This window comes from Loxodonta africana, chromosome 3 (assembly GCF_030014295.1).
Source record: "Loxodonta africana isolate mLoxAfr1 chromosome 3, mLoxAfr1.hap2, whole genome shotgun sequence".
Lineage (NCBI taxonomy): Eukaryota > Metazoa > Chordata > Mammalia > Proboscidea > Elephantidae > Loxodonta > Loxodonta africana.
In genome coordinates, this window is record NC_087344.1 from 25,565,813 (window position 1) to 25,709,579 (window position 143,767).

Genomic DNA, 143,767 nt, shown 5'->3' on the forward strand with positions numbered 1-143,767 from the left:
CCTCACCACAGACCTACGGAATCAGAATCTGCTTTTGAACAAGATCCTCAAGTGATTCATATGCAGATAAAAGTTTCAGAAGCACTAAAGTAGAATGTTTTTGTTAGGTGCCCTCGAGTCAGTTCCTATTCACAGCGACCCTGTGTACAACAGAACAAAACACTGCCCGGACCTGCACAGCCTCACAATTATTGTTATGTTTGAGCCTGTAGTTGCAGCCAGTGTGTCAATCCATCTCATTGAGGATTTTCCTCTTTTTCTACAATCCTCTGCTTTACTAACCATGATGTCCTCCTCCAGGGTCTAGTCCCTCCTGATAACATGTTCAAAGTTTGTGAGATGAAGTCTCACCATCCTTTATTATAAAGAGCATTCTGGCTGTCCTTCCAAGACAGATGTGTTCATTCTTTTGTCAGTCCATGGTATATTCAATATTCTTCACCAACATCACAGTTCAAAGGTAGCAGTCCTTCTTTGGCCTGCCTTATTCATTGGCCAGCTTCCACATGTATGAGGTGACTGAAAATACCATAGCTTGGGTCAGGAGCACCTGTGTTCTCAAAGTGACATCTTTGTTTTTAACACTTTAAAGAGGTCTCTTGCAGCTGTTTTGCCCACTGCAGTACATCCTTTGATTTGACTGCTGCTTCCACAGACATTGATTGTGGATCCAAGTAAAATGAAATCCTTAACAACTTCAATATTTTTTCCATTTATCATGATGTTACTTATTGGTCCAGTTGTGAGGATTTTTGCTTTCTTTATGTTGAAATGGAATCCATATCAAAGGCCATGGTCTTTGGTCTTCATCAGTAAGTGTTTGAAGTCCTGTTCACTTTCAGCAAGCAAGGTTGTGTCGTCTGCTTATCGCAGGTTGTTAATGAGTCTTCCTCCAATCCTGATGCTGAGTTCTTGAGTCTCTCGGGTTATTTACTCAGCATACAGATTGAATAAGTATGGTGAAAGGATACAACACTGACACACAGCTCTCCTGATTTTAAACATGCAGTATCCTCTTGTTCTGTTCAAATGACTGCCTTTGGTCTACGTACAGGTCCCTCATAAGCACAGTTAAGTGGTCTGGAATTCCCATTCTTCACAATGTTATCCATAATTTGTTATGACCCACACATTCGAATACCTTTGCGTAGTCAATAAAACAGAGGTAAAAATTATTCTGGTATTCTCTGCTTTCAGCCAACATCCATCTGACATCAGCAGTGATATCCCTCATTCACGTCCTCTTTTGAGTCCAGCTTGAATTTCTGGCAGTTCTTTGTCAATATACTGTTGCAACCATTTTTTAATTATCTTCAGCATAATTTTACTTCAGTGTGATTTTAATGATATTGTTCAATAATGCTGTATTCACAAGGATTTCACTGGCCAATTTTTTTTTGGAAGTAAATTGTCAGGTTTTTCTTCCTAGTCTGTCTTAGTCTGGGAGCTCTGCTGAAACCTGTCCACCATGGGTGACCCTGCTAGTATTTGAAATACTGGCGATGTAGCTTCCAGCATCACAGCAACATGCAAGCCATCACAGTACAACAAACTGACAGATGAGTGGTGGAACTAAAATACATAGGGAAAAAAGTGAAACCATAATGGGGAAAAAAGAGGAGTTGAGAAATTGAAAGTTCTTATGAGATTATAGAACATGTGTAAGGGAAGTAAGAGTATGGAAGGATTGGCTGTTGTGGTCATAACATGGATATTTGAGATGGTAGAGCAGACAGAGTCAGGAAAACGTCCAGATTGTAGCCCAACCTGGTCCCCCTATATGATACATAGCTTAAGTGGATCCTCTACAAGGTAGTAGCTTACCTGGCCCCCTACATAACATATAGCTTACCTGGAGACCACTCTGAACCTTCCTTTCAGGTTATGATGGACTTCCCTGGCCAACTCAGGCCTGTTCCCAAACCATAACCACAAAAATGGCTAACACCCCCTCTCGACAACTAACATCTTCTGTTCTAAATGATTATCAGTGATTAACCTGTTGTTAGATGTCTTTTGTTGTCCTATCTGATAATCCATTATTAAAAACCGGTCCCACAGCCTTGCCCTGCAAAATACAATGAGGGACAGTTTTTATTCCGAGTTTTTTTTTTTTAAATAATTTTTATTGTACTTTAAGTGAAAGTTTACAGATCGTCAGTCTCTCACACAAAAACCCATATACACCTTGCTACACACTCCCAATTACTCTCCCGCTAATGATACAGCCAGCTCTCTCCCTCCACCCTCTCTTTTTGTGTCCTTTTCACCAGCTTCTAACCCCCTCCACTCTCTCATCTCCCCTCCAGGCAGGAGATGCCAACATAGTCCCAAGTGTCCACCTGATCCAAGAAGCTCACTCCTCACCAGCATCCCTCTCCAACCCATTGTCCAGTCCAATCCACCTCTGAAGAGTTGGCTTCAGGAGTGGTTCCTGTCCTGGGCCAACAGAAGGTCTGGGGGCCATGACGACCAGGGTCCTTCTAGTCTCAGTCAGACCATTAAGTCTGGTCTTATGAGAATTTGGGGTCTGCATCCCACTGCTCTCCTGCTCCCTCAGGGGTTCTCTATTCTGTTCCGTCAGGGCGGTCATTGGTTGTCGCCGGGCACCATCGAGTTCTTCTGGTCTCAGGCTGATTCATGTGGTCCCTTCTCTCTCTTGGGTTCGTTATCGCCTTGTGTCCTTGGTGTTATTATTCCCAGTTTTTTTAATTACAAAATTCCTTACTGTAAAGAATTATTGATGCTCTTTAAGGCCCAGGGTATTATTCAAGATATAAAATTAGTAGCTCATGAATTAATGTTGAATAGAGAAAAGATATTTTAATATTTTAAAAATAACTTCAAATATAGGAATCAGCACAAAGCCAATTCCTATGAGGTAGAAGTCAAATACATCCCAGATTTTCACGTTCTCCAAGCTGCTGAGCCACTCCATCTCTGACACTGGTCACTCTGCCTCCCCTTAGCACTGTTCCCTTCACCATTTGGGTTTGGCAAATCCTGCAAAGTCTCACAGCACTCAGAAACTACTTACAATCAAGTGGTTTATTAAGGAAGTAACAGGGCACAACTGGGGATCAGGATCAACAGGCTACTACAACTCAGGATCAGGATCAGGATTAGGCAGCATGTAGGCAGTCTCCCTTCTTCAATGCAGGACAGCTGTCTCTGATTCTCTCAGCCAAGTGGGACAACTCAGTTGCCTGAGGACAGGCTTCTCTTGGCCCCCTGAAGACAGGACTCCTCTCAGCTGCCGGAGGACAAGCTTCCTCCCACCCCCTCAGAACAGGCTCCTCTTGGCACTGCTGTCTATCACTCCTGACTCAGTCACAGGGCACAGAAGGTTTGTTACTTTTTTCCAGGTAGATTCACATTTCCTGGATAAGCCATAAAAAAAATTCTGGTTAGAAAGTGGGATTTATACCAGGTATGCAAGGTTGGTTTAATATTAGAAAAACCATTAACGTAATCCACCATATAAATAAAACAAAAGACAAAAACCACATGATCTTATCAATTGATGCAGAAAAGGCATTTGACAAAGTCCAACACCCACTCATGATAAAAACTCTCAGCAAAACAGGAACTGAAGCAAAATTCCTCAGCATAATAAAGGGCATCTATACAAAGCCAACAGCCAACATCATTCTAAATGGAGAGAGCCTGAAAGCATTCCCCTTGAGAACGGGAACCAGACAAGGATGGCCTTTATCACCGCTCTTATTCAACATTGTGCTAGAGGTCCTAGCCAGAGCAATTAGGCTAGACAAAGAAATAAAGGGCATCCGGATTGGCAAGGAAGAAGTAAAATTATCTCTATTTGTAGACGACATGATCTTATACACAGAAAACCCTAAGGAATCCTCCAGAAAACTACTGAAACTAATAGAAGAGTTTGGCAGAGTCTCAGGTTATAAGATAAACATACAAAAATCACTTGGATTCCTCTACATCAACAAAAAAAACATTGAAGAGGAAATCACCAAATGAATACCATTCACAGTAGCCCCCAAGAAGATAAAATACTTAGGAATAAATCTTACTAAAGATGTAAAAGACCTACACAAAGAAAACTACAAAGCACTAGTACAAGAAACTAATGGAGACCTACATAAGTGGAAAAACATACCTTGCTCATGGATAGGAAGCCTTAACATAGTAAAAATGTCTATTCTACCCAAAGCCATCTATACATACAATACACTTCTGATCCAAATTCCAATGACATTTTTTAATGTGATGGAGAAACAAATCACCAACTTCATATGGAAGGGAAAGAAGCCTCGGATAAGTAAAGCATTACTGAAAAAGAAGAAGAAAGTGGGAGGCCTCACTCTACCTGATTTCAGAACCTATTATACAGCCAAAGTAGTCAAAACAGCCTGGTACTGGCACAACAATAGGCACATAGACCAATGGAACAGAATTGAGAACCCAGATATAAATCCATCCACATATGAGCAGCTGATATTTGACAAAGGCCTAGTGTCAGTTAATTGGGGAAAAGATAGTCTTTTTAACAAATGGTCCTGGCATAACTGGATATCCATTTGCAAAAAAATGAAACAGGACCCATACCTCACACCATGCACAAAAACTAACTCCAAATGGATCAAAGACCTAAACATAAAGACTAAACGATAAAGATCATGGAAGAAAAAATAGGGACAACATTAGGAGCCCTAATACAAGGCATAAACAGAATACAAAACATTACTAAAAATGACGAAGAGAAACCAGATAACTGGGAGCTCCTAAAAATCAAACACCTATGCTCATCTAAAGACTTCACCAAAAGAGTAAAAAGACCACCTACAGATTGGGAAAAAATTTTCAGCTATGACATCTCCGACCAGCGCCTGATCTCTAAAATCTATATGATTCTGTTAAAACTCAACCACAAAAAGACACACAACCCAATCAAAAAGTGGGCAAAGGATATGAACACGCACTTCACTAAAGAAGATATTCAGGCAGCTAACAGATACATGAGAAAATGCTCTCGATCATTAGCCATTAGAGAAATGCAAATTAAAACTACGATGAGATTCCATCTCACTCCAACAAGGCTGGCATTAATCCAAAAAACACAAAATAATAAATGTTGGAGAGGCTGCAGAGAGATTGGAACTCTTATACACTGCTGGTGGGAATGTAAAATGGTACAACCACTTTGGAAATCTATCTAGCGTTATCTTAAAAAGTTAGAATAGAACTACCATACAACCCAGAAATCCCACTCCTCAGAATATACCCTAGAGAAACAAGAGCCTTCACACAAACAGACATATGCACACCCATGTTTATTGCAGCTCTGTTTACAGTAGCAAAAAGCTGGAAGCAACCAAGGTGTCCATCAACGGATGAATGGGTAAATAAATTGTGGTATATTCACACAATGGAATACTACGCATCGATAAAGAACAGTGACGAATCTGTGAAACATTTCATAACATGGAGGAACCTGGAAGGCATTATGCTGAGCGAAATTAGTCAGAGGCAAAAGGACAAATATTGTATAAGACCACTATTATAAGATCTTGAGAAATAGTATAAACTGAGAAGAACACATACTTTTGTGGTTACGAGGGGGGGAGGGAGGGAAGGAGGGAGAGGGTTTTTTACTTATTAATTAGTAGATAAGAACTGGTTTAGGTGAAGGGAAGGACAACACTCAATACATGAAAGGTCAGCTCAATTGGACTGGACCAAAAGAAGTTTCCGGGATAAAATGAATGCTTCAAAGGTCAGCGGAGCAAGGGCGGGGTTTGGGGACCATGGTTTAAGGGGACTTCTAAGTCAATTGGCAAAATAATTCTATTATGAAAACATTCTGCATCCCACTTTGAAATGTGGCGTCTGGGGTCTTAAATGCTAACAAGCGGCCATCTATGAAGCATCAATTGGTCTCAACCCACCTGGAGCAAAGGAGAATGAAGAACACCAAGGTCACACGACAACTAAGAGCCCAAGAGACAGAAAGGGCCACATGAACCAGAGACCTACATCATCCTGAGACCAGAAGAACTAGTTGGTGCCCAGCCACAATCGATGACTGCCCTGACAGGGAGCACAACACAGAACCCCTGAGGGAGCAGGAGAACAGTGGGATGCAGACCCCAAATTCTCATAAAAGGACCATACTTAATGGTCTGACTGAGACTAGAGGAATCCCGGCGGTCATGGTCCCCAAACCTTCTGTTGGCACAGGACAGGAACCATCCCCGAAGACAACTCATCAGACATGAAAGGGACTGGACAGTGGGTAGGAAAGAGATGCTGATGAAGAGTGAGCTAATTATATCAGGTGGACACTTGAGACTGTGTTGGCATCTCCTGTCTGGAGCGGGGATGGGAGGATAGAGAGAGTTGGAAGCTGGCGAAATTGTCACGAAAGGAGAGACTGGAAGGGCTGACTCATTAGGGGGAGAGCAAGTGGGAGTATGGAGTAAGATGTATATAAACTTATATCTGACAGACTGACTTGATTCGTAAACGTTCACTTGAAGCTCAATAAAAGTTAATAAAAAAAAAAAAGTTAGAAACAGAACTACCATACAACCCAGAAATCCCACTCCTTGGAATATACCCTAGAGAAATAAGAGCCTTTACACAAACAGATACATGCACACCCATGTTTATTGCAGCACTGTTTACAGTAGCAAAAAGCTGGAAGCAACCAAGGTGTCCATCAACAGATGAAGGGTTAAATAAATTATGGTATATTCACACAATGGAATACTACGCATCAATAAAGAACACTGACGAATCTGTGAAACATTTTGTAACATGGAGGAACCTGGAAGGCATTATGCTGAGTGAAATTAGTCAGATGCAAAAGGACAAATATTGTATAAGACCACTATTATAAGATCTTGAGAAACAGTATAAGCTGAGAAGAACACATTCTTTTGTGGTTAGGAGAGGGGGGAGGGAGGGAGGGTGGGAGAGGTTTATTTATTGATTAGTTAGTAGATAAGAACTACTTTAGGTGAAGGGAAGGAAAATACTCAATACAGGGAAGATACCGGACTGGACCAAAAGCAAAGAAGTTTCTGGGATAAACTGAATGCTTCGAAGGTCAGCGGAGCAAGGGTGGGGGTTTGGGGACTATGGTTTAAGGGGACTTCTAAGTCAATTGGCAAAATAAATTCTATTATGAAAACATTCTGCATCCCACTTTGAAGTGCGGCATCTGGGGTCTTAAACGCTAACAAGTGGCCATCTAAGATGCATCAATTGGTCTCAACCCACCTGGATCAAAGGAGAATGAAGAACACCAAGGTCACACGATAACTATGAGCCCAAGAGACAGAAAGGGCCTCAGGAACTAGAGACTTACATCATCCTGAAACCAGAAGAACTAGATGGCGCCCGGCTACAACCAATGACTGCCCTGACAGGGAGCACAACACAAAACCCCTGAGGGAGCAGGAGAACAGCGGGATGCAGATAACAAATTCTCATAAAAAGACCAGACTTAATGCTCTGAGACTAGAAGAATCCCGGCAGTCATGATCCCGAAACCTTCTGTTGGCCCAGGACAGGAACCATTCCCGAAGACAACTCATCAGACATGGAAGGGACTGGACAATGTGTTGGAGAGAGATGCTGATGAAGTGTGAGCTACTTGTATCAGGTGGACACTTGAGACTGTGTTGGCATTTCCTGTCTAGAGGGGAGATGGGAGGGTAGAGAGGGTTAGAAACTGGCAAAACGGTCACGAAAGGAGAGACTGGAAGGAAGGAGTGGGCTGGCTCATTACGGGGAGAGTAAATGGGAGTATGTAGTAAGGTGCATATAAGCTTATATGTGACAGACTGACTTGACTTGTAAACTTTCACTTAGAGCACAATAAAAATTATTAAAAAAAAATTCTGGTTAGATAATTTTGTCTGGTCTTAGGCTTTTCCCATGCCAAAGCACTAGGAACTTTTAAACCTATCAATAAGTCCTCATTGAATGGTAACTCCAAGATCCACACCCTGCCTGCCATACATAAGCCCTCTCCTAACCTTCCAATTTTTTGTTGCCTGGTCCCCAGGTGCAATCCCCTGTGGCCCTGTGTCCAAGTGTGCTGTAGTTTCCTATCTGGCACCTGTGAGTACTGAATTCTGTTTGTTTTCTGGCCTTCCTGGGTGAGTCTCACTTTTACCTGCCACATATGACAAATCATTCCATGACACATAAGGACCTCCTTCCTTTGGGTCAAAATTAAGACCTGCATTGCATGGCCCACACAGGATTTTTAAAAAATGTATCTCGAAGAACTTTAATTAGATCATCTTCTAGGTTTGGCACAGGTACCACCAGTTCACACCATTTTACCAACATAGGTCCCTGCCCAAGCATGGACCAGTGTTTTGTGAATATTTAGAAACAAATTTTAAACAAACAGCAAAAGATTCTGAAGTTTAAAGCAAATTTCCACCATCTTTTCTACTAACGACTCATTAAAATATAAAATCGTATGTTAAATATGTAAATCGTATGTAAAATGTAAAATCTAGACCATTTCCAGAGTGTTACAAAAATATTTATCAGGCCATTCTATTTCTTCCCTCAAGGGAGGCATCTCACTGCCAGTGCTCCCAGTTTCCTACCATTTTTTTAATCCCATGATGCTCCAGAATGGATGTTTTTAAGAGTTTGTCCTCATTGATGGCAACACCAAGTAATAACCCCAATCACAGGGCTAAAAATTCTTATGACATCAAACATGTTCTTAGTGCAAAACAGGAATTATAAATTTATGCCTACATTAAAAAATAAAGATATAGCACAGTACCAAAAAGCAAACCAAACTTGTTGCTGTCAAGTTGATTCCAACTCATAGAGACCTTATAGCTATAGGACAGAGTAGAACTGCCCCATATGGTTTCCAAGAAGCACCTGGTGGATTCAAACGGCTGACCTTTTGCTTAGCAGCTGTAGCTCTTAACCACTATGCCACCAGGGTTCATAAAAGTCGATCATAAATTTGACAGAATTGATGTGCAGAGATTTTTCTTTTGTCTATATACTTAATGTCTCATCAAGTATAAAAACCAAAATGTTAGACCACAAGTTTTTTTCTATGTTTGTGTAAGAAGCTGAATGGTTGGATACAACATGATATATATTTCTATTTTACTTTCTCTCCCTTCTACTCATCATACTTCGTTAATTTGATTTAAACACCAAAAGCAATGACATTCTGTAATGTCAGCTCTCAACTTAAAATATCTGCATTGGACTTTCTATCAACTGATTGGACAGGACAGACAAGTCATGTTGTCTATAAATGACACAAATTATGTGCTACTGTGACTTTTTTTAATCCTGAGAGTAGCTTTTCCAACAACCTCATGTCCTCCAAAAACAAACAAAAAAAACTTTTAACAAAACTGAAAAGTACAATGAATTACCCTCACAATGGTCTCCGGATGATAAATTATTCCATCTGTCCATTAGATGTAGCAGAAAATCCAAATTCATTTGCCTTGGCTATAAACCCTGGTGGCGTACTGGTCAAATGCAATGGCTGCTAATCAAAAAGTTGGCAGTTCAAATCCACCAGGCGCTCCTTGCAAACTATAAGGCAGTTCTACACTGTTCAATAGGGTAGCTATGAGTTGAAATTGACTCCAAGGCAATAGGATTTTTTTAATAATACTACTACTAATTTTTTTTTAATAGGAGTAGTAAGCACTTTAAATGTATAATCTCATTTTATCATCCCAGTAACCCAAAATTAGTGAAGAAGTTTTAGATTGCAATTAGTGAAAATACAGATCAGATATTTTATGAAAAAAAAAAAAAATTTGGCTCATATGCTTGCACATCTCTGGGCGAGCTGATTAAAAACATGGTTGTATCCAAGGGCTCAAGAGTGTCATCAGAACACTTTCTTTCTCTCTGCTCTACTTCCCTGTAAGTTGCTTCATCCTTAGACCATCCTCATGTTATTATGAGGTGAATGCCATCAACTCCATGCTTACGTCCTATCAAGGTAACAACCCTAGAGGGGTTTCCCCAACAACCTCAGTAAAAGTCTCAGAATGGATTCTGATTGGCCTTGTACAGGTTACATACTCACTGCTGAACCAATCACTGTGGCCAGGGTTCTCTTAGCACTAGGCCTACCCTTAGAGCTGTGAAGTGTGGTCAGCCTTACTTGAACTCTGTGGACCAAACTGAAGGAGCACCAACACCCCAAAGGATAATATCAATATTACCAAAAGGAGGAAGGAATGAATGAAAAGAACACCAGGAGATAATCTCATATACCCTATGGAGAAGATATTGTTATATCTCCAATTTCATATAAGAGGAAACTGAGGCTAAGGGAGGTGAAGTGACTTGATAAAAAACCTCATGGCTGGTACATGGCAGAGCTGGAATTTAGACTCTCAAGTTTGAACTTTGAGACACTGCACTATTCAGCCTTCTTGACAATAACAATCTTAGGTAATGGTGTATTATGACATCTGAGGCCCTCTTCACAGCCAACCTGCCCCAGTGCCCTTCATTGTAGTGAAAATTAGCAGGATGGCAAATATGTAATATGTCCTCCTTTCTGTAATCTTGATGAAAATTTAAAAACAAAGCCCTCCAGCAAACAAAACCCAAGAACTGATAAATTCTGTATTGGATTAATGGTTCATTTTTCCCAAGAGCATCTTCAACAACATATCCCATCGCGGTTGAGTCAATTCTGACTCATAGCAACCCTATAGCACACAGTAGAACTATCCCATAGGGTTTCTGAGGAGTGGCTGGTGAATTTGAACTGTGGACCCTCTGGATAGCAGCTGTAGCTCTTAACCACTGCACCACCGGCACCTAATTATGATATTAACCTGAAATAACACTTCCCAAGCATTTGAGAGTTCCTTAATTATGACTCTCTTATCCATGAATACATCCAAACATTTTGACCTCATTATATTTTTTCTTAGTTTTCTAGACTATTTTCTCACCAATCTCCTCCCACCTTCACAAGGATATGGAAGTCAGCAAGCATACAGAAGCCATGAACAATACTGTGAACCATCTTGACCTAGCTGGCATTTATTGAACACTCCACCTAAAAACAGAAGACACATTGTTTCTAGCCCCATTGTTTCTAAGTGCTCGTTAAATATTCAGGAAGATAAACTACATGCTGGGTTATAATACAAACTTTAACAGCAGAATAAAATGGAAGAGTAAATGAATAAGAAAATTTGTGAATACTCAGCCATTGGAATAAAACATAGTGTCAAAAAAAAAAATACTGCTAGGTGCAACAACCCATAAAATCTGACAGACATTATGTTGACTAGAGGAAGTCTGATACAATATACTTCATACAGTATTACTCTGATTAAATAAGTCCAAGAATGGGCAAATCTCATCTCTGGCCGAAACAGTCTGAACACTGGTTACTCCTGTCAATGGGAAAAGTATAGGAGGGAATCTTTTTGTGTGCTAGAAAATTTCCCTAGGTTGATCTCAGAGGAGGTTACATGAGTGTATATCCAGATGCAAAAATTCACCCCGTTGTACATTTAAGATTAGTACACCTTACACACGTTATGCACCACTTTATTACCTGTGTCAATGCGGAGAAAGTAAAAACTATAATTGTCGTTTTCAAAGTACTTCACCTTTTACCTACTGGCCCTCAGAACTACTGGTATCTTCCTGTCTCTCACCCTGGAAAAGTCCTCTCTGCAGGGTCCTCAGCACTTGGAAAGATCAAACTGGGTTTGCATAGTCTGTAACCTGCCCCTAGGGAAAGATACTTGATATGCAAGAGACAAGAAACCATGAGACAGAAGCCAAAGTAGAGACTTGAACAATTCTAAAGGTGGGGAAATATTTATGAAGAACAAAGAAATTATTTCTCTAAAGACCATGGTAAAATTTTTTCAAATGGCCAAATACGAAAATACCAACTTTCTCCGCTCCCCAAGGGTATCTTTGATTATTGAAATCCTGTTTCAGTTCATATACTCATTTAAGAAAACCTGGGCTTTTCTCTACAGAGGAAATAACAACAGCTGTGGTCAGATCCCAAATACAAGGGGGAGACACTGAGCCACAGAGTCACTACGTAGAAGCCTCTTTGTTCCTGCATGGAACCCCTCCCTGATGCACCGACGCCGGCCCAGAAACCGGAAGCGGAACTGTGCGTCCTCAGGTGGCCAGCGTCGTTTTGTCGCTCTCCTGCTTCGGTGTGAGGTAGTTTTTGACTCAGTCGCCAGTCGGCCTGAGGCAATACCAGACTACCCCGCAGGCTCCTGTCCCGGGGTCTAAGGGCGTTCCGCCCGCTCTCCGGGCACTCCTGGTCTCTCCGGCCTCCCAGAGCCTCGGAACTTCCTCTAGCCTGGGGAGCTGCTTCCGCTTTGCCGTCGCCGCCGCCGGCTGTTTCGCTTTGCTGCTTCCTCTCAAATCCCTGCCCATCGGGCAGCAGCTGCTTTGTAAACGGACGTGTACGTGAGGCGGACCTGTTTCTCTTGGTGCATTAACAGGTAAAATCGTGTGAATCCTCGTTAAGTAAATGTGTGGTTCTCAGACCAGCGGTGTCAACTTCACCCGGGTGTTTGAAAAATCCAGTCACGGGCCGCACGTTTGCCGAAGGCAGTCTAAGTGCCCTGCTCCCGCCCCGTCCCGTGTGCTGCTCACCGTGCTCCCCTTCGTTTTCTTTCTTCCTCTTTTTTTTCACAATCGAGATGCAGAGTCTTCTGTCTCATTTGCCATCTCTCACTAACGCGCGCCTTTGCGCGCGCCACATTGAGCTCCTTATCAGGCCTCAATCACACCATGCCCTGTATGTATATTTCCCATTTATTGAGCTGTTTCAGAAGGACTGGGCAATTTGCTAAGTACTTTATGTACTAAAGAGGCCTCGTGGCACAGTGGTTAACAGCTATGGCTGCTAACGAAAAAGTCGGCAGTTCCAATCCACCAGACACACTTTGGAAACCCTATGGGACTGGTCGACCCAAGTAAGACCTTGAATATATCCCACTTGAATTTAGGGACCATATCAAGAATAGGTTTGACACGTTGAACACTAAGGACAGAAGACCAGCGTGTTGTGGAATGACAGCAAGGACATCATACATGAAGAAAGCAAGAGGTCATTAAAAAGACAGGAAAGAAAGAAGCCATTAGCCTAGTTCTTTTTTTAGAATTGTATGTGAATTTTTTTTTTGCTTGTTCTTATGGAAGCAGTCCTTTTTTTTCTGTTAATATTAATAAAAAAGTGATCCAGATCCCATTACCTTAAAGTGTCTTTGTACACTGCAGTTTTTCAAATGTGATTTTATTTCTCTAGGTTAGTATAGCCTAAGATTGGCATTAAATCTATGAAGTACACATCTTCCTCTCTGTATCCCCATAATATCTAAATGTCCCTCTTTCACTCATATTCTCAGACCAAGAAACTAAGTTTCTTTCTTTCTTGTTTTAATAATGCCATTTCATGCTATCTATTCTTGTGTGTGGTAAAATATATATGACAAAACTTTTGTCTATTTCAACCATTTTTACATGTACAGTTCAGTAACATTTACTACTTTCCCCATGTCGTGCAGCCATCACCACTGTCAGTTCCCAAGTTTTTCATCACCCTTAGCAGAAACTCAGTGCCTCTTAACCATTAACTCTGCTCCTGCCTCACATTGCCTCTGGGAGCTGCTTGGTCTGTGTACATTTGCCTGTTCTAGGTCTTTCAGTTAAGCGCAATAGTGCAATATTTGTCCTTTTGTGTGTGACGTATTGTAGCATTTGTGAGAACTTTTCTTTTTTTGACTGAATAAAATTCCCTTTTGTTTATCCATGCATCTGTTGAGGGACATTTGAGTTTTTTCCACTTTTTGGCTATTACGAATAGTGCTGCAGTGAACATTGATGTAAAAATACCTGTTTGTGTCCCTGCTTTCAAGCCTTTTGGGTATATGCCGGTTGTTGTAAGGTGCTGTCGAGTCCATAATAGACTCATAACTCATAACTGTGCCATAAGTTTTTTGTGGGTGTGATCTTTACAGAAGCAAATTGCTGGGTCTTTCTCCCACAGAGCTTCCAGATGAGTTCAAATGGCCAGTCTTTCAGTGAGCTGCCGAGTGCTTAACCATTTGTGCCATCAGCACTCCTGTTGTTGTTAGGTGCCTTCGAGTTGGTTCCGACTCATAGCGACCCTATGCACAACAGAACGAAACGCTCCCCAGTCCTGAGCCATCCTTACAATCCTTGTTATGCTTGAGCTCGTTGTTGCAGCCACTGTGTCAATCCACCTTGTTGAGGGTCTTCCTCTTTTCCACTGACCCTGTACTCTGCCAAGCATAATGTCCTCCTCCAGGGACTGATCCTTCCTGACAACATGTCCAAAGTATGTAAGACGCAGTCTCACCATCCTTGCTTCTAAGGAGCATTCTGATTGTACTTCTTCTAAGACAGATTTGTTCGTTCTTTTGGCAAGCCATGGTATATTCAATATTCTTTGCCAGCACCACAATTCAAACGTGTTAGTTCTTCTTCGGTCTTCCTCATTCATTGTCCAGTTTTTACATGCATATGATGCGATTGAAAATGCCATGTCTTGGGTCAGGCGCACCTTAGTCTTCAGGGTGACATCTTTGCTCTTCAACACTTTAAAGAGGTCCTTTGCAGCAGATTTGCCCAATGCAATGTGTCTTTTGATTTCTTGACTGCTGCTTCCATGGCTGTTGATTGTGGATCCAAGTAAAATGAAATCCTTGACAACTTCAGTCTTTTCTCCATTTATCATGATGTTGCTCTTTGGTCCAGTTGTGAGGATTTTTGTTTTCTTTATGTTGAGGTGCAATCCATACTGAAGGCTGTCTTTGATCTTCATTAGTAAGTGCCTCAAGTCCTCTTCACTTTCTTCACTTTCAGCGAGCGAGGTTGTGTCATCTGCATAGTGCAGGTTGTTAATGAATCTTCCTCCAATCCTGATGCCCCATTCTTCTTCATATAGTCCAGCTTCTGGTAGTATTTGCTAAGCATACAGATTGAATAGGTGTGGTGAAGTAATACAACCCTGTCACACACCTTTCTTGAGTTTAAACCAATCAGCATGCCCTTGTTCTGTCCAAACAACTGCCCCTTAATCTATGTAAAGGTTCCTCATAAGCAGAATTAAGTGTTCTGGAATTCCCATTCTATCAGCACTCCTAGAAATGGAAATTTCTGGGTCGTAGGCTAATTGCACATTTAACTTTTTGAAGAACCGCCAAACTTATCCATCGAGGATGCACCATTTTCTTACAATCACACCAGCAATTTTTCCACATTCCCCTCAACTCTTGTTTTTTATTTTTTTGATAGTAGTCATCCTAGTAGGGATGAGGCAGTATCTCACGTGGTTTTTGTTTTTGTTTTTTAACTTTTATTGAGCTTCAAGTAAACGTTTACAAATCAAGTCAGACTGTCACATATAAGTTTATATACACCTTACTCCATACTCCCACTTGCTCTCCCCCTAATGAGTCAGCCCTTCCAGTCTCTCCTTTCGTGACAATTTTGCCAGCTTCCAACTCTCTCTGTCCTTCCATCCCCCCTCCAGACAGGAGATGCCAACACAGTCTCAAGTGTCCACCTGATACAAATAGCTCACTCTTCATCAGCATCTCTCTCCTACCCACTGTCCAGTCCCTTCCGTGTCTGTTGAGTTGTCTTTGGGAATGGTTCCTGTCCTGTGCCAACAGAAGGTTTGGGGACCATGACCGCCGGGATTCCTCTAGTCTCAGTCAGACCATTAAGTATGATCTTTTTATGAGAATTTGGGGTCTGCATCCCGCTGTTCTCCTGCTCCCTCAGGGGTTTTGTGTTGTGCTCCCTGTCAGGGCAGTCATCGGTTGTGGCCGGGCACCATCTAGCTCTTCTGGTCTCAGGATGATGTAAGTCTCTGGTTCATGTGGCCCTTTCTGTCTCTTGGGCTCTTAGTTATCGTGTGACCTTGGTGTTCTTCATTCTCCTTTGCTCCAGGTGGGTTGAGACCAATTGATGCTTCATAGATGGCCGCTTGTTAGCATTTAAGACCCCGGATGCCACATTTCAAAGTGGGATGCAGAATGTTTTCATAATAGTATTATTTTGCCAATTGACTTAGAAGTCCCCTTAAACCATGGTCCCCAAACCCCGCCCTTGCTCCGCTGACCTTTGAAGCATTCAGTTTATCCCGGAAACTTCTTTGCTTTTGCTCCATTCCAGTTGAGCTGACCTTCCATGTATTGAGTATTGTCCTTCCCTTCACCTAAAGTAGTTCTTATCTACTAACTAATCAGTAAAAAAACCCTCTCCCGCCCTCCCTCCCTCCCTCCCTCCCTCCCTCCCCCCCCTCCTCATAACCACAAAAGTATGTGTTCTTCTCAGTTTATACTATTTCTCAAGATCTTATAATAGTGGTGTTATACAATATTTGTCCTTTTGCCTCTGACTAATTTCACTCAGCATAATGCCTTCCAGGTTCCTCCATGTTATGAAATGTGTTCACAGATTCTTCACTGTTCTTTATCGATGCGTATTATTCCATTGTGTGAATATACCACAATTTATTTACCCATTCATCCGTTGATGGACACCTTGGTTGCTTCCAGCTTTTTGCTATTGTAAACAGAGCTGCAATAAACATGGGTGTGCATATATCTGTTTGTGTGAAGGCTCTTATTTCTCTAGGATATATTCCGAGGAGTGGGATTTCTGGGTTGTATGGTAGTTCTATTTCTAACTGTTTAAGATAACGCCAGATAGATTTCCAAAGTGGTTGTACCATTTTACATTCCCACCAGCAGTGTATAAGAGTTCCAATCTCTCTGTAGCCTCTCCAACATTTATTATTTTGTGTTTTTTGGATTAATGCCAGCCTTGTTGGAGTGAGATGGAATCTCATTGTAGTTTTAATTCGCATTTCTCCATCATAGTTTTAATTTGCATTTCTCTAATGGCTGATGATCGAGAGCATTTTCTCATGTATCTGTTAGCTGCCTGAATATCTTCTTTAGTGAAGTGCGTGTTCGTATCCTTTGCCCACTTCTTGATTGGGTTGTTTGTTTTTTTGTGGTTGAGTTTTGACAGAATCGTATAGATTTTAGAGATCAGGCGCTGGTCGGAGATGTCATAGCTGAAAATTCTTTCCCAATCTGTAGGTGGTCTTTTTACTCTTTTGGTGAAGTCTTTAGATGAGCGTAGGTGTTTGATTTTTAGGAGCTCCCAGTTATCTGGTTTCTCTTCGTCATTTTTGGTAATGTTTTGTATTCTGTTTATGCCTTGTATTAGGGCTCCTAATGTTGTCCCTGTCTTTTCTTCCATGATCTTTATCGTTTTAGCCTTTATGTTTAGGTCTTTGATCCATTTGGAGTTAGTTTTTGTGCATGGTGTGAGGTATGGGTCTTGTTTCATTTTTTTGCAAATGGATATCCAGTTATGCCAGGACCATTTGTTAAAAAGACTATCTTTTCCCCAATTAACTGACACTGGGCCTTTGTCAAATATCAGCTGCTCATATGTGGATGGATTTATATCTGGATTCTCAATTCTGTTCCATTGGTCTATGTGCCTGTTGTTGTACCAGTACCAGGCTGTTTTGACTACTTTGGCTGTATAATAGGTTCTGAAATCAGGTAGAGTGAGGCTTCCCACTTTCTTCTTCTTTTTCAGTAATGCTTTACTTATCCAAGGCTTCTTTCCCTTCCATATGAAGTTGGTGATTTGTTTCTCCATCACATTAAAAAATGACATTGGAATTTGGATCGGAAGTGCATTGTATGTATAGATGGCTTTTGGTAGAATAGACATTTTTACTATGTTAAGTCTTCCTATCCATGAGCAAGGTATGTTTTTCCACTTAAGTAGGTCCTTTTTAGTTTCTTGTAGTAGTACTTTGTAGTTTTCTTTGTATAGGTCTTTTACATCCTTGGTAAGATTTATTCCTAAGTATTTTATCTTCTTGGGGGCTACTGTGATTGGTATTGATTTGGTTATTTCCTCTTCGATGTTCTTTTTGTTGATGTAGAGGAATCCAAGTGATTTTTGTATGTTTATCTTATAACCTGAGACTCTGCCAAACTCTTCTATTAGTTTCAGTAGTTTTCTGGAGGATTGCTTAGGGTTTTCTGTGTATAAGATCATGTCATCTGCAAATAGAGATAATTTTACTTCCTCCTTGCCAATCCGGATGCCCTTCATTTCTTTGTCTAGCCTAATTGCTCTGGCTAGGACCTCTAGCACAATGTTGAATCTCACGTGGTTTTGATTTGCATTTCCCTAATGACTAATGGCATCAAGCATCTTTTCATGGGTTTATTGACCATTTGTATATCATTTTTTTGGAATAATGTTTAAGTTTTTTGTCCATTTTTGCAAAATGGTTTGATGGTCTGTATGTTGTTGAGTGGTAGCAGTTCTTTGTATATCCTATATACTAAACCCTTATGAGGTATATTGTTGTTGTTAGGTGCCGTCAGGTGTGTTCCAACTCATAGCGACCCTGTGTATCACAGAACGAAACACTGCCCGGTCCCGCGCCATGCTCACAATCGTTCTTATGCTTGAGCGCATTATCGCAGTCACTGTGTCAATCCGTCTCATTGAGGGTCTTCCTCTTTTTTGCTGACCCTACTTTACCAAGCATGATGTCTTTCACCAGGGGTTGATACCCCCTTACACCATGTCCAAAGTATGTAAGATGACATCTCACCATCCCTGCTTTCAAGGAGCATTGTGCTTGTACTTCCTCCAAGAAAGATTTGTTGATCCTTTAGGCAGTCCGTGGTATATTCAGTATTCTACACCAATTCCACAATTCAAAGGCATCAGTTCTTTTTATGTCTTCCTTATTCATTGTCCTGCTTTTGCATGCATATGATGCAATTGAAAGTACCATGGCTTGGGCCAGGTGCACCTTAGTAATCAAGGTGATGTCTTTGCTTTTAAACACTTTAAAGAGTTCTTATGCAACAGATTCGCCCATTGCAATGCATCTTTTGATTTCTTCACTGCTGCTTCCATGGGTGTTGATTGTGGAGCCAAGTAAAATGAAATCCTTGACAAGTTCAGTCTTATCCCATTTGTCATGATGTTACTTATTGGTCCAGGTTTTAGGGTATTTGTTTTTTTTCATGTTGAGTTGTAATCCATACTGAAGGCTATGGTATTTGGTCTTCATCAGTAAGTGCTTCAAGTTCTCTTCACTGTCAACAAGCAAGGTCACGTCATCTGCATAACTCAGGTTGCTAATGAGCCTTCCTCCAATCCTGCTGCCCTGATCTTCTTCATATAGTCCAGCTTCTCAGATTAATTGCTCAGCATACAGATTGATTAGGTGTGGTGAAGGACAAAACCCTGAAGCACACCTTTCCTGACTTTAAACTACTCAGTATCTCCTTGTTCTGTCCGAACAACTGCTTCTTGATCTGTGTACAGGATCCTCGTGAGCACAATTAAGTGTTCTGGAATTCCAATTCTTCACAATGTTGTCCATAATTTGTTATGATCCACATGATCGAATGCCTTTGCCTAGTCAGCAAAACACAGGTAAACATCTTTCTGGTATTCTCTGCTTTCATCCAGGATCCATCTGACATCAGCAATGACATCCCTGGTTCCACATCCTCTTCTTAATCTGGCCTGAATTTTTTACAGTTGCCTGTATATATACTGCTGCAATTTCTTTTGAATTATCTTCAGCAAAATGTTAGTTGCATGTGACATTAATGATATTTTCCGATAATTTCCACATTTGGTTGGATCACCTTTCTTGGGAATAGGCATAAATATGGATCTCTTCCAGTCCTTTGGCCAGGTAGCTGTTTTCCAAATTTTTTGACATAGAGAAGTAAGCACTTCCAGCGCTGCAACCATTTGTTGGACTATCTCAATTGATATTCTGTCAGTTCCTGGAGTCTTCGCTTTTGAAAATGCCTTCAGTGCAGCTAGGATTTTCTCCTTCAGTAGCATCGGTTCCTGATCATACGATACCTCTTGAAATGGTTCAGTGTCGACCAGTTCTTTGTGGTATAATGACTCTGTGTATTCCTTCCATCTTCTTTTCTTGTTTCGTGTGTCATTTAATATTTTCCCCATAGAATCATTCTCTATTACATGAAAAAAAAAAAATTACATGAGACTTGAATTTTTTCTTCAGTTCTTTCAGCTGGAGAAATGCTGAGCATGTTCTTCCAATTTGGTTTTCTAGCTCCTGCTCTTTGCACCTGTCATGTCCTCTCGAGCAGCCCTTTGAAATCTTCTGTAAAGTTCTTTTAAATCATCATGTCTCCCTTTTGGTTTAGTTGTTCAACGTTCAAGAGAAAGTTTCAGAGTCTATTTTGACATCGATTTTGGTCTTTTTTTTCTTTCCTGTCTTTTTTGCTTTCTTCATGTATGATGTCCTGGATGTCATTCTACAACTCGTCTGGCCATTAGTGTTCAACGCATCAAATCTATTCTTGAGATGGTCTCTAAATTCAGGTGGGATATTCTCAAGGTCGCACTTTGGCTCTCGTCGACTTGTAACTTTCGTCAGTTTCATCTTGAACTTGCATATGAGCAATTGATGGTCTCTTCCGTAGTTGGCCTCTGGCTGATGATATTGAGCTTTTCCGTCTTCTCTTTCCACAGATAGAGTTGATTTGATTCCTGTGTATTCCAGCTGGCAAGGCCCAAGTGTATAGTCGGTGTTTATGTTGGTTAAACATGGTGTTTACAATGAAGAAGTTGTTGGTCTTGCAAAATTCTATCGTGCGATCTCTAGCTTCATTTTTATCACCAAGGCCATATTATCCAACTACCAATTCTTTTTTCCAAAATTTGCATTCCAATCACCAGTAATTATCAATGCATTCTGATTGCATATTTGATTAATTACAGACTGCAGAAGCTGGTAAAAGTCTTCAATTTCCTCATCTTTGGCCTTAGTGGTTCCTGCATAAATTTGAATAATAGTCACATTAACTGGTCTTTCTTCTAGGCATATGGATATTATCCTATCACTGACAGCGTTGTACCTCAGGATAGATCTTAAAATGTTTTTTTGTTTTAATAATTTTTAGTGTGCTTTAAGTGAAAGTTTACAAATCAAGTCAGTCTCTCACACAAAAACCCATGTACACCTTTCTTGTTGTTGTTAGGTGCCATTGAGTTGGTTCCGAACTCATAGCGACCCTATGCACAACAGAACGAAACACTGCCCGGTCCTGAGCCATCCTTACAATCGTTGCTGTGCTTGAGCTCATTGTTGCAGCCACTGTGTCAGTCCACCTCGTTGAGGGTCTTCCTCTTTTCCACTGACCCTGTACTCTGCCAAGCATGATGTCCTTCTCCAGGGACTGATCCCTCCTGACAACATGTCCAAAGTATGTAAGACACAGTCTCGCCATCCTTATTCTAAGGGGCATTCTGGTTGTACTTCTTCTAAGAAAGATTTGTTCCTTCTTTGGCAGTCCATGGTATAATCAATATTCTTCACCAACACCACAATTCAAAGGCGTCAACTCTTCTTTGGTCTTCCTCATTCATTGTCCAGCTTTCACATGCATATAATGTGATTGAAAATACCATGGCTTGGGTCAGGTGCACCTTAGTCTTCAGGGTGACATCTTTGCTCTTCAACACTTTGAAGAGGTCCTTTGCAGCAGATTTGCCCAATTCAGTGCGTCTTTTGATTTCTTGACTGCTGCTTCCATGGCTGTTGATTGTGGATCCAAGTAAAATGAAATCCTTGACAACTTCAGTCTCTTCTCCATTTATCATGATGTTGCTCATAGGTCCAGTTGTGAGGATTTTTGTTTTCTTTATGCTGAGGTGTAATCTATACTGAAGGCTGTGGTCTTTGATCTTCATTAGTAAGTGGTTCAAGTCCTCTTCACTTTCAGCAAGCAAGGTTGTGTCATCTGCATAATGCAGGTTGTTAATGAGTCTTCCTCCAATCCTGATGCCCCGTTGCTCGTATAGTCCAGCTTCTCGTATTATTTCTTCAGCATACTGATTAAATAGGTATGGTGAAATACAATCCTGCCGCACACCCTTCCCAACTCTATCAGCATCCCCTTGTTCTGTCCAAACAACCGCCTCTTGATCTATGTAAAGGCTCCTCATGAGCACAATTAATTGTTCTGGAATTCCCATTCTTCGGAGTGTTATCCATAGTTTGTTATGATCCACACAGTCAAATGCCTTTGCATAATCGATAAAACACAGGTAAACATCCTCCTAGTATTCCGTGCTTTCAGCCAGGATCCATCTGACATCAGCAATGATATCTCTGGTTCCATGTCCTCTTCTGAAACCAGCCTGAATTTATGGCAGTTTCCTGTCCATGTACTGCTGCAGCCGTTTTTGTATGATCTTCAGCAGAATTTTTCTTGGGTGTGATATTAATGATATTGTTCTATAATTTCCACATTCGGTTGAATCACCTTCCTTGGGAATAGGCATAAATGTGGATCTTCCAATCAGTTGGCCAGGAAACTGTCTTCCATATTTCTCGTCATAGACAAGTGAGCACCTCCTGTGCTGCATCTGTTTGTTGAAACATCTCAATTGATAATTCCATCAATTCCTGGAGCCTTGATTTCCGCCAGTGCCTTCAGAGCAGCTTGGACTTCTTCCTTCGGTACCATCGGTTCCTGATCATATGCCACCTCTTGAAATGGTTGAATATCGACTAATTCTTTTTGATATAATGACTCTGTGTTCCTTCCATCTTCTTTTGATGCTTTCTGCATCATTTAATATTTTCCCCCATGGAATCCTTCACTATTGCAACTTGAGGCTTGAATTTTTTCTTCAGTTCTTTCAGCTTGAGAAACGCCGAGCATGTTCTTCCCTTTTGATTTTCCATCTCCAGCTCTTTACACGTCAGTATAATACTCTATTTTGTCTTCTCGAGAGGCACTGTGTAATCTTCCGTTCAGTTTTTTTTAACTTCACGAATTCTTCCTTTTGCTTTAGCTGCTCGACATTCAAGAGCAAGTTTCAGAGTCTCCTCTGACATCCGCCTTGGTCTTTTCTTTCTTTCCTGTCTTTTCAGTGACCTCTTGCTTTCTTCATGGATGATGTCCTTGATGTCATTCCACAACTCGTCTGGTCTTCGGTCACTAGTGTTCAGTGCGTGAAATCTATTCTTGAGATGGTCTCTAAATTCAGGTGAGATATATTAAAGGTCATATTTTGGCGCTCGTGGACTTGCTCTGATTTTCTTCAGTTTCAGCTTGAATTTGCACTAGAGCAATTGAAGGTCTGTTGCACAGTCGGCCCCTGGCCTTGTTTTGACTGATGATATTGAGCTTTTCCATCGTCTCTTTCCACATATGTGGTCAATTTGATTTCTGTGTGTTCCATCTGGCGAGGTCCCTGTGTATAGTCGCCGATTATGTTGGTGAAGGAAGGTATTTGCAATGACGAAGTTGTTGGTCTTGCAAAATTCCATCATTCGATATCTGGCATTGTTTCTGTCACCAAGGCCATATTTTCCAACTACTGATCCTTCTTCGATTCCAACTTTCGCATTCAAATCGCCAGTGATTATCAATGCATCTTAATTGCATGTTCAATCAATTTCAGACTGCAGCATCTGATAAAAACCTTCTGTTTCTTCATCTTTGGCCCTACTGGTTGGTGCGTAAATTTGAGTAATAGTCATATTAACTGGACTTCCTTGTACGCGTATGGATATTATCCTATCACTGACAGCATTGTACTTCAGGATAGATCCTGAAACGTTCTTTTTGACGATGAATGCAACACCATTCCTCTTTGAGTTGTCATTCCCAGCATAGCAGACTATATGATTGTCCCATTCAAAATGGCCAGTACCAGTCCATTTCACCGCACTAATGTCTAGGATATCGATGTTTGTGTGTTCCATTTCATTTTTGATGATTTCCAATTTTCCTAGATTCATACTTCGTGCATTCCAGCTTCCGATTATTAATGGATGTTAGCAGCTGTTTCTTCTCATTTTCAGTTGTGCCACATCAGCAAATGAAGGTCACAAAAGCTTTAGTTCATCCAAGTCATTAAGGTCAACTCTACTTTGAGGAGGCAGCTCTTCCCCAGTCATCTTTGAGTGCCTTCCAACCTGGGGGGCTCATCTTCCAGCATTATATCAGACAATGTTCTGCGGCTATTCATAAGGTTTCCACTGGCTAATCCTTTTCAGAAGTAGACTGCCGGGTCCTTCTTCCCAGTCTGTCTTAGTCTGGAAGCTCAGCTGAAGCCTGTCCTCCATAGGTTACCCTGCTGGTGTCTGAATAGCAGTGGTATAGCTTCCAGCATCACGGCAACACACAAGCGCCCACAGTATGACAAACTGACAGACACGTGGGGGTACACCTTGCTACACACTCCCAATTACTCTACCCCTAATGAGACAGCCCGCTGTCTGCCTCCACTCTCTCTTTGTGTGTCCATTTTGTCAGCTTCTGACCCCCTCCACCCTCTCATCTTCCCTCCAGGCAGGAGATGTCAACATCGTCTCAAGTGTACACCTGATCCAAGAAGAGTTGGCTTTGGGAATGGTTCCCGTCCTGGTGCAACAGAAGGTCTGGGGGCCATGACGATCAGGGTCCTTCTAGTCTCAGTCAGAGCATTAAGTGTGGTCTTATGATAATTTGGGGTCTGCGTCCCACTGCTGTCCTGCTCCCTCAGGGGTTCTCTGTTGTGTTCCCTGTTAGGGCAGTCATCGGTTGTAGCCGGGCACCATCTAGTTCTTCTGGTCTCAGGATTATGTAGTCTCTGGTTTATGTGGCCCTTTCTGTCTCTTGGGCTCGAAATCACCTTGTGTCCTTGGTGTTCTTCATTCTCCTTTGATCCAGGTGGGTTGAGATCAATTGATGTGTCTTATATGGCTGCTTGCTAGCGTTTAAGACCCTAGACACCACTCTTCAAACTGGGATGCAGAATATTTTCTTAATAGATTTTATTATGCCAGTTGACTTATATGTCCCCGGAAACCATGGTCCCCAGACCCCTGCCCCTGCTACGCTGGCCTTCGAAGCATTCATTCAGGAGACTTCTTTGCTTTTGTATTAGTCCAATTGTGCTGACCTCCCCTGTATTGTGTGCTGTCTTTCCCTTCACCTAAAATAGTTCTTATCTACTATCTAATTAGTGAACGCCCCTCTCCCACCGTTCCTCCCTCTCCCGTCTCATAACCACAAAAGAATGTTTTCTTCTCAGTGTAAATTATTTCTCAAGTTCTTATTATAGTGGTCTTGTAGAATATTTGTCCTTTCTTAAAAGACTAATTTCACTCAGCATAATGCCTTCCAGGTTCCTCCACGTTATGAAATGTTTCACAGATTCCTCATTGTTCTTTATCGATTCATAGTATTCCACTATGTGAATATACCATAATTTATTTATCCATTCATCCGTTGATCAGGACCTTGGTCGCTTCCACTTTTTGATATTGTAAACAGTACTGTAATAAACATGGGTGTGCATATATTTGTTCATGTAAAGGCTCTTATTTCTCTAGGGTATATTCCTAGGAGTGGGATTGCTGGATCGTATGGTAGTTCTATTTCTAACTTTTTAAGGAAGCACCAAATCGATTTCCAAAGTGGTTGTACCATTCTACATTCCCACCAGCAGTGTGTAAGTGTTCCAGTCTCTCCATAGCCTCTCCAGCATTTATTATTTTGTGTTATTTGGATTAATGCCAGCCTTGTTGGAGTGAGATGAAATCTCATTGTAGTTTTGATCTGCATTTCCCTAATGGCTAATGATCGTGAACATTTCCTCATGTATCTGTTAGCTACATGAATGTCTTCTTTAGTGAAGTGTCTATGTATATCTTTTGCCCATTTTTGAATTGGGTTATTTGTCTTTTTGTAGTTGAGTTTTTGCAGTATCGTATAGATTTTAGAGATCAGGTGCTGATCAGAAATGTCATAGCTAAAAACTTTTTCCCAGTCTGTAGGTAGTCTTTTTACTCTTTTGATGAAGTCTTTGGATGAGCATAGGTGTTTGAGTTTTAGGAGCTCCCAGTCATCTGGTTTTTCTTCTCCATTCTTTATAATGTTTTTTATACTGCTTATGCCATGTATTAGGGTTCCTAATGTTGTCCCTATTTTTTCTTCCATGATCTTTATCGTTTTAGATTTTATATTTAGGTCTTTGATCCATTTTGAGTTAATTTTTGTACATGGAGTGAGGTATGGGTCTTGTTTCATTGTTTTGCAAATGGATTTCCAGTTATGCCAGCACCATTTGTTAAAAAGACTCTCTTTTCCCCGTGTAACTGTTTTGGGGCCTTTCTCAAATATCAACTGCTCATATGTGGATGGATTTATTTTTGGATTCTCAATTCTGTTCCTTTGGTCCATGTATCTGTTGTGTACCAGTACCAGGCTGTTTTGACTACTGTGGCGGTATAATACATCCTAAAATCAGGTAAAGTAAGGCCTCCCACTTTGTTCTTCTTTTTCAGTAATGCCTTATTTATCCGGGGCCTCTTTCCCTTCCATATGAAATTGGTGATTTTTTTCTTCATCTCATTAAAGAATGTCCTTGGATTTGGATTGGAATTGCATTAAATGTATAGATCGCTTTTGGTAGAAGAGACATTTTTATAATGTTAAGTCTTCCTATCCCCGAGCAAGATATGTTCTTCCACTTATGTAAGTCTTTTTTGGTTTCTTGCAGAAGCGTACTGTAGTTTTCTCTGTATAAGTCTTTTACATCTCTGGTAAGATTTATTCCTAAGTATTTTATCTTTTTGGGGTCTACTGTAAATGGCATTGATTTGGTGATTTCCTCTTTGATGTTCTTTTTGTTGGTGTAGAGGAATCAAACTGATTTTTGCATGTTTGTCTTGTATCCTGATACTCTGCTGAACTCTTCTATTAGTTTCAGTAGTTTTCCGGAGGATTCCTTAGGGTTTTTGGGTTAGTTCTACCTTGTCAATCTGATGCCCTTTCTTTCTTTATCTAGCCTAATTGCTCTGGCTAGGACTTCTAGCACAATGTTGAATATGACTGATGATAAAGGGAATCCTTGTCTGGTTCCCGATCTCAATGGGAATGTTTTCAGGCTCTCTCCATTTAGGGTGATGTTGGCTGTTGGCTTTGTGTAAATGCCCTTTATGACGTGGAGGAATTTTCCTTCTATTTCTATTTTGCTGAGAGTTTTTATCATGAATAAGTGTTGAACTTTGTCAAATGCCTTTTCTGCATCAATTGATAAAATCATGATTCTCGTCTTTTGTTTTATTTATGTGGTGGATTACATTAATTGTTTTTCTAATGCTGAACCATCGATGCATCGATGCATACCTGGTATGAATCCCACTTGGTCATGGTGAATTATTTTTTGGGTATGTTGTTGAATTATATTGGCTACAATTTTGTTGAGGATTTTTGCATCTACATTCATGAGGGATATAGGTCCAAAATTTTCTTTTCTTGTGGTAACTTTACCTGGTTTTGGTATCAGGGATATGGTGGCTTCATAGAATGAGTTTGGTAATATTCCATCCTTTTCTATGCTCTGAAATAAATACCTTTAGTAGTAGTGGTGTTAACTCTTTCGTGAAAGTTTGGTAGAACTCTGCAGTGAAGCGGTCCGGACCAGGGTTTTTTTTTTAATCATTTTTATTGAGCTTTAAGTGACCATTTACAAATTAAGTCAGTCTGTCACATATAAGCTTATATACACCTTACTCCGTACTCTCATTTACTCTCCCCCTAATAAGTCAGCCCTTCCAGTCTCTCCTTTCCTGACAATTTTGCCAGTTTCTAACCCTCTCTATCCTCCGATCTCCCCTGCAGACCGGAGATGCTAACAAAGTCTCAAGTGTCCACCTGATACAAGTAGCTCACTCTTCATCAGCATCTCTCTCCTACCCGTTGTGCAGTCCCTTCCATGTCTGATGAGTTGTCTTCAGGAACGATTCCTGTCCTGGGCCAACAGAAGGTTTGGGGACCGTTACCGTCGGGATTCCTCTAGTCTCAGTCAAATATCAGCTGCTCATATGTGGATGGATTTATATCTGGGTTCTCAGTTCTGTTCCATTGGTCTATGTGCCTGTTGTTGTGCCAGTACCAGGCTGTTTTCACTACTGTGGCTGTATAATATGTTTAAAAAAAAAAAAAAAATCTGTTATGTAATATGTTCTAAAATCAGGTAGAGTGAGGCCTCCCACTTTCTTCTTCTTTTTCAGTAATGCTGTACTTATCTGGTGCTTCTTTCCCTTCCATATGAAGTTGGTGATTTGTTTCTCCATCACATTAAAAGAATCATATCAGATTATTACGAAAAATTGTACTCTAACAAATTTGTTTTGTTTTTGTATACCTCAATGGGTTCCTTGAGTGAGCTTGTTTGGTTATTTTCGCCTTTGGAGCTCCGGGGTCCTGTCCCCATCTGGCTAGATCTGTTATCATGTATATCAGTCTAGGAGTCCATTCAGTTTTCTTGTATGAATTCAGCTCAGTTTTCTAGGTAGCTGATATCAAGTGTGTGGTACAGGCTCTGTCCTACAGTCTTCGAGGGGCAGGGGTGATTGGCGTATATACCATTATCTGATTGCAGCAGGGGGTCACACTTTGAGCAAGGCAGAGGGCTGAGAACTGGCCCCCAAGTGTCTCTGAGGAAAATGCGTCTCTGTTCCCTAGGGCGTGCAGGTGGGTGGGTTCTGCAGAGGGACTGTGGGCACCCAAAGTTTTTGGTTTTAAGGACGGGGAGGTACCAGCTATCTTTGTACCACTGTCGTGGGTGGCTGGGTTACCTGAGTGTAGCTACTAGTCTTTAGGTCCCTGTTGTGGGTAGGTGAGGACCTTGTTCAAAGCAATGTCAAACATCAAACAGCAAAGCAATGTCAAACATCAAACACCCACCTCTCCACCGCACAGCTGAATTGGTTGGAGTTTGCCAACAAGTGCCTATTCTTCCGAAATAGGCCCACAGAGGTCCATGCAGAAGGGAAAGACGCTCAAGGTCCATGGACGGTTTATGCCTGGACAGGAGCCGCTTGTGTCCTGAGCTCCCCCAATTAAGGGAGCTAGCAAATTATCTTTTCCTCCATTTGCAAATTTTTTCCTTCCCAGTGTCCGGGAGAATGGCTCCAGGTGCTCACTAGGGTGTATCTCACGCCCAGGGATTCAGCCGCTGAAGCCGGCTTGCGGGTGTGGGAGTCGCTGTGAAATATACGCAAGTACTTAGCTTTTGCTGAAGGCACCGTTCTCCTCAGGTTCTGGAGGTGCGAGTGGGCTGTGTGGCTGGCTGCTTCTGCCCGAGGAATCTGCGGCCCAACGCTAGTTCCAGCCTGCCGCCACCGTCGCCACTCCGGGAATGGTGCCTGAGGGCTCCCCATGATTCTTGTCCGGTAACTTCTCTCCACTGCTGAACAGCCTCTTCCTCCCCCTTTCCCTCAGTGCGTTGTCTAAGCTTCCCTTTGATGCTCAAGGCTCCCAGCTTGTCACAAATATACTCGTTTGATTTGTTTTTTCAGGTCTTTGTTTTAAAGAGGGCTCGAGGGAAGCGTCTGTCTATTCCGCCATCTTGGCTCTGCCTCCTTAAAATGTTCTTTTTGATGATGAATGCAATGCCGTTCCTCTTCAAGATGTCATTCCAAGCATAGTAGACCATATGATTGTCTGATTCAAAATGGCCAATACCATTCCATTTCAGTTCAGTAATGCCTAGGATGTTGATGTTTATGCGTTCCATTTGCATTTGATGATGTCCAGTTTTCCTGGATACATGTATCTTACATTCCCGGTTCTGATTATCAAAGGATATTTGTAGCTGTTTCTTGTAATATTGGGTCATGCCTCATCAGCAAATGACATTCCCAAAAGCTTGACTCCATCCTGGTCATTAAGGTCAGCTCTACCTTGAGGAGGCATCACTTCCCCAGTTGTCTTTTGAATGCCTTCCAGGTTTCCAGTAGAATATCAGACAGTATTCTGTAATTGTTAATAAGGTTTTCACTGGCTAATTCTTTTCAGAAGTAGACTGCTGTATCTTTGTTCCTAGTCTGGAAGTTCATCTGAATCTTGTCTTCCATGGTTGACCCTGCTGGTACCCAAAAACAGGTAGCATAGTTTTCAGCATCTCAGCAACACACAAGCCCCCACAGTATGACAAACTGACAGACATGTGGGGCTTATAAGGTGCATAGTTCCCCAATACACTCAAACCTGCGAAAGCCACAACTCGTGTAAGGCAGAAACCTGTTAGAGATGGAAAACTCAAATATTTTCCTCTAAAACAAGCAATAGAAAAGTTGTGAGACTGCACGTTTTGAAAGGCAGAAATCTTCGAGACTGGTAAAAACAAGGCAGTCCTGCTGAGTTCCAGTTCTCACAGGTTTCATCGTATTTTCTCTTGTTCTTATCTTTAAAAGTTGTAGTAATATTGCATGTGTCCAAAAGTTTAAAAATGCGTAGAGTAGAAATGATCATTAAACAGCACTTGTAATCTCAAAATCTATAGAAAGATGTGATGCTTTTTTTTTTTGTCCTTTCTTTCCCTAGAGATAGATATTCGAAAAGTACTCCCTTTTTTGGACTAGAGTTCTTGCAGACATGACTGGTAATGTAGTCACTTCATGCCAAATTCAGACCTTCATTCAAAACTACTGAATTTTCCTACTTCAGAGTCTAGGAATTGCCCCTCAGATTACACCATGATATCAACTTACATTTCCTAAAGGCCTTATACATGCCAAAACTGTGCTCTTCTTTGCTTCAGATTGAAGCTTTGGAGGTAGAAATGGAGCCTATTTCAGAGGTTCCTGTTTCAGTCTTTGTGTCCAGGAAGACAGCCAACAGGTTGAGATATGGGCTCTTGGGTACCAATGGACTTAGAGACCAAACCCTTCCCATAGTCCACCTGGGGCACTAAGGAGTGTGGCTCTGAAATCTAAAATGCCGAAGACAGAGCTTTTAAAATCTCACCTGAACAAATCAGCTTTTCACCTAGCTTTCGCAACCAGTAAGTGGTATCAGCATGCATTGACTAGTGGAAATGGTCCACACTAGTCTGTGAGATACCTACCTTATGAAAGCAGCCTCTGAACTTTCCAGTTTTTCTCTTGTCACAAGAAGGTATAATGTCCATCCAGCAGCAAGAGGCATATTTCACAAATGTAAACCAAGTAAGCTGTCAATCCCTTTATTTTAGAATAATTAAAAAAAAAATAAATCAATGTATTTATTTTAGAATAAAATTCATATATTTTATGATGGCCAAGAAGATCCTATATGTTCAGGCTTAAGTATTGCTTCTGGCGTAAATTTGTAACAACCTCACGTTACATAAGTTCTTGACATGTTTTTAAGAAACTTTTTCAATGATGTCAGGATTTTCTCTGCTTTTCAGACGTTGCGTCAAGTATTTCTTATTAGAGGGAAAACATTTTAACCATAGGAATTTGATAATTTTTATATTTCAGGTCTCATTTCAAATGTCACCTCCTCCGAGAGTACCCCTCCTGTCCGTTCAGCTACTCCCACTCATTTCTACTTAAATATCATCGTAGATTTCAGAATGAGGTAAATCCAATTTCGGTTGACATTAACCTAAATCATAGAAACACAAGCAAATTGAATTTAATGTTACCTTTGCTTTTTTTTTTTTTAAATAATTTTTATTGTGCTTTAAGTGAAAGTTTACAAATCAAGTCAGTCTGTCACATATAAACTTATATACACCTTACTACATACTCCCATTTACTCTCCCCCTAATGAGTCAGCCCGCTCCCTCCCTCCAGTCTCTCCATTCGTGACAATTTTGCCAGTTTCTAACTCTCTCTGCCCTCCTGTCTCCCCTCCAGACAGGAGATGCCAACACAGTCTCAAGTGTCCACCTGACACAAGTAGCTCACTCTTCATCAGCATCTCTCCCCAACACATTGTCCAGTCCCTTCCATATCTGATGAGTTGTTTTCGGGAGTGGTTCCTGTCCTGGGCCAACAGAAGGTTTGGGGATCATGACCGCCAGGATTCTTCTAGTCTCAGTCAGAGCATTAAGTCTGGTCTTTTTATGAAAATTTGTTATCTGCATCCCACAGTTCTCCTGCTCCCTCAGGGGTTCTGTGTTGTGCTCCCTGTCAGGGCAGTCATCGGTTGTGGCCAGGCATCATCTAGTTCTTCTGGTCTCAGGATGATGTAAGTCTCTAGTTCATGAGGCCCTTTCTGTCTCTTGGGCTCATAGTTATTGTGTGACCTCGGTGATCTTCATTCTCCTTTGATCCAGGTGGGTTGAGACCAATTGATGCATCTTAGATGGCCCCTTGTTAGCATTTAAGACCCCAGACGCCACACTTGAAAGTGGGATGCAGGATGTTTTCATAATAGAATTTATTTTGCCACTTGACTTAGAAGTCCCGCCCTTGCTCCGCTGACCTTCAAAGCATTCAGTTTATCCCAGAAACTTCTTTGCTTTTGGTCCAGTCCAGCTGAGCTGACCTTCCCTGTATTGAATATTGTCCTTCTCTTCACCTAAAGTAGTTCTTATCTACTAACTAATCAGTAAATAACCCTCTCCCACCCTCCCTCCCTCCCCCCTCTCGAAACCACAAAAGAATGTGTTCTTCTCAGTTTATACTATTTCTCAAGATCTTATAATAGTGGTCTTATACAATATTTGTCCTTTTGCATCTGACTAATTTCACTCAGCATAATGCCTTCCAGGTTCCTCCATGTTATGAAACGTTTCACAGATTCATCAGTGTTCTTCATCGATGCGTAGTATTCCATTGTGTGAATATACCATAATTTATTTAACCATGCATCCGTTGATGGACACCTTGGTTGCTTCCAGCTTTTTGCTGTTTTAAATAGGGCTGCAATAAACGTGGGTTTGCATATATCTGTTGGTGTAAAGGCTCTTATTCTCTAGGCTATATTCCAAGGAGTGGGATTTCTGGGTTGTATGGTTAAAAAAAAAAAAAAAATTTTTTTTTTTTTATGGTTCTAACTTTTTAAGATAACGCCAGATAGATTTCCAAAGTGGTTATACCATTTTACATTCCCACCAGCAGTGTATAAGAGTTCCAATCTCTCCGCAGCCTCTCCAACATTTATTATTTTGTGTTTTTTGGATTAATGCCAGCCTTGTTGGAGTGAGATGGAATCTCATTGTAGTTTTAATTTGCATTTCTCTAATGGCTGATGATCGAGAGCATTTTCTCATGTATCTATCTGTTAGCTGCCTGAATATTTTCTTTAGTGAAGTGCGTGTTCATATCCTTTGCCCACTTTTTGATTGGGTTGTTTGTCTTTTTGTGGTTGAGTTTTAACAGAATCATATAGATTTTAGAGATCAGGCGCTGCTTGGAGATGTCATAGCTGAAAATTTTTTCCCAATCTGTAGGTGGTCTTTTTACTCTTTTGGTGAAGTCTTTAGATGAGCATAGGTGTTTGATTTTTAGGAGCTCCCAGTTATCTGGTTTCTCTTCGTCATTTTTGGTAATGTTTTGTATTCTGCTTATGCCTTGTATTAGGGCTCCTAATGTTGTCCCTATTTTTTCTTCCATGATCTTTATCGTTTTAGTCTTTATGTTTAGGTCTTTGATCCACTTGGAGTTAGTTTTTGTGCATGGTGTGAGGTATGGGTCCTTTTTCATTTTTTTGCAAATGGATATCCAGTTATGCCAGGACCATTTGTTAAAAAGACTGCCTTTTCCCCAATTAACTGACACTGGGCCCTTGTCAAATATCAGCTGCCCATATGCGGATGGATTTATATCTGGGTTCTCAATTCTGTTCCATTGGTCTTTGTGCCTGTGATTGTACCAGTACCGGGCTGTTTTGACTACTGTGGCTGTATAATATGTTCTAAAATCAGGTAGAGTGAGGCCTCCCACTTTATTCTTCTTTTTCAGTAATGCGTTACTTATCCAGGGCTTCTTTCCCTTCCATATGAAGTTGGTGATTTGTTTCTCCATCACATTAAAAAATGTCATTGGAATTTGGATCAGAAGTGCATTGTATGTATAGATGGCTTTGGGTAGAATAGACATTTTTACTATGTTAAGGCTTCCTATCCATGAGCAAGGTATGTTTTTCCACTTATGTAGGTCCCTTTTAGTTTCTTGCACTAGTACTTTGTAGTTTTCTTTGTATAGGTCTTTTACATCTTTAGTAAGATTTATTCCTAAGTATTTTATCTTCTTGGGGGCTACTGTGAATGGCATTGATTTGGTGATTTCCTCTTTGATGTTCTTTTTTGTTGATGTAGAGGAATCCAAGTGATTTTTGTATGTTTATCTTGTAACCTGAGACTGTTCTGAACTCTTCTATTAGTTTCAGTAGTTTTCTGGAGGATTGCTTAGGGTTTTCTGTGTATAAGATCATGTCATCTGCAGATAGAGATAATTTTGCTTGTTCCTTGCCGATCCAGATGCCCTTTATTTCCTTGTCTAGCCTAATTGCTCTGGCTAGGACCTCTAGCACAATGTTGAATAAGAGTGGTGATAAAGGGCATCTTTGTCTGGTTCCCGTTCTCAAGGGAAGTGCTTTCAGGCTCTCTCCATTTAGAGTGTTGTTGGCTGTTGGCTTTGTATAGATGCCCTTTATTATGTTGAGGAATTTTCCTTCAATTCCTATTTTGCTGGGAGTTTTTATCATGAATGGGTGTCGGAGTTTGTCAAATGCCTTTTTGCATCAATAGATAAGATCATGTGGTTTTTGTCTTTTGTTTTATTTATATGGTGGGTTACACTAGTGGTTTTTCTAATATTAAAGCAGCGTTGTATACCTGGTATAAATCCCACTTCGTCATGGTGGATTATTTTTTTTGATATGTTCCTGAATTCTATTGGCTAGAATTTTGTTGAGGATTTTTGCATCTATGTTCATGAGGGATATAGCTCTGTAATTTTCTTTTTTTATGGTGTCATTACCTGGTTTTGGTATCAGGGATATGGTGGCTTCATAGAATGAGTTAGGTAGTATTCCATCATTTTCTATGCTTTGAAATACCTTTAGTAGTAGTGGTGTTAACTCTTCTCTGAAAGTTTGGTAGAACCCTGCAGTGAAGCCGTCCAGGCCAGAGTTTTTTTTGTTGGGAGTTTTTTGATCACCTTTTCAGTCTCTTTTTTTGTTATGGGTCTATTTAGTTGTTCTACTTCTGATTGTGTTAATTTAGGTAGGTAGTGTTTGTCCAGGAATTCATCCATTTCTTCGCGGTTTGCAAATTTGTTAGAGTACAATTTTTCATAATAATCTGATATGATTCTTTTAATTTCAGTTGGTCTGTTGTGATATGGCCCATCTCGTTTCTTATTTGGGTTATTTGTTTCCTTTCCTGTATTTCTTTAGTCAGTCTGGCCAATGGTTTATCTCTTTTGTTAATTTTTTCAAAGAAGCAGCTTTTGGCTTTGTTAATTCTTTCAATTGTTTTTCTGTTCTCTCACTCATTTAGTTCAGCTCTAATTTTTATTATCTGTTTTCTTCCGGTGCGTGATGGATTCTTTTGTTGCTTGCTTTCTATTTGTTCAAGTTGTAGGGACAGTTCTCTGATTTTGGCTTTTTCTTCTTTATGTATGTATGCATTTATCAATACAAATTGACCTCTGAGCACTGCTTTTGCTGTGTCCCAGAGGTTTTGATAGGAAGTGTTTTCATTCTCGTTGCATCCTATGAATTTCTTTATTCCCTCCTTAATGTCTTCTATAACCCAGTCTTTTTTGAGCAGGGTATTGTTCAGTTTCCAAGTATTTGATTTCTTTTCCCTGATTTTTCTGTTACTGATTTCCAGTTTTATGGTCTTGTGGTCTGAGAAGATGCTTTGTAATATTTCGATGTTTTGGATTCTGCAAAGGTTTGTTTTATGACCTAATATGTGGTCTACTCTAGAGAATGTTCCGTGTGCGCTAGAAAAAAAAGTATACTTTGCAGCTGTTGGGTGGAGTGTTCTGTATAAGTGAATGAGGTCAAGTTGGTTGATTGTAGCAATTAGGTCTTCCGTGTCTCTGTTGAGCTTCTTACTGGAAGTCCTGTCCTTCTCCGAAAGTGGTGTGTTGAATTCTCCTACTGTAATTGTGGAGGTGTCTATCTCACTTTTCAGTTCTGTTAACGTTTGTTTTATGTACCTTGCAGCCCTGTCATTGGGTGCATAAATATTTAATATGGTTATATCTTCCTGGTCAATTGTCCCTTTAAAACTTATGTAGTGTCCTTCTTTATCCTTTGTGGTAGATTTAACGTTAAAGTCTATTTTGTCAGAAATTAATATTGCTACTCCTGCTCTTTTTCGCTTGTTGTTTGCTTGATGTATTTTTTTCCATCCTTTGAGTTTTAGTTTGTTTGTGTCTCTAAGTCTAAGGTGTGTCTTTTGTAGGCAGCATGTAGACGGATCATGTTTCTTTATCTAGTCAGTCTCTGTCTCTTTATTGGTGCATTTAGTCCATTTACGTCCAGCGTTAAGTATAGATAAGTATGTGTTTAGTCCTGTCATTTTGATGCCTTTTTGTGTGTGTTGTTGACAATTTCTTTTTTCCACTTACTTTTTTGTGCTGAGACGTTTTTCTTTGTAAATTGTGTGTTCCTCATTTTCATAGTAGTTGAATTTATGTTTGCTGGGTCATTATGTTTTTCTTGGTTTTTATTTTGAGTTATTGAATTGTTATACCTCTTTGTGGTTACCTTAATATTTTTTTATTCTAATATTTACCCCTATTTTTCTAAGTAAAAACCTAACTTGTATTGCGCTATATCGCCTTGTTTTCCTCTCCATATGGCAGTTCTGTGCCTCTTGTGTTTAGTCCCTCTTTTTGATTATTGTGATCTTTTACGTATTGACTTCAGTGATTCCCTGTTTTGAGCATTTTTTTCTTTTTTTTCAATTAATCTTAATTTGTTTTTGTGATTTCCCTATTTGAGTTGATATCAGGATGTTCTGTGACCTCGTGTTGTGCTGGTATCTGATATTGATTTTCTGACCAAACAATTTCCTTTAGTATTTCTTGTAGCTTTGGTTTGGTTTTTGCAAATTCTCTAAGCTTGTGTTTATGTGTAAATGTTTTAATTTCACCTTCATATTTGAGAGAGAGTTTTGCTGGATATATGATCGTTGGCTGGCAGTTTTTCTCCTTCAGTGCTCTGTCTATGTCTTCCCATTGCCTTATTGACTGTATGGTTTCTGCTGAGTAGTCTGAACTTATTCTTATTGATTCTCCTTTGTAGGAGACCTTTCTTTTCTCCCTGGCTGCTTTTCAAATTTTCTCTTTATCTTTGGTTTTGGCAAGTTTGATGATAATATGTCTTGGTGATTTTCTTTTGGAATCAGTCTTATATGGGGTTTGATGAGCACCTTGGATAGATAATCCTTTCGTCTTTCATGATGTCAGAGAAGTTTTTTGCCAACAGATCTTCAACTATTCTCTCTGTATTTTCTGTTATCCCTCCCTGTTCTGAAACGCCTGTCACACGCAAGTTATTCTTCTTGGTAGAATCCCACAGGATTCTTAGGGTTTCTTCATTTTTTCAAATTCTTTTATCTGATTTTTCTTCAACTATATTGGTGTCAATTCCCGTATCCTCCAAGTCCCCCACTCTGCATTCCAGTTGCTCGATTCTGCTCTTCTGACTTCCTGTTGAGTTGTCTAATTCTGTAATTTTACTGTTAATCTTTTAGATTTCTGAATGCTGTCTCTCTGTGGATTTTTGCAGTTTATTAATTTTTCCACTATGTTCTTGAATAATCTTTTTGATTTCTTTAACTGTTTTATCAGTTTGTTCCTTGGCTTTTTCTGCAGTTTGCCTTATTTCATTTATGACGTCATTCCTGATATCTTGAAGCATTCTGTAGGTTAGTTTTTTATATTCTGTATCTGGCAATTCCAGGATTGTATCTTCATTTGGGAAAGAGTTTGATTCTTTAATTTTGGGAGTTGTAGAAGCAATCATGGTATGCTTCTTTACGTGGTTTGATATCGACTGCTGTCTCCGAGCTATCTATACGATATTGTAATGATTTACTTTATATTTGCTCACTTAGTCTTATCTTGTTTTGTTTCTTTTCATTGTACGTAGATGGGCTACTAGATTGGGCTGTTTTGATTGTTGTAGCCCTTGAATCACTTATGTCCTATTACCAGCTGGTTTGGGCTGTTACCAGATATATAAGCCTAAGAGTCCATTCACTATTTTTTAGTAGAATCTGATTTTGGGTCACCAAGTGTGTGGTGCAGACTGTCATCTATCCACCTAGAGGAGTAGTGGTGATAGTTGTGTGCACCAGATTCTAGTAACAGCAGGGGATCACACTCCATGGGGGTGGGCAGGATGCTGACAGGGTTCCCCCCAGTGCCAGTAAGGTAGATGTGTCTCTATTCCTAAAGCACTTTGGTGGGTGGGCTCTGCAGCTGTACTTCAGGTACCCAATGCATGTACCTCTACAGATTGTAGGTGTCACCATCCTCAGACCCCTAAGGCAGAAGGCTAGGTGGTCTGGGGGGAGCTTCAGCCCTCAGTTCCCCGTTGTGGGTCAGTGAGGGCTCTGTTTAATACTCAGAGATATCAGACCTGGGAAACTTGTCTTTCCAGTAATCCGCTAAAACAATTACAATCAGATCCCTATCAGAATTGCCTTTGCATTATAATAGCCACCTTGTTCCCTGTAGGGATGAAAGCCCAAGACCGTGGATCTCATATACTTGGCTGGAGCTGGTTCTGTATTTTTAGTCCAGTTTTGGGAAGTCAGGGAAGGAGTTTTGGTCCCTGGGTTTTTTGTAGCTGCTTCTCTCAGGGCAGGAGAATGGGTTAGGAAAAGACAAAAAACAAACAAACAAACCGCATAGCACTTCACTCTCTGGCCTAGGAAATTCCAACGTTAATGAAGCCGCCTGGGAAGGGGAGGGTAGGGATCAGATAGATAGGAGAGAGTAGCACCCAGGAATATAGACAAAGTTACTTATCTTGCTTGGTGATGACTGTTTTATCTGAGATTCCCGAGGGGTGTGTAGCCTGTGTGCGTTGGCTGGATCGAGATTGCCCCCAAGGGTCAGGCCCATGTCCTGTGCTTGTGCTGTGTCAGAAGCTGTGGTCAGTTCCTCCGCTCCCAGTCCAAAGCCCAGTGCCAAGGGTCCCTGGTTGGGATGCCGCACTCCAGGCTTCAAAACCAGTTGCTGCCTCCCAGTGACTTCTCCTCCTGTCAGCTGCGTCGCTGCGCTGTCTGCATGCACTGGCTGGGCGTCCCCCGAGGTCACTTCAGGAGACTAGGGCTGCGTCCAGTGTTTGCGCCGTCTCAGGATGCCGTGCTCAGCTCCCCTACGCCCAGTCCTAAGCCCAGCGCCAAGGTTTTCTGACTGGGACGCTGGCTCCCGGCTCCGAAAACAGTCTCTGCTTCCCCGTGGTTGCTTGTTCTCTCTTTAGCCGCGTCAGTGTGCAGCGTGGTTGCACTGGCTGAGTCTCTGTCACTGAGGTCAACTCTTTAGATCTGTGTTCGATGGTCAGGGTTCATAGATTGTCATGTATGCAATCGATTCACTTCTTTTTCCGAGTCTTTGTTGCAAGAGGGATCCGAGGTAGCTTCTATCTAGTCAGCCATCTTGGCCCCGCCTCCATTACCTTTGCTTTTACTGGCTTGTGTTTCCCTATTTTGGAGCCCTGGTAGCACAGTGGTTAAAGCGCTTGGCTATTAAACAAAAGTTTAGTGGTTTGAACCAGCACAGCTCTGTGGGAGCCCGGGAGGAAGCCAGAAACCTGTTACTTCCTGCTTACTCAACACTGTTTCCTCTCCATCCTTGTTCTATTTCAGGTGTCAAGTGTGGTACAGGGAGAACCAGTACAGTCCAGGCAGTTGGGCGCTTACGGTGACCGTCCTGCACATCTGTTAATCACAAGTACAATTTTAACTTCTCTGATTAGTGTGTGGACCAAACATTATTCATCTGCTTCCAGATTGCCCGGTGCCCTGCTTGCACTTACATTGCTCTTACTGACATGGGTTCTTGGGCTAAGAGTCAACGTTCTCTCAAAAATTCTAGAAGCCGGAGCAAGGAAATGGTGAGTTCTACAGGGAAATGAATTATTCTTACCATGAGTTATCTGAGGCTTGATATGAATTGTTGGGGGACCAGCTGCGTGCTGTAGGACTGTGGTTCCTCAATAAAGAAAAAAGGTGACAGAGGAAGCCAAGGACTGAGTCCTAGGAGGACTGAGTCATAGCACCCTGCTCCACTGTCACTGGGCTGTTCCTCTGTACATATGTGGCTTTTTAAGATGGGATGCCTGGGATGACCTTCCCTATATGACTCTCAGAACTGGCACCATGGGGCATTAACATCCTCACCTTGGGCCTTGGAGCTGTGTATTGAATGACAGAGTATTCTGACCAGAGCCTGAATATGGAGTAGCTCTAGCTGTGGAGGCTGAAACCTGGCCTTCCAGAGCCATCCTTATCCCATCTCTCTTAGCAGTTTTCTTGAATTCCCCCAGCACTGGAGCATGTTCTGTGCAGTTCTAAAACTATAACTCTACCTCTTAAACTGTGTTATGGTTAGGAAAGGGGGAAGAGAGTTCATGGGTGAAGGCCCTGACTGCTTATGGTGTTCTCCGTGGTGGTCGTGCTCTCCTGATAATACTGAAGGTATGAACCTGGGGATAGTGAGCTCACCTGGAACCTGTGTGGGATCTGCAGACCATTCTTCCTCATGCTCCCCACCCAAATGGGGAAGGCTTTTGCCTTGAGGCTTGCGGGTGTATGGAAAGCATGAACTCCCAATCTAGGTCCTTGTCCCCCGACCTGTTCCTAGAGCTGGTATTTAATCCCTATACTATTTAACTGTTCTTCATAGCCTGGAATTACAATCTAAAATTAAAGTGTTCTCTTTTGCTAGAGAAGCTCAAATATGAGATGTATGTATTTAAGTTCTTGAGTTTATAGTTTCCACTGGAAGAAAATTTCTAGATCATTTGGTGTGTTTCTACTGAGAACTTTTCAATCTAATGGATATAAACTTCTCAAACACAGAGGAGGCTATTTTAACTGATGTAAAAGTTACTCTAAAACGTACTTAAATCTTGAGATGGATCTTAAAGACTTCAGTTACCTTTAACTAGTCATGGCAGAACCTCTAACGTGTTACATATTTTAGCAGCCTTCTCCGGGCTAAGATAAAATGCATTTACAGACTCTGATATCCCTGGTTACTGTGTTTATAAAAGAGAGCTCTTAATTTATACTTTTGTGATATGTATTAGTGTATTAGAGAATTTAACAGCAGTTGGGTCCTATACGATTAAATGGTTTTATTATGAACATGAATTCCAAGTAAAAACTTATGTTTAAAAGTACAATATTTTTTTTTAAATATAGTTTACTGAAATTACATTTTTCCCATTGATAGTACATTTGAAGTTTGAAACTCAATATGATTTTAAAAATATAGCTTATTAAGACTTGTTCGTACTCTTGTCCTCACCCATGCCATCCCTCTTCCCCCAGCTTCCTTTAAATAACCATATTTGTTAGTGTCTGAAGCATCTTGCCAGTGTTTATGTATAAGGAAGCAGATAGAATTTTATTTCTCTTAGTTTGTTACACAAAAGATAGCATGGGATTTACACTTGTTTTTTAATGACCAAATTATCCTGGTGATCTTTTCACAACACTGTATACCAAAAGTCAAAACCAAACCCACTGCTGTCAAGTCTATTCCAACTCATAGAGACCCTATAGGACAGAGTAGAATGGCCCCATAGAGTTTCCAAGGAGCACCTGGCAGATTCGAACTGCCAACCTCTTGGCTAGCAGCCATAGTACTTAACCACTACGCCACCAGGGTTTCCTTAACAGAATATAGAGACCTTAAATCTAAACTCTTACAAAACTTCAGAATACTGTATACGATTGACCTTAGTTTTTTTCTTGTTTTTAACTGTATGGCCATGAATGGACACTTGAATTGTACCCATTATTTTGCTTTTACAACACTTGTTCCAGTGAATATAAATGTAAATTTCTAAGATCCAGGTTATCAATAGTTTAGGTATAAAAGCCCTTCTGAACTGCTATTGTTAGGTGCCCGTAGCAACCCTGTGTAACACAGAACTAAATACTGTTGGGTCCTTTGCCATCCTAACAGTGATTGCGGCGTTTGAGCCTGTTGTTGCAGCCACTGTGTCAGTCCATCTTATCAAGGGTCTTCCTCTTTTTTGCTGAACCTCTGCATTACTACCTTACTGCCTCTTATCTCTTAACTTTTCCAAGGACTGGTCCCTCCTGATTACATGTCCAAAAGTACGCAAGGTGAAGTCTCGCTATTCTCTCTTCCAAAGAGCACTCTGGCTATATTTCTTCCAAGACAGACTTGTTTTTTCTTAGAAAAGGGGGAAACCACAAAATTACCTTAAGCCAACAGGGCTGTAATTCCCTCCAGTCCTATGAAGACTGAGAGAAGGGAGGAAGCTGGAGAAGAAACATTTGAAGGTAGCAGAGGGTGGCTTATGAGGCTTAAGGAAAGAAGCCATCTCCGTAACATCAAAGTGCAAGGTGAAGTAGCAAGTTGTGATGTAGAAGCTGCAGCACGTTATCCATAAAATCTAACTAGGATAATTGATGAAGGTGACTGCAGTAGAGAGCAGATTTTCAGTGTAGACAAAACAGCCTTATTTTGAAAGAAGATGCCATCTAGGACTTCCATTGCTAAAGAGAAGCCAATGCCTGGCTTCTGTGTGTCAAAGGATAAGCTGACTCTCTTGTTAGGGTCAAGCTGGTGGCTGTAAGTGGAAGCTAATGCTCTTTTACCAGTTTGAAAATCCTAGAGCCCTTCCGAGTTAAGCTAAAGCTACTTGCGCGTATACTCTTTTAGGTAACAGAAGTGCCTAGATGACAGCACATGTGTTTTCAGAATGGCTGAATATTTTAAGCCCACTGTTGAGACATACTGCTCAGAAGAAAAGATCCCTTTCAAAACATTATTGCTCATTGAGAGCGGTGACTCAAGACCTCTGAGGCAGATGGACAAAGAGATTAATGTTGTTTTCATGCCTGCCAACACAGCATCCATTCTGCAGCCCATGGATGAAGGAGTAATTTTGACTTTCAGGTCTTATTATTCAAAAAATATATTTTGTGAAGCTGTAGCTGTCCTAGATAGTAGTGATTCCTCTGAAAGATCTGGGCAAAGTAAATTAAAAATCTTCTGGAAAGGATTCAGTATTCTAGATGTCATTAAGAACATTCGTGATTTGTGGGAGGATGTCAAAATATCCACATGAACAGGAATTTGGAAGAAGTTGATTTCAGCCGTCATGAATGATTTTGAGGGGTTCAAGATTTCACTGAAGGAAGTTACTGCAGATGTGGTGGAAAGAGCAAGAGAACTAGAATTAGAAGTGGAGCCTGTCGATGTGACTGAATTGCTCCAATCTCATGGTAAAATTTTAACAGATGCAGAGCTGCTTTTTATGGGTGAGCAAATAAAGTAGTTTCTTGAGATGGAATCTACTCCTGGTGAAGACTCGATGAACATTTTTGAAATGACAGCGAAGGGTTTAGAATGTTAAATAAACATTTGCCAATTAACAATGCTTCCATGTATAACTTGATGACACTAATTATGTTCATCATGTTGTGCAGTCATTACAAAATGGGAATTATAACCTCTTCTCAGTCAGCAAGCACAAGGACATGCTATTGTTTCTATAGAGGTAGTTATCTTTGTTGTCTTATTACATTAGACTGTTTATGTGTTGAATTTATGTTTGTTGAAGGGAACAGGCACTAAATAATTGGTGTAAAATTGAATGAGGTCTCAAAATTTGAGACTTTTGGGGAGATCTGGGTTCTTGTGTTTCCTGTCTCTTCCCTGAGGTTTTTTTTTTTTGCCTGTCCCTATGCAAGAGACAGAGGATGACGAGTAATTTTTTTTTTTTTTAAATAGGTGACTGACATGTACAAATCACTAATTCTCCAAGAGATTATTCTTTTTTCAGCATACGGACCTGCCAGCTCTTGATCTCCTAGATTTGTTCAAGAAAATATGGCCAGCTCAGGGCCGTGGATTATCAGCTTGTTTATGTGGGCCCCTGGTCCTCCCAGGGCTGTGATGGACACAAGGAAACACTGCCATTCTACAGCGTTTCCCAAGTGTTAATACCTCATCTTTCCTTTACCCTGTGGTTTATGTTTTGTTAAGTGTTCTTGTGGGTCTTAATGGACGGAGGTGAAATTGTGGAGAAAGGAGTGATGATCTGAATTAGCTCATTTCTCTGATTTCCCCTATGTTTTCTAACTGTTCTAGACCATAAACAGAGGGGAGTAAGACTGCAGTTTGTCACAAACTGTAAAGAGATTACTTCAATGTGTTGGAAGTCTATGTGACAGGGTGTAATCAGTAAGGAGGTGAATGTAGTTAGTGTAAGGACAAGGCTGATGGTTATAGCCTAGGGTAGACCTTGTAGAATACGAACCTTGTGTCAAATCCCTATGAATGCTCAGTTCCCCGGAACAGTGAGCCTCAACTTTCATTCTTGTACACACTAGAATATATGGTACTTTGCTGATCCAGAATGTGTGGGATGTTTTAGGACTCGGTGGTCATTGAGGATGTGGCTGTGGTCTTTAGCCAGGAAGAGTGGGCTTTGCTGGATCTTGCTCAGAGGAAGCTCTACAGGGATGTAATGATGGAAACCTTCAGAAACCTGGCCTCTGTGGGTAAGATTGGTATCATTTTTTAAAAAAAATTTAATCATTCAGTGAACAAAAATATTTTACTCATTGAGTTTGCTCCAGTATTTGGGCTAAGGAATGGGATTAAATTGTTAAAGTAAAACAGGGTCCTTGTTGTATAGAGCTCACAAATCCTGGCTTCCCCATGAACATATAGCTCTATGTATTAAAGTAAGTTTTCATTTCTCTTGTGTTTAAAGGCTTTGAAGCTGTTTAAGTGTTTTAAGTGTAATATTGGCTCCAGGGGTCACTTTGGGCCTCTGAGAGATCTGTTTTTTGGGGCCTTGTAGAGAGGTTTACTGTGTTTAATACAAGTTTGACATGATTGTTTTGCTGCAGAGCTGCTTACACCTACCCCGTCTTCAGAGACCCTGAAGAGCAAAGTATTGGCTCAGTGTCATTGAAATGTTCACTGCTCTGCATTGTCTTCCCTCATGATATTCATTTCTCTGTGAGCGCCATGTCAACTATACCCATATGGTTTGCTGGAGAAGCAAGGACAGTGGAGATAGGACTCATCCAGGGCTACTTTATTGGGAAGCATGAGGATAGCAAGTAGTTTTTGAAGGATCAGCCCTGGAAGGAGGGAATTACATTTGCATTAATCAGCTAGAAAAAGTCTTTTGGGTTGAGGACACAATGTTACAGATATATGAGCTTACCTTCCTGACTTTATCAGTCCTTTTACACCTGGGTTATGGAGTCTCTTTTCCATTTTTTAACATAACGTGTATTGTGTCCAATATCTTTCTAGTTAGCTCTACTAAGTACACCCATTTTTGTCACCATCACTGTCAATCCTCATGGATGCATTTCCTAGCAAATTGTTTAACCGTTGTCAAAGTGGTGAAATAACAAAATGTTTGTTCGTAGCAGCCGTTCTATTTTTCTAATAATTCCCTTCCTTTTTGTTTTACATTGTGAACCTCAACTTGAATTATTGGGTCAGTCTCTCAAAACCTTAATGATGGAGAGATATTATTCAGTGAACATGTAATGGTGCAATTCATGAAGAAAAACACCTGGTCCTCCATATTAGGAGAAGTGTCTAAATTGTATGGCAATAAAGATCAGCATAAAATCTGGAAGAGACATTTGAGGTGAGTGTTGTCCTATAGGGTCCCTATGAGTCAGAATTGACTTGACAGTAACAGGTTTGGTTTTGGTTTTGGTCGATCAGGCAATAGAAAACAGTATCTCAGGAGAAAGTCCTAAGGCGTCCTGACTTTTTATATATATACATATATATATATAAAAATATATGTATGTATGTATACATATATACATAGATATGTTTATACATATAATATATATACATAATGCTTGGTAAAGCAGGGGGTCACCAAAAATCAGGAAGACACTCAAGGGGATGGATTGATACAGTGACTGCAACAACTGGCTCAAACATTGCAATGAGTGGGAGCATGGCACAGGACCAGGCAACATTTTATTCTGTTGTACATGGGGTCTCTGTGAGGCAGAACCGACTCAACAGCACCCATCAACAATATATATAAACTCATCTGTAGAATTACGTGTCCTGAGAATTTTCGCAATATAGCATTTTCATAAATTTGAGTTCGATATTAAGTTCTTGAATCAGTTTTTACTTGGACACAATTATCAGAATGCCACATATTTTAGAAAAACAGTGACAGTAATGGTAGTATTTCTGCTAGATGATTTAATGTATGAAACATGAGATAAGTCAGGGCAAAAACTGTATACTTTCACTGTGTTCCTTAATGGAGCAATGAGAAAAATTGATTTCCAACAGCAAGTTGCCTATTTTTAACAGGAGTCATACAGTAGAGAACCTATGTGAAAGCAGTAAAGGCAACCTGTATGGGAAAACCTTCAGCTGGATTCCAAATCAAACTGTGCTAAAGAGAAATCCTCGAGAAGTAAATCCTTTTGAATGCTGTGAGTGTGGAAAAACTTTCATGGATCACTTGTCACATAATTATCGTGCCAGATCTCACACTGAATGCAATACCTGTCAGTCTAAGGAATGTGAAGAAGTATGCAATTGTCCCTCTCACGTAACCACTCCTATGAGAACTCGTGCTGGAAAGAAATCCCGTAAATGTAAGGTATGTGGGAAAGTCTTAATTTGTATCTCAACCCTTCAGAATTCTGTGACAGCACTCACTGGTGAGAAACAATATGAATGTAGCAAATGTGGGAAAGATTTGTGTAGTTTTTCATCCCTTTGGACACATGTGAGAGGTCATAGGCATAAATGTAAAGAATGTTGTCAGACCGTTAATCATCCTTCATCCCTCATTTTACATAAAAAATTTCATAATAGAGATAAGCCTTGTGAACGTAATGAATGTGGAAAAGCATTTAGTGAGGCCTCATCCTTTTCTCAACATACAAGAGCTAACAGTGGAGAGAGGCCTTATGAATGTAAGGAGTGTGGGAAAGCCTTTAGTCAAGCCTCATCCCTTAGTCAACATACAAGGGTTCACACTGGAGTGAGGCCGTATAAATGCAAGGAATGTGGGAGAGCATTTACGTGTTCCTCGTACCTCACTAAACATGTAAGAATTCACAGTGGAGAGAGGCCATTTGAGTGTAAGCAATGTGGAAAAACATTTTGTTATTCCTATCACCTATCTGAACACATAAGAATTCACAGTGGAGAGAAACCTTATAAATGTAATCAGTGTGGGAAAGCCTTCAATCAGTCATCACACCTCACTGTACATACAAGAATTCACAGTGGAGAGAGGCCTTATGAATGTAAGGAATGTGGGAAAGGCTTTAGTTGTTCTTCAGTCCTCACTACCCATATAAGAACTCACACTGGAGAGAGGCCCTATAAATGTAAGGAATGTGGGAAAGCATATAGGCAAGTCTCACACTTCATGAAACATAGAAGAACAGCTCATACTGAAGAGAGGCCTTTTGAATGTAAGGAATGTGGGAAAGCATTTAGTGATTCCTCAAACCTCCCAACACATATAAAAACTCACAGTGTAGAGAGACCTTATGATTGTAAGGAATGTGGGAAAACTTTTACTCTTTCCTCCTATCTCTTTCAACACATAAGAATTCACAGTGGAGAGAGGCCTTTTGAATGTAAGGAATGTGGAAAAACATTTAGTTATTCCTCACACCTCGCTAGACATATAACAAGTCACAGTGGAGAAAGACCTTATGAATGTAAGGAATGTGGGAAAACCTTTACTCGTTCCTCCTATCTCTCTGAACACATAAAAATGCACCGTGGAGAGAGGCCTTTTAAATGTAAGCAGTGTGGGAAAACTTTTAGTTATTCCTCACAATTCACTAGACATATAACAACTCACAGTGGAGAAAGACCTTATGTATGTAAGGAATGTGGGAAATTCTTTATTCATTCCTCACGTCTCACTAGACATATAACAATTCACAGTGGAGAAAGACCTTTGAATATAAGGAATGTGGGAAAACCTTTAGTCATTCCTCCTAGCTCTCTGAACACATAAGAACTCACAACAGAAAGACTATTCTGTGTCAAAAGTGGGGTGTTTCATTCTTACTGCTATAATTTCAAACAGCAAATTGTCAAAAGTCTGTGATTAAGAACAAAGTTTCTCAGTGCATAAGAAAGCAATACAAACTCAAAGAAGGGGTCATTAGAGCTACTCTGTGCCTTTGGGAGAAGTAACAGTTGTAACTCCTGTGCTGTCCTCATCAGTGTTTATTAATTTCTTAGTCTAAGCTAAATTTTACCTTAAAGTCTTTAGTTATTACAAATAAGGCTGCGGGGAATAGCTTTGAACAAATCTGATTTTATACTCCTTAATGTTTTATTGATGTTATTTTGCGTACAATAAAATATATCGATCTTGTATTTGATGTAAGGGTGGTTTGTTTCCCTATTTATCCCATTTCCTTCCATTCTTTCCTATAAGAAGTTTAACTATTTTACCCTTTATAATCAGTAAGTTTCTTACAGGAGAATACTTTGAGAAAGCAAATATTCTGTTTCTCATGGTACTTTGGTCTGCTAATTTAGTACTCAGTGATAATTATTACCTTTGAGTATTCTCACTGTGGCGATTACTGAATTGTATTTTCTGTTCCAATCATTTCTTCTGTTTTTCTTTCCTCTTGGAAAGTTGAAAACCGTAGTGGTGTGGTTAAGATGTATGGCTGCTAACCCCAAGTTTGGCAGTTTGAATCCACCAAGCACTCCTTGGAAACTTTAGGGAGGCAGTTCTGCTCTTTCCTGTTGGGTCGCTCTGTGTTGGAATCAACTTGATGGCAATTAATTTGGTTTGTTTTTCTTATTGGAATGTTAACTGTTTTACCCTTTATACTTTGAGACTACAAATATTTTGTTTCTTTATGGTACTTTGGCCTACTAATTTTAGTACCCATTGATAATTATTACCTATGAGTATTCTTACTGTGTTATTTACCAGCTGTTTTTTCTGTTCCGATCATTTCTTCTATGTTTATTGATTGGCATTCTGCAAGGAATAGCTTTCCCTTCTCTCCCCTTTATTTATCAAATTATTTATACAAGTATAGGCTAATCCATAGTATTTTTTTTTTCTCTTTTTTTCTAACTCAAATTATCACAGATTGGTTCTTAGGAGTTCCCTTGAGTAGATCCCGGTGCCCTACTGGTGCAGTGGTTCAGCGCTTAGCTGCTAACCAAAAGGTTGGCAGTTGGAATCCACTGGCCACTCTCTGGAAATCGTGGGGGGCAGTTCTACTGTTTCTTACAGGGTTGCGATGAATCAGAATCAACTTGACAGCAATAGGTTGCACTTTTTTTTTTAAGTAGGTTCGTTTATTTTTTGGTGTGTTGTTTTTGATAGGTGCCATTGAGTCAGTTCTGACTCTAGCAACCCTGTGTACCACAGAACGAAACACTGCCTAGTCCTGTGACGTCCTCACAATCGTTGTTCTGCTGGAGCCCATCGTTGTAGCCACTGTTGATCCATTGGTTGAGGGTCTTCCTCTTTTTTGCTGACCCTTTTCTTTAACAGACATGATGTCCTTCTCCAGGGACTGATCCCTCCTAATAACACATCCAGAGTATGTGAGACATAGTCTAGCTGTCCTTGCTACTAAGGATTATTCCGCTTGCACGGTTTTCAAGACAGATTTTTTTCTTCTTTGGTATACTCAATATTCTTCGCCAACACCATAAATAAGATATCAGTTCTTCGATCTTCCTTATTTATCATCCAGTGTTCACATTCATATGAGATGATTGAAAACACCATGGCTTGGGTCATGCTCACCTTAGCCTTAAAGGTGACAACTTTGCTTTTCAAGACTTCAGAGAAAGAGGTCTTTTGCAGCAGATTTGTACAATGCAACACATTTTCTGATTTCTCGACTGCTGTTTCCATGGGTGTTGATTGTGGAGCCAAGTAAAATGAAATCCTTGACAACGTCAATGTTTTCTCCATTTATCATGATATGGCTTATTGCTGCAGTTGTGATGATTTTTGTTTTCTTTAGGTTGAGATGTAATGTATACTAAAGGCTATGGTCTTTGCTCTTTAAGTGCTTCAAGTCCTCTTCACTTCATCAAGCTAGGTTTCGTCATCTGTGGAACGCAGGGCGTTAATGAGTCTTCCTCCGATCCTTTTTTTTTTAAATTGTACTTTAAGTGAAAGTTTACAATTCAAGTCAGTTTCTCGTACAGAAACTTATACACACGTTGTTATGTGACCCTAGTTGCTCTCCCTGCAATGTGAGAGCACACTCCTTCTCTCCCCTGTATTTCTCATGTCCATTCAGCCAGCTCTTGTCTCCTTAAACCTTCTCATCTCACCTCTGGACAGGAGCTACCCACATAGCCTCATATGTCTATTTGAGGTAAACAGTACACTATTCACCTGTATCGTTTTATGTCTTATAAAAAAAAATACATATATATATAGTACAGTCTAATCTTTGAAGAATTGGCTTCGAGAATGGTTTTAGTTTTCAGATAACAGAGAGTCCGGAGGCCGTGATCTCTGGGGTCCCCCCAGTCTCAGTTGGACCATTAAGTCTGGTCTTTTTACTAGCATTTGAGGTCTGCGTTCCACTTTTCTCCTGTTTCATTAGGAATTCTCTGTTGTGCTCCCTGTTAGGACAATCATTGGTGGTAGCTGGGCACCGTCTAGTTCTTTCGGTCTACAGCTGATGGAATCTTTGGTTTATGTGGCCCTTTTTTGCTTATGTCTTTGATGTTCTTCATTTTCCCTTACTCCAGGTGATTTGAGACTAATTGATACATCTTAGATGGCCGTGTGCTAGCTTTTAAGACCCCTGACACCACTCACCAAAGTGGAATGCAGAATGTTTTCTGAATACACTTTGTTTCGTCAGTTGTTTCGTCGGTTTCTCCCTGAAACCATGGTCCCCAGACACCCTGCCCCCTGCTACTCTGTCCGTTGAAGAGGTTGTATTCAAAGAACTTCTTATCTGTTGGATTAGTCCAGTTCTGCTGACTTCCCCTGTGTTGTGTGTTGTCCTTCCCTTCATCTAAAATAATTCTTGTTTACTATGTAATTAGTAAATACCCCTCTCCCTCCCTCTCTCCCCACCCTTTGTAACCATCAAAGCACGTTTTCTTTTGTGTTTAAACTTTTTCTTGAGTTCTTATTTTAGGGGTTTTATACAGTATTTGTCCTTTTGCAACTGACAAATTTCACTAAGCATAATGCTGTCCAAAATCCTCAATGTTATGAGATATTTCACGGATTCATTGTTATTCTTTATCATTGAGTAGTATTCCATTGTGTTTCCGTTGTGTGATTATACCATAATTTGTTTATCCATTCATTCATTGAAGGGACCTTGGTCGTTTCGATCTTTTTACTAATGTAAACAGTACCGCAGTGAACAGGGGTGTGGATATATCTATTCGTGTGAAGGCTACTATTTCTCTGAGATATATTCCAATGAGTGGGGTTGCTGGATCATATTGTAGTTCTATTTCTAGCTTTCTAAGGAAGTGCCAAATTGGTTTCCACAGTGGTTGTACCATTTTAAATTCCCACCAGCAGTGTATAAGTATTCCAATCTCTGCAATGCCTCTCTAATATTTATTATGTTGTGTTTTTTGGATTAATGCCAGCCTTGTTAGGGTGAGATGGTATCTCAGTGTAGTTTTGATTTGCATTTCTCTAATAGCTTATGATCATGAGCATTTCCTCATGTATCTGTTAGCCACCTGAGTGCCTTCTTTGGTGAAGTGTCTGTTCATATCCTTTGCCCAATTTTTAATTGGGTTATGTGTGCTTTTTTGTTGAGGTTTTGCAGTATCTTGTAGATTTTAGAGATCAGATACTGATTGGATTTCTCATAACCAAAAATTTTTTCCGAATCTGTAGGTCGTCTTTTTTTCCTGTTTTGGTGACGTCTTTGGATAAGCATTAAGTATTTGATTTTTTAGGAGCTCCTAGTTATCTAGTTTGTCTTCTGGCATTTGTGCACTGTTAGTAATGTTTTGTATACTGTTTATGCCATATATTAGGGCTCCTAGCATTGTCCCTATTTTTTCTTCCATGATCTTAATTGTTTCAGGTTTTATATTTAGGTCTTTGGAAACCCTGGTGGCATAGTGGTTAATTGCTGTGGCTGCTTACCAAAGGGTCGGCAGTTCGAATCCACCAGATGCTCCTTGGAAACTCTATGGGGGCAGTTCTACTCTGTCTTATAGGGTCACTATGAGTCAGAATCAGTTCGATGGCACTGGGCTTGGTTTTGGTTTATTTAGGTCTTTGATCCATTTTGAGTTAATTTTTGTGCATGGTGTGAAGTATGGGTCTTGTTTCATTTTTTTGCAGATGGATATCCAGCTATGGGAGCACCATTTGTTAAACAGACTGTGTTTTCCCCATTTAACGGACTTTGGGCCTTTGCAAATATCAGGTACTCATAGGTGGATGAATTTATGTTTGGATTCTCAGTCGGTTCCATTGGTCTGTGTATCTTTTTTTGTACCAGTACTGGGCTGTTTTTACTACTGTGGTGGTATAATAGGTTCTGAAATCAAGTAGTGTGAGGCCTCCCACTTTGTTCTTTTTCAGTGATGCTTCTTTGAGGCCTCTTCCCTTTCCATATGAAGTTGGTTATATGTTTTTCCATCTCATTAAAAAATGACATTGGGATTGGGATTGGGCTTGGTTGGTATATGTAGATCTCTTTGAGTAAAATAGACATTTTCACAATGTTGGATCTTCCTATCCACGAGCAAGGTATGTATGTTTTCCCACTTATGTAGGTCTCTTTTCGTTTCTTGCAATAGCATCTTGTAGTTTTCTTTGTATAAGTCTTTTATGTCTCTAGTTAGTTTATTCTTAAGTATTTTATGTTCTTGGGGGCTGTTGTAAATGGTACTGATTTAGTGATTTCTTCTTCAGTGTTCTCTCTTTTGGTGTAAAGGTATCCAACTGATTTTTGTATGTTCACCTTGTATCCTAAGACTGCTGAGCTCTTCTATTAGTTTCAGTAGTTTTCTTGAGAATTCTGTAGGGTTTTCTGTGGATAAGATTATATCATCTGCAAATAGATGTACTTCTTCCTTACCAATTTGGATGCCCTGTATGTCTTCATCTAGCCTCATTGCTCTGGTTAGGACCTCCAACACAATGTTGAATAAGAGTGGTGATAAAGGGCTTCCTTGTGTGGTTTCCGTTCTCAAGGGAATGCTTTCAGACTCTGCATTTAGGATGATGTTGGCTGTTGGCTTTGTGTAAATGCCCTTTATTATGTTGAGCAATTTCCTTTCTATTCCTATTTTGCTGAGAGTTTTTATCATAAATGTGTATTGGAGTTTCTCAAATGCTTTTTCTGCATCAATTGATAAGATCATGTGGTTCTTTTGTTTTATTTATGTGATGGACTACATTGACTGGTTTTCAAATGTTGAGCCATGCCTGCATAACAAATACCTGGCATGAATCCCACTTGGTCATGGTGATTTTTTTTTTTTTTTTTGATATGTTGTTGAATTCTGTTGGCTAGAATTTTGTTGAGGATTTTTGCATCTAAGTTCATGAGGGATATTGGTCTGTAATTTTCTTTTTTATGGTGTCTTTATCTGGTTTTGGTATACGGGTTATGCTCACTTCATAGAATGAGTTTGGGAGTGTTGCATCTTTTTATATGCTCTGAAATACTGTTAGTAATAGTGGTGTTAACTCTTTAATTTTAGTTTGGTAGAATTCTCCAGTGAAGCCATAAGGGCCAGGGCTTTTCTTTGTTGGAAGTTTTCTGATTACCTTTTCAATCTCATCTTTTGTTACAGGTTTATTTAGTTGTTCTACCTCTGTTTCTGTTATTTTAGTTAGGTAGTGTGTTTCTAGAAATTTGTCCATTTTTTCTAGGTTTTCAAATTTGTTATACTATGGTTTTTCATACTATTCGTTTATGACTGTTTTCATTTAGTTGGGTCTATATTGTCTATCTCATTTCTTTTTTGGGTTATTTGCTTCCTCTCCTGTTTTTCTTTGTCAGTGTGGTCAGTAGCTTATCGATTTTAATGATTTTTTTTTAAGATAATTTTTGTTGTGCTTTAAGTGAAAGTTTACAAATCAAGTCAGTCTCTCACACAAAAACCCATATACACCTTGCTACACACTCCCAATTACTCTCCCCTAATGAGACAGCCTGCTCTCTCCCTCCACCCTCTCTTCTCGTGTCCTTTTCACCAGCTTCTAACCCTCTCCACCCTCTCATCTCCCCTCCAGGCAGGAGATGCCAACGTAGTCTCAAGTGTCCACCTAATCCAAGAAGCTCACTCCTCACCAGCATCCCTCTCCAACCCATTGTCCAGTTCAATCCATGTCTGAAGAGTTGGCTTCGGGAATGGTTCCTGTCCTGGGCCAACAGAAGGTCTGGGGGCCATGACCACTGGGGTCCTTCTAGTCTCAGTCAGACCATTAAATCTGGTCTTATGAGAATTTGGGGTCTGCATCCCACTGCTCTCCTGCTCCCTCAGGGGTTCTCTGTTGTGTTCCCTGTTAGGGCAGTCATTGGTTGTAGCCGGGCACCATCTAGTTCTTTTGGTCTCAGGATGATGTAGTCGCTGGTTCATGTGGCCCTTTCTGTCTCTTGGGCTCAAAATCACCTTGTATCCTTGGTGTCCATTCTGCTTTGATCCAGGTGGGTTGAGACCAATTGGTGCATCTTAGATGGCTGCTTGCTAGTGTTTAAGACCCCAGATGCCACTCTTCAAAGTGGGATGCAGAATGTTTTGTTAATAGATTTTATTATGCCAGTTGACTTAGATGTCCCCTGAGACCATGGCCCCCAGACCCCTGCCCCTTCTATGCTGGCCTTTGAAGCATTCAGTTTATGCAGCAAACTTCTTTGCTTTTGTATTAGTTCAGTTGTGCAGACCTCCCCTGTATTGTGTGCTGTCTTTCCCATCACCTAAAGTAGTTCTTATCTATTATCTAATTAGCGAATACCCCTCTCCCACTCTCCCTCCGCATCCCTCTTGTAACCACAAAGAAATGTTTTCTTCTCAGTTTAAACCATTTCTCAAGTTTTTATAATAGTGGTCTTATATGATATTTGTCCTTTTGCAAAAGATTAATTTCACTCAGCATCATGCCTTCCAGGTTCCTCCATGTTACGAAATGTTTCAGATCCTCACTGTTCTTTATCGATGCGTAGTATTCCATTGCGTGAATATACCATAATTTATTTATCCATTCATCTGTTGATGGGCACCTTGGTTGCTTCCATGTTTTTGCTATTGTAAACAGTGATGCAGTAAACATGGGTGTGCATATATCTGTTCGTGTAAAGGCTCTTATTTCTCTAGGATATATTCCAAGGAGTGGGATTGCTGGATCGTATGGTAGTTCTATTTCTAACTTTTTAAGGAAGCGCCAAATCGATTTCCAAAGTGGTTGTACCATATGACATTCCCACCAGCAGTGTAGAAGTGTTCCAATCTCTCCACAGCCTCTCCAACATTTATTATTTTGTGTTTTTTGGATTAATGCCAGCCTTGTTGGAGTGAGATGAAATCTCATTGTAGTTTTGATCTGCATTTCTCTAATGCCTAATGATCGTGAACATTTCCTCATATATCTATCTGTTAGCTACCCTGAATGTCTTCTTTAGTGAAGTGTCTATTTATATTTTTTGCCCATTTTTGAATTGGGTTATTTGTCTTTTTGCAGTTGAGTTTTTGCAGTATCATGTAGATTTTAGAGATCAGGTGCTGATCAGAAATGTCATAGCTAAAAACTTTTTCCCAGTCTGTAGGTAGTCTTTTTACTCTTTTGGTGAAGTCTTTGGATGAGCATAAGTGCTTGATTTTTAGGAGCTCCCAGTTATCTAGTTTTTCTTCTACGTTCTTTATAATGTTTTCTATACTGTTTATGCCATGTATTAGGGCTCCTAACGTTGTCCCTATTTTTTCTCCCATGATCTTTATCGCTTTAGATTTTATATTTAGGTCTTTGATCCATTTTGAGTTAGTTTTTGTGCATGGAGTGAGGTATGGGTCTTGTTTCATTTTTATGCAGATGGATATCCAGTTATGCCAGCACCATTTGTTAAAAAGACTGTCTTTTCCCCATTTAACTGTTTTGGGGCCTTTCTCAAATAACTGCTCATATGTGGATGGTTTTATATCTGGATTCTCAATTCTGTTCCATTGGTCCACGTGTCTGTTACTGTACCAGTACCAGGCTGTTTTGACTACTGTGGCGGTATAATACGTCCTAAAATCAGGTAAAGTAAGGCCTCCCACTTTGTTCTTCATTTTCAGTAATGCCTTATTTATCCGGGGCCTCTTTCCCTTCCATATGAAATTGGTGATTTGTTTCTCCGTCTCATTAACGAATGTCCTTGGATTTGGATCAGAATTGCATTTAAATGTATAGATCACTTTTGGTAGAATAGACATTTTTATAATGTTAAGTCTTCCTATCTACGAGCAAGGTATATTTTTCCACTTATGTAAGTCTTTTTTGGTTTCTTGCAGAAGTTTAATGTAGTTTTCTTTGTATAAGTCTTTTACATCTCTGGTAAGATTTATTCCTAAGTATTTTATCTTCTTGGGGGCTACTGTAAATGGCATTGATTTGGTGATTTCCTCTTTGATGTTCATTTTGTTGGTGTAGAGGAATCCAGCTGATTTTTGTATGTTTATCTTGTATCCTGATACTCTGCTCAGCTCTTCTAGTACTTCCAGTATTTTTCTGGAGGATTCCTTATGGTTTTCTGTGTATAAGATCATGTCATCTGCAAGTAGAGATACTTTTAGTTCTACCTTGCCAATCTGGATGCCCTTTATTTCTTTATCTAGCCTAATTGCTCTGGCTAGGACTTCCAGCACAATGTTGAATAAGAGTGGTGATAAAGGGCATCCTTGTCTGGTTCCTGATCTCATTGGGAATGTTTTGAGGCTCTCTCCATTTAGGGTGATGTTGGCTGTTGGCTTTGTATAAATGTCCTTTATTATGTTGAGAAATTTTCTTTCTATTCTATTTTGCTGAGAGTTTTTATCATGAACGGGTGTTGAACTTTGTCAAATGCCTTTTCTGCATCAATTGATAAAATCATGTGATTCTCGTCTTTTGTTTTATTTACGTGGTGGATTACATTAATTGTTTTTCTAATTTTGAACCATCGATGCATACCTGGTATGAATCCCACTTGGTCATGGTGAATTATTTTTTGGATATGTTGTTGAATTCTATTGGCTAGAATTTTGTTGAGAACTTTTGCATCTACATTCATGAGGGATATACGTCAGTAATTTTCTTTTCTTGTGGTGACTTTACCTGGTTTTGGTATCAGGGATATGGTGGCTTCATAGAATGAGTTTGGTAATATTCCATCCTTTTCTATGCTCTGAAATACCTTTAGTAGTAGTGGTGTTAACTCTTCCGTGAAAGTTTGGTAGAACTCTGCAGTGAAGCCTTCCAGACCAGGGCTTTTTTTGCTGGGAGTTTTTTGATTACCTTTTCAATCTGTTCTTTTGTTATAAGTTTATTTGGTTGTTCTACCTCTGTTTCTGTTAGTTTAGGTAGGTCATATGTTTCTAGAAATTTGTCAATTTCTTCTAGGTTTTCAAATTTGTTATACTATGGTTTTTCATACTATCCTTTTATGACTATTTTCATTTATTTGGGTCTAGGGTTGGGTTATTTTGATATCGTCTATCTCAGTTTTTTTTCGGGTTATTTGCTTTCTCTCCTGTTTTTTTTTTTGTTAGTATGGTCAGTAGCTTATCGATTTTATTGATTTTTTTTCAGTGAATCAGCTTTTTGGTCTTCTTCACTCTTTCAGTTGTTTTTGTATTCTCTGTTTCATTTAATTCTGCTTTAATTTTTATTATGTGCTTTCTTCTTGTGCCTGAGGGTTTCTTTTGGTGTTCTCTTTCTATTTTCGGAAGTTCTGGGGTCAATTATTTGATACTGGCCCTTTTTTCTTTTTAGATGTGTGCTTTTATTGGTATAAATTGACCTTTGAGCGCTGCTTTTTGTTGTGTCCCAAATGTTCAGGTAGAATGTGTTTTCATTCTCATTTTATTCAATGAATTTCTTTATTCTGTAACCCAGTAATTTTTGCACAAAGTGTTGTTTCTTTTCCATGTGTTTGATTTTTTTTTCTCGCTTTTTCTGTTACTGATTTCTACTTTTATGGCCTTATGGTCAGAAAAAGATGCTTTGCAATATTTTGATGTTTTGAATTCTGTTAAGGCTTGCTTTATGACCTAGTACGTGGTCTATTCTGTAGAATGTTCCGTGTGCTTTAGGAAAGAAAGTGTGCTTGGATGCAGTTGGGTGGAGTGTTCTGTACCTGTCTGCGAGATCAAATTGGTTGATTGTGGCATTTAGATCTTCTGTGTCTTTATTGAGCTTCTTTCTGAATGTTCTGTCCTTCACTAAAAGTGGTGTTTTGAAGTCTCCTACTATTATTGTGGAGCTGTCTCTGTTTTCAGTGCTATTAGAGTTTGTTTCATGTATTTTGGAGCCCTGTCGTTGGATGTGTACGTATTTATTATGGTTATATCTGCCTGGTATGTTGTTGTTCTTATTACGTGCTGTCAAGTTGGTTCCGACTCATAGCGACCCTGTGCACAACAGAATGAAACACTACCCGGTCCTGTGCCATCCTTACAATCATTGTTATGCTTGAGCTCATTGTTGCAGCCACTGTGTCAATCCACCTTGTTCGGGTCTTCCTCTTTTCCGCTGACCCTGTACTCTGCCAAGCATGATGTCCTTCTCCTGGGACTGATGCCTCCTGACAACATGTCCAAAGTATGTAAGACACAGTCTCACCATCCCTCGTGCCTCTAAGGAGCATTCTGGCCGCACTTCTTCCAAGACACGTTTGTTAGTTTTTTTGGCAGTCCATAGTATATTCAATATTCTTTGCCAACACCACAATTCAAAGGCGTCAATTCTTCTCTGGTCTTCCTTATTGATTGTCCAGCTTTCACATGCATATGATGTGATTGAAAATACCATGGCTTGGGACAGGTGCACCTTAGTCTTCAGGGTGACATCTTTGCTCTTCAGCACTTTGAAGAGGTCCTTTGTAGCAGATTTGCCCAGTGCAGTGCTTCTTTTGATTACGTGACTGCTGCTGCCATGGCTGTTGATTGTGGATCCAAGTAAAATGAAATTCTTGACATCTTCAATCTTTTCTCCGTTTATTATGATGTTGCTCATAGGTCCAGTTGTGAGGATTTTTGTTTTCCTTATGTTGAGGTGTAATCCGTACAGAAGGCTGTGGACTTTGATTTCATTAGTAAGTGCTTCAAGTCTTTTTTACTTTCAGCAAGCAAGGTTGTGTCATCTGCATAACGCAGGTTGTTAATGAGTCCTCCTCCAATCCTGATGCCCTGTTCTTCTTCATATAGCCCAGCTTCTCGTATTGTTTGTTTAGCATACAGATTAAATAGGTATGGTGAAAGAATACAACCCTGATGCACACCTTTCCTGACCTTAAATCAATCAGTGTCCCCTTCTTCTATCAGAACATCTGCCTCTTGATCTATGTGAAGGTTCCTCATGAGCACAATTAAGTGTTCTGGAATTCCTGTTCTTCACAGTGTTATCCATAATTTGTTATGATCCACACAGTCGATTGCCTTTGCATAGTCAATAAAACACAGGTAAACATCCTTCTGATGTTCTCTGCTTTCAGCCAGGATCCATCTGACATCAGCAATGATATCCCTGGTTCCACGTCCTCTTTTGAAACCAGCCTGAATTTCTGGCAGTTCCCTGTTGATACACTGCTGCAGCCGTGTTTGAATGATCTTTAGCAAAAATTTTTTTTGCATGTGACATTAATGATATTGTTCTATAATTTCCAGATTCTGTTGGATCATCTTGCTTGAGAATAGGCATAAATATGGATCTCTTCCAGTCAGTTGGCCAGGAAGCTGTCTTCCATATTTCTGGGCATAGACAAGTGAGTACCTCCAGCACTGCATCTGTTTGTTGAAACATTTCAATTGATATTCCATCAATTCCTGGAGCCTTGTTTTTTGCCAATGCCTTCAGAGCAGCTTGGACTTCTTCCTTCAGTACCATCAGTTCCTGATCATATGACACCTCTTGAATTGGTTGAATATTGACTAAATCTTTTTGGTATAGTGACTCTGTGTATTCCTTCCATTTTCTTTTGATGGTTCCTGCATCATTTAATATTTTCCGCATGGAATCCTTCACTATTGCAACTCAAGGCTTGAATTTTTTCTTCAGTTGTTTCAGCTTGAGAAACGCCAAGCTTGTTCTTCCCTTTTAGTTTTCCATCTCCAGCTCTTTGCACATGTCACTATAATACTTTATTTTGTCTTCTCTAGAGGCCCTTTGAAATCTTCTGTTCAGTTCTTTTACTTCATGAGTTTTTCTTTTTGCTTTAGCCACTTGACTCTCAAGAGCAAGTTTCAGAGTCTCCTCTGACATCCATCTTGGTGTTTTTTTTCTTTCCTGTTTTTTCAGTGACCTCTTGCTTTCTTCAAGGATGATGTCCTTGGTGTCAGTCCGCTACTCGTCTGGTCTTCGGTCACTAGCGTTCAATGTGTCAAATCTGTTCTTGAGGTGGTCTCTAAATTCAGGTGGGATATACTCAAGGTCATATTTTGGCTCTCGTGGGCTTGCTCTGATTTTCTTCAGTTTCAGCTTGAACTTGTATATGAGCAGTTGATGGTCTGTTCCACAGTCGGCCCCTGGCCTTGTTCTGACTGATAATATTGAGCTTCCCCACGTGTCTTTCAGTTTGTTGTACTGTGGGGGCTTGTGTGTTGCTATGGTCCTGGAAGCTATGCTACCGGTATTCAGATACCAGCAGGGTCACCCATGGAGCACAGGTTTCAACTGAGCTTTCAGACAGACTACGACAGAGTAGAAAGAAGGACCTGGAAGTCTACTTCTGAAAAGCATTAGGCAGTGAAAACCGCCTGGTATATTGACCCTTTAATCAGTATATAGTGTCTTTCCTTAGCCTTTGTGGTGGGTTTTACTTTAAAGTCTATTTTGGCAGAAATTAATATTGCCACTCCTGTTCTTTTTTAATGGTTGTTTAATATCTTTTTTCTGCATCCTTTGAGTTTTAGTTTGTTTGTGTCTTTAACCTTAAGGTGTATCTCCTGTAGGCAGCATATAGATGGATCGTGTTTTTTAAATCTATTGCGCCACTCTGTGTCTCCTTATTGGTGCATTTAGTCCATTTACATTCAGCGTACTTACTGAGAGGTATGAGTTTAGTGTTGTCATTTGTATGTAATTTTTTGTGTGTTGTTGACGCTTTCTTTTTCCCACTTAATTTTCTTTGCTGAGTCCTTATTTATATTTTGTCGTTTCCTCTTTGTCATTGTTGTTACTTTTATATTTGCTGAGCCTTTATTTTTGTCTTGTTTTTTATTTTCATGTGTAGGATTGTTATTTTCCTTTTTGGTTACCTTAATATTTACTCCTCTTTTTCTAAGTTTAAACCCAACTTTTATTTCTTTATATTACTGTGATTTTCTCTCCACATGAAAGACCTATGACTACATTTTTTACTCTCTCTTTTGATTGAATGTTGTCACATTTTATATAGTAACGTCTCTGTTTCCCTGGTTTGAGCATTTTAGTTTTGATTTTCCTATCTGGGTTGATATGAGGTTGCTCTGTCCTGGGTTCTAGTCTTGGGTTATTGCCAGATGTTATTTATTTTCTAACTGGAGGATTCCCTTTTGTATATCTTTTAGTTTTGGTTTGATTTTTGCAAATTCCCTATATTTCTGTTTATCTGAAAATGCCCTAATTTTGCCTTCATATTTGAGAGACAGTTTTGCTGGATATATAATTCTGGACTGACAGTTTTTATCTTTCAGGGCTTTATATATGTCATCCTCTTGCCTATGCCTGCATGGCTTCTGCTGAGTGGTCTGAGTTTAGTCTTACTGATTCTCCTATGTAGGTGACTTTTCATTTTTCTCTAGCCAGTCTTAAAATTTTTTATCTTTGATTTTGGCATGTTTGATTGTAATATATATTGGTGACTTTCTTTTGGGATCTACCTGGTGTCGGGTTTGATGAGCATCTTGGATAGATATCTTCTCATTTTCCATGATATCAGGTAAGTTTTCTCCAAACAAATCTTCAAAATTCTCTCTGTATTTTTTGTCCTGATCCCTCCCCGCCCCCCCCCCCCCCGCCATTCTGGTGCTTCAGTCACTCGTGGTTTATTCCTCTTGATAGAGTCCCACAGAATTCTTAGGATTTCTTCATTTTAAAAAGTTGTTTCATGTGGCTTTTCCTCGAATCTGTTGTTGCCATGTACTTTATCTTTAGTCTCACTATTTCTGACTTCCATTACCTCAATTCTGCTCTTATGACTTTCAGCTGAACTGATTCTGAAATTTTATTGTTAATCTTCTGAATTTCTGTTTGCTGCCTCTCTGTGAATTCTTGCAGCCTATGAAATTTGTCATTATGTTCTTGTGTAATCTGCTTAAGTTCCTCTGATGCTTTGTGCGTTGCCTGGCTTCTTGTGCATTTTGCCTGACCTCCTTCCTGATCTCTTGAAGAGTTCTGTGTATTAATCTTTTTTATTCTATCTTTGGTAATTTCCAGAAAGTCTCTTCATCCAGAAGATTTCCTGATTCTTTGTTTTGGGAGCTTGCTGAAGCCATTGGGGCCTGCCTTGTTATGTGATTTGACATTGAATGTTGTCTCCAAGCCATCAATAAGTTTTTGTGTGTATTTTATGTTTGCTTACTGTGTCCTAGCTTCTTGTTTTGTTTTTCTATGCCCAAATATCTTGCTCAAGTGAGCTAGCTGGATTATTGGCTCCTTTGAAACTCTAACTTCCTGTCACCAGGTGGTTAGAGGTGTTAACTAGGTTTGTGAGCCCAGGAGTCTGTTGACTTGTATTGATTCAGCTCAGGTGTCCAGATAGTCACCAAGTGTGTTGAGCAGTCTCATACCTACAGTCCTAGACAAGCAGGGATGATTGGTGTAGGCATGGGTATCTGGGTGCAGTCAGGGGTTATGAGCTGAGCAAGAAAGGGGCCTGACAGCTGCCCCTGAGTCTCTGTGATGAAAACATGTCCCTGTTCCCTAGAGCATGTAGGTGAGTGGGTTTTGCATCCAGACTATGGGTACCCAGTACTGTTGGGTGTAAGGACTGGGACACAGCACTTACTCTTGGACCCCTCTCGCGGGTGGCTAGATGTCATGGATGGAGTTGCCAGTCCTCAGGCCTCTGGTGTGGGTAGGTGAGGACCCTGCTTAAGGGGCAGAGCAGTGTTAAATGTCACAAACTTGCCACCCCACAATGTAGCTGAAACAGTTGAAGTTAGACTTCAGGTGTATATCTTATCGTACTGTGCTGATGAGGCCCTGTGCTGTTGAAATGGGCCCACACAGGTCTGTGTAGGGGTGAAAGGCATTCAAAGTCCATGGAACCCTTATGCCTGTGCCTAGGCAAAGTAGCTGTTTCTGACCTTAGTTTCCAGCTTAAGGGAGCTGACAGATTATTTTTTTTCCCTGTTTCTTAATTTGTTCCCTTTACAAAGCCGAGAAAATGTCTCAGGGTGAGTGCAGGGCCCTTCTTCCTGCCCAGGGGATGCAGCTGCCTGGGACCCAGTGCAGGGCAGAAAGAGAGCAGATAAGTGGGTGAGAGGTTTATCCCGAAGGGGAATTATTGGGTGATGGTAGGTAAACACACGTTCGTATCATTTGCCAATTGTGGTCTTCTTGCTTGTTCTGGAGGGGTGAGCAGACTCTGCACCATTCAGCCTCTCCCGATGTGGAAAACGCATCCCGAACGCTTCTGCTTGCCTCACCACGCTTGCAGCAGTGGCAGAATTGCCTGCGGGGGTTGGTTCACGCTAGGTCAGGTCTGGGATATCCTCGTTGCTTCTGAATCATTTCTCCCTCCCTCTGCTGTTTGGTCCGATTCCTCAACTTTGCCTTTGATGTTCAAGGCTCCTAGCTTGTCATATACAATCGATTCACTTATTTTTTGGGGTCTTTGTTGTAAGAACAACCCCAGGAAGGATCTGACTGTTCTGCTATCTTGGCCCCACCTCCCCTTCCTCCAATCTTGATGCCCCATTCTTATTCGTATAGTCCAGATTCTCGGATTATTTGGTCAGCATACAGATTGAATAGGTATGGCGAAAGGATGCAACTGTGATGCTTACCTTTTTTGACTTTAAACCATGATGTGTCCTCTTGTTCTGTTCGAATGACTGCCTCTTGATACAAGTACAGATTCCTTATGAGCACAATTAGGTGTTCTGGAATTCCCATCGTTGGCAATGTTAATTCATAATTTTTGATAATCCATGCAGTCGAATGCCTTTGCATGGTCTAAAAATACAGGTAAACATCTTTGTGGTATTTTCTTTATTTAGCCAGAATCCATCTGACATCAGCAATGATATCCCTGGTTACCCATCCTCTTCTGAATCCAGCCTGAATTTCTGGCAGTTCCTTATGGATAACTGCAGCAACTACTTCTAAATGACGTTCAGCTAAATTTTGCTTACATGTGATATTAATGATATTGGTAGATAATTTCTGCATTCGGTTGCATCACCTCTCTTTGGAATAGGTAAAATATATATATGTATATATACACATGTATGTATTTTTTTTACATGTCCCCATTATTATTTGTACATTACTTTCTTCCAGTGTTCGAGGCTTATCTTTTCCTTTTCCTGTCCAAGCTCTGTTGTTAGACTGTTCTACAAGAAACCCAGGTTGCTTTTTTTAGTAAATTATTTAGAAAGGAAGATCTCAGCATTAGATATGCTTATGGCTACTGGGTCCTTAAAGTGGCAAGAGCTAGGAATTAGATGTTTGGGAATATACGCATACAAAGACATGAATTTATACCTATTTCTATATGTATGTGTAAATATTTGAAAAATTGCAAGATCATACCCATATCTCTGATACCTGTTGAACACCACAAGGTTCATTTTAGCCTTTTACCTTTATATCGTCTGCTTTCTCAAAAGTAGCACTCCTTGCTTTCATTATCCATAGCATTATATGCTGCATGTTAGAATATACATAGTTTAAGAATTGCTTACTGTTATGAGCTGAACACTTTGCAGAAAGCCATTTGTCTTTTTTTTGAGCTTCTTGAGAGTGAGACAGCAGCTGAGGCTAATGAGTGACGGCAAGTAAAGTCAGCGGGTCCGCTTGGTGGTCTGATCCTAAGCTCTTGAGGCATAATTTAGTTTGTCATGCAGGACTGGCCAATGAAAGTTCAGAAGTTGGAGACTTAACGAAGCTTCCCAGTTGGTGAGAAACATCCATCCATGTGGAGGGTAGCATGTCCTGGAGACATGGAAGCTCTGCACTGGTATCCTCCCAGACCTTGCCCCATACATCTCTTCATTTATATTCTCTTTTGTTATATTTAAGCTGTTATTATAAGGATGGCCATTTTGCAAATTCTTTGAGTCACTGCAGTGAATTATTGAAGCAAAAGGAGGGTCAGGAGTAACAGGATTGGGATCCCCTCATCTTGAGACTGGTACTCCAATGGGGATTAGAGCGAACCCCCAGAGTTACAGCAAGTAGATCAGAAGTTGAGAGTTGTTCAGACTCCCAGACTTGCAGCTGGTGTCTACCTGTTTGACAGTCTGAAGGATGGTGTTTTTTTTAACTTCTGAGGTCTTGCCTAGCCCCAGCTGGCTAGATTCAGAGGCAGAATCCTGTGTGGGTGGCTGCTGTCAGAAGTAAACAGGGGCAGCAGCTTGAGATTACTACATAACATAGTTAGCACATGAAGTGGAATTTCTTGGTCTCCTTGGCATAGATAATAATTGAGACCGTTAAGCTCCAGCTGCCCCTAAAACTTCTGCCTGAAGTATATTACATGATTGGGGGAATTGTAGTGAGGCTTAGAAAATGGGTTGAACCAGACCGATGGGTGTGTATCTGATGTGTGTGCATAGTAAGGACTCAATAAATATTAATGAATGATTGAGTACATTTAGAGACAATTAGGCAGAGACTTCTTGCCTCCCCTTACAGAAGCTTCTGCTCCTGCACCCATCCACACCTCCATACTCTGCGTCTCAGTGAAACATTTGGCCCTCTTAATCAGCTATGCGTCCTCTCCTTTTCTGATGCATTGCAGTATCATTTACACTCTCTCCAGTGTCTTTAATATTTTCTGTCTCCTGATTATTTGCCCTAGGTTTGAAATCTCTCCAAACTAGTAGAACCTTCTTCCAGCTGTGTTTCAGCTCCTTTCATGATCTACATGTTTAAGCTACTTTGAAAAGGTGTTACAGCCACCCATGTTCGTGGTTTGAGCCACCAACCCAATCAAATCCCTCATGTCCACAGCTCCAGCAGAGAGATCTTTCCCAGGCTTCAGTCCCAAATGTACTGTAATCATTACAGTAAGCTCCAGAGAGCTTGATTTTGTCATAATTGCATCCTTCAGCGAATGTGCTACTACTAGCAGGATGTTGTTTTTTAAATGCAGACTAATTACATTACTCTCCTGCGTGACATCTGTATTTCCTTTTACCTGTCTGAAATTCATTTCCGTTACTGTTCCTTTAGTTTTATAAGACTACTGTGTTAGGCTACCACTTCTAGGAACCCTTCTATCATCACCTCAACTGCCCTTTTCTGTACTATACTGGTACTCTCCTTTAACACCTCTTTGATACAACTAAATGCTACAGTTAACCAATTTGACCTCATAGACATATACAGAACACTCTACCCAACAGCAGTCAAGTATGCTGTCTTTTCTAGTGCACGTGGAACATTGTCTAGAATAGACCACATATTAGGCAGTGAAACAAACCTTAACAGAATCTGAAACATTGAAATATTACCAAGCATCTTCTCTGACCATAAGGCCATAGAAGTAGAAATCAATAATGGAAAAAGCAGGGAAAAGAAATCAAACACTTGGAAACTGAACAATACCCTGTTAAAAAAGGGCTAGGTTCTAGAACACCTTAAGGATGGAATAAAGAAATTCATAGAATCCAATGAGAGTGAAAACACTTCCTATCAGAACCTTTGGGACACAGCAAAAGCAGTGCTTAGAGGTCAATTTGTATCAATAAATGCACACATACAAAAAGAAGAAAGGGCCAAAATCAAAAGAATTATCCCTACAACTTGAACCAATAGAAAGACAGCAACAAAAGAAACCCTCAGGCACCAGAAAAAAAGCATATAGTAAAAATTAGAGCAGAATTAAATGAAATAGAAAACAGAAAAAGAACTGGAAGGATTAACAAGACCTAAAGCTGGTTCTTTGAATAAATTAACAAAATTGATAAACCATTCACCAAACTGACAAAAGAAAAATAGGAGAGGAAGCAAATACCCCAAACAAGAAATGAGGTGGGTGATATTACAAGAGACCCAATTGAAATGAAAAGAACCATATCAGATTGCTATGAAAAATTGTACTCTAACAAATTTGAAAATCTGGAAGAAATTGATACATTCCTAGAAACACACTACCTACCTAAATTAACACAAATAGAGGAAGAAAAACTAAATAGACCCATAGCAAAAGAAGAGATTGAAAAGGTAATCAAAAAACTCCCAACAACAAAAAGCCCTAGCCTGGACAGCCTCACTGCACAGCTCTACCAAACATTCAGAGAAGAGTTAACACCACTACTACTAAAGGTATTTCAGAGCATAGAAAAGGATGGAATACTACCAAACTCATTCTGTGAAGCCAGCATATCCCTGATATCAAATTCAGTTAAAGACACCAAAAAAAAAAAGGAAATTACAGACCTGTATCCCTCATGAACTTAGATGCAAAAATCCTCAACAAAATTCAAGCCAATAGAATTCAACAACATATCAAAAAAAAAATTCACCATGACTAAGTGGGATTCATACCAGGTATACATGGATGGTTCAACATTAGAAAAAAATTGATGTAATCCATCACATAAATAAAACAAAGGACAAGAATCACATGATTTTATCAATTGATACAGAAAAGGCATCTGACAAAGTTCAACGCCATTCATAATAAAAACTCTCAGCAAAATAGGAATAGAAGGAAATTTCCTCAACATAATACTGAGGATTTATACAAAGCCAATAGCCAACATCATCCTAAATGGAGAGTGTCTTTAAGCATTCCCCTTGAGATCGGGAACCATACAAAGATGCCCTTTATCACCGGTGTTATTCAACATTGTGCTGGAGGTCCTAGCCGGAGCAAATAGGGTTGATAAAGAAAGGGCATCCAGATTGGCAAGGGACAAGTTAAAATATCTCCATTTGTAGATGACATAATCTTGTACACAGAAAACCCTAAGGAATCCTCCAGAAAACTACTGAAACTAATAGAAGAGTTCAGTAGTCACAGTATACAAGGTAAACATACAAAAATTACTTGGATTTGTCTACACCAGCTAAAAGAACATCAAAGAGGAAATCATCAAATCGATAACATTTACTGTAGCCCTCAAGAAGATAAAATACTTAGGAATAAATCTTACCAGAAATGTAAAAGACCTATACAAAGAAAACTACAAGACACTACTGCAAGAAACCATAAGAGAACTACATGAGTAGAAAAACAGCTTGCTCATGGATAGGAAGACTTAACATTGTAAAAATATCTATTCTTCCAAAAGCAATATATAGATATAATGCAATTCCGATCCAAATACCACCAACGTTTTTTAATGAGATGGAGAAACAAATCGCCAACTTCATATGGAAGGGAAAGAGGACGTGGATAAGTAAAGCATTACTGAAAAAGAAGAACAAAGTGGAGGCCTCACTCTACCTGATTTCAGAGCCTGTTATATTGCCACAGTAGTCAAAAGAGTCTGGTACTGATATGATAACAAGTACATAGACCAATGGAACAGAATTGAGAATCTAGACATAAATCCATCCACATATGAGTAGCTGATATTTGACAAAGGTCCAAAGTAAGTTAAATGGGGAAAAGACAGTCTTTTTAACAAATGGTACTGACATAACTGGATATCCATCTGCAAAAAAATGAAACAAGACCCATACCTTAAACTATGAACAAAAGCTAACTCAAAATGGACCAAAGACCCAAATATAAAATCTAAAATGATGAAGATCATGAAAGAAAAAGCAGGGACAATGCTAGGAGCCCTAATATGTGGCAGAAACAATATACAAAACGTTACTGACAATGCAGAAGAGAAACTAGATAACTGGGAGGTCCTAAAAATCAAACACCTATGCTCATACAAAGACTTCACCAAAAGGGTAAAAAGATTACCTACAGACTGGGAAAAAGTTTTTAGCTATGACATTTCCGTTCAGCGCCTGATTTCTAAAACCTAGATGATGTTGCAAAAACTGAACAGCAAAAAGACAAATAACCCAATTAAAAAATGGGCAAAAGATATGAACAGACACTCCAGTAAAGAAGATATTCAGGTAGCTAACAGATACATGAGGAAATGCTCAGCATCATTATTAGCCATTAGAGAAATGCAAATCAGAACTACAATGTGATTCCATCTCACTCTAGCAAGGCTGGCATTAATCCAAAAAACACAGAGTAATAAAGGTTGCAGAGGTTGTGGAGAGACTGGAACACTTCTACACTGCTGGTAGAAATGTAAAATGGTACAATGACTTTGGAAATTGATTTGGTGCTTCCTTAAATAGCTAGAAATAGAACTACCATACGATCCAGTAATCCCACTTCCTGGAATATATCGTAGAGAAATAAGAGCCTTTACACAAACAGATATGTACACACCCATGTTCATTGCAGCACTGTTTACAGTAGCAAAAGAATGGAAGCAACCAAGGTGCCCATGAATGGATGAATGGATAAATAAATTATGGTATATTTACACAATGGAATACTATGCATCGATAATGAGCAGTGATGAATCTGTGTAACATTTCATAAAATGGAGGAATCCAGAAGGCGTTAGATGTTGAAGAAAATTGAAATCTATTTGACTCAGCAAAAATAATAGTCATAGCAGTAGTAACAGTAGTAGATATTTTTTATCAGGCACTTATTCTCCATCAGGTGTTATGTTACACATTTTAAGTGTGTAATCTTATTTTATCACCCAACAATCCGAAATTAGTGAAGAATGTTTTGGTTGCAATTAGTGAAAATACAACTCAAAGGTTTTATGTAAAAAAAAAAAAAAAAAAAAAAGGTTCATATGCTTAGTTGTCTCTGAGATACCTGGTTAAAGACATGGCTTGTATCCACGGACTCGACAGTGTCATCAGGACACTTTTTTTCTCTTTGCTTTATTTACCTTCAGTTGCTTCATTCTTAGACTATCCTCATGTTGTGAGGTGAATGCAGTCAACCCCATGCTTACATCCTATCAATGTAACACTCCTAGGGGATTACCCCTAACAACCTCATTAAAAGCCTCAGTGGGTTCTCATCTGATTGGCATTGTGCAGGTCAAGTGCTCAGTGTTGAACCAATCACTGTGGCCAGGCCTCTCTTAGTACCAGCATGGGTCAACCGCCTATCCTTACAAGCTGGGAAGTGAGGTCAGCCTTATTTGAGCAATTTGGACCATACTAAAGGAGAGATCCATATTAGTGCCTGTTCCGAACGAAAGTGATCCAACTGAATGCAGAAATTACCAATGATATTATCGAAATTACGTGCAAGTAAAATTTTGCTGAAGATTTTTGCAGCAGCAGTGTATCAACAAGGGAACTGCCAGAAATTCCAGCCAGATTCAGGATAGAATGTGGAAGGATATCATTTCTGATGTCAGATGGATCCTGGCTGAAAGCAGAGAATACCAAAAGATGTTTACTTGTGTTTTATTGACTATGCCAAGGCATTCGACTGTGTGGATCATGGCAAATTATGGATAAATTGTGAAGAAGGGAAATCCCAGAAGACGTTAGTGTGCTTATGAGGAACCTGTTCATAGATCAAGAGGCCATTGTTCGATCAGTTCAAGGGAATACTGAGTGGTTTAAAGTCAGGAAGGCAGTGCCTCAGGGTTGTATCATTTCATCATATCTATTCAGTCTGTATGCTAAACAAATACTTCGAGAAACTGGACTGTGTAAAGAAGAACGGGGCATCAGAATTGGAGGAAGAGTGATTAACAAGCTGCATTATGCAGATGACACAACCTTGCTTGCTGAAAGTGAAGAGAACTTGAAGTGCTTACTGATGGAGATCAAAGACCACAGCATTCGGTATGGATTACACCTCAACCTAAAGAAGACAAAAATCCTCCCACTGGACCAGTAAGCAACATCATGATAAACAAAGAACAGACTAAAGTTGTATTTCATTTTATTTGGATCCACAATCAACATCCGTGGAAGCAGCAGTCAAGGAATCAGAGGACGCATTGCATTGCACTGGGAAACTGGCTATAAGAGATCTCTTTAAAATGTTGAAAAGCAAAGATGTTGCCTTGAAGACTAAAGTGCGCCTAACCGAAGCCATGGTGTGTTCAGTTGCCTCATACGCATGCAAATTCTCGACGATAAATATGGAAGACGGAAGAAGAATTGATTCCTTTGAATTGTGGTGTCGGCGAAGAATACTGAATATATCATGGACGGCCAGAAGAACGAACAAACCTGTCTTGGAAGAAGTACAGACAGAATGCTCCTCAGAAGCAAGGATGGTAAGACTACATCTCACATATTTTAGACATGTTATCAGGAGGGATTAGTCCCTGGAGAAGGCCATCATGCTTGGTAAAGTAAAGGATTAGTGAAAAATTGGAAGACCCTCAACGAGATGGATTGACACAGTGGTTGCAACCCTGGGCCCAAACATAACAACAGTTGTGAGGATGGCACAGGACCGGGTAGTTTTCTGTTTTGTTGTCGCTGAGTCAGAACCAACTCAACAGCATGTAACAACAATCGATAGGTATGTATTTATTGCTCTCTTATTGGATAGATAGATGTTGTTCTGGTTGTGTGCCTTCCAGATGATTCCGTCTTATAGTAACCTTATAGGACATAGTAAAACTTCCTCATAAGGTTTCCAAGGCTGTAATCTTTACACAAGCACACTACAACATATTTCCCCTGCCTAGTGGCTGGTGGGTTTGAACCACTGACCTTTTGGTTAGCACCCAGCCTCTTAACCACTGCACCACAAATGCTTTCTCAGATATATACATATATAACACAGTGCCGTCGATACAGATGTGTATATATCCATATCTACATATACAAATTTGTAGGACATGTGAAGAAATCTACCAGACTATATATAATTGGGGAGACAAAACATTTATTTCTTAGGAAAGATTCGAAATAGAAGGAAATGAAATCTCTCTAATCTTCAAAACACTGCTTTTTCCTTTTAAAATATTAATGCCATTTTTTTTCTAAGACTTACCTGGAGATTAATTCAAGGAGAAAGATGTAAGACTCTGGAAGTGAAAGAAGAGTGTGTCTAATAAAAGTCAATGTCAATGGCACTTGGTCTCTTTAGACGGGGCCGTGGCCAGTGGCGAGGTATTCCGCTATTTCTCAGGTGGCAGTGGAGGAGTGGGCTAGGTGTTTCCCAGTGTGTTGTGGTTCCATCTCTACTAAGTTATTCTGGGTCCTATTTTTGGCACTCTCCCACCACTGCCCATGCCTTCTCTGTGAAACCTCTGTGCCCCCCCAGGGGTGCACACTCCGTTCCTCTTGACCTCTGTCAGCGAGATCTCCCCCCGGCCACTCCGCACCACATTACTCTGGCTGTGTTTTCCTGGGACTCAAATCAGTGCTGTGCTCCTGCACTAGTCCCTGTACACACTTTGCCAACCTTGTCGCTCCTTCCAGGCCTCAGTCTGAGTCCTCTGTTTTGCTTCCGCAGTGGAGTTTTTGGTAGTTGTGAATAAAGCTGCTGCCATCTGTGGCTGTCTGAAAGTGGCCATACTGAGCTGGGCTATGAGTAGGGTGTGGATGATGTGAGAGTCTCCTCCTTCTCCTGGTCCCTGCTTCAACGCTGCCCTAGTACAGTGCTCTGCCTGGTTCTCCAATTCTTCACCTGCTGTCCAGTATCTGAGATCACTGGTTGCGCAGGTTTTTACTTGTTTTCTTTGTCATTGTTTTGAGGGATCGTGAGGGTGCTCCTATCTGTGCTGCTGTCCTGCCCCTCCTCCTCTTGACTTCTGCTTTGAACCTTGCAGACAGATTCTAGAAAAAATGGAAGGGTGAAGAGAAAGAAAGGGTCATTTTTGGCAAAGTGTTTTCGTGGTAGACGTTCCCTCAGGTCCAGTCGTCCAGTCATTCGGTGGGTATATCCCTAGGGTAAGCACATTCACATATTTCAAATTAAATGACAGTTTTTTTGCTACACACACAGGGTATTCATCCCTTTGTAATAAGAAAGTCTACTTTGGAAATAAAATCTATTTCAGACAGTGACTTAGAGCAGGGTTCAACAAACATTTTTGTAAATGGTCAGATCATAAATTTTAGGCCATGCAGCCTACATATACACGTGTGGAAAGACTTAATAAGTCTGCTGTGGTAGCTCGAAAGCAGCTGTAGACAGTACATACACGAATGATCATGGCCATATTCCATTAACGCAGTATTTACAAAAGCAGCTGTTGGGCAGATTGGGCCTGGAGCTGTGTGGTGTGTTGACCCCTGCCTCAGTAGATTGAGATATAGGGAACAGGTAGTTCATAGAGGACACTGTCAAATAAACAGAAGAAATCACATGCAGCTTCCTTTCTGCTAGTGGGACTCACCTAATAGAAGTTCCAGGTCACTCAGGTTCTGCCCTGTGTCCCTGGCCAATGCTGATGTGACTGTCAGACCCTCCCTCATCCTGACCTTTCTCTATACCAACCTACCTCATTAAAAAAAAAAAAAAAAAGTTGCCTTCGAATCAACTCAGACTCACGGCAGGCATTGAGTTTCTCTTCTCTTTATGGTGATGGAAAATTTGACAACAGATACTGGAGAAGGTTGCGCAACATGACTAATGTTATTGATGCTACTAAATCGTACATGTGAAAAGCATTAAAGTGGCACATGTGTTATATATATATTTACAACAATAATAAACAATTTCAGGATGGTGCAGAGAACTGAGCCACGTACTGTCCTTTTTTTTTTTTTTAATATTCCGTGTATTTTACTATTATTGTCTTCTATATTTTGCAAAGGAAATACATATCCATGATAAAAATATTTATATTCAAATAGTACACGATATACAATGAAAATTCTTTCTGACTTTTTTAAAATAATTTTTTTTATTTAATAATTTTTATTGTGCTTTAAGTGAAAGTTTACAAATCAAGTCAGTCTCTCACATACAAACTTATATACACCTTAGTACATACTCCCATTTACTCTCCCCCTAATGAGTCAGCCCGCTCCCTCCTTCCAGTCTCTCCTTTCGTGACCATTTTGCCAGTTTCTAACCCTCTCTACCCTCCCATCTTCCCTCTAGACAGGAGATGCCAACACAGTCTCAAGTGTCCACCTGATACAAGTAGCTCATTCCTCATCAGCATCTCTCTCCAACCCATTGTCCAGTCCCTTCCATGTCTGATGAGTTGTCTTCGGGAATGGTTCCTGTCCTGGGCCAACAGAATGTTTGGGGACCATGACCGCCGGGATTCTTCTAGTCTCAGTCAGACCATTAAGTCTGGTCTCTTTATGAGAATTTGGGGTCTGCGTCCCACTGTTCTCCTGCTCCCTCAGGGGTTCTCTTTCTCACTCTTGACCTCAATCATTTTCTTGTGTATCCAGAGATACTCTATGCATAGACAAACACTTTTTCTACATGAATAGTAGATTACCATACATATTGTTTACACCTTGCTTTCTTGTCTTTTTTACTTAATATGTCTTGGAAATCATTCCACACAGCACATTGGCCTCTCTTTAACAGCTCAGAATATATATTGAATGATGGACCGTAATATATTATCCCCTTTTCTAGTAACAACTATTCCTTTCTTTTGTTCCTATTGACTATATTGCAAATCACGTTCTTGCCCGTCATGCACCTGTCTGAGTAATATCTGTAGAATAAATTCCTAGAAGTGAAATTTTGTTAGGTAGCGGATGCCTTTGAAAATGTACACTTCAAACTTGATAGCTGCTACCAGCTTCCCTTCTGTAGAAATTGTGCCAATTTAAACTCTATCAATCATATATAAAAGTGCCCGTTTCCCCGTACCATCGCCAACACAGTGTTAACAAATTGTGATCTTTGTCAAACTGGAAGGTCAAAAATAGTATTCCATGGGAATGCCACTTGGAAGACAGTGTGGCAGTTTCTACAAATGTAAACATAGGCTTGCCATTCTGATGCAGCAACGGCGCTCCTAGGTACTTACCCAAATGGGTCAGAAACGTGTGTCCATATAAAAACCTGCACAAATGTTTATAGTAGCTTTATTCATAATGACCAATAGTTGGAAGCAACCAAGATGTCATTCAATAGGTAAATGGGTAAACAGATGGTGATGCATCCATACAGTGGAGGATTATTCAGTGACAAAAAGGAATAAGCTATCAAGCTAGGAAAAGTCATGAAGTAATCTTAAATGCATACTGCTAAGTGGAAGAAGTCAGCTCAAAAAAGCTACATACTGTGTGATTCCCAGTATATGACATTATGGAAAAGTCAAAGCTATAGAGGCAGTACAAAGATCAGTGGTTGCCAGGGGTTCTGGGAGAGGGAGGAGGAATGAGTAGGAGGAGCGCAGGGGATTTTATGGGCAGTGAAACTATTCCGTAGGATACTGTAATGACGGACACGTGACATTGTGCATTTGTCAAAGCAATAGGACTGTACAACACAAAGGGCGAACCCTGACGTAATCTATGGACTTTAGTTAATAGTGTATCAATATCAATTTGTGAGTTGTAACAAATGTATCACACACCACAGAAATGCAAGATGTTAACAGTAGGAGAAACCCTGTGGGTGTAGGTGTGGGTGTATGGGGACTCTGCTTTATGCATGGTTGTTCTGTAAACATAAACTTCTCTAAAATAATGTCTATTTGAAAACAATTGCCAAATATCTGGTAGCCCATTGTTTTAAATTTTTATAACGAAGGTGGCTTAATCTTTCAAAGTTACTTATAGTTTGTTTACTGTGTACTAGCTAGACATCATTTGATTTTTTCTGGAAATATTTCTATGTGAAAAAAGAACAGAACATGCGGTGAAGTGGAGCCTGTGTTTATGAGCTGGGTCTAAATGTGCTGCACTTGATCATATATGTGGGGAATATTCTTGACCCAGACTGCGGGTCGGGTACAACCTTTGCACCTTTTGGTTTGCATTCAGTATTAGTTATTCTAAGGAGCCCCAGTGGTGTAGTGGTCAAGGTGATCAACTGCTAACCAAAAGGTCAGTGGGTCAAAACCACCAGCGGCTTCATGGGAGAAGGATGTGGCAGTCTGCTTCCATAGGTATTTACAGCCTTGGAAACCCTGTGCCATTGCTGTGAGTTGGAATCAACTTTATAGCAGTAGATGCTACTTATTCAACTGGATGGAGTGACACAGTGGCTGGAGTGATGGGCTCGATCATGGCAACGATTGTGAGAATGGTGCAGGAGTGGACAGTGTTTCATTCTGTTGTACATGGAGTTGCTAGGAGTCAGAACCCACTTGAAGTCACCTAATAACAACAACATTACTTATTCAAAGTTGGATTTAAAACTCTGACTCACCTGGAAAGGCTGCCAAGCCCACTGCTGAGTACGGAAGTGAGCCCCTGAGCTGCCTGCGTGGGCCTTGCTTCATTCTATGTTTCAGGATGTAGGGCGGGGGGCAAAGAGGAGGGGGCGTCGGTGCTCTGTTCTGCATATATCTGGGTTTTGGTTTGTGTTTGATTCTTCCACAAAGAAAATGTACTCATGTGTCAGTTGAATGTATACACATGTATGTATGCATGATCTGTGTGTGCACATGTACACTTGGGTTCATACATCATACATGTATAGGTGTGTGCATGTGTACATGTACAGATGTATGCATGTATGTCTATGTACAGTATGTGCATGAACGGGAATACATGGGCATGCACATATGTATAGGTGTGCATCCATACATGCACATACAGTTTGCACACATGTACATATGCACGCAGGCAGGAGTGGGAGCATGCACACATAACAGAGGTCTGCTCTGAAACCACGAGTGGCATCAGTGCCTAGGGCCCCTCCTGCCATGCCTAGCCTCCCACTCAGCAGTGCTGGTGTCCCTGTGGGCCCCCAGGGCAAAGCTAGGCTGAGGCACAGGGAAGGCCCCTGGAGGAGGGGCACACTGGCTTCCATCTCTAGGTGACCGTCACCAGCCCCCCGGGCAGTGATGAAGGCAGGGGCCAGATGAAGAACACACTCCAGAACTGCTACCCCCAGCTCCTGAGAAGCACTGTGGCTTGGGGTGACTTTCCCAGGGAGAGGCCCTGAGGGGAACTTGGCTGAGTACACACCTGTCTGCGACTCACCTGCAGAGCAGCCTGGAATACTGCGTCCTGCGGCCCCCAGCTGAACCCTCATCTGTGAGGTAAGTAAACACTTCTGCAGTTTCAACAGCCAGTATTTGGCCATGACCATGGAAAAGTTAGGGTGTCAGCCGTGAGAGTGTGCCTCGGTCCACAGATCAGCTAAGCCAGCAGGCCGCAGGGGTGGCATTTATGGGGTCTGACCACTGCACTTGTGTTCCCACCCTACTGGTACAGTCCCTGATGGCCTGGTCGGGGGCAAACCTGGGCCTTGGTGTTTTTTTCAAAGGTGGCTGGGCCCCTCCCTAGCTCCCTGGAGCCTAGCGCCAAGGTAGTTGCTCTGTGATTCACTGTCCCCTCTGCCTTCAGGTTTGCTTTCCCGAGCACGTTCATTTTTGACACTCAGGTCAGCAGCCCTGCAGACAGGAGTGCCCCGCGGTGACTGCCCCGGCTCTGCTCAGGGGCACTGCACGCTCAGTCTCCACTTGCTCCTTCGTGGGGGACTACCTTGGAAGAGGAAGGGCTGGGGCTGAAGGGCAGGAGCACAAAGAAGACACGTTTGATGTCTTCTGCCGGAGGACAATGCAGATGTACAGACAGGCCAGCAAACAAGTAGGTGCGTGGAGGCCCAGGCGCCATCGCAGCTGGGAGGTAGCCTGGGGCGCAGACGTCCCTGCCACTAAGGTCGATGCTCCTGCCCCTCCACACAGACAGCCAGACAGGAGGACCCAGGAGTTCTGGAAGGGAGGCGGAAATTTTGGATGTGGGTCTGTGCAGCCCCTGGCACCAGAGCTGCAGCTGTTTGTCATTTCCAGAGTCAGATGCACCTTCAGACTCCCAGCATTGCTTCCTGTGACCGGGTGCCCATCCTTCCTGATAAAGCATCTGTGGTGATGTTTTAAGTAAGTGTGAAAGGCTGGGCTCCCGAGACACCATGAGGCTGGAGTACATGAGCAGCGAGTTGCTGCCTGAGCCCCAGGACAGAGATGGGGGAAGAACCCCCAGGTCCCAACCCTGCTGCCCTGCCCTTTGGCTTACTCACTATTAGGGGCCACACCCGGACCCCATGGTTAGCATCTCTGGCTTTTCATGTTCATTTCTGGGGCTCTGCACTTTCCTGGATAAATGAAATAGCTTTACATTTCCTGGGCATGGGCACTGTGTGTCTCAGCCACCTCCTTCTCCTGGTTTGCATTGAGACTGTGACCCTCACCTTCGACAAAGGGAAGCACCTGAAATGTCCCTACAGACTCAGGGATGCTGGGCCTGACAGATGGGCTGATGTTCTCCAGGGACCGGTGTCCGCCTCTGCACTTCAGGCATTGGGTTGCTCTCACGCCCACCCTCAGTGGGCACGTGGGAGGCTCTGTTAGGGTCACATGCCTTCTATGTGGCTCTGGTTCCAGGGTCTCCAGAGAGAAGTACTGCTGGCCACCGTGTGCGGGCTCTGCTCATCTCGGTCGCTTGGACCCACAGGGGTTCCAACTTCTTTGGTCCCTGGTAAACCCAGACGAAGTGGTTTCGCAAAGGGACGCTGTTGTTGTGAATGTTGTTCATCTCTTAGCAATTGCAATAAACGTAGAGGAAACCGAGCTCCGTGGTCTCCGTGAACAGATCCTTAATGTCAGACCAGTGGATGCAGGGAGGTGCTCTTGTGCCCGGGGTCACTCCAGCTGGGGGCCTCTCGCCCTGGACCTCTTTACTCATCAGGGAAGGCCCATTGGGGGGGAGGTGTGGGGTGCCACCAAGCACAGTGGAAGAATGAGCACCCAAAACAGCTGAGTAATGGGGACCGAGGCCTGTTCCTGCTGTCCCCAGCACCCAGCTGCTCACAGGACCTTGCCCTGGGTCTGTGCGTACCGAGCAGGTTCAGAAGGATTCCAGACCCTGCAGTGTGGTGCAGGGTGGCATTTAGAAGGTCACTGTGTGCTGCGTCAGGATTAGAAGGAGACCACACAGTAGACACACAGTAGACTTCCTGAGCTGCTGCAGGTCCCCTGGCCTCCTCTTTGCCTGGTTCCCGAAACTGTGATTTTGATTGGAAGCCCATGTTGATCAGGGACTTCCTACACATTGCTGTGGCCAAATCGGGTTTTTGTTTGCCCACTTCACAGGTAGGGGTCAGCCTGGGGGGCAGTGGGATGCGGTATTCCTCAAGGCTGTGCAGGTGAGAAACAGAGAAGTGTGTACTCAGCTGAGTTCCCCTCAGGCCCTCTCCCTGAGAAAGTCACCCCAACCTGCAATGCCTCTCAGGAGCTGGGGTCAGCAGTTCAGGAGTTTGTGCTCCATTTGCTCCCTGCCTTTATCACTGCCCAGGGGGCTGGGAAGGTCACTAGAGGAGAAAGCCAAGTGGCCCCTGATGGCCTGGGAGGCAGCTCCCCCCATCTCCAAAGCCCTGTGTCTCCTGTGATCCCCTCGAGTGGCCTTCTTTGTGCCTCGTCCTGGCTTTGCCCTGGGCCCACAGGGACACCAGTGCCACTGTTGGGAGACAAGGTGAGGCAGGAGGAGCCCCAGGCACTGACACCACCCATGGTTTTAGAGCAGACCAAAATGTATGTATGCTCCCCCTCCTGCCTGCATAGGTATGTACTCATGCACGTGAGTATACACACATGTTCATGTGTGTCTGGGTTGCACAGCTGTACACTAATAGGGTGGATTTTATGGTAATCATAATTTATTTACATATAATTTATTAAGGTAAATTATACCTTAATATCAAGATACCTATCTTGGGTATCCTCACATGCCACTTCATGGAGAAAGAGCCACCTGGAGTTTTGTTTTTTTTTTAATGGTAAAATATTGTTATTATTAGCTAACAATTTGTCTACGTTTTTCTTTTAAATAAACTTTATTAGTTTTAGATTTACAGAAAAATCCAGAAGACAATACAGAGTTCCCATATTCCCAACCTCACACTGTTTCTCCCATCATTAGCATCTTAAGTTAGTGTGGTGGTGGTGGTGGTAGCTGCCATCCAGTCGTCTCCAACTCAAGACAACCCCATGTGGACAGCGTGGAACGTCTGATCCTGTGTCATCCTCACAATCTGCAGCATGTTCAAGTCCATCGCTGCGGCCATTGCACCAATCTGCCTCATAAGTCTCCTTTGCACTTGTTGGCCCTCTCCTTCACCGAACAATGTCCTCCTCCAGCGATTCATCCCTCCTGAGGACTATTTGATGTACACATGTCACAATGAACCAATATTGACTTATTAACTGAAGTCCATACTTTGTTTGGAGTTCCTTAATGCTTCCCTACTGTCCTTTCCCTGTCCCAGCATCCCATCCAGGACCCATATGACATTGAGTCCTCTTGTCTCCTCAGGCTCCTTTGGGCTGTGATGGTTTCTCAGACTCTGCTTGTTTTGGAGACCTTGACCGTTTTAAGGGGTGCTGGTCAGGTGTTTTGTAGGCTGCCCCAATATTGGAATTTTCTGATGTTTTTTGCATAGTTGGACTGTGGTGGGAGGAAGACTAGGGAGGTAAGGTGCCCACCTCATCACCACATAACCAGGGCACATGCTTCCAGCTGACCTACTTGCTGGTGTTAACCTTGCTCACCTGGCCAAAGTGTGCTGTCAGGTGTCTCCACAGTGAAGCACTCCTTCCATTCCACAGTATGGAGGTTACTGTCATGCACAGCCACATTGAGGGGTAGATGATGCTCCCCTCCTCCAGGGGGCAGTGTCTGCACATGTTATTTGAGATCTTCCCCGTGAAGATTTTTCTCTTCTCTCAGTTTATTTATTTATATCAGTATGGATTCCTGGATATTTACTTTATACTTTGGATTATAACCCAATACTCAAATTATCTCAGCCTTGGGCCTCTGGAGCTCATTCAGGTGACTCTGGGTCCTTTCCACATACCCCATCACTGTGGGATTTTAAAAGCATGTCCTTCCTTTTCAGCACTACAAGGGGCTCCCTGCTCATCTTTGTGTTCCCTGTCCCTCAGATCAGCCATTTCTCTAAAGAGGCCTGGTTCATTTTACTGGAGAATGGTCTTAGAAACCAAATCTGGGGACTGGTTCAGTTTGTGGCTACTGAGGTGTCCTTTCTTACCTGCATAATACTCCGTTGCACCAATGGGCCCTCATTTAACAAGTTTGGGGACCCCAGGAGGCATTTGGTGGTCCCCAAACTTGGGCCCCTACAGGCCATTTCACCATGAACTTTCTAGAATACACTTCTGTGTGGATAAAGCCTTAAAAGGGGTATTTCTGGGACCATGGGTTCCTGCCCCCAGTCTCCCTCCCTCCTTCCCTCCACATTTGTGAGTGACCCAGCTTTGTAGGCGAACCTCTCAACGTGCCTGCCTCAAGAGGACATGGGGGACTGTGGATTCCCACAAGTGGCAGTCATTTCTGCAGTGTCCTGGGCAGGCAGTCATCTTGGGTGGGGGCTGTGCCGCTAACCACGACTCCCTACACCGATCCCTGTGTACCTGCTCCGGAAACAGGCCCCACCTTCCATTCATCTACATCTTCCTCTCTCCATCCACAAAAGGGGTCATGAGGCCTGGAAACGCGCCCCTACCCCGTGGCCCATCACCCCTGCGCCTCTGCTTACCCTCGAGAAATGCAGCCACGGCTTTGTTGGTTAAATATGGTGCCTTAGTTATCTAATGCTGCTGTAACAGAAATACCACAAGTGGGTGGCTTTAAGAAACAGAAAATTATTTTCTCACAGTTTAGGAGGCTAGAGGTCTGAATCGGGCTGGCTCTAGGGGAAGGCTTTCTCTTTCTCTTGGCTCAGAGGAAGTTAGTTGTTTCTCTGAGCTTTTGCTCCTGGATGATGTTCATGTGACTTGGCGTCTCTCTTTCCCCCATCTTGTCTTCTCTTGCTTGATTGTTTAACCTCTCTTATATCGCAAGGAAGAATGACTCACGATATCCTAATCCTCCCTCATCAACATAATAAATTTAATCTAATCCTCATTGACATAACCTAATCCTGCCTCATTAACATAATGAACACATCTCATTCACAAGTAAAATTACAACCACAGGCAGAGTTTAGGATTTATAACACATATTTCTGGGGGACATGATTCAATCCATAACATGGTAACAGGGCTGCTCTCAGGGCAGAAGTTTCCATGGCAACCTCACTCTTGTCATTCTTTATATTGTTATTAATCCTTCCATGTCTCGCTGACATGGGCCTCGGTTTCTCCTCCCATGAAGCTCTGTCTTCTCTACCCCACTCCACCACCATGCCCACTGGACCCCAGAAGGGGCTGTGTGCCACTCACCCTATCCTCACCCTATGTTCAACGGCCCCTCTGAGCCACTGAAGCCCAGAAAAGGGGTCAATTGTGGAGCCCTCCAGGTGCCTTGGGAGTTGTAGGCTGTTTTGGGGGTCTGAACCAGTCAGTGCCTGGGACCCAGGAGTTGAGCATGTGCCAAACCCCCACAAAGATGTCCTTTGTGACTCTGCCAAGTATCTGGCCCCATTTCTCAGACAGGGAAACAGGCCCACAAAGGGGAAGAGCTTGGCCCCTGGCTGCCCTCTTTCAGAGTCACGTCACCTACCCAATCCTTGGTTTCCCCACCTGGGTACCTGCAGCACTGTGTTGCAGCAGGCGCCTACCTTTCCTCTACTGATTTGGGACTTAAAGCTAAGCCCCAGCATCAGGTATCAGTTTCTATTCATTCATGAGTGTCAAGTGTTGAGGAGGTGCCTCAGGGTACCCAGCTCCCACCCACAGTGTCCTCTCCACCCTGCCCCACACCCGACTATGCCTGTGAGACTTCCATTCAATCATCAGGACTCACTTCAAATACCCTGTTCTCCAGGCAGCCCTGCCTGCTCTCCCCAGACAGACCCCTGGCTTCCCCTCTTGCTCATTGAGCCCAGCAAGAAACAAGCATCAGGTCATACAAAACCAGGATAAAACAACCAATAAGGCTAAAACAACACGCACAGCCACCAGTGGTTGACAATCAAGTGGCACAATTGTCTACGTTGCCTGTTTCCTTGTAAACAACCACTTTAAACCCACTAAAGGCTAAGTCTCTCAATCATTACTGTCTTGCCAATTCTTGGAGACGCTGGTGGCGTAGTGGTTAAGTGCTACAGCTGCTAAGCAAAGGTTTGGCAGTCTGAATCTGCCAGGCGCTCCTTGGAAACTCCATGGGGCAGTTCTACTCTGTCCTATAGGGTCGTTATGAGTTGGAATCAACTTGACGGCACTGGGTTTGGTTTCACTGGGTTTTGCCAATTCTTACTGTTTTGCAGGGTTTGTTGGTCGATACTGAGAGTGGGAGCCGGTTTGATGCAACAGTGGTGGGTCCACGCTCCCCTTACAGTGATATTGACTGCCATTTTTCTGCCAGGTCTGCAGTATTCCAGGTCTTGACATATATCGAGCTACCAGGATTTGAAACATGGAAAGGGACTTCAGGTCATGGAAGAATCTGCCACGTTGCATACCTGTGAAGAGTGTAAAGCATTCCTGCCACAGAATGTAAATATAATTTAATAATGAGGTGGCCTTACCCCTGCATGTTTTCAGCCTCCAGAGTGTTTCCAGGATCCAAAGTACTTAAGCCCTCCCAAAAGTTACAAAGGGGAAGATGCCCGTACATAGCTCAAAGGGGCTTACCTTAATTTTGGTTCGAGGTCCAACTCTAATCCTGAACAGAGCCGAGGGAAGGTCATTAACCCAAGTAAGTTCGGTTTCCTGGCAAAGTTTGGCCAAATGGGTTTTAATAGTCTGGTTCATTCTTTCTACTCTTCCATTGGATTGGGGTCTGCACGCACTGTGAAGATGCCACTTAATCACTACCTATTGGGCTACAAATTGTGCAACCTGAGCAGTAATGTCTGTTCTGTTGTCACTTCCTATGGTTTGAGGAACACCAGACCTGGGGATGATGTCTTCCAGCAGTCTTTTGGCAACTTCTGTGGCCTTTTCAGTTCTTCAGGGGAATGCTTCAACCCAATTGGAAAAGATGTCTGTAAACACTAGCAGATACTTGTAATTACCTTGAGCCTGGGCATCTCAGTGAAGTCTATCTGCCGATCTTCTCGCAGGACATGTCCTTGGCACTGGGTCCCCTCTGGTGAAGCTGAGAAGGTCTTGGGGTTGTTTTTCTGACAGGTGACACATCGTCTCTGATAATAGCCTGCAAATTCTGGCCAACAAAGTGTCTCTTTACCCAATCATACATTGCTTCCTGCCTGTGGTGGGTGGTCTTGTGTAGGTGCTTTATGATGCTGGAGATCCTGTGTTGTGGAATGAATAGAGTCCCATCCTTTATGCAGAACCACTTATCCTTTCTCTTGAGCTGCTACTGATCAGCCACATAAAGGTCTCTTTCACTGTAATCATGGTCTTCCATGGCTGTGGCAAGTTAGAGTGTAGAAAGAGGGCAGCAACTACCACTGGGGTGATCGTACTTGCCACCCGCTTGGCCTCTACATTGGCCGTTCCATTGCCCTGGGCCACTGCTCTATCTCCCTGCTGATGTCCCTCGCAGAGTACCATGGCCAGAGCGGCAGTGAGTAACACTGCCGCAAGGAGTTGTAAAATCTTTTGGCCATGTTTGATTTCTTTTCTGGCCGAATTCAAAAGCCCCCTCTGCTTCCACAAAGCCCTGTGCACATGTAAAACTGAAAATACGTATTCTGAGTCCGTGTAAACGGTCACTTGCTTGGACTTGGCCAGCTGCAAAGCCTGGATCGTCAAAACGAGCTCCACATTTTAGGCTGAGGTTCCTTTGGGGAGAGGGTTCGCTTCAAGGACCTTGGTGCAGCTGACAATTGCGAAGCCCACTCTCTGTTGGCCAGCCACCCTCTATGAAGCTACTCCCATCGCGAAAACTTGTAAGTCAGCGTCTGCTCGAGGCTGATCTTGTAGGTCTGGGCGGCTGTCATAGACCAGGTCCACGGTGTGAACACAGTCATGGTGGATGGGGTCTCCCAGGGCAGAGTGGAGAGAAGGGTGGTTGGATTTAGAGCAACAGCAGAGTGGGCCAGTGCATTGGGATTATCAACCAGAGAGGCATGATACTGAGTTATTTGTCTCTGGGATAGCCAATAACTCCCCCTCTCTTCCAGTATAGTGAGTACTGAGTAAGGGGCATGAATGTGAATAGTTTGGCCCAAGGTTAGCTTTTTGGCTCCAGGATCTGTTCAAGGCACGCGGGTCACAGGTGACTGGGTCCATAGTCTTGGAGAAGTAAGCTATCGGTTGCCTCCAGGAGCCCAGTTTCTAGGTGAGGACTCTGCAGCTACGTCCTGATGCTTGTGCACAAAAAGATCAAAAGGTTTATGGAAATCCAGGATTCCTAGTGCTGGGGCCTCTAATAGGGACTTTTTATCTTGCTCAAATGCTGTTCGTTCTTGTTCAAAGAAACAGGCCTGTCTCTTTTCCTTCTAGGAGGGCATACCAGCTCAAAATTAGGGATCCATATGCTGTAGAATCCTTCCCTCCCCCGACCCCCTGCCCAGGAACCCTCAGAGCTGTTTCCAGTTATCAGTGGGTGCTAGTCCACATGTGGCTCCTTTCCTGTCTGGATAGAGCTCCTGCTTTCCCTCAGTAATGATAAACCTCAAATAAGTGACTTCTGCTGGACCATTTGGATCTTTTCTTTAGAAGCACTATACCCGGCCTCTGCCAAAAAGTTTAACACAATCACAGTGTTCTCTGTACAGCTGAACTCGTCAGAGCCAGCAATCAAAGTCATCCACAGAGAGCAACAGGGTGCCATTGGTCAGTGTCAGGCTTTGGAGCCCTTGGGCCAGGGTGGTTCCAAACAGAGTCAGACTGTTTTTAAAGCCCTGAGGCAGACTCTGCCAGCAATATTGTTGCTTTTGTCCAGTGTATGGGTCTTCCCATTCAAAGGCAAAAATCTCTTGGCCACTGGATTCCAAGGGCTCATAGAAGAAAGCATCCTTCAAATATAAGACCAAGAAAAATTTCCAAGCAGGTAATAGTGTCAAGAACAAGCTATAAGGATTAGCCATAGTGGAGTGTACTGTTACCATTGTCTGGTTCATGGCACATGGGTCTCGGACGAACTGATAGAAGCCATCTTTCTTCTTCACGGGCAGACATTCAGGGCCTTAGCAGTCCAAATTCGAAGTACCTCTGTATTAAAGAATGTACCGCCAACTGAGCCTCTTGTCCTATTGGGTATTTTATCCTAGGTGGGGTTATTCCTGGTAGTAGCTCAACCTTCACTGGGACTGTGCTGTGTGCCCTGCCTGATCTTCATGTGACCCACACTACCAGGTTAATCTTTGCCACCATGGCTTAGGAAGGAAAACAGATTGTTTCTCATCCCTGATTTTCCTTTCCACCCCTGTTGTACTGGAACTTGAACATGCATCAGTCCCTGGCTGAAGTGTATTTCAGCTTGCAATTTATTTAATAAATCTCTGCCCAGCAATGGGACAGGGCAATCAGGTATATACAGGAAAGAGCGAGTCAAAGTTCTCGCTTTGGTGAGGAGGGAGCAGGTAAGGGGCTGAAGAAATGAGCGGGTGTCCTCCTTACCCACTACCCCAACTACTGGGATCTCATGTCTGGACAGAGATCCACCTGGTTTGGTGAGGGTCGAATGTGTATCTTCAGTATCAACTAAAAATTGAGTAGTTTTTCCCTGCACATTCATATAACCAGAGTTTGGGGGGAAGTCCTGCCCCTGGTCCACCCTAGTCAGAGTCTTCCTCCAGACTGAGGGTTGGCATTTGAGTTACTCATTGCCCACTCTTTTTCTTGGGGTACTCTTTTCCAGTCGCCCTCTTTCTTACAATATGCACACTGGTTCCTTCCCAGTGGGGGCTGGGGTTGGGTCCCGCTAGGGTGACTGATGGATCATCTCTTTCCAGGGGAGCCTAGCCTGTACTACTGTTGCTAATAGGGCAACCTGGAGCTTTTTGTCTTTATCTTCCCTGTTGTTATATATCTTGAGTGCCATCTCAACCAGGTATCCAGCACTCATAGTTACTGCCCCATCTATCTTATGAAGTTTTTCCCCAATGTCTGAGACACATTTTCCTGTAAAAATACTCTTGACCATCTGAGTGTTTGCTGGGTCCTCTGGATCCTAATCAGTGTATTGTCTAAAGGCTCAATAAATCCTTTTGAGGAAAGTTGAGGGATCCTTATCTTTATGCTGTTTAATCTAATACACCTTATTCCAATTTAAGACCTTAGGTACTTCATTTTTACGACCTGCTAAAAGACAGCCCTGATACTGGGTGAGCATACCATACTCTGCCTTGCAATTGTGATCGCAGCTAGGGTGTTGAAGAGGGAAGATGTCATCAACTGCATCTCTGGTCAGCTGAGTGTCATGTTGTCTCTGGGCTCCCTCTCGGGCCCTGTCTAGGACCATCTGCCTTTCCTCCAGGGAGAGGAGGGCACTTAAGAGAGATTGACAGTCTGCCCATGTGGGATTAAAAGAGTTAACGATGGGAACAAACAGTTCATATATTCTTATCAGGTCCTCAAGATATCCTGGGGTGTAATTCTTCAAGTAAATCAGGTCCACTGTACTAAAGGAAACATGGACCCAAAGCAGGCCCCCATCCGCCACTGGGGTTTGGTGGAGGGGATACTGGCTGGAGGTTCTGTCCAGGCTCCACATCACCCTGGACCGTGTTTGTGCCTTGATAGGGTGCCCCCCCACCCCCATATCTGGTGGTGACAGGGAAAATCTTCAAGACATTTGGACGGCCCTTTTTTCCTGTTCATTTCTTCATCCTCTTTCCACCCCAGGCTCCAGGAAAGGATGGTCACTGAGAAGGGGGGCAGGGGCATGCTCCCTGCCCCTTCCCACCAACCTGGTCTTCCATCCTCTGCCTGCCCCTCCCCTGCCCAGTGTAGGTCCAGGAGGAGAGCCTTGTGCACTGCTGGAGGATGGCACAGCAGCTGGGGCAGGAGCCAGAAAAGGAGGGTAAGGTGGAGGAGACAGTGGCAGCCCCCAGGGATTGAAAGAGTTGTCCGCCACTAGAACTGGCAACGGCGAAGTGAGCTTTTTCTTTTCCTTTTGTACATAAGCCTTCCTTCTGAGTTTCCTTAATATACAATGGCATGAAGGCTTTCACATAATGTTTTCCATCCCACTTACAGTTTCTTGTGCAATATAAATCTAGCTGAAGGATGGTGTTGCGGTCCAGTGATCCCTTCACTGACCAACTTTTGTGGTCCCCTAGACATACTGGGGCCAAGTAGTATTACATAAGAAAATTAATTTCTTCCTTTTTATAGGATCATAGCCAAGTTTTTCCCAATTCTTTAAAACACACCCTAAGGGTAGACACTCCGGAATGCTTTTAGCATTACCCATGTTCTTACTACTTCACAATCGTACTAAGACAGACAACATCAGTTCCAGATGCACTCAGGAGGACGTCCCCTCAACCCAGAGGGGTGCCCATCAAATGGTAGGGGTCTAGTCCTGTCTGCCACAGACCACTTTATGGGCCTGTCAGGATTGGAATCCACCAGAAATAGTGCTTACCTGATTACTGGAGATTTCTTCCCTAGCTTTCCGGAGCTGCCATTGAGTTCAGAGCACATCCGCCCACAGTCCAAAGAGGGGCCCAAAAAGAAGAAGCAGCTCTGTTGTTGATTGCTGAGGTCCTCCTTGAGTCAGGACCAGCGTGCGCCCCGCACACTAAGCAGTGGACTCCTAGCTGGAATGTTACTGGATCTCCACATCTTGCTTGGTGTGACACTGAAGCACGAGTCGGGCGAAAGTGAAAGAAGAAATCTTTATTTGGTTGGCCAAGCAAAGGAGCACATGAGGACCTGCATCACCAAGATGGCTCCTCCACCAGCAGGCACAGGGGTTTATATATGGGGAGGAAAGATTCTTCCTCTTTTTCGCTGACTCTCTACCAAGCATGATATCCTTGTCCAGGGACGGATCCCTCCTGACAACTTGTCCAAAGTATGTGAGACATAGTCTTACCATCCTTGCTTCTAAGGAGCATTCTGGTTGTACTTCTTCCAAGACAGATTTGTTTGTTCTTTTGCAAGGCCATGGTATATTCACTATTCTTTGTCAGTATCACAATTCAAAGATATTATTTCTTCTGTCAGTTCCTGCAGCCTTGGTTTTCGCCAATGCCTTCAGTGACGCTTGGACTTCTTCCTCAGTACCCTCGGTTCCTGATCATATGCTTCCTCTTGGAATGGTTGAATGTCGAACAATTTTTTTGGTATAATGACTCTGTGTATTCCTTCCATCTTCTTTTGATGCTTCCTGCATCATTTAATTTTTTTCCCCATAGGGTCATTTACTATGGCAACTTGAGGCTTTAATTTTTTCTTCAGTTCTTTCAGCTTGAGAAATACCGAGCATGTTCTTCCCTTTTGGTTTTCTGTTACCAGCTCTTTCCACCTGTCATTATAATACTTTACTTTGTCCTCTTGAGCTGCCTTTTGAAATCTTCCGTTCAGTTCTTTTACATCGTCATTTCTTCCTTTGCTTTAGCTGTTCAACGTTCAAGAGCAAGTTCCAGAGTCTCTTCTGACATTGATTTTGATCTATTCTTTCTTTCCTGTCTTTTTAATGACCTCTTGCTTTCTTCGTGTATGATGTCCTTGATGTCATCCCACAACTTGTCTGGTCGTTAGTGTTCAATGCATCAAATCAATTCTTGAGATGGTTTCTAAATTCAGGTGGGATACGCTCAAGGTCGTACTTTGTCTCTTGTCGACTTTTTCCAGTTTTCTTCAGTTTCATCTTGAACTTTCATATGAGTAATTGATGGTCTCTTCTGGAGTCGGGCCCTGGCCGTGTTGTGACTGATGATATTGAGCTTTTCCATCTTCTTTTTCCACAGATACAGTCGATTTGATTTGTGTATTCCATCTGGCAAGAGCCAAGTGTATAGTCGCTGTTTATGTTGGTGAAAAGGTATTTGCAATGAAGAAGTCTTTGGTCTTGCAAAATTCTGTCACGTGATCTTCAGCATCATTCTATCAACAAGGCCATATTTTCCAGCTACCAATCCTTTTTTGTTTCCAGCTTTCTCATTCCAATCAGGAGTAATTATCAATGCATCTTGATTGCATGTTTGGTCAATTTCAGACTGCAGAAGCTGGTAAAAGTCTTCACTTTCTTCATCTTTGGCCTTAGTGGTTGGTGCATAAATTTGAATAATAGTCGTATTAACTGGTTTTCCTTGTAGGCATGTGGATATTATCCTATTACTGACAGCATTTTACTTCAGGATAGATCTTAAAATTTTCTTTTTGTTGATGAATGCAGTGCTTATTCCTCTTCAAGCTGTCGTTCCCAGCATAGTAGACCATATGATTGTCTGATTCAAAATGGCCAATACCAGTCTATTTCAGTTCAGTAATGCCTGGGATATTGATGTTTATGCGTTCCATTTCCTTTTTGACAATTTCCCATTTTCCTTGATTTGTATAGCATATATTCCCAGTTCCAATTATCAATGGATGTTTGTAGCAGTTTCTTCTCATATTGAGTGGTGTCGAATCAGCAGATGACGTTCCCAAAAGCTTGACTCCATCCGTGTCATTAAGGCCGACTCTACTTTGAGGAGGCATCACTCCCCCAGTTGTCTTTTGAGTGCCTTCCAACTTTCCGGTACTATGTCAGACAATGTTCTGTACTATTAATAAGGTTTTCGCTGCCTAATTCTTTTCAGAAGTAGACTTCTGGGTCTTCCTAGTCTGGACGTTCAGCTGAAACCTGCCCACCAAGGGGGGCCTTGCTGATATCGAAATACTGGTAGTGTAGCTTTCAGCATCACAGCAACACAAATTCCCGCAGTACGACAGGCTGACAGACACGTAGGGGCTTATGAGGTATATAGTTTCCCAGTACTGTCAAACCTGCAAATGACAGAACCTGTGTAAGGCTGGAAAACTCTAGAAAAGGAAAACTCAAATATTTTCCACTAAAAGAAGCAATAGAAAAGTGGCAAGACTGCACCTTTTCAAAGGCAGAAATCTTCAAGACCAGTAAAAAGAAGGCAGTTCTGCTGAGTTCCGGTTTGCACAGGTTTCTTTGTATTCTCTCCCATTCTGTGGGCTGTCTCTTCACTTTGTTGACAGAGTCTTTTGATGCACAAGATTTTTGGTTTATTCATTTTGTCTTTCATTGATTGTGCTTTGGTATCATATCTAGGAATCCAGCATTGAAAACTAATGATCTTAGTTTTAAAATTGTAGTAATATTGCATGTGTCCAAAAGTTCAAAAATGGATAGAGTAAAAATGATCATTAAACACCACTTGTAACCTCAAAATCGACAGAAAAATGTGATGCCTTTTTTTTTTCTTCCATTTTCTTCCTTAGAGATAGATATTCTAAAAGTACTTCCCTTTTGGACTAGAGTTCTCCTTGGAGACATGACTGGTAATGTAGTCACTTCATGCCAAATTCAGACCTTCAATCAAAACTACTGAATTTTCCCAGTTCAGAATCTAAGAATTGCCCGTCAGATTACACCACAATATCAGCTTACATTTCTTAAAGGACTTACACATGCCAGAACTGTGCTCTTCCTGTCCTTCAGCTTGAAGCTTCAGAAGTGGAAATGGAGCCTGTTTCAGAGGTTTCTGTTTCAGTCTTTGTGTCCAGGAAGACAGCCTACAGATTGAGATATGGGCTCCTGGGTACCAATGGACTCAGAGACCAAACCCTTCCCATAGTCCCCCTGGGGCACTATGGCTGTGAAATCTAACATGCCCAGGACAGAGCTTTTAAAATCTCACCTGAACAAATCAAGTTTTCACCTAGATTTCCCAACCAGTAAGTGGCATCAGCATCCATTTACTAGATTTACTAGATTAGTGGAAATAGTCCCAGCAAGACTGTGAGAGATCTACCTTATGAAAGCCCCCTCTGAACTTTCTACTTTTTCTCTTGTCACAAGAAGGTGTAATGTCTACCCAGCAGCAAGAGGCATATTTCACAAATGTAAACCAAGTAAGCTATCAATCTATTTATTTTAGAATAATTTTTAAAAATAAATTAGTGTATTTATTTTAGAATAAAATTCACATATTGTATGTTGGTCAACAAGATCCTACACGTTCAGGCTTACGTATTGCTCTCTGACTTAAATTTATGACACCCTCATGTTAGATAAGTTCTTGACACGTTTTTTAAAAACCTGTTCAGTAGTGTCAAGATTTTCTCTGCCTTTCAGCCTTTGCATCAAGTATTTCTTCTTATTAGAGGAAAAGCATTTTAACCATAGGAATTTGATAATTCTTCTAATTCAGGTCTCATTTCAAATGTCACCCCCTCAGAGAGTACCCCTCCTGTCCACTCATTTACTCCCACTCATTTCTGCTTGAATATCATTGTAGGTTTCAGAATGAAGTAAATGCACTTTAGATTGACACTATTATGGAGACACAAGCAAATTGAATTTGATGTTACCTTTGCTTTTACCAGCTCTGTTTCCCTATTTTGGAGCCCTGGTGGCACGGTGATTAAAGTGCTTGGCTATTAAACAAAAATTTTGTGTTTTGAACCATCGCTGCTCTGTGGGATTCTGGGAGGAAACCAAAAACCTGTCACTCCCTGCTTAGTCAATGCTGTTCCCTTTCCATCCTTCTTCTATTTCAGGTGTCAAATGTGGTACAGGGGGAACTAGTCCAGTCCAGGCAGCTGGGGACGTAGGGTGACCGTCCTGCACATTTGTTAATCACAAGTACAGTTTCAGCTGTCTTGACTAGTGTGTGGACCAAACATTATTCATTTGCTTCCAAATTGCCCAGTGCTCTGCTTCCACTCCCATTGCTCTTACTGACGTGGGTTCTTGGGCAAAGAGTTGATGTTCTCTCACGACTTCCAGGAGCTGGAGCAAGGAAATGGTGAGTTCTACAGAGAACTGAATTATTCTTACCATGAGTGAGTGAGGCTTGATATGAATTGTTGGGGGACCAGCTTTGTGCTGCAGGACTGTGGTTCCTAAATAAAGAAAAAAGGTGGCAGAGGAGGCCAAGGACTTAACCCTAGGAGGCATCATAGCACCCTGCTCCACTGTCACTGGGCCTTTCTTCTGTACATTTGTGGCTTTTTAAGATTTGGATGCCTGGAATCACCTTCCCTATATGACTCTCAGAACTGGCACCATGGGGCATTAACATCCCTGCCTTGGGCCTTGGAGCTGTGTATTGAATGACAGAGTGTTCTGACCAGAGCTTGAATATGGAGCAGCTCTGGATGTGGAGGCTGAAACCCGGTCCTCCAGAGCCATCTTTGGAGGCTTAGCAGTTTTCTTGACTTCCCCCAGCACTGGAGCATGTTCTGTGCAGTTCTAAAACTATAACTCTACCTCTCACACTGTGTTATGGGTTAGAAAAGGGAAAGAGAGTTCGTGGGTGAAGACCCTGACTGTTTATGGGGTCCTGGGTGGTGGTCGTGCTCTTCTAATGTTACTAAAGGTATGAACCCAGGGACAGTGAGCCCACCTGTAACCTGTGTGGGATTTCCAGACCCATTCTTCCTTCACCCTCCCCCCGACCCCAATGGGGAACACTTTTGCCCTGAGGCTTGCGGGTGTATGGAAAGCATGAATCCCCAATCTAGGTCCTTGTCTTCCCACCTATTTCTAGAGCTGGCGTTTAATCCCTGTAGTGTTTAACTGTTCTCCATAGTCTTGAATTAGAATCTGAAATTAAAGTATTTCCTTTTGCTAGAGAAGCTCAACGTATGAGATGCATGTACTTCAGTTCTCGAGTTTACAGCTTCCACTGGAGGAAAATTTCTAGATTATTTGTTATGTTTCTACTGAGAATTTTTGAATCTAATGGACATAAACTTCTCAAACGCTGAGAAGTCTGTTTTAACTGATGTAAAAGTTACTCTAAAGCTTACTTAAATCTTGAGCTGGATCTTAAAGACTTCTGTACATTTAACTAGTCATCCCAGAACCCCTAACATGTTACGTATTTTAGCCATTTTATCCTGGCTAAGATAAAATGGATGTACAGACTCTGATATCCCTGGTTACTGTGTTTAGAAAGAGAGCTTTTCGTTTATACTTTTGTGATTTGCCTAAGTGTGTTAGACCATTTAACAGCAGCTGGGTCCTACATGATTAAATAGTTTTATTATTATGAATATGAATTCCAAGTAAAAACTTGTTTAAAAGTATAATATAATTTACTCAAATTATGTTTTTTCAATAGATAATACGTTCGAAGTTTGAAATTTCATATGGACTTTAAAAGTATAGCTTATTAAGACTTGTCCCTACTCTTGTCCTCACCCATGCCATCCCTCTTCCCCCAGCTTCCTTTAAATAACCATCTTTATTAGTGTCTGAAGCATCTTGCCAGTGTTTATAGATAAGGAAGCATATAGAATTTTATTTGCCTTAATTTGTTACACAAAAGATAGCATGGGATTTACACTTACTTTTGAATCACCGAATTATCCTGGTGATCTTTTCATAACAATACATAAAACCAACCAAAAAAACCAAACCCACTGCTGTCGAGTCGATTCCGACTCATAGCGACCCTATAGGACAGAGTAAAACTGCCCCACAGAGTTTCCAAGGAGCGCCTGGCAGATTTGAACCGCCGACCTCTTGGTTAGCAGCCGTAGCACTTAATCACTACGCCAACAGGATTTCCTAACAATACATAGAGAGCTTAAGTCTAAACTTTTACAAAACTTCAGAATACTGTATATGATTGACCTTAGTTTTTTCTTGTTGTTTTTAAGTGTATGGCCTTGAATGGACACTTGGATTGTACCCATTATTTTGCTTTTACAACAGTTGTTCTAGTGAATATAAATGTAAATTTCTAAGATCCAGGTTATCAATAGTTTAGGTATAAAAGCCTTTCTGAACTGCTCTTGTTAGGTGCCAGCTCATAGCGATCCTGTGTAACACAGAACTAAAGACTGCTGGGTCCTTTGCCATCCTAACAGTGGATTCTATGTTTGAGCCAATTTTTGCAGCCACTGTGTCAATTCATCTCATTAAGGGTCTCCCTCTTTTATGCTGAACGTCTGTATTACTACCTCTTACCTCTTAACTTCTCCAAGGACTGGTCCCTCCTGATTACATGTCCAAAAGCACATGAGATGAAGCCTCCCTATTCTCGCTTCCAAAGAGCACTCTGGCTGTATTTCTTCTAGGACAGACTTGTTTGTTCTTAGAAAAGGGGGAAACCACAACATTCCCTTGAATCAAAGCCTAATCCAGAGCAGGGCTGTAATTCTCTCCAGTCCTATGAGGAGAGAAGTGAGGAAGCCGCAGAAGAAAAGTTTGAAGATACCAGAGGTTGGTTTGTGAGGCTTAAGGAAAGAAGCCGTCTCCGTAACATCAAAGTGCAAGGTGAAGTAGCAAGTTGTGATGTAGAAGCTGCAGCACGTTATCCATAAAATCTAACTAGGATAATTGATGAAGGTGGCTGCAGTAGAGAGCAGATTTTCAGTGTAGACAAAACAGCCTTATGTTGAAAAAAGATACCATCTAGGACTTTCATTGCTAAAGAGAAGCCAATGCCTGGCTTCAGAGCGTCAAAGGAAAAGAACGACTCTCTTGTTAGGGTCTAATATTACATAAACAATTGCCAATTAACAATGTTTTCATGTATAACTTGATGACACTAATTACGTTCATCGTGTTGTACAGTAATTACACAATGGGAATTGTAACCTCTTCTCAGTCCGCAAGCACAAGGACATGCTATTCTTGTTTCTATAGAGGTAGTGATCTTTGTTGTCTTATTACATTAGGCTGTTTATGTGTTGAATTTATGTTTGTTGAGGGGAACAGGCACTAATAATTGGTGTAAAATTGCATGAGGTCTCGAAATTTGAGACTTTTGGGGAGATCTGGATTCTTGTGTTTCCTGCCTCTCAAGTGAGCTTTTTTTTTTTTTTTTTTTAACTTTTAGTACCTTTGCCTGTCCCTATGCAAGAGACAGAGAGGATGATGAGTAATTTTTTTTTCTGACTAGGTGACTGACATGTAAAAGTCACTAATTCTCCAAAAGATTATTCTTTTTTCAGCATGTGGAACAGTCACCTCTTGATCTCCTAGATCTGTTTAAGAACATATGACCAGCTCAGGGCCTTGGCTTATCAGCTTGTTTATGTGGGCCCCTGGTACTCCCGTGGCTTTGATGGGCAAAAGGAAACATTTCCATTCTACAGTGTTTCCCAGTTGTTAATACCTCATCTTTCCTTCACCCTGTACTTTATGTTTTGTTAAGTGTTCCTGTGGGTCTTAAGGGAAAGATGTGAAATTGTTCAGAAGGATGTGATGATCTGAATTAGAGTATTTCTCTGATTTGTGCTATGTTTGCTAACTGTTCTAGACCATAAACAGAGAGGAATAAGATTGTAATTTGTCACAAACTGTAAAGAGATTACGTCTATGAGACAGGATTTAATCAGTGAGGATGGAATGTAGTTGGTGTAGGGACTAGGCTGATGGCCATACCCTAGGGTAGACCTTGATAGAATACAGAACCTTGTGTCAAATCCCTATGAATTCTCAGTTCCCCGGGATGGTCAGCCTCAACTTTCATTCTTGTAGACACTGGAGTTTGTGGTACTTTGCTGATCCAGATGTGTGGGATGTTTTAGGACTCGGTGGTCATTGAGGATGTGGCCGTGGTCTTTAGCCAGGAAGAGTGGGCTTTGCTGGATCTTGCTCAGAGGAAGCTCTACAGGGATGTAATGATGGAAACCTTCAGAAACCTGGCCTCCGTAGGTAAGATTGGTATCATTTTTTAAAAAAATTTATTCCTTCAGTGAACAAAAGTATTTTACTCATTGAGTTTGCTCCAGTATTTGGGCTGAGGAATGGGAATAAGTTGTTAAAACAGGTTCCTTGGTATATAGTGCTCACAAATCCTGGCTTCCCCATGAACATATAGCTCTATGTATTAAAGTAAGTTTTCATTTCTCTTGTGTTTAAAGGCTTTGAAGCTGTTTAAGTGTTGTAAGTGTAATGTTGGCTTCAGGGGTCACTTTGGGCCTCTGAGAGATTTGTGTTTTGGTGCCTTGTAGAGAGTTTTACTGTGTTTAAATACAAGTTTGACATGATTGTTTTGCTGCAAAGGAGCTCACACCTACCCATCTTCAGAGACCCTGAAGAGCAAAGTATTGGCTCAGTGTCAGTGAAATGTTCATTGCTCTGCACTGTCTTCCCTTATGATACTCATTTTTCTGTGAGCGCCATGTCAGCTATACCCATTTGTTTTGCCAGAGAAGCAAGGACAGCGGACATAGGACTCATCTAGGGCCACTCTGTCGGGAAGCATGAGGATAGCAAGAAATTTTTGAAGGACCAGCCCTGCATGGACGGAATTACATTTGAATCAGTCAGCTAGAAAAAGTCTTTTTGGGATTGAGGACACAACATCACAGATACCTGAGATGACCTTGCTGACTAACAGTCCTCTCACACCTGGGTTATGGAGTCTGTTTTCCTCTTTTAACGTTACATGCGTATTGTGTCCGATATCTTTCTAGTTAGCTCTCCTAAGTACACCTATGTGTGTCACCATCACTGCCCATCCTCATGTGGGTATATTTCCTAGCAAACTGCTTTTTAACCATTATCAAAGTGCTGAAACAACAAAATGTGACTAAGCCTTTCTTTGTTTGTAACAGCCGTTTTATTTTTCTAATAATTCCCTTCCTTTTTGTTTTATATTGTGAACCTCAACTTGAATTATTGGGTCAGTCTCTCAAAACCTTAATCATGGAGAAATGTTATTCAGTGAACATGTAATGGTGCGATTCATGAAGAAACACACCTGGTTCTCCACATTAGGAGAAGTCTCTAAATCATATGGCAATAGAGATCATCATAAAAACCAGAAGAGACATTTGAGGTGAGTGTTGTCCTATAGGATCCATATGAGTCTGAATCGACGCGAAGGCACTGGATTTGGTTTTGGTCATTCAAACAAGATAAAACAGTATCTCAGGAGAAAGTCCTAAGGTATCCTGATGTTCTATATATATACACATATATGTGTGTATATATGTATATATACACGTTTTTATGTATGTAATGCTTGGTAAAGCAGAGGGTGACCTAAAATCAGGAAGACATTGAACGGGATGCATTGATACAGTGACTGTAACAACTGGCTCAAACATAGCAACAATTGGGAGGATGATGCAGGACCAGGCAATGTTTCATTCTGTTGTACCTGGGGTCGCTATGAGGCAGAACTGACTCAGTGGCACCTCACAACAATATACATAAACTTAGCTGTAGAATTACATATCCTGAGAATTTTCACAATATAACATTCTCATAAATTTGAGTCAGATATTGAGTATTTGAAAAAGATTTCACTTGGACACAATTATCAGAATGCCACATATTTTAGAAAAGCCGTGATAATAATAGTATTATTTCTGCTAGATGATTTAATGCCTGAAACGTGAGACAAGTCAGGGCAAAAAATGTACACTTTCACTTTGTTTCTTAATACTGAAATGGGAAAAATTTATTTCCAACAGCATGTTGCCTATTTTTAACAGAAGTCATACAGTAGAGAACCTATGTGAAAGTAATAAAGGCAATCTGTATGGGAAAACCTTCAGCTGGATTCCAAACCAAACTGTGCTAAGGAGAAATCCTCGAGAAATAAATCCTTTTGAATGCTGTGAGTGTGGAAAAGCCTTCATGGATCACTCATCACATAACTGTCATGCCAGATCTCACACTGAATGCAATACCTGTCAGTCTAAGGAAGATGGAGAAGTGTGCAATTGTCCCTCTCACCTAACCACTCCTATCAGAACTTGTACTGGAAAGAAATCCCATAAATGTAAGGCATGTGGGAAAGTCTTATTTTGTATCTCAACCCTTAAGAATTCTGTGACAACACTCACTGGTGAGAAACAATATGAATGTAGCAAATGTGGGAAAGATTTGTGTAGTTTTTCATCCTTTTGGACACATATGAGAAGTCACAGACGCAAATGTAAATGTTGTAACACCGTTAATCATCCTTCATCCCTCATTTTACATAAAAAATTTCATAATAGAGATAAGTCTTGTGAATGTAACGAATGTGGAAAAGCATTTAGTGAAGCCTCATCCTTCCCTCAACATATAAGAACTGACAGTGGAGAGAGGCCTTATGAATGTAAGGAATGTGGGAAAGCCTTTAGTCAGGCCTCATCCCTTAGTCAACATACAAGGGTTCACACTGGAGTGAGGCCTTATAAATGTAAGGAATGTGGGAAAGCCTTTACGTGTTCCTCATACCTCACTAAACATGTAAGAACTCACAGTGGAGAGAGGCCATATGAATGTAACCAATGTGGGAAAACCTTTAGTTATTCCTATTACCTCTCTGAACACATAAGAATTCACAGTGGAGTGAAACCGTATAAATGTAATCAATGTGGGAGAGCCTTCAGTCATCACATCTCACTGTACATATAAGAATTCACAGTGGAGAGAGGCCTTATGAATGTAAGGAATGTGGGAAAGGCTTTAGGTGTTCCTCAGTCCTCCCTACCCATATAAGAACTCACACTGGAGAGAGGCCCTATGAATGCAAGGAATGTGGGAAAGCATTTAGTTACTCCTCAGACCTCCCTAGACATTATAAGAACTCACAGTGTAGAGAGACCTTATGAATGTAAGGAATGCGGGAAAACCTTTACTCATTCCTCCTATCTCTTTGAACACGTAAGAACTCACAGTGGAGAGAGACCTTTTGTATGTAAGGAATGTGGGAAAATGTTTAGTTATTCCTCACACCTCACTAGACATATAACAAGTCACAGTGGAGAAAGACCTTATGACTGTAAGGAATGTGGGAAAACCTTTATTCATTCCTCACACCTCGCTAGACATATAACAATTCACAGTGGAGAAAGACCTTATGAATGTAAGGAATGTGGGAAAACCTTTAGTCATTCCTCCTATCTCTCTGGACACATAAGAACTGACAACAGAAAGACTATTCTGTGTCAAAAGTGGGAAGTTTCATCCTTACTGTTATAATTTCAGACAACAAATTGCCAAAAGTCTGTGATAAAAGGTCAAAGTTTCTCAGTGAGTCAGCAATACAAACTCAAAGAAGGGGTCACTAGAGCTACTTTATGCTTTTTGTTTTAACTCCTGTGCTGTCCTCATCAGTGTTTATTGTTTTCTTAGTCCAGGCTAAATTTTATCTTTCTTAAAATCTTCAGCTATTACAAATAAGGCTGCAGGGAGTAACTTTGAACAAACCTGATTTTATACTCTTTAATGTTTTGCATACAATAAGATATACTGATCTTGTTTTTTGTTTAAGAGTGGTTTGTTTCCCTGTTTATCATGTTTCCTTCCATTCTCTCCTATTGGAAATTTAAGTATTTTACCCTTTATAATTACTAAGTTTCTTACAGGAGAATACTTTGAGAATGCAAATATTCTGTTTTTCATGGTACTTTGGTCTGCTAATTTTAGTACCCATTGATAATTTTTACCTTTGAATATTCTTACTATGGCAATAACCAAATGGTATTTACTGTTTCAATCATTTCTTCTATGTTTTTCTTTCCAATTGGAAAGTTGAAAACCCTAGTGGCGTGGTTAAGAGGTATTGCTGCTAACCAGACATTTGGCAGTTCGAATCCACCAGGCGCTTCTTGGAAGCTCTGTGGAGACAGTTTTACTCTATCATATTGGTCACTATATGTTGGAATTGACTTGATGGCGATGGGTTTGGTTTGGTTTTCTTATTGGAGTGTTAACTGTTTTACCCTTTATAATTAGTAAGTTTCTCCTAAGCCAGTACTTTGAGACTACAAATATTCTCTTTCTTTATGGTACTTTGGCCCACTAATTTTAGTACCCATTGATAATTATTACCTATGAGTATTCTTACTGTGGTATTTACCAACTGTTTTTTCTGTTCCAATCATTTCCTCTATGTTTATTGATTGGAATTCTGCAAGGAATAGCTTTCCCTTCTCTACCCTTTATTTATTTATTAAGTTGTTTATACCAGTATAGGCTAATGCATATTATTATTTTTTCCTAACTCAAATTATCACAGATTTGGTTCTTAGGAGTTCCCTTGAGTAGGTTCCAGAGCTCTAGTGGTGCAGTAGTTCAGTGTTTGGCTGCTAACCAAAGGGTCAGCAGTTCAAATCCACCAGCTACTCCTTGGAATCCCTATGGGGCAGTTCTGTTCTGCCCTATGGGGTCATGGTGAGTCAGAATTGACTTGACAGGAGCAAGTTTGATTTTTTTTTTTTTTAAAGTAGATTCCTATATTTTTCGACATGTTGTTTTTGATAGGTGCCATTGGGTCAGTTCTGACTCTAGTGACCCTGTGTCCCACAGAACGAAACACTGCCTAGTCCTGCCCCATCCTCACCATCATTTTTCTGCTCGAGCCCACTGTTGCAGCCACTGTGTTGATCCATCTTGTTGAGGGTCTTCCTCTTTTTTGCTGACCCTCTACTAAGCATGATGTCCTTCTCCAGGGACTGATCCCTCCTGATAACATGTGCAAAGTATGTGAGACATTGTCTCGCCATCCTTGCTGCTAAGGATCATTTTGTTTGTATGTTTTCCAAGACTGATTTGTTTCTTCTTTTGGTAGTCCATGGTATATTCAATATTCTTTGCCAACATCACAATTAAAGATGTCAGTTCTTCGGTCTTCCTCATTTATCATCCTGCATTCACATTCATATGAGTTGATTGAAAACACTGTGGCTTTGGTCATGTTCACCCTAGTCTTAAAGGTGACATCTTTGCTTTTCAAGACTTTAATGAAAGAGGTCTTTTGCAGCAAATTTGCACGATGCAATGCGTTTTTTTTTATTTCTCGACCGCTGCTTCCATGGGTGTTGATTGTGGAGCCAAGTAAAATGAAATCCTTGACAACTTCAGTGTTTTCTCCATTTATCATGATGTTGCTTACTGCTCCAGTTGTAATGATTTTTGTTTTCTTTAAGTTGAGTTGTAATGTATACTGAAGTCTGTAGTCTTTGCTCTTCATCAGTAAGTGCTTCAAGTCCTCTTCACTTTTATCAAGCTAGGTTTCGTCATCTGTGGAACACATGGTGTTAATGAGTCTTCCTTCAATATTTTTTTTCCTGCCTTTTTTTAAATTGTACTTTAAAAAGTTTACAATTCAAGTCAGTTTCTCATACAAAAACTTATACACAGAGGGGAGAAGCGAAGATGGCGGACTAGGCAGACGCTACCTCGGATCCCTCTTACAACAAAGACACGGAAAAACAAGTGAATCGATCACATACATAACAATCTACGAACCCTGAACAACAAACACAGATTTAGAGACGGACAACGAACTAATACGGGGAAGCAGTGATTGTGTCCAGAGCCTGGAGCCAGCGCACCAGTCAGGTACGGCACAAGCACAGAGACCTGCTCCACCCCCCTGAACTAACCCCGGGAGGGGGACCAGCCGGTTCCACAGGCGGCGTGGGACGCAGCCGGTAGAAGTCCCCGGGAGGCAGTGACTGGTCTTGGAGCAGAAAGAGCAGCATCCGAGCCGGGGAACCGTCCCGCAGGGATTTGGACTGGACGCAGGTACGCCATAAACACGGAGAGGTGCTCCACCCCCCTGAACTAACCCCGGGAAGGGGACCAGCCGGGTCGCGCGGGCGGCGTGGGACGCAGCCGGTAGGAGAAGTCCCCGGGAGGCAGCGACTGGTATTGGAGCAGGGAGAACAGCGTCCCAGCCGGGACACTCGGTCACGGCACAAGCACGGGGAGCTGCTCCACCCATCTGAACTAACCCCGGGAGGAGGCCCAACTGGTTCTCGGAGGTGGCACGGCCACGCAGCTGGAGGGATGAGAAGTCCCCGGGAGGCAGCGACTGATTTTGGAGTCGAGAGTGCACCGTCCCAGTAGGGGAGCCTTGACGCTGGGCGTGGGGCTGGAAGCGGAGGATCTGACCGTGACTCCAGCGGGCCAGACCCCCTGGGGGCAATCTCCACACAGCCAGCACACATAGGCGGCGCGCCCACGGGAATCTCAGATATAATAATCATTCCAAGCGAGACAAGCAACTCTGGCTATATTCTGAGGTGCTACTCTCCTATCTCTCTGTTCCCTCCCCCACCCTCCCCAGGCGGCTTCATTAACATCTGAATAGCCTGAGCCAGAGGGAGAACTCTGATAGGGATCTGACTGCATTTTTTTTTAGCAGATTTTCTGGAAAAACTAGTTTCCCAGTGATGGCTCGGAGACAACAATCCATATCAAACCACTTAAAGAAGCAGACCGGGACAGCTTCTCCAACCCCCCAAACAAAAGAATCAAAACCTTTCCCAAATGAAGATACAATCTTGGAATTATCAGATACAGAATATAAAAGACTAATTTACAGAATGCTTAATGATATCACAAATGAAATTAGGATAACTGCAGAAAAAGCCAAGGAACACACTGATAAAACTGTTGAAGAACTCAAAAAGATTATTCAAGAACATACTGGAAAAATTAATAAGTTGCAAGAATCCATAGAGAGACAACATGTAGAAATCCAAAAGATTAACAATAAAATAACAGAATTAGACAACGCACTAGGAAGTCAGAGGAGCAGACTCGAGCAATTAGAATGCAGACTGGGACATCTGGAGGACCAGGGAATCAACACCAACATAGCTGAAAAAAAATCAGATAAAAGAATTTAAAAAAATGAAGAAACCCTAAGAATTATGTGGGACTCTATCAAGAAGGATAACCTGTGGGTGATTGGAGTCCCAGAACAGGGAGGGGGGACAGAAAACACAGAGAAAATAGTTGAAGAACTCCTGACAGAAAACTTCCCTGACATCATGAAAGACGAAAGGATAGCTATCCAAGATGCTCATCGAACCCCATTTAAGACTGATCCAAAAAGAAAAACACCAAGACATATTATCATCAAACTCACCAAAACCAAAGATAAACAGAAAATTTTAAAAGCAGCCAGGGAGAAAAGAAAGGTTTCCTTCAAGGGAGAATCAATAAGAATATGTTCTGACTACTCAGCAGAAACCATGCAGGCAAGAAGGGAATGGGACGACATATACAGAACACTGAAGGAGAAAAACTGCCAGCCAAGGATCATATATCCAGCAAAACTCTCTCTGAAATATGAAGGCGAACTTAAGATATTTACAGACAAACACAAGTTTAGAGAATTTGCAAAAACCAAACCAAAGCTACAAGAAATACTGAAGGATATTGTTTGGTCAGAGAACCAATAATATCAGATATCAGCACAACACAAGGTCACAAAACAGAACGTCCTGATATCAACTCAAATAGGGAAATCACAAAAACAAACAAATTAAGATTAATTAAAAAAAAATACACATAACAGGGAATCATGGAAGTCAATAGGTAAAAGATCACAATAATCAAAAAGAGGGACTAAATACAGGAGGCATTGAACTGACATATGGAGAGTGATACAAAGCGATATAGAACAATACAAGTTAGGTTTTTACTTAGAAAAATAGGGGTAAATAATAAGGTAACCACAAAAAGGTATAACAACTCTATAACTCAAGATAAAAGCCAAGAAAAACGTAACGACTCAACTAACATAAAGTCAAGCACTATGAAAATGAGGATCTCACAATTTACTAAGAAAAACGCCTCAGCACAAAAAAGTATGTGGAAAAATGAAATTGTCAACAACACACATAAAAAGGCATCAAAATGACAGCACTAAAAACTTATTTATCTATAATTACCCTGAATGTAAATGGACTAAATGCACCAATAAAGAGACAGAGAGTCACAGACTGGATAAAGAAACACGATCCATCTATATGCTGCCTACAAGAGACACACCTTAGACTTAGAGACACAAACAAACTAAAACTCAAAGGATGGAAAAAAGTATATCAAGCAAACAATAAGCAAAAAAGAAGAGGAGCAGCAATATTAATTTCTGACAAAATAGACTTTAGACTTAAATCCACCACAAAGGATAAAGAAGGACACTATATAATGATAAAAGGGACAATTGATCAGGAAGACATAACCATATTAAATATTTACGCACCCAATGACAGGGCTGCAAGATACATAAATCAAATTTTAACAGAATTGAAAAGCGAGATAGATACCTCCACAATTATAGTAGGAGACTTCAACACACCACTTTCGGAGAAGGACAGGACATCCAGTAAAAAGCTCAACAGAGACACGGAAGATCTAATTACAACAATCAACCAACTTGACCTCATTGACTTATACAGAACTCTCCACCCAACTGCTGCAAAATATACTTTTTTTTCTAGCGCACATGGAACATTCTCTAGAATAGACCACATATTAGGTCATAAAACAAACCTTTGCAGAGTCCAAAACATCGAAATATTACAAAGCATCTTCTCAGACCACAAGGCAATAAAACTAGAGATCAATAACAGAAAAACTAGGGAAAAGAAATCAAATACTTGGAAAATGAACAATACCCTCCTGAAAAAAGACTGGGTTATAGAAGACATCAAGGAGGGAATAAGGAAATTCATAGAAAGCAACGAGAATGAAAATACTTCCTATCAAAACCTCTGGGACACAGCAAAAGCAGTGCTCAGAGGCCAATTTATATCAATAAATGCACACATACAAAAAGAAGAAAGAGCCAAAATCAGAGAACTGTCCCTACAACTTGAACAAATAGAAAGTGAGCAAGAAAAGAATCCATCAGGCACCAGAAGAAAACAAATAATAAAAATTAGAGCTGAACTAAATGAATAAGAGAACAGAAAAACAATCGAAAGAATTAACAAAGCCAAAAGCTAGTTCTTTGAAAAAATTAACAAAATTGATAAACCATTGGCTAGACTGACTAAAGAAATACAGGAAAGGAAACAAATAACCCGAATAAGAAATGAGAAGGACCACATCACAACAGAACCAAATGAAATTAAAAGAATCATTTCAGATTATTATGAAAAATTGTACTCTAACAAATTTGAAAACCTAGAAGAAATGGATGAATTCCTGGAAAAACACTACCTACCTAAACTAACACATTCAGAAGTAGAACAACTAAATAGACCCATAACAAAAAAAGAGATTGAAACGGTAATCAAAAAACTCCCAACAAAAAAAAGCCCTGGCCCGGACGGCTTCACTGCAGAGTTCTACCAAACTTTCAGAGAAGAGTTAACACCACTACTACTAAAGGTATTCCAAAGCATAGAAAATGACGGAATACTACCCAACTCATTCTATGAAGCCACCATCTCCCTGATACCAAAACCAGGTGAAGACATCACAAAAAAAGAAAATTATAGACCTATATCCCTCATGAACATTGATGCAAAAATCCTCAACAAAATTCTAGCCAATAGAATCCAACAACACATCAAAAAAATAATTCACCCTGATCAAGTGGGATTTATACCAGATATGCAAGGCTGGTTTAATATCAGAAAAACCATTAATGTAATCCATCACATAAATAAAACAAAAGACAAAAACCACATGATCTTATCAATAGATGCAGAAAAGGCATTTGACAAAGTCCAACGCCCATTCATAATAAAAACTCTTACCAAAATAGGAATTGAAGGAAAATTCCTCAACATAATAAAGGGCATCTATGCAAAGCCAACAGCCAATATCACTCTAAATGGAGAGAACCTGAAAGCATTTCCCTTGAGAACGGGAACCAGACAAGGATGCCCTTTATCACTGCTCTTATTCAACATCGTGTTGGAAGTCTTAGCTAGGGCAATTAGGCTAGACAAAGAAATAAAAGGTATCCGGATTGGCAAGGAAGAAGTAAAGTTATTACTATTTGCAGATGACATGATTATATACACAGAAAACCCTAAGGAATCCTCCAGAAAACTACTGAAACTAATAGAAGAGTTTGGCAGAGTCTCAGGTTATAAAATAAACATACAAAAATCACTTGGATTCCTCTACATCAACAAAAAGAACACCGAAGAGGAAATAACCAAATCAATACCAATCACAGTAGCCCCCAAGAAGATAAGATACTTAGGAAGAAATCTTACCAAGGATGTAAAAGACCTATACAAAGAAAACTACAAAGCTCTACTTCAAGAAATTCAAAAGGACATACTTAAGTGGAAAAACATACCTTGCTCATGGATAGGAAGACTTAATATAGTAAAAATGTCTATTCTACCAAAAGCCATCTATACATTTAACACACTTCCGATCCAAATTCCAATGTCATATTTTAAGGGGATAGAGAAACAAATCACCAATTTCATATGGAAGGGAAAGAAGCCCCGGATAAGCAAAGCAGTACTGAAAAAGAAGAAGAAAGTGGGAGGCCTCACCTTACCTGACTTCAGAACCTATTATACAGCCACAGTAGTCAAAACAGCCAGGTACTGGTACAACAACAGACACATAGACCAATGGAACAGAATTGAGAACCCAGACATAGATCCATCCACGTATGAGCAGCTGATATTTGACAAAGGACCAGTGTCAATTAACTGGGGAAAAGATAGCCTTTTTAACAAATGGTGCTGGCATAACTGGATATCCATTTGCAAAAAAATGAAACAGGACCCATACCTCACACCATGCACAAAAACTAACTCCAAGTGGATCAAAGACCTAAACATAAAGACTAAAACGATAAAGATCATGGAGGAAAAAATTGGGACAACCCTAGGAGCCCTAATACAAGGTATAAACAGAATACAAAACGTTACCAAAAATGATGAAGAGAAACCCGATAACTGGGAGCTCCTAAAAATCAAACACCTATGCTCATCTAAAGACTTCACCAAAAGAGTAAAAAGACCACCTACAGATTGGGAAAGAATTTTCAGCTATGACATCTCCGACCAGCGCCTGATCTCTAAAATCTACATGATTCTGTCAAAACTCAACCACAAAAAGACAAACAACCCAATCAAGAAGTGGGCAAAGGATATGAACACAACATTTCACTAAAGAAGATATTCAGGCAGCCAACAGATACATGAGAAAATGCTCTCGATCATTAGCCATTAGAGAAATGCAAATTAAAACTACGATGAGATTCCATCTCACACCAGCAAGGCTGGCATTAATCCAAAAAACACAAAAGAATAAATGTTGGAGAGGCTGCGGAGAGATTGGAACTCTCATACACTGCTGGTGGGAATGTAAAATGGTACAACCACTTTGGAAATCTATCTGGCGTTATCTTAAACAGTTAGAAATAGAACTACCATACAACCCAGAAATCCCACTCCTAGGAATATACCCTAGAGATACAAGAGCCTTCATACAAACAGATATATGCGCACCCATGTTTATTGCAGCTCTGTTTACAATAGCAAAAAGCTGGAAGCAACCAAGGTGTCCATCAACGGATGAATGGGTAAATAAATTGTGGTATATTCACACAATGGAATACTACGCATCGATAAAGAACAGTGACGAATCTCTGAAACATTTCATAACATGGAAGAAACTGGAAGGCATTATGCTGAGCGAAATGAGTCAGAGGCAAAAGGACAAATATTGTATAAGACCACTCTTATAAGATCTTGAGAAATAGTAAACCTGAGAAGAACACATACTTTTGTGGTTACGAGGGGGGGAGGGAGGGAGGGTGGGAGAGGGTTTTTTATTGATTAATCAGTAGATAAGAACTGCTTTAGGTGAAGGGAAAGACAACACTCAATACATGGAAGGTCAGCTCAATTGGACTGGACCAAAAGCAAAGAAGTTTCCGGGATAAAATGAATGCTTCAAAGCTCAGCGGAGCAAGCGCGGGGGTCTGGGGAACATGGTTTGAGGGGACTTCTAAGTCAATTGGCAAAATAATTCTATTATGAAATCATTCTGCATCCCACTTTGAAATGTGGCATCTGGGGTCTTAAATGCTAACAAGCGGCCATCTAAGATGCAGCAATTGGTCTCAACCCACCTGGAGCAAAGGAAAATGAAGAACACCAAGGCCACACGACAACTAAGAGCCCAAGAGACAGAAAGGGCCACATGAACCAGAGACCTACATCATCCTGAGACCAGAAGAACTAGTTGGTGCCCGGCCACAATTGATGACTGCCCTGACAGGGAGCACAGCAGAGGACCCCTGAGGGAGCAGGAGATCAGTGGGATGCAGACCCCAAATTCTCATAAGAAGACCAAACTTAATGGTCTGACTGAGACTGGAGGAATCCCGGCGGCCATGCTCCCCAGACCTTCAGTTGACACAGGACAGGAACCATCCCCGAAGACAACTCATCAAAAATGAAAGCGACTGGTCAGCGGGTGGGAGAGAGACGCTGATGAAGAGTGATCTAATTATATCAGGTGGACACTTGAGATTGTGTTGGCAACTCTTGTCTGGAGGGGGGATGGGAGGATAGAGAGAGAGGGAAGCAGGCAAAATTGTCAAGAAAGGAGAGACTGAAAGGGCTGACTCAAGAGGGGGAGAGTAAGTGGGAGTAGGGAGTGAGATGTATGTAAACTTGTATGTGACGGACTGATTGGATTTGTAAACGTTCACTTGAAGCTTAATAAAAGTTATTAAAAAAAAAAACAACTTATACACACATAGTTATGTGACCCTAGCTGTTCTCCCTACAATGTGACAGCACACTCCTTCTCTCAACCCTGTATTTCTCGTGTTTATATTCTAACAGCTTCTCTCCCCCTCTACCTTCTCATCTCACCTCCAGACAGGAGCTGTCCACATAGCCTCATATGTCTACTTGAGCTAAAAAGAACAGTCTTCATCTGTATTGTTTTATGTCTTATAGTCCAATGTAATCTTTGAAGAATTGGCTTTACAGAATGGTTTTAGTTTTCAGATAACAGAGAGTCTGAAAGCCATGACCTCTGGGGTCCCTTCAGTTTCAGTCAGACCATTAAGCCTGGTCTTTTTACGAGAATTTCAAGCCTGTATCCCACTTTTCTCCTGCTCCATCAGGGATTCTCTGTTGTGTTACCTGTCAGGGCAGTCATTGGTGGTAGCTGGGCACCATCTAGTTCTTTTGGTCTCAGACTAATGGACTCTCTGGTTTATGTGGCCCTTTCGTTTTCTTGAGTTCATATTTTACTTGTGTCTTTGATGTTCTTCATTCTCTCTTGCTGCAGGTTGTTTGAGACTAATTCATGCATCTTAGATGGCCACTTGCTGGCTTTTAAGACCTTAGATGCCACTCACCAAAGTGGAATGCAGAACGTTTTAATACACTTTACACCTTGTTTTGCCAGTTGACCTAGATGTCCCCTGAAACCATGGTCCCCAGACCCCTGCCCCTGCTACTCTGTCCCTCAAAGTGTTTAATTGTATTCAAGAAACTTCATACCTGTTGGATTAGTCTAGTTGTGCTAACTTCCCCTGTATTGTGTGCTGTCCTTCCCTTCATCTAAAATAATTCTTGTTTACTATGTAATTAGTGAATACTCCTCTCCCTCCCTCTCTCCCCACCCTTTGTAACCATCAAAGAACATTTTCTTATGTGTTTTAACCTTTTCTTGAGTTCTTATAATAGTGGTCTTATACAATATTTGTCCTTTTGCAACTGACAAATTTCATTCAGCATAATGCCTTCCAGATTCCTCCATGTTATATTTCACAGATTCATTGTTATTCTTTATCATTGCATAGTATTCCATTGTGTGAATATACCATAATTTGTTTATCCATTCATCCTTTGAAGAGCACCTTGGTTGTTTCCATCTTTGCTATCGTAAACAGTGCAGTAATGAACATGGGTGTGCCTATATCTATTCGTGTGAAGGCACCTGTTTGTCTAGGATATATTCCAAGAAGTGGGATTCTGGATCATATGGTTGTTCTATTTCTAGCATTCTAAGAAAGTGCCAAATTGATTTCCACAGTGGTTGTACCATTTTACATTCCTACCAGCAGTGTATAAGTATTCCAGTCTCTGTAGTGCCTCTCTGATATTTATTATGTTGTATTTTTTGGATTAATGCCAGCCTTGTTGGGATGAGATGGTATCTCATTGTAGTTTTGATTTACATTTCTCTAAGGGCTAATGATCGTGAGCATTTCCTCGTGTATCTATTAGCTACCTGAATGTCTTCTTTTTGAAGTGCCTGTTCATATGCTTTGCCCATTTTTTAAATTGGGTTGTCTGTGCTCTTGTTGAGGTTTTGCAGTATCTTGTAGATTTTAGAGATTAGATGCTGATTGGATTTCTCATAACTAAATTTTTTTTCCCAATCTGTGGGTTGTCTTTTATTTTTACTCTTTTGGTGGAGTCTTTGGATGAGCATAAGTGTTTGATTTTTTTTTTTTTAATTTTTATTGTGCTTTAAGTGAAAATTTACAAATCAAGTCAGTCTCTCATACAAAAATTTATATACACCATGCTACATACTCCTAATTGCTCTCCCCATAATGAGATAGCACATTCCTTCCCTCCACCCTTTATTTTCATGTCCATTTGGTCAGCTTCTGACCCCCTCTGCTCTCTCATCTCCCCTCCAGACAGCAGATGCCAACATAGCTTCATGTGTCCACTTGATCCAAGAAGCTCATTCTTCACCAGTATCATTATCTATCCCATAGTCCAGTCCAATCCCTGTCTGAAGAGTTGGCTTTGGGAATGGTTCCTCTCTTGGGCTAAGAGAAGGTCTGAGGACCGTGACCTCCAGGGTCCTTCTAGTCTCAGTCAGACCAGTAAGTCTGATCTTTTTAAAAGAATTTGGGGTCTGCATCCCACTGCTCTCCTGCTCCCTCATGGGTTCTCCGTCGTGTTCCCTGTCAGGGCAGCCTTCGCTTGTAGCCGGACACTATTTAGTTCTTCTGGTCTCAGGCGGTTGTAGTCTCTGGTTTATGTGGTCCTTTCTATCTCTTGTGCTCATAATTACTTCATGTCTTTGTTTTCTTCATTCTCCTTTGCTCTAGGTGGCTTGAGACCCATTGATGCATCTTAGATGGCTGCTTGCTGGTGTTTAAGACCCCAGAAGCCACTCTCCAAAGTTGGATGCAGAATGTTTTCTTAAAAGATTTTATTATGCCACTTGACTTACATGTGCCCTGAAACCATGATCCCCAAACCCCCGCCTCTGCTGCGCTGGACTTTGAAGTGTTCAGTTTATTCAGGAAGCTTCTTTGCTTTTAGTTTAGTCCAGTTATGTTGATCTTGCCTGTATTGTGTGTTGTTTTCCCTTCATGTAAAACAATTCTTATCTACTATCTAATTAGTGAAAACCCCTCTCCCTCCCTCCCCTCTCTCGTAACCATCAAAAAGCATTTTCCTTAGAGAACCCCTGAGGGAGCAGATCAGTGGGATGCAGACCCCAAATTCTCATAAAAAGACCATACTTAATGGTCTGACTGAGACTAGAGGAATCCCGGCGGTCATGGTCCCCAAACCTTCTGTTGGCACAGAACAGGAACCATCCCCGAAGACAACTCATCAGACATGAAAGGGACTGGACAGTGGGTAGGAGAGAGATGCTGATGAAGAGGGAGCTAATTATATCAGGTGGACACTTGAGACTGTGTTGGCATCTCCTGTCTGGAGGGGAGATGGGAGGATAGAGAGAGTTGGAAGCTGGCAAAATTGTCACGAAAGGAGAGACTGGAAGGGCTGACTCATTAGGGGGAGAGCAAGTGGGAGTATGGAGTAAGATGTATATAAACTTATATGTGACAGACTGACTTGATTTGTAAACGTTCACTTGAAGCTCAATAAAAGTTAATAAAAAAAAAAGTATTCTCTGTTTCAACTATTTCTCCCGTTATTATAATAGTGGTCTTATACAATATTTGTCCTTTTGGAACTGTCTAATTTCACTCAGCATAAGGCCTTCCAGATTCCTCCATGTTATGAAATGTTTCACGGATTCATCATTGTTCTTTATTGATGTATAGTATTCCCTTGTGTGAAAATACCATAATTTATTTATCCATTCATCCAGTTTATCGATTTTACTGTTCTTTTCAGTGAACCAGCTTTTGGTCTTGGTAACTCTTTCAATTGTTTTCTATTCTCTATTTCATTTATTTGTGCTCCGATTTTTACTATCTGCTTTTTTCTGGTGCTGGAGGGTTTATTTTGTTGTTCTCTTCCTATTTTTTTCGAGTTCCTGGGTTATTTCTTTGATTTTGGCCCTTCTTTTTGGATGTGTGCATTTATTGCTATAAGTTGACCTCTGAGCACTGCTTTTAGTGTGTCCCAAATGTTCTGGTAGGATGTGTTTTCATTCTCATTTGATTCTGTGAATTTTTTTTATCCTGTCCTTAAATTCTTCTATAACCCAGTAGTTTTTGCTTGAAGTATTGTTCAGTTTCCACGTGTTTGATTTTTTATCTTGCTTTTTCTGTTAGTGATTTCTACTTTTATGGCCTATGGTCAGATAATATGCTTTGTAATATTTCAGTATTTTGGATTCTTTCAAGGCTTGCTTTATGACATAATATGTGGTCTATTCTGGAAATGTTCCGTGTGCACTGGGAAAGAAAGTATACTTGTCTGCTGTTGGGCACAGTGTTCTGTATACGTCTATGAGGTAAGTTGGTTGACTGTGGCATTTAGATCTTCCATGTCTTTATTGAGCTTCTTTCTGGATGTTCTGTACTTCACCGAAAGGGGTGTTTTGAAGTCATCTACTATTATTGTGGAGCTGTCTGTCTCTCTTTTCAGTGGTATTAGAATTTGTTTCATGTATTTTGGAGCGCTGTCATTGGTTGTGTACACATCTATTATGGTTATTTCTTCCTAGTATATTGACCCTTTAATCATTATATAGTGTCCTTCCTTATGCTTTGTTGTTGATTTTACATTAAAGTCTATATTGTCAGAAATTAATATTGCCACTCTTGTTCTTTTTTAATTGTTGTTTGCTTAATATCTTTTTTTTCCCATCCTTTGAGTTTTTGTTTGTGTCTTTAAATGTATCTCCTGTAGGCAGCATATAGATGGGTCTTTTTTTTTTTTTTTAAATCCTTTCTGCCACTCTCTGTCTCCTTATTGGTATGTTTAGTCCATTTACATTCAGCATAATTATTGAGAGGTATGAGTTCAGCGTTGTCATTTGGATATCTTTTTTCTTTTTTGTGTTGTTGACAGTTTCTTTTTTCCGCTTAATTTTCTGTGCGGATTCCTTTTTCTTTACATATTGTCTTTTCCTCTTTTTCATTGTTGTCACTTTAGTATTTGCTGAGTCTTTATTCTTGTTTTTTATTTTGATGTGTGGGATTGTTATTTCCTTTGTGGTTACCTTAATATTTACTCCTGTTTTTCTAAGTTTAAACCAAACTTTTATTTTTTTATATCACCTTGACTTTCTCTCCATGTGAAAGACCTATGACTACATTGTTTAGTCCTTCTTTTTTGATATACTGTTGTCATCTTTTACATAATGACGTCTCTGTTTTCCTGTTTTGAGCATTTTAGTTTTGATTTATTTTTGTGATTTTCCTATCTGGGTTGATATCTAGTTGCTCTGTCTTGTGTTCTAGTCTTAAGTTGTTGCCTGATGTTATTGATTTTCTTACTGGAGGATTCCCTTTCTTATGTCTTTTAACTTTGGCTTGGTTTTTGCAGATTCCCTCAACTTCTGTTTATCTGGAAATGGCCTAATTTTGCCTTCATATTTGAGAGACAGTTTTGCTGGATATATAATTCTTGACTGACAGTTTTTATCCTTCAAGGCTTCGTATATGCCATTCCATTGCCTTCTTGCCTGCGTGATTTCTGCTGAGTGGTCCGAGCTTAGTCTTATTGACTCACCTATGTAGGTGACTTTTCATTTATCTCTAGCCACTCTTCAAATTCTCTATCTTTGGTTTTGGCATGTTTGTTCATAATATGTCTTGGTGACTTTCTTTAGGGATCTACCTTGTGTGGGGTTTGATGAGCATCTTTGATATATATCTTCTCATTTTTCATGATATCAGGGAAATTTTCTGCCAACAAATCTTCAAAAATTCTCTATGTATTTTCTGTTCTCCCCCCCACCCCCCGCCATGTCCTGGTACTCTAATCACTCATAGTGTATTATTCTTGGTAGAGTCCCACATAATTCTTAGGGCTTCGTCATTTTTAAAAATTCTTCTATGTGATTTTTCCTCAAATATGTTGGTGCCATGTGCTTTATCTTTAATCTCACTAATTCTAACTTCCATTGCCTCAGTTCTGCTCTTGTGACTTTCAACTGAATTGTCTAATTCTCAAATTTTATTGTTAATCTTCTGAATTTCTGTTTGCTGCCTCTTTATTGATTCAGCCTATTAAATTTGTTATTATGCTCTTGTGTTATCTGCTTAAGTTCCTCTGATGCTTTGTCTTTGTGTTGCTTGGCTTGTTCTGTGTTTTGCCTGACATCCTTCCTGATCTCTTGAATAGGTCTGTGTATTAATCTTTTATATTCTACCTTTGGTAATTCCAGGAAAGTCTCTTCATCCGGAATATTTCTTGAGTCTTTGTTTTGGGAGGTTGTTGAAGCCATCAGGGCCTGCCTCTTTATGTGATTTGATATTGAATGTTGTCTCCAAGCCATCAATAAGTTATTGTGTTTATTTGTTTTATGTTTGCTTACTGTGTCCTAGCTTCTTGTTTTGTTTTGACATGACCAAATGTGCTGTTCAAGTGAGCTAGTTTGATTTTTGGCTTCTTTGAAGCTCTAACTTTATGTCACCAGGTGGTTAGAGCTATTACTAGGTTTGTGAGCCCAGGAGTCTGTTCACTTTTCTTGTATGGATTCAGCTCAGGTGTCCAGATACTCACCAAGTGTGTGGTGCAGGCTCTCACCTACAGTCCTAGACAAACAGGGTTGATTGGTGTAGGCATGGTATAGTATGGGGTTACACGCTGAGCAATGCAGGGGGTGACAACCACCTCAGAGTGTCTGTGAGGAAAGCGTGTCCCTGTTCCCTAGAGCATGTAGGTGAGTGGGTTTTGCATCCAGACTATAGGTACCTAGTGCTGTTGGCTGTAAGGACTGGGACACAGCACTTACTCTTGGACCCCTGTTGCGGGTGGCTAGGTGTTGTGGGTGGAGTTGCCAGTCCTCACGCCTCTGATGTGGGTAGGTGAGGACCCTGCTTAAGAGGCAGAGTAGCGTTAAATGACACAAACTTGCTTCCCCAGAATGTAGCTGAAACAGTTGAAGTTAGACTTCAGGTATATATACCCTGTTGTACTGTGCTAATGAGGGCATACGCTGTTGAAATGGTCCCACACAGGTCTATGTGGGGTGAAAGGCATTCAAAGTCCTTGGAACCCTTACGCCTGTGCCTCAGCAAGGGAGCTGTTTCTGTCCTGAGTTCCCAGCTTGAGAAGGCTGGCAGATTATTTTTTTTCCCTGTTTCTTAATTTGTTCCCTTTACAAAGCTGGGAAAATGTCTCAGGGCGAGTGCAGGGTCCTTCTTCCTGCCCAGGGGATGAAGGTATCTGGCACCCAGTGCAGAGCGGGAAGAGAGCAGGTAAGTGGGTGAGAGATTTTTCCCAAAGGGGTATTTTTGGGTCACGGTAGGTAAATGCAGGTACTTATCATTTGCCGATTGTGGTCTTCTCACTTGTTCTGGAGGGGTGAGCAGACTCTCCACTGTTCAGACTCCCCTGATGTGGAAAAGACGTCACGAATGCCTCTGCTTGCCTCACCACACTTGTAGCAGTGGCGGAATCGGCCTGCGTGGGCTGGTTCATGCCTGGTTAGGTCTGGGATCTCCTTGCTGCTTCTGAATGATTTCTTCCTCCCTCTGCTGTTTGGTCCGATTCCTCATCTTTGCCTTTGATGTTCAGGGCTCCTAGCTTGTCATATACAATCGATTCACTTATTTTTTGGGGTCTTTTTTGTAAGAGCAACCCCAGGAAGCATCTAACTACTTCACTGTCTTGTCCCCCCACCTCCTCTTCCTTCAATCTTGATGCCCCATTCTTCTTCACATAGTCCAGCTTCTCAGATTATTTGCTCTGCATACAGATCGATTAGGTATAGTGAAAGGATACAACCCTGATGCACACCTTTCCTGACTTTAAACCACGAAGTATCCCCCTTCTTCTGTTCGAACGACTGCCTCTTGATACAAGTACAGATTCCTCATGAGCACAATTAAGTGTTCTGGAATTCCCGTTCTTGGCAATGTTAATTCATAGTTTGTGATAATCTGTGCAGTCAGTGCCTTTGCATGGTCCATAAAATACAGGTAAACATCTTTCTGGTATTTTCTTCATTTAGCCAGAATCCATCTGACATCAGCAATGATATCCCTGGATACCCATCCTCTTCTAAATCCAGCCTGAATTTCTGGCAGTTCCTTATCGATATACTGCTGCAACTACTTCAGCAAAATTTTGCTTGCATATGATATTAATGATAGTGGCCGATAATTTCTGCATTTGGTTGCATCATTTCTCTTTGGAACAGGCAAAATGTGTACATATATATAAAATATGTATTTTTTTTTACATATTTGCATTATAATTTGTACATTACTTTCTTCCAGTGTTTGAGGCTTATCTTTTCCTTTTCCTGTCCAAGCTCTGGAGTTAGACTTTTCTATAAGAAACATAGGTTTCTTTTATTAGTAAATTATATTTAGAAAGAAAGATCTCAGCATTAGATATGCTTATGGCTATTGGGCCCTTCAAGTGGCAAGAGTTACGAATTACATGTTTGGGAATATATGCGTAAAAAGACATGTATTTATACCTATTTCTATGTGTGTGTGTATCTGTATAAAAAACTGAAAGATCATACCCATATCTCTGATACCCGTTGAACACCACAAGGTTCATTTTAGCCTTTTACCTTACTTTTTATCCTCTCCTCTCTCTAACAGTAATACTCCTGGCTTTCATTATCCACAGTGCATTATTTGCTGCATTTTAGAATATACATAGTTTCAGAATTGCTTACTGTCATGAGGTGAACAACCTTGCAGAAGGGCATTTGGCTTATTTGTTTGAGCTTCCTGAGAGTGAGACGGCAGCTGAGGCTAATGAGTGAGGGTGAGTAAGGTCAGAGGGACCACCTGGTGGCCTGATGCTAAGCTCTTGAGGCATAATTTAGGTTATCATGCAGGACTGGCCAATGGAAGTCCAGAAGTTGGAGACTTAACAGAGCTTCCCAGTTGGTGAGATACATCCATCCATGTGAAGAGTAGCGTGTCCTGGAGACATGGAAGCTCTGCACTGGTATCCTCCCAGACCTTGCCCCATACATCTCTTCATTTATATTCTCTTTTGTTATATTTAAGCTGTTATTATAAGGACGGCCATTTTGTGAATTCTGTGAGTCATTCCAGTGAATTATTGAACCAAAGGAGGATTAGAAGTAATGGGATTGGGATCCCCACATCTTGAGGCTGGTATTCCAAGGCGGGTTGGAGCAAACTCTCAGAGTTACAGCAGGTAGACCAGAAGTTGGGAGTTGTTCAGACTCCCAAACTTGTAGCTGTTTTCTACCTGTTTGACAGTCTGAAGGATGGTGTTTTTTTAACTTGTGAGGTCTTGCCTAGCCCCACGTGGCTAGATTCAGAGGCAGAATCCTGTGTGGGTGGCTGCTGTCAGAAGTAAACAAGGACAGGAGCCTGAGATTACTACATGACACAGCATATGAAGTGGAATTTCTTGGTCTCCTTGGCATACATAGTAATTGAGACCATTAAGCTCCAACTGCCCTAAAACTTCTGCCTCAACTATTGTATTACATGATTGGGGGAGTTGTAGTGAGGGTTAGAAAATGGGTTGAACCAGACCGATGCCTGTGCACCTGATACCTGTACATAGTAAGGACTCATTAATTTTAATGAGTGAATGAATGAATGATTGAATACATTTAGAGACAATTAGGCAGGGACTTCCTGCCTCTCCTTACAGAAGTTTCTGCTCCTACACCCACCCACACCTCCATACTCTGCATCTCAGTGAAAAATTTAGCCCTCTTAATCAGCTGTAGGGCCTCGCCTTTCTTTTCTGATCCATCACAGTATCGTTTACACTCACTCCAGTGTCTTTAATATTTTCTGTCTCCTGATTTATTTGCCCTTAGTGTCAAATTTCTCCAAACTAGTAGAACCTTCTTCCGGCTGTGTTTTAGCTCCTTTCATGATCTAAATGTTTAAGCTCCTTTGAAAAGGTGGTACAGCCACCCATGTTCTTGGTTTCAGCCACCAGCCCAATCAAATCCCTCATGTCCACATGTCCAACAGAGATGTGTTTCCCAGGTTTAAGCCCCAAATGCCCTAAAATCATTACAGTAAGCTCCAGAGAGCTTGATCTTGTCATAATTGTATCCTTTAGTGAATGTACTACTACCAGCAGGGTAAAAAAAAAAAAAAAAGCTTTTTAAATGCAGAATCGAATATTACTCTCCTGCTTAACACCTGTATTTCCGTTTTACCTGTCTAAAATTCATTTCCCTTACTGTTGCTTTAGTTTTACATCAAGACTCCTCTCTTAGGCTACCACTTCTAGGAACCCTTCTATCATTACCTCAACTACCCTTTCTCTGTACTATACTGGTACTCTTCTTTAACACCTTGTTAATACAACTATTATTCAAATTTACACACCAACCACTTAGGCCAAAGATGAAGAAATTGAAGATTTTTACCAACTTCTGCAGTCTGAAATTGATCAAACGTGCAATCAGAATGCATCCATACTTACTCTTGATTGCAACATGAAAGTTGGAAACAAGAAGGATCAGTAGTTGGAAAATATGGCCTTGGCTATAGAAACGATGCCAGAGTTTGCATAATAGAATTTTATAAGACCAACAACTTCTTCGTTGCAGATACCTTTTTCACCAACATAAACGACAACTATACACATGAACCTCTCCAGGTGGAATACACAGGAATCAAATCGACAACATCTGTGGAAAGAGACGATGGAAAAGCTCAGTATCATCAGCCAGAACAAAGCCAGGTGCCAACTGTGGAACAGACCATCGCTTACTCATATGCAAGTTGAAGTTGAAGTTGAAGAAAATTAGAACAAGTCCATAAGAGCAAAAGTACGACCTTGAGTATATCTCACCTGAATTTAGAGACATTCTCAGGAGTAAATTTGACACATTGAATGCTAATGACCAAAGGCTAGAGAAGTTGTGGAATGACATCAAGAACATCATATATGAAGAAAGCAAGAGGTCATTAAAAGACAGGAAAGAAAGAAATGACCAAAATTGGTGTCAAAAGAAACTCTGAAACTTGCTTTTGAACATCAAGTAGGTAAAGTGAAAGGAAGAAACAATGACATAAAAGAGCTGAACAGAAGATTTCAAAGGGCAGCATGAGAAGACATAGTATTAGAATAAGATGTGCCAAGACCTGGATTTAGAAAACCAAAAAGGAAGAACATGCTGAACATTTGTCAAGCTGAAAGAACTGAAGAAAAAATTCAAGCATTGAGTTACAATATTGAAGGACTGTACGGGGAAAATATTGAATAATGCAGGAAGCATCAAAAGAAGATGGAAGGAATACATGAATTCACTCTACTAAAAAAAATTGGTCAATGTTTAGCCATTTCAGGAGGTAGGATATGATCAGGAACTGATGGCACTGAAGGAAGATGTCCAAGCTGCACTGAAGGCATTGGTGAAAAACAAGGTTCCAGGAACTGAGAGAATACCAATTGAGGTGTTTCAACAAATGAATATGGGGCTGGAAGTGCCCACTTGTCTCTGCCAAAAAAATTTGGAAGACAGGTACTTGGCCAACTGACTGGAAGATTCCATATTTATGCCTATTTGAAAGAAAAGTGATCCAACAGAATGTGGAAATTATTGAACATTATCATTAATATCACATGCACCTAAAATTTTTCTGAATATAATTCAGAAACCCTTCCAGCCCTACGTCAACAGGGAACTGTCAGAAATTCGAGCCAGACTCAGAAAAGGACTTGGAACAAGGCTATCATTGCTGATATCAGATGGATCTTGGCTGAAAGTAGAGAATAATGGTAAGGTGTTTGTTTACCTGTGTGTTTTATTGACTATGCAAAGGCATTAGACTGTGTGGATCATAACAAATTATGGGTAACATTGTGAAGAATGGGAATTGCAGAACACTTAATTGTGCTCGTGAAGAACCTGTATATAGACCAAGAGGCAGTCGTTCGAACAGAGCAGGGGGATACTGTGTGGCTTCAAATCAGGAAGGGTGTATATCGGGGGTGTATCCTTTCACCATATTTATTCAGTCTGTATGCTGAAAAAATAATCCAAGAATCTGTACTATGTGAAGAAGAACTCGGCATCACGATTGGAGCAAGGCTCATTAACAGTCGGAGGTGTGCAGATGACACAACCTTGCTTGCTGAAATTGAAGAGGACTTGAAGCACTTATTGAAGATCAAAGACTACGTCCTTCAGTATGGATTCAACCTCAACATAAAGAAAACAAAAATCCTCACAACTGGACCAATAAGCAACATCCTGATAAACGGAGAAATGATAGAAGTATTTTATTTTACTTGGCTCCACAATCAACACCCATGGAATGAGGAGTCAAGAAATCAAATGATGTACTTATTGCAGTGAGCAGACCTGTTGCAAAAGACCTCTTTAAAGTGTTAAAAAGTAATGATGTCAATCTGAGGACTATGATGTGCCTGAACAAGTCTGTCTTGGAAGAAGTGAGCTAGAATGCTCCATAGAAGCAAGGATAATGATACTTCGTCTTCCATACTTCGTACATGTTATCAGGAGGGACCAGTCCCTTGAGTACCACATCATGCTTGGTAATTAGAGGGTCAGTGAAAGAGAGGAAGACGTTCTATGAGAATGACTGATGCCATGGCTGCAATGATGGCCTCAAGCATAACAGTGATTTTTAGGATGGCTCAGCATCAGGCAGTGCTTCATTCTGTTGTACACAGTGTCAGTATGAGTTGGAACTGATTTTACAGCACCTAACAACAACGGTGTATCTTGATTTCAGGAAATCTTTAGATATATAACATCATTATACTCATGGTGTCCGAAAGTAGTAGAATCAGAATTGCCCTGAGAAGGAAGAGATGGAAGAACTGCAGGACTGTAGGTTTTATCTAACCAAGGAATAGATGTGGTTCAAGCTCTGGGGAAGTGAGCAGATGTTTTGAAGAAAGAGTCGTTGATTTCAGAGGCACAGAGTACTTCTTGATGACCACAGGTGCATGGAATGGGTTATCTGAAGTGGAATAGAGTGGCAAATCCCCAGCAATGAGGTCACTGAAACTGGAAACCAAAGTATTAGATAAAAATCCATGCAGACAGTTAAGTCCCCAAAAGTGATGCAGAATTCAGTAGGGAGGGTAAGGATGAGCTAGCTTCCAAAGTCATTAATCAGTCAAGTAAATGATTGGGAAGTGGACAGACAACAGTAATGAGGAGGGAGAGAAGCTGATACAGTGGCAGTAAAAGGAACAGGGATTTTACATGAGAGTGGAGGAAGGTCAGCCCCCAAATGGTACTTGGAATTGAGAACAATTCAGATTTCCCTCCTGGAATCAGAGGTACAAACGGTGTGAGATGAAATTGAAAGTGTTGAATAGATTTTTAAAAATCCAGAAATGACCTGAAAAAAGGAGACTTTCACACAAAATAGATTGTCCACAAACAAGACAGGTCAGAATTACTAGAAGAAAAGTTTGCCCACTTGAACCCACCTTACTGTGAGTTCTTTGTCCCCTTTTGCTTACCATCCATTCAGTGTTTTCCAGCTTTTATAGCTCTGCTTTATACTGCTTGTTTTTTTGGACCTATCTTTTAAGTTTGTGAAATCTGTTCTCTGCTGTGTATAGAATGATATTAATCCCATTTCCCCCCTCTAAATTTGTAACTATTTGTTTCATTACAGAATTTCTGACTGGTTCCTTCCAAATCTGCAATGTCTTTTGTTGTTTCCAGCTTCTGCCGTTTATCCTCATGATTATGGTCAGCATAGGTGTTATATATCTCTGTGTCTGTTTCTGTTGTCTATGCTGGTCATTCCTTGTGTGCCTAAAAATTTGGTTTCCTGTGATAGACATTGTGTTGATTAGATTTTCTTACTTTTTTTAAACAGTTTTTAAGATACTAATAAAATACAATAGTCATTCATATCTTTGTAACCAAGAATCAACAGCTGTCAATATGGTAGATATTTAAGTTAAAGGCATAATGGAAGATATAATTATTTTTCTTTCAAAGAGGATTTTTTTGTTGTTTGTTTCCTACTCCAGGTGTTTGAATTTCTCACAGAATCCTTAAAGCATTCAGAGCTTGAGATCCCCATTTGGATGGCTCACAGCTAGACCACCAGGTCCTTGTGCTATATTGCTATGGCTCCCATTTTTGGGGAGGCTGAGCTCCAAGTTGTGCCCCTACATCTGAACCTCATTTACATGGTTTTCTAACTGAATCAGTAGTGGTAAAGTTAATCTGAAATTCTTAGCTTCATTCTCTAAATCCCCATTCTTCTGAAATTGTGTTGAGCAATTCCTCAGTATTTTATTTTTTGATACTCTTAGGAAGATGCATCATATTTCATCCATACTTTTTAAGTGTCTCCACTGGAAGACTTGTTTCATACTACTGAAAGTGGAAGCCTCGTTTGTCCTTTGAGCATTTATTACAGTTTTGCATATCTATCCATGGTTGTATTTTTATTGTTGTCTCAGATGGCTGGATGGTTGGGTGAGTGGGTGGATGAATGGGTCATTTGGTGGGTGGGTGGATGGAGGGATGTTTGCTATGCGCCTTCCAGTTGATTCAATTCATAACAACCCCACAGGACAGAGTAGATCTGCCTCATAGAGTTTCCAAAGTTGTAATCTTTGCAGAAGCAGACTGCCACATCTTTTTCCCACAGACCAGCTCGCGAGTTTAAACTGCTGACCTTTTGGTTAGCAGTCAGCCTTCTAACCACTGCATCACAAAGGCTTAATGACACTTTGTTTCTAAGACTTATCTGGAGATTAACTCAAGGAGAAATAAAAAAGACTCTTGATACAAAAGAAGGCTGTCTAATAAAAATCTGTGGCAGTGGCTCTGTGCCTTAGGGGTGGGGCCCTAGCCGGTGACGAAGCACTGAGCCATTTCTCAGTTGGCCGGGATAGGGTGGGGGGCTAGATGTTTCTTGGTGGTTTGCTGTCCCATGGCTGCTAAGTTATCCTGTGTCCTATTCATGCCTACACTATTACAGCTACCTGGTGTACCTCTCTAGGGGCACACACTCTGTCCCTCCTACCCCCCACCTGTGAGTTCCCCCAGACCAGCTCGCTCCACTTTACCAGCTGTGTTTTCCTAGGCTTCTGGGACTTAAATGTATGCTGAGCTGCTGAGCTACTCTGTCTCAGGTCTGCTTAGTCTGTATACATGCTTTGCCCACCTTGTCACTCCTTCCAGGCCTGTGTCAGTCTTGCTCCCATCCTGGGATTTTTGTTAATTACAAAAAAAGCTGCTGGAACCTGTGGCCATCTCAAAATGGCCACATTGAGCTGGGTGTTGAGTAGGGTGTGGACGGTCCGCGAATCACTGCCTTCTTATAGTCCGTGCTTCCATTCTTCCCTAATTTGGTACTCAGCCTGGTTCCCCAGTCCTTCACTTGGTGTCCAGAGTTCTGAGTTCACTGGTTGTGCAGGATTTTACTTTTTATTTTTGGTCATTGTTGTGGGAGATTGTGAGGGTGCTAGTATCTGTGCTGCCATCTTGCCCCTCCTCCTCCTGACTTGTGTTTTGAATGCTGCAGATAGATTCTAGAAGAAATGGAAAGGTGAAGAGAAGAAAGGCTCGTATTTAACAAAGGGTTTTCATGGTACATGTCTCCTCAGGCCTAGTCATTCTTAAGTGTATTGGGGGTAAGCACATTCACATATATAACTGAAATGACAATTTTCTGGCTACATACACAGGTAGGGTATTTCTTTCTAGTAAGAAAGTCTACTTTGGAAATAAAATCCGTTCTGGACAATGACTTAGAGCAGGGTTCAGCAAATATTTTTTTTAGTTAATTTTTCTTGTGCTTTAAGTGAAAGTTTACAAATCAAGTCAGTCTCTCATTTAAAAACTTATATATACCTTGCTATACACTCCTAATTGCTCTCCCCCTAATGAGACAGTACACTCCTTCCCTTCACTTTCTCTCCTCATATCCATTTGAGCAGCTTCTGGCCCCCTCTGCCGTTTCGTCTCCCCTCCAGACAGGAGATGCCAACGTAGTCTTATGTGTCTACTTGATCCAAGAAGCTCATTCTTCACCAGTATTATTTTCCATCCCATATTCCAGCCCAATCCCTGTTTGAAGAGTTGGCTTTGGGAATGGTTCCTGTCTTGGGCTAACAGAAGGTCTGGGGACCATGGCCTCGGGGTCTTTCTAGTCCCAGTCTAACCACTAAGTCTAGTCTTTTTATGAGAATTTGGAGTCTGCATCCCACTGCTGTCCTGCTCCCTCAGGGGTTCTCTGTTGTGTTCCCTGTCAGGGCAGTCATCAGTTGTGGCCGGGAACCATCTAGTTCTTCTGGCCTCAGGCTGATACAGTCTCTGGCTTATGTGGTCTTTTCTGTGTCTTAGGCTCATAATTACCTTGTGTCTTTGGTGGTCTTCATTCTTCCTTGCTCCAGGTGGGTTGAGACCAATTGATCAGGAAACATTTTTGCAAAGGGTTAGACACTAAACATTTTAGGTCTTGCAGGCCACGTTTATACCTGTGGAAAGACTTATGCCTGTCATTGTAGCTCGGAAGCAGCTGTAGACGGGACATACGTGAATGGTCGTGGCCGTATTCCATTAACACAGTATTTACTAAAGCAGCTGTACATATATACATTTGTGCTGAGGGTTATAATAGCCTGAGAATTAATTCTCTTACTAACGTTCCTGGGAATAGCCCTTTGGGACCACCACAACATGGTGTAAGGATTTTTATTATGGTAGTGCAGCCTATTTGCATGGGGAAGGTAGGTGCCCAGTGTGAGAAGAGATATTAAAGGCCCTGTAGGCCTGGGCTGGGACCTGGCACATGCCACTTTTTCCTGGCACCCAAAGCAAGTCACTAAAAAAAGCAGTTGCCCATCAAGCTGATGCTGACTTAGAGGCACCCCGTGTGTGTCAGAGTAGATCTGTGCTTCATAGGGTTTTCAAGGCTCTAACCTTTCAGAGGCAAATCTCTAGGCCTATTCTTCTGAGGTACCTCTGGTAGGTATGAACCGTAAACCTTTCGATTAGCAGTTCAGCGATCAACAGATTATGCCACCGAGGGACTCCATATACATGCATACATACATACATACATGTATGTATATGTGTGTGCCTATAAACATATAAACAAGGTATATGTATGTATCTACATATAAACATGCACATACTTGCCTTGACGTTTGTCCCTATGGCAGGCTTGTGATGCCTCTGAGCCTCAGTTTCCTTATTTGGTAATGGGAATAAAAAGTAAATGCAAGGACCTAGTATAGATACATGTAAGTGAAAGGGTTCGAGAAGGGCCTGGCACGTGATCAGTGCTCACTAAGTCATCTACTGTTTAGACCTCTGGGTACAGCCCTCTCTCGCTGAATTACTTGGGTGTGTTGTTGAGCTCTTGCTGTAGCGTTGCTTCGTGCTGTGGGTCACCCAGGCTGGACCTCCTCCTCATGCCTCCTTAGTAGGCTAGCCAGGACATGCAGTTCTCATTGAAATGGCCGAGGCTTTCGAGAGCAGTGAAAACACACAAGATCTCTTAAGGGCTGGGCTCAGAAATGCATACAGCCAAAAAGGCCACATCAAAGGCTCTGGTGCCTTGGGCCAAAGTAGGCTACATGGAATCAGAGACTGTTCTGTGAGAATGAATAACAACCTCTACTGTGTCTGTGGGAAAAACGTTTGCGCTTGAAGACTACCCTAAAGGTTAGCGGTTCAAGCCCATCCCCCCCACTTCCAAGGAAGGTAATCTACTTCTATAAAGATTACAACCAAGAAAACCCTTTGGAGCCATTCTACTATGTAATACATGGGGTTGCCATGAACCAGAGTCAACTTGTCAGCAATGAGTTTGTTTATTTTGGTTTACTTTGCCTGTATGCTTTATTGGGACTAGGTATGTATACGTTGTTCTTTTTGTAGTCCCTACCAGTTCTATTTGACATAGAGGTTCTGTTGAAAAATGCAGGGATTCTTTCTCTGTACATCCTAGTAAGTGTCATTGTTACAGGGCAGGGCTTCCCAGCTCGGGACTAAGCCCTGCTTAGGTTCTTGCCTTCTTCTGATCAAGAATGACCAGGAGAGGCACAGAGGTTCCACACTAACAAAGCTTTATTAGGGACAGAGTAAAAGGCACACAAGGGAGAGAGGGAGAGGGGTTTCTACCTATGCTAGTCTCCAGTCTCTCACTGAACAAAAGGTTCCCTAGAGCTTATAAAATTTCTTAGGCAGGTAAAGCATATTATCTTTATTCATTAGATGGGTGGAGATTTCCAGGAGAAGGGGAGGAATTATAAAAATCAAATGCTCACGCAGTTAGAATTCAAGATGGACTTCCTCGCAAAGGTGGTTGAAATCAAGTTGGAGTCTCTCACAAAGGCTGCTGGGATGTCGAACAGGACTTATTCTGGGATGTTGTGCATGCATGATGCCTCTGGATCCTGGTTTGAGCCCCAGCGAGGGGTCCCTGCTCATGTTTGTCTCATGTGAAAGGTTATCCATAGGCCATGTTGACTTTTACTGCACATTCTCTGCACCTGGTAAGGCCTTGAGAAGCAACTCAGGAAGATTATCAGTAATTTATAGCTGGTCTAGCACACAGGGCCTTGAAATGTAGCCCCTTATCTTGTCTAAGCACCTAGTTAATCACAAGTAGTTCTTGGGTGCCAGCAGCAAAAGTTATATGGTGGTCTGTACTTAGGTTTAGATTTAATTATAGCTGGTCGAGTACACAGGGCCTTGAAATGTAGTCCTTACTTAAATTCATCCAGCCTCATCTCTTCCCTATCTCACCATTGGACAAATGGCCAGTATGAGTTTGCTATAGCTATGTGACTCAGGGACTTAAAAACAAGAAGGCCTTATTTCTGGGTTAGTGGGACGGGTTGCTGGTCTTGGCTGGCACCCACATGCGTCTGCGTCATCTGTGGATCTGGGAGGCAGCGGCTCCTCCAGGCTGTGTTCTCTCAGGAGCTCAAGTTGGCTGGATGACGGCTGTTCTGGGATGCCCACGGGTGGGGTAACTGTGCTGTGCTCCACAAGGCATCTGGTCCTCCTGCAGGCAGCCCAGGTTGTTCACATGTCGGAAGGGGGTGCCAAGAGTGAGAGGAGGCATTCAGTGTTTCTTGAGGACTAGTTGGGAATCTGCACACACTGATTTTTCTAGTGCCCAAAATAAGTCACTAAAAAAAAGCAGTTTCCCATCAAGTTGAATATGACTCCTGGCGACCCCATGTGTGTCAGAGTAGACCTGTGTGCAATTCAGTTTTCAATAGCTGATTTTTAAAAAGTAGATTGGAAGACCTTTCTTCTGAGGCACCCCTGCGTAGACTTGAACTACCAACGTTATGGATTAGGAGCAGAATGAGTTAACTGTTGATACCACTCATGGACTCCAAGCAACACATGAGGCCAAGCTAATTCCCCATATGGGGGGTGGAGTCATAAACTCAGATAACACAGAGGGTGGATACAGACACATGGAGAGGTGAAGAATGGTACATACTTTCCTTACAGCCAACTGTTTTCATCACTGTCACATTCTCATGTGGAAGGACCCCTACCAGGATCCACTCCTGGCCCCTCTCCACTTCCCAGTCACCCCTCCCCAGGATGGAAAATGTATCCCCTTACACTTACGTCAAAGGGACCAGACATTCTGGCCTGGCGCCTTCTCTCACCCCTCCTTGGTTTCCGCCTGCCAGTAGGGAGCCTGTGGTCCTTTCAGCTGTGGGCTGCCTTGAAGGTTCCCAGCTGTGTCAAGGTCTGTTCACTGTATGGATCCCCATCATGAGTGAATAATGCCAAGCCCATGAGCCCAGATGTGGCTTCTGTGTGGTTCCAGACAGGCCAGGTGAGTGTATTCCCCTTGGGGTCCTCTGTCATTTACTGGCAGTTCAGTCTGTGTCTTTTCCCTCTGGTGCCCTGGTGTCTGTGCAGCCCAGACCCAGACCCAGTCCTTCTTCATGCTTCCTGGTTTCCTTTCATCTCTGGGGCGGCCTTCCCCAAGGTCTATTCTAGGGCGAGACCAGTGATACCTCCACTGCGCTCAGTTTAAGGAGTGAACACCTCCCTGTGTTCTGGGCCCTCGTGCCCCCATCACTCTGCCCCCTGAACTGGCCCCCCCCAACCTGGGCTTGTGCCTTGGTAAGTCCACCTCCTCCCTCACTCCCCAGTTCTTTACCTCAGGCCTTTCCCCTTGAGTCTCCCTGGGGGGAACCTTTTCCCTTTCCTGCAGCTCAGCGGTGTCCCCAGAGATCGAGTGAACGCCCTTTCTTCTGATTTCTCTGGGTTTCCACTTGTTCCTCACTTTGATCTAAGTCACAGCTTCTCAGGGGCTCAGTCTCCATTGGTTGGGGTGTGCTGCTTTCCCACAGTTCCCATAACTTTCCTTAGCTCAGTTGGGCTCCTTTCTCCACTGGTCTCCTGGCTCAGTTGCACTTTTTATTTTGCTTTCTGGTATCTTTGAAGAGGCCTCATGGCTCCACACCAGGCAGTTTCTTTCTAACTTTGCCTTGACTGAGGTTCCATGTCCCTCAGTGTCCCTCGGTTTCCTCTCAGTTGGACAGTGCATTGTGAAGTCTGTGCACCTCCTCTAGTACCCCTTCCCCTCTCTTGGCGAGGTCCACTTGGCAGCTCTGTTACTTCTTTGAGTTCCCCAGACTCTGCTGCCGCCATCTGACAGTAGCCTCTGAAACCAAAGTTTTTCACTCCCAAGACCCCGTTTGCTTATGTGGAAAATATCTGAGAGTCTTAAGTGATCCCAAAGTTGATATGAATGTGCTATGGTAGCTGGAAATCCATGTAGTCATAGGATTTATAGTAGCCTAGGAATTCATCACAGGCTGATTATATTCTTATATTACTAGGCCTTGTTTAGAGCCTAGATTTTAGTCTTGATTATTGCAATTTAAGAACAATTGCATACTCATAATAATTTAGGCATCACACAAATATGGTACCATTGCTGTTATGGACAAGAGAGCGATTGCCTGGGGACTGGCGGGGAGGGGGTTGCCTGGGAACCATTTTCCTACTGATAAGTGCTTAGTCAGAAGCTAAGGGACTGTTTACTACAATACTCTAAAATAGGTCCCATGAAAAACGTACAGGTTTTCAATTCTTCGTCCTAGAGAGACAATCCTGGCCTCACCTTATTCTTGAATGACAGAAGGCAGTGTTCTCATGAGGAAGCCCTTAGCGTTGTTGCATACTGGAGAATTATTGTGGAGTTCTTCCACAGGAGGGCTAAGCTTCTCCAACTTCAGGCTCTATTAAGTCTCGTATATCTGAACTTGTTTCCAAGTGCTCCTATCCTAGTACTACAGGGAGAATGTCCCTGACACAGGGAGTACACCTGTGTACCTGTGAAGGGCAGCGAGTCATGGAGGCAGAGGGGGAGAAAGTGGAGATGACTGCATTATCCTCACCTGTCTCATGTAAAGCATCTGTGCAAACTCCCAATGAAAGATTTGCATCCTGGGGATCAAATGTCCTTTAAATGTTTATTTAGCAGATCTAGTCTAGAAAAAGGAGCCCTGGTGGCACAAAGAGTTAAGTTGTTGGCTGCTAACCAAAAGGTTAGCGGTTTGAACCCACTCAGCCACTCCAGATCCGTTGATCTGCTTCCCTAAGATTAGAGCCAAGAAAACCCTATATGGCAGGTCTGCTCTGTCATATGGGGTCACTGTGAGTCAATATCGACTCGATGGCAGCTAAAAGCAACAGTCTCAAAAAGATAATGAAGATATTATTTGTGGACAAGGAGGATTTTGAGAATTACATGTCATTATAAGTTTTCCCTTGCTCCATAAAAAAATTAGCCCCAAACTAACTGATTTAAAACAATAATCAACATTTATTGTCTCACATAGTTTCTGTGGGTCAGGAATTCTGGAGTGACTTAATTGAAGGTACTAATTCTAAGCCTCAGATGAGGATACTGGGCAGTGCTGCAGTCATCGAAAAACTTGACTGAGCCTGGAGGATCTGCTTCTGGCTGTTGGCAGGAGGCCTCAGTTCTTCACCATATGGGCCTCTCCATTCAACTGGTTGAGTGTCTTCACAACATGGTGTTTTTTTTTTTTTTTAATTCGAATTTTGTTGTACATTTTTTACCAGTTCTAGCCGAGAGGTTCTATTGCGGTCCTGGTCATAGTGGTCGGTAGTGGTAGCTGGGCATCATCTAGTTCTTCTGGTCTCAGGTTAGAGGAGGCTGTGGTTCATGTGGGCCATTGGTCGTTTGGACTAATTGCTTCCTTGAGTCTTCATTTTCTTCATTCTCTTTTGCTCCAGGCAAGAAGCTATAAATAGTATTTGAAAGAAATGTGAATGGAAAATTTTCCCATAACCCAAATAGTAAAAATATGTGTTTTGTCAGTATTTACTTAAAACAAAGTAAATACCACTGGTGTTCCCGAAAGTTCATTATAAATTTGGCAGAAGTGATAACCAGAGATTTTTCTTTTTCATAAGTATAATGTCTCAAGTTTGAAAATCAAAACGTCAGGCCACAAGTTTTGTTCCGTGTTTGTGCAAGAAGCTGAATGTCTACATACAACATGTTATATATTCTCATTTTTCTTCCTCTCCCTTCTACTCATCATACTTTGTTAAATTCATTTGAGCACCAAAAGCAATGACATTCTGTAACCTCAGCTCTCCACTTAAAAATATCCACGTTGGCCTTTCTACCAACTCACTAGAAAGACAAATCACGTTGTCTATAAAAGACACAAATTATGTGCTGCTGTGGCTTTTTTCTTTTATGAGAGTAATTTTTCCAACAACCTGTTGTCCTCAAATAAAAAGTTTTAAAAAAACTCAAAAGTTCTCTGAATTACCCTCACACGGTTGGTTTTCAGATGATAAATTGCTCTGTCTTGACATTAGATGTCGAAGAAAATCCAAATCCATTTGACTCACCCAAAATAATAATAGTAGTAGTAGTAGATATTTTTTGTTGGGCACTTAAATTCTCCATTAGGTGTTGTGTTACGCTTTTTAAGTGTATAATCTCATTTTATCATCTCAACAACCCAAAATTAGTGAAGAAGGTTTTCATTGCAATTAGTGAAAATACAATTCAAATATTTTATGTATAAAAAAAAAATTGGCTCATATGTTTAGACGTCCCTGAGACACCTGGCTAAAGACATGGCTGTATCCATGGGCTCAACAATGTCATCAGGACACTTTTTTTCTCTCTGCTGTACTTCCCTCTTAGTTGCTTCATTCTTAGACTGTCCTCATGTTATGTGGTGAATGACATCAACGCCATGCTTACGTCCTATCAAGGTAACAACCCTAGAGGGTTACCCCCAACAACCTCATCAAAAATCTCATAATGGATTCTGATCTGATCGGCCTTGTGCAGGTTACTTTCTCAGGGCTGAGCCAATCACTGTGGCCAGGATTCTCTTAGTACCAGGCGTAGGTCAACCACCAACCCTTACAGCTGGGAAGTAAGGTCAGCCTTATTTGAACTATTTGGACCAAACTAAAGGAGCGATCCATATTTATGCTGTATTTATGCCTGTTCTCAAGAAAGGTGATCCACCTGAATGGGGAAATTATCAAACAATATCACAAACAAGTAAAATTTTGCTGAAGATTTTTGCTGCAGCAGTGTATCGACAGGGAACTGCCAGAAATTCAAGCCGGATTCAGAAGAGAACGTGGAACCAAGGATGTCATTGCTTATGTCAGATAAATCCTGGCTGAAAGCAGAGAATACCAAAAAGATGTTTACCTGTGTTTTGTTGACTACACAAAGGCATTCAACTATGTGGATCTTAACAAATTATGGATAAATTGTGAAGTGGAATCCCAGAACACTTAATTTTGCTTATGAGGAACCTGTACATAGATTAAGAGGTAGTTGTTCAAACAAAACAAGGGAATACTGTGTGGTTTAAAGTCAGGAAAGGTGTGCCTTAGGGTTGTATCCTTTCACCATACCTATTCAGTCTGTATGCTAAACAAATGCTCCAAGAAGCTGGAGTATATGAAGAAGAACGGGGCATCAAGATTGGAGGAAGACAGATTAACAACCTGCATTATATACATGACACAACCTTGTTTGCTGAAAGTGAAGAGAACTTGTAGTGCTTGCTGATGGAGATGAAAGACCACAGCCTTCAGTATGGATTACAACTCAATATAAACAAAAGAAAAATCCTCACAACTGTATCAAGAAGCAACATCATGATAAACGGAGAACAGATTGAAGTTGTCAAGTATTTCATTTTATTTAGATCCACAATCAACATCTGTGGAAGCAGCAGTCAAGAAATCAGAGGATGCACTGCATTGCATTTGCCAAATTGGCTGCAAGAGATCTCTTAAGTGTTGGAAAGCAAAGATGTCACCTTGAAGACTAAGGTGTGCCTGACCCAAGCCATGGTGTTTTCAATTGCCTCATGTGCATGCAAAAGCTGGACGATGAATATGTAAGACCAAAGAATTGATTTCTTTGAATTTTGATGTTAGTGAAGATTATTGAATATCTCATAGACTGCCCAAAGAACGAACAAATCTGTCTTGGAAGAAGTACAGCCAGAATGCTCCTTAGAAGCAAGGATGGTGAGACTACATTTCACATACTTTGGACATGTTGTCAGGAAGGATCAGTCCCTGGAGAAGGACATCATGTTTGGTAAAGCAGAGGATTAGTAAAAAGAGGAAGACCCTCAATGAGATGGATTGACACAGTGGCTGCAACCCCAGGCTCAAACATAACAACGATTGTGAGGATGGAGCAGGACTGGGCAGTTTTTCGTTTTGCTGTACGTAGGTTCGCTGAGTCGGAACCAACTCAACAGCACCTAACAAAAACAATCAATAGGTATATATTTATTGCTCTCTTATTAGATAGATAGATGTTGTTGTTCTTGTTGTGTGCCTTCCAGATGATTCTGTCTTATAATGACCTTATAGGACAGAGCAGAACTTCCCCTATCAGGTTTCCAAGGCTGTAATCTTTACACAAGCAGACTACCACATATTTCCCATGTCTGGTGGCTGGTGAGTTTGAACCACTGACCATTTGGTTAATGCCCAACCTCTGAACCACTGACCGTTTGTTTAGCGCCCAACCTCTTAACCACTGCGCCACAAATGCTTTCTCAGATAGATACATATATAGGTATGCATATATCTATATCTACATATATAAATTTGTAGGACATGTGAAGAAATCTACCAAACTTTATGTAATTGGGGAGACAAAACATTTATTTCTTAGGAAACATTCAAAATTGAAGGAAATGAAATCTGTCTAATCTTCAAAACATAGCTTTTTCCTTTTAAAACATTAATGCCATTTTTTTTCTAAGGCTTATCTGGAGATTAATTCAAGGAGAAAGAGATAGGACTCTCCTGATGCAAAAGAAGAGTGTGTGTAATAACCTATGTCAATGGTGCTTGGCCTCTCCAGACAGGGCCCTGGCCAGTGGTGAGGCATTGGGCTATTACTCAGGAGGGGGCTAGGTGTTTCCCTGTAGGTCGCTGTCCTATCTCTGCTAAGTTATCCTGGGTCCTACTCCTGGCGCTCTCCTGCCACTGCCCACGCCTTCTCTGTGACATGTGTCCTATGTCCCTCCCCAGGGGTGCACACTATCCCTCCTGCTCTCTGCCTGTACATTCCACTGGGCCAGTTGAGGGAACAGCCAGTTTACTCTGGCTGTGTTTTCCTGGGATCCCTGGGACTCAAATCTATGCTGCGCTCCTGCACTACTCTCTCAGGCCTCCTTAGTCCCAGTACAGCTTTGCCCACCTTGTCACTCCTTCCAGGTCTGTCTCAGCCTGAGTCCTCTGTTTTGCTCCCACCCTGGGCTTTTTGGTAATTATGAATAAAGCTGCTGCTACCTGTGGCTGTCTCAAAATGGCCACATTGAGCTGGGCTGTGAGTAGGGTGTGGACGGTCTGTGAATCTATGCCTTCCTATGGTCCTTGCTTCAATTCTCCCCTAAAATGGTGCCCAGCCTGGTTCTCCAATCCTTCATTTGGTGTCCAGTATATGAGATCACTAGTTGCACAGGTTTGTACTTGTTTTCTTGGTCATTGTTTTGGGGGTTCGTGAGGGTGCTACTATCTGTGCCGCCATCTTGCCCCTCCTCCTCCTGACTTCTTCTTTGAAACCTGCAGGCAGATTCTAGAAAAAATGGAAGGATGAAGGAGAAGAAAGGCTCATTTTTGGCAAAGCGTTTTCATAGTACACGTTCCCTCAGGTCCAGTGATTCAGTGGGTGTATCTGGGGTAAGCACATTCACATATTTAAACTGAAATGACAGTTTTTCGGCTACACATACGGGTAGGGTATTCGTTCTTTTCTAATAAGAAAGTCTACTTTGGAAATGAAATCTGTTCTAGACAGTGACTTAGAGCAGGGTTCAGCAAATATTTTTGTAAAGGTTTAGATGGTAAACATTTCAGGCCTTGCAGCTTACATATACACCCGCCATTGTAGCAGGAAAGCAGCTGTAGACAGTATATACATGAATGGTCATGGCCATGTTGGATTAATGCAGTATTTACAAAAGCATCTGTTGGGCAGATTGGGCCTGGGGCTGTGTAGTGTGTTGACCCCTGACTCAGAGAGCAGATTCAGATACAGGGAGCAGGCAGATCTTAGAGAACACTGTCAAATAAACAGAAGAAATCACATGCAGCTTCCTTTCTGTTAGTGGGACTCACCTAATAGAAGTTCCAGGATGTTTACGTCACTCAGGCTCTGCCCTGTGTCCCTGGCCGGTGCTGATGTGACTGTCAGACCCTCCATCATCCTGACCTTCCCCTGTACCAACCTACTTCATTAAAAAAAAGAAAAAGTTGCCTTCGAATCAACTCAGGCTCAAGGTAGACATTGAATTTCTTCTGTTTATGGTGATGGAGGAAACCCTGGTGGCGTAGTGGTTAAGTGCTACAGCTGCTAACCAAGATGTTGGCAGTTCAAATCCACCAGGTACTCCTTGGAAACTCCATGGGGCAGAGTCGACTTGATGGCAGTGGGTTTGGGTTTTTTTTGTATGGTGATGGAAAATTTGACAACAGGTATTGGTGATGGTTGTTAATAAATTGTACATGTGAAAAACATTGAAGTGGCACATGTGTTATATATATATTTACAACAATAAACTTAATTTTAGGGTAGTACAGAGAACTGAACTGCATGCTGTCCTTTTTTTTTTTTTTAATATTCCATGTATTTTATTATTCTTATTTTATATTTGGCAAAGGAAATACCCATGATAAAAATACATATATTCAAATAGTACACGGTCATTGTTGTTAGGTGCCATCAAGTTGGTTCTGACTCATAGCAACGCTGTGCACAACAGAATGAAGCACAGCCCGATCCTGCACCATCCTTAAAATCGTTGTTATACTTGAGCTCGTTGTTGCAGCCACTGTGTCAGTCCACCTCATTGAGGGTCTTCCTCTTTTCCACTGAACCTGTACTTTGCCAAGCACAATGTCCTTCTCCAGGGACTGATCCCTCCTGACAACATGTCCAAAGTATATAAGATGCAGTCTCGCCATCCTTGCTTTTAAGGAACATTCTGATTGTACTTCTTCTAAGACAGATTTGTTTGTTCTTTCGGCAGTCCATAGTATATTCAATATTCTTCACCAACACCACAATTCAAAGGCGTCACCTCTTCTTCGGTCTTCCTTATTGATTGTCCAGCTTTCACATGCATATGATGTGATTGGAAATACTATGGCTTGTGTCAGGCGCACCTTACTCTTCAAGGTGACATCTTTTCAACACTTTAAAGAGGTCCTTTGCAGCAGATTTACCCAATGCAATGCAGCGTTACATTTCTTGACTGTTGCTTCCATGGCTGTTAATTGTGGGTCCAAGTAAAATGAAATCCTTGACAACTTCAGTCTTCTCTCCGTTTATCATGATGTCGTTCATTGGTCCAGTTGTGAGGGTTTTTGTTTTCTTTATGTTGAGGTACAATCTATACTGAAGGCTGTGGTCTTTGATCTTCATTAGTAAGTACTTCAAGTCCTTTTCACTTTCAGCAAGCAAGGTTGTATCATATGCATAACACAGGTTGTTAATGAGTCTTCCTCCAATCCTGATGGCCTGTTCTTCATATAGTCCAGCTTCTTTGCATTATTTGCTCAGCATACAGAATAGATATGGTGAAAGGATACAACCCTGATGTATACCTTTCCTGACTTTAAACCAATCAGTATCCCCTTGTTCTGTAGAAACAACTGCCTCCTGATCTATATAAAGGTTGCTCGTGAGCACTATTAAGTGTTCTGGAATTCCCATTCTTCTCCGTGTTTTCCATAATTTGTTATGATCTATACAGTCCAATGCCTTTGCATAGTCAATAAAACACAGGTAAACATCCTTCTGGTATTCTCTGCCTTCAGCCAGGATCATCTGACATAAACAATGATATCCCTGATTCCACGTCTTCTTCTGAAACCAGCCTGAATTTCTGGCAGTTCCGTGTAAATATGCTGCTTCAGCTGTTTTTGAATGATCTTCACCAAATTTTGCTTGCGTGTGATATTAATGATATTGTTGTATAATTTCCACATTCAGTTGGATCACTTTTCTTGGGAATAGGCATAAATATGGATCTTTTCCAGTCAATTGGCCAGGAAGGTGTCTTCCATATTTCTTGGCATAGACAAGGGAGCACCTCCAGTGCTGCATCCATTTGTTGAAACATCTCAGTTGATATTCCATCAATTCCTGGAGCCTTATTTGTCGCCAGTGCTCTCAGAGCAGCTTGGACTTCTTCCTTCAGTACCATCGGTTCCTGGTCATATGCTATCTCTTGAAATGGTTGAACATCGACTAATTCTTTTTGATATAATGATTGTGTGTATTCCTGCCATCTTATTTTGATGCTTCGTGCGTCATTTAATATTTTCCCATAGAATCCTTCACTATGGCAACTCAAGGCTTGAATTTTTTCCTCAGTTCTTTCAGCTTTAGAAAAGCCAACCATGTTCTTTCCTTTTGGTGTTCTATCTCTAGCTCTTTGCACGTATCATTATAATATTTTACTTTGTCTTCTTCAGCCACCCTTTGAAATATTCTGTTCAGTTCTTTTACTTCATCATTTCTTCCTTTTGCTTTAGCTGCTTGACATTCAAGAGGAAGTTTCATAGTCTCCTCTGACATCCATCTTGGTCTTTTCTTTCTTTCCCATCCTTTCAGGGACCTCTTACTTTCTTCATGTATGATGTCCTTGCACAACTCGTTTGATCTTCGGTTGCTAGTGTACAATGCGTCAAATCTATTCAGGTTGGATATACTCAAGGTCATAGTTTGGCTCTCATGAACTTGCTCTGATTTTCTTCAGTTTCAGCTTGAACTTTCATGTGAGCAATTGATGGTCTATTCCATAGTCGGCCCCTGGCCTTGTTCTGACTGATAATATTGAGATTTTCCATCGTCTCTTTCCACAGATAGTCTGTTTGATTCCTGTGTGTTCATCTGGTGAGATCCATGTGTATAATCGCAGTTTATGTTAGTGAAAGAAGGTATTTGCAATGAAGAAGTCGCTGGTCTTGCAAAATTCTATGATTTGATCTCCAGCGTTGTTTCTATCACCAATGCCATATTTTCCGACTACTGGTCCTTCTTCGTTTCCAACTTTCGCATCCCCAGTCACCAGTAATTATCAATGCATCTGGATTGCATGTTTGATCAATTTCGGCCTGCAGCAGCTAATAAAAATCTTCAATTTCTTTATCTTTGGCCTTAGTGGTTGGTGCTTAAATTTCAATAATAGTCGTATTAACTGGTCTTTTTTATAGGCTTTGTGGAACACATAAACATCAATATCCTAGGCATTGGTGAGCTGAAATGGACTGGTATTGGCCATTTTGAATCAGACAATCATGTAGTCTACTATGCTGGGAATAACAGCTTAAAGAGGAATGGTGTTGCATTCTTCGACAAAAAGAACATTTCAAGATCTATCCTGAAGTACAACGCTGTCAGTGATAGTACACAGTGTACAATGAAAATTGTCTTTCCCACTCTTAACCTCAGTCATTTTCTTATGTATCCAGAGATATCCTATGCATAGACAGACACTTTTTCTACACGAATCGTGGATTACCATACATACTGTTTGCATCTTGTTTTCTTGTCTTTTTCACTTAATATATCTCGGAAATCATTCCACACAGCACATGGGCCTCTCTCTCTTTAACAGCTCATGATATACATTGCATGATGGACCATAATGTATTATCCCCTTTTCTAGTAACAGCTATTCCTTTCTTTTGTCCCTATAGACAGTGTTGCAAACCACATTCTTGCCCGTCATGCACCTCTCTGAGTAATAGCCATAGAATGAATTTCTAGCAGTGAAATTTTGTTAGGTAACGGATGCCTTTGAAAATGTACACTTCAAATTTTGATAGATGCTTCCAGATTCCCTTCTGTAGAAATTGTGCCAATTTAAACTCTACCAATCATATATAAAAGGTGCTCCCTGGAAACTCTATGGGGCAGTTTTACTCTGTCCTGTAGGGTCGCTATGAGTCGGAATTGACTCGACGGCACTGGGTTTGGTTTTTTTTTTGTTTAATCATATATAAAAGTGCCTGTTTCCCCGTACCATCACCAACACAGTGTTAACAAATTGTGATCTTTGCCAAACTGGAAGGTAAAAAATAGTATTCCGTGGGAATGCCACTTTGGAAGACAGTGTGACAGTTTCTACAAATGTAAACATAGGCCTGCCATTCTGATGCAGCAATAGCGCTCCTAGGTACTTACCCAAATGGGTCAGAAACGTGTGTCCAGATAAAAACCTGCTCACAAATGTTTATAGCAGCTTTATTCACAGTCACCAATAATTGAAAGCAACCAAGATGTCATTCAATAGGTAAATGGGTAAACAGATGGTGGGGCATCCATACAGTGGAGGATTATTCAGTGACAAAAAGGAATAAGCTATCAAGCTAGGAAAAGTCATGGAGTAATCTTAAATGTGTACTAAGTGAAAGAAGCCAGCCCAAAAAAGCTACATACTGTGTGATTCCCAGTATATAACATTCTGGAAGAGTCAAAACTGCAGAGGCAGTACAAAGATCAGTGGTTGCCAGGGGTTCCAATAGAGGGAGGAGGAATGAATAGGAGGAGCGCAGGGGATTTTATGGGCAGTGAAACTATTCTGCAGGATACTGTAATGATGGACACGTGACATTGTACATTTGTCAAAGCAATAGGACCGTACAACACAAAGCGTGAACCCTGACTTAATCTATGGACTTTAGTTAATAATAGTGTATCAATATTGAGTTGTCATTTGTAACAGATGTACTACACACCACAGGAATGCAAGATGTTAACAATAGGAGAAACCCTGAGGGTGTAGGTGTGGGTGCATGGGGACTCTGCTTTAATGCACAATTGTTCTATAAACATAAACTTCTCTAAAAATAAAGTCTCTTTGAAAACAATCTACAGAAAATATGGTATCCCATTTTTGTTTTAAGTTTTTATAACAAAGGCTGTATAATGTTTCAAAGTTACTTATGTGTACTGGCTAGATATCATTTGATTTTTTCCGGAAGTATTTCTAAATGAAAAAAGAACAGAATGTTTGGTGAAGCGGAGTTTGTATATATGAGCCAGATATAAATGTGCCTCACTTGATCATCTATGTGGGGAACATCCTTGACCCAGACTGAGACCTGGGGTCTGCACAACCTCTGTACTTTTTTCCACCCACTATTAGTTGTTCTAAGGAGCCTCATGGCGTGGTTAAAGCGATCAACTGCTAGCCCAAATGTCGAGGGAGAAAGATGTGGCAGTCTGCTTCCATTAATATTTATAGCCTTGGAAATCCTATGGGGTTGTTGTGAGTCAGAATCAACTCAATGGCAGTGGGTGTTACTTATTCAACAAGCTGGAGTGGCACAGTGGCTGCAGTGGTGGGCTCAAGCATGGTAACAATTGTGAGGATGGTGCAGGAGTGGACAGTGTTTTGTTCTGTTATACATAGGGTCGATATGTGCCAAAACCCACTTGAAGGCACCTAATAACAGCAACATTACTTATTCAAAGTTGAATTTAAAACTCTGACTCACCTGGAAAACCTGCCAAGCCCACTGCTGGGTGTGGAACTGAGCCCCTGAGCTGCCTGCATGGGGTTCCTTTCATTCTATGTTTCAGGATGTAAGGGGAGACAAGGAGGAGGAGGCCTCAGTGCTCTGTCCTGCATTTATCTGGGTTTTGGTTTGTGTTTGATTCTCCCACAAAGGAAATACACTCATGTGTCAGTTAAATTTGTATGCATGTATGTATGCATGATCTGTGTGTGCACATGTACACTTGGGTTCATATGTCATGCAGGTACAGATGTATGCACATGTTGTAGCATGCATGTCTATGTACAGTATATGCATGTACAGGAATACATGGGCATGCACACAAGTATAAGTGTGCGTCCCTGCATGTACGTGTTTCTGTGCACACATGTACGTATGCACACAGGCAGGAGCAGGAGCACGCACACATAACACAGTTCTACTCTGAAACCAAGGGTGTAGTCAGTGCCTGGGGCTCCTCACACCATGCCTGGCCTCCCACACAGCAGCCCTAGTGTCCCCCATGGGCCCCCAGGGCAAAGCTAGGCAGAGGCATAGGGAAGGCCACTCAAGGAGGGGTACACTGGCTTCCTCCTCTAGGTGACCTTCGCCAGCCCAGACAGTGATAAAGGGAGAGGGGTGGATGGAGACCATGCTCCTAAACTGCTGCCCCCAGCTCCTGAGAGATGCCATGGGTTGGGGTGACTTTCTCAGGGAGCGGCCCCCAGGGAAACGAGGCTGAGTGCACGCCTGTCTGCAACTCACTTGCACGGCAGCGTGAAATACCGCTTCTGCAGCCCCCAGCTGAACCCCCACCACGTGGTAGGTAAATACTTCTGCAGCTTCTGCAGCCAGCATCTGACCATGACCACGGAAAAGTTAGAGTCTCAGCCCTGAGAGTGAGCCACGGTCCACAGAGAGCCAAGTGAACGGGCCGCTGGATTGACATTTATGGGGTGTGACCACTGCACTTATTTTTCCCACCCTTCTGGCAGAGTCCCTGCTGGCCTGGTTGGGGGCAAGCCTGGGCCTTGATGGCTTTTTCAGAGGTGCCTGGCTCCTCCCTCATTCCCTGGAGCCCAGTGCCAAGGCAGTGGCTCTGTGGTTCACTGTCCCCTCTGCCATCAGGTTTGCTTTCTCGAGCATGTTCACTTTTGAAACTCAGGTCAGTGCTCCTGCAGACAGGAGTGCCCCTCACTGACTGCCCCGGCTCTGCTCAGGGACACTGCACACTCAGACTCTACTTGCTCCTTGGCGGGGGGACTACCTCGGAAGAGGAGGGGCTGGGGGCTGAAGAGCAGGAGCACAAAGAAGACACGTTTGACGTCTTCTGCCGGAGGGCGATGCAGATGTACAGACAAGCCAGCAAACAAGTAGATGTGTGGAGGCCCAGGCGCCATCGCAGCTGGGAGGTAGCCTGGGGCGCAGGTGTCCCTGCCACTAAGGTTGATGCTCCCGCCCCTCCACATAGACAGCCAGACAGCAGAACCCACGAGTTCTGGAAGGGAAGCAGGAATTTTTTTGATGCTGGTCTGTGCAGCCCCCAGTAGCAGGGCTGCAGCTGTTTGTCTTTTCCATAGTCTGATGCACCTTCAGACTCCCAGCATTATTTTGTTTCCTAAAACGTCTGTGTTGATGTTTTAAATAAGTGTGAAAGGCTGGGCTCTTGCTGCCACTATGAGGCTGCAGTACATGAGCAGTGAGTTGCTGCCTGAGCCCCAGGACAGAGAAGGGGAAAGAACCCCCAGACCTCAAAGCTGCCGTCCGGCCCTCTGGCTTACTCGCTATTGGGAGCCACACCCGGACTCCATGGTTAGCATCTCTGGCTTTTCACATTCAGTTTTGACACGCTACACTTTTCTTGATACATGAAATAGGTTTACATTTCCTGGGTGTGGACACTGTCTCAGCCACCTTCTCCTCTCGGTTTGAACTGAGAGAGTGACCCTCGCCTTTGACAAAGGGAAGCACCTGGAATGTTCCCACAGGCACAGGGATGCTGGGCCCAACAGATGGGGTGACAGCCTCAGCCTTTGGGTTGCTCTCATGCCCTCGGTGCACGTGTGCAGACCTGCAGGCACCCATGGGAGCACAGCCAGTGAGCGTGTGGGAGTCTGTTGGGGTCATGTGCTTTCCCTGTGGCTCTGGTT

At 41.5% G+C, this 143,767-nt stretch overlaps 1 protein-coding gene across 3 annotated transcripts; it reads left to right on the top strand.

Annotated features, from left to right (window-relative positions):
* Positions 1 to 11,831: 11,831 nt before the first annotated feature.
* On the top strand, positions 11,832 to 97,517 carry LOC111747604 (zinc finger protein 883-like). Of its 3 annotated transcripts, none has more exons than XM_023552380.2 (5): positions 11,832 to 12,500; positions 39,706 to 39,953; positions 44,481 to 44,607; positions 45,572 to 45,722; positions 46,421 to 49,749. In XM_023552380.2, exons 2-5 carry the CDS (start codon positions 39,891 to 39,893, stop codon positions 48,096 to 48,098), a joined length of 2,019 nt encoding a protein of 672 aa, XP_023408148.1. In that variant the 5' UTR covers positions 11,832 to 12,500; positions 39,706 to 39,890; the 3' UTR covers positions 48,099 to 49,749. The 3 variants fall into 3 exon arrangements, with proteins under 3 accessions (XP_023408148.1, XP_023408149.1, XP_023408150.1); XM_023552382.2 differs by lacking the exon at positions 11,832 to 12,500 and adding an exon at positions 97,085 to 97,517 and having other exon boundaries at positions 39,680 to 39,953; positions 46,421 to 46,715; XM_023552381.2 differs by lacking the exon at positions 11,832 to 12,500 and having other exon boundaries at positions 38,317 to 39,953; positions 46,598 to 49,756.
* The last annotated feature ends 46,250 nt before the right edge of the window (positions 97,518 to 143,767 follow it).

Coding starts and splice junctions, on each gene's coding strand:
- LOC111747604 (XM_023552380.2), top strand. CDS start 39,891: ATGGGTTCTTGGGCTAAGAGTCAACGTTCTCTCAAAAATTCTAGAAGC. Junction 39,954..44,480: donor GAAGCCGGAGCAAGGAAATG/GTGAGTTCTACA, acceptor GGGATGTTTTAG/GACTCGGTGGTCATTGAGGA. Junction 44,608..45,571: donor CAGAAACCTGGCCTCTGTGG/GTAAGATTGGTA, acceptor TTATTGGGTCAG/TCTCTCAAAACCTTAATGAT.